The 134,925-nt window shown below is 33.4% G+C and overlaps 9 protein-coding genes and 2 pseudogenes across 19 annotated transcripts; 6 read left to right on the top strand and 5 right to left on the bottom strand.

Annotated features, from left to right (window-relative positions):
* Positions 1–9,722: 9,722 nt before the first annotated feature.
* LOC115986572 (probable ribonuclease P/MRP protein subunit POP5) lies at positions 9,723–12,071 on the bottom strand. Of its 3 annotated transcripts, none has more exons than XM_031109709.1 (4): positions 11,766–12,071; positions 10,468–10,655; positions 10,221–10,358; positions 9,723–9,986 (listed from the first exon to the last, which is right to left on the bottom strand). In XM_031109709.1, the coding sequence occupies exons 2-4, from the start codon at positions 10,643–10,645 to the stop codon at positions 9,868–9,870; spliced, it is 435 nt and encodes a 144-aa protein (XP_030965569.1). In that variant the 5' UTR covers positions 10,646–10,655; positions 11,766–12,071; the 3' UTR covers positions 9,723–9,867. The 3 variants fall into 3 exon arrangements, with proteins under 3 accessions (XP_030965569.1, XP_030965568.1, XP_030965571.1); XM_031109708.1 differs by having other exon boundaries at positions 11,699–12,070; XM_031109711.1 differs by having other exon boundaries at positions 9,894–9,986; positions 10,294–10,358; positions 10,468–12,071.
* Positions 12,072–16,705: 4,634 nt separating this feature from the next.
* Positions 16,706–20,708, top strand: LOC115985099 (phospholipase D alpha 1-like). The gene is made up of 4 exons (XM_031108069.1): positions 16,706–16,868; positions 16,959–17,030; positions 19,224–19,496; positions 20,092–20,708. The coding sequence occupies exons 1-4, from the start codon at positions 16,706–16,708 to the stop codon at positions 20,520–20,522; spliced, it is 939 nt and encodes a 312-aa protein (XP_030963929.1). The 3' UTR covers positions 20,523–20,708.
* Positions 20,709–32,980: 12,272 nt separating this feature from the next.
* On the top strand, positions 32,981–36,484 carry LOC115986559 (putative receptor-like protein kinase At3g47110). The gene is made up of 2 exons (XM_031109688.1): positions 32,981–35,823; positions 36,000–36,484. The coding sequence occupies exons 1-2, from the start codon at positions 33,141–33,143 to the stop codon at positions 36,374–36,376; spliced, it is 3,060 nt and encodes a 1,019-aa protein (XP_030965548.1). The 5' UTR covers positions 32,981–33,140; the 3' UTR covers positions 36,377–36,484.
* An 869-nt stretch (positions 36,485–37,353) lies between these two features.
* Positions 37,354–43,612, top strand: LOC115986567 (annotated as a pseudogene).
* A 6,958-nt stretch (positions 43,613–50,570) lies between these two features.
* Positions 50,571–54,938, top strand: LOC115986573 (anamorsin homolog). Of its 4 annotated transcripts, none has more exons than XR_004090785.1 (4): positions 50,571–50,657; positions 51,939–52,105; positions 52,179–52,274; positions 52,601–52,943. XR_004090785.1 is itself a non-coding variant. In XM_031109712.1 (4 exons), the coding sequence occupies exons 1-4, from the start codon at positions 50,772–50,774 to the stop codon at positions 54,921–54,923; spliced, it is 396 nt and encodes a 131-aa protein (XP_030965572.1). In that variant the 5' UTR covers positions 50,671–50,771; the 3' UTR covers positions 54,924–54,938. The 4 variants fall into 4 exon arrangements, 3 of the variants coding, with proteins under 3 accessions (XP_030965572.1, XP_030965574.1, XP_030965573.1); XM_031109712.1 differs by lacking the exons at positions 50,571–50,657; positions 52,601–52,943 and adding exons at positions 50,671–50,802; positions 54,822–54,938; XM_031109714.1 differs by lacking the exon at positions 50,571–50,657 and adding an exon at positions 50,672–50,802 and having other exon boundaries at positions 52,601–52,945.
* Positions 54,939–63,388: 8,450 nt separating this feature from the next.
* Positions 63,389–66,916, top strand: LOC115986560 (putative receptor-like protein kinase At3g47110). Its single transcript, XM_031109689.1, has 2 exons — positions 63,389–66,113; positions 66,290–66,916. The coding sequence occupies exons 1-2, from the start codon at positions 63,434–63,436 to the stop codon at positions 66,664–66,666; spliced, it is 3,057 nt and encodes a 1,018-aa protein (XP_030965549.1). The 5' UTR covers positions 63,389–63,433; the 3' UTR covers positions 66,667–66,916.
* A 233-nt stretch (positions 66,917–67,149) lies between these two features.
* LOC115986569 (malate dehydrogenase, cytoplasmic-like) lies at positions 67,150–71,724 on the bottom strand. The gene is made up of 7 exons (XM_031109707.1): positions 71,458–71,724; positions 71,221–71,379; positions 70,970–71,127; positions 69,141–69,418; positions 68,131–68,266; positions 67,879–67,990; positions 67,150–67,405 (listed from the first exon to the last, which is right to left on the bottom strand). Exons 2-7 carry the CDS (start codon positions 71,351–71,353, stop codon positions 67,311–67,313), a joined length of 912 nt encoding a protein of 303 aa, XP_030965567.1. The 5' UTR covers positions 71,354–71,379; positions 71,458–71,724; the 3' UTR covers positions 67,150–67,310.
* A 2,335-nt stretch (positions 71,725–74,059) lies between these two features.
* Positions 74,060–98,583, top strand: LOC115986561 (3-hydroxyisobutyryl-CoA hydrolase-like protein 1, mitochondrial). 6 transcript variants are annotated; one of them, XR_004090784.1, is made up of 16 exons: positions 91,433–91,683; positions 91,777–91,857; positions 92,400–92,468; positions 92,615–92,655; positions 93,282–93,322; positions 93,459–93,538; positions 94,202–94,285; positions 95,171–95,255; positions 96,005–96,090; positions 96,171–96,292; positions 96,377–96,437; positions 97,334–97,432; positions 97,535–97,636; positions 97,722–97,763; positions 98,027–98,409; positions 98,495–98,583. XR_004090784.1 is itself a non-coding variant. In XM_031109690.1 (15 exons), exons 1-15 carry the CDS (start codon positions 91,543–91,545, stop codon positions 98,144–98,146), a joined length of 1,254 nt encoding a protein of 417 aa, XP_030965550.1. In that variant the 5' UTR covers positions 91,433–91,542; the 3' UTR covers positions 98,147–98,583. The 6 variants fall into 6 exon arrangements, 5 of the variants coding, with proteins under 5 accessions (XP_030965554.1, XP_030965553.1, XP_030965550.1 ...); XM_031109690.1 differs by having other exon boundaries at positions 98,027–98,583; XM_031109694.1 differs by lacking the exons at positions 91,433–91,683; positions 91,777–91,857; positions 93,282–93,322 and adding exons at positions 74,060–74,075; positions 74,149–74,152 and having other exon boundaries at positions 92,610–92,673; positions 98,027–98,583.
* LOC115986568 lies at positions 74,720–80,318 on the bottom strand (annotated as a pseudogene).
* A 2,133-nt stretch (positions 98,584–100,716) lies between the features above and the next one.
* On the bottom strand, positions 100,717–118,977 carry LOC115986368 (elongation factor G-1, mitochondrial). The gene is made up of 20 exons (XM_031109300.1): positions 118,549–118,977; positions 116,556–116,777; positions 115,895–116,016; positions 115,654–115,804; positions 115,195–115,266; positions 114,482–114,577; positions 114,263–114,351; positions 114,050–114,116; positions 113,210–113,248; positions 106,883–106,943; positions 106,359–106,468; positions 106,189–106,263; positions 106,011–106,079; positions 105,782–105,903; positions 103,512–103,637; positions 103,230–103,350; positions 102,969–103,069; positions 102,827–102,887; positions 101,227–101,280; positions 100,717–101,132 (listed from the first exon to the last, which is right to left on the bottom strand). The coding sequence occupies exons 1-20, from the start codon at positions 118,969–118,971 to the stop codon at positions 101,028–101,030; spliced, it is 2,286 nt and encodes a 761-aa protein (XP_030965160.1). The 5' UTR covers positions 118,972–118,977; the 3' UTR covers positions 100,717–101,027.
* Positions 118,978–122,832: 3,855 nt separating this feature from the next.
* LOC115987849 (proteasome subunit beta type-5) lies at positions 122,833–126,552 on the bottom strand. The gene is made up of 8 exons (XM_031111454.1): positions 126,512–126,552; positions 125,847–125,976; positions 125,605–125,734; positions 125,163–125,269; positions 124,363–124,497; positions 124,173–124,276; positions 123,313–123,413; positions 122,833–123,213 (listed from the first exon to the last, which is right to left on the bottom strand). Exons 2-8 carry the CDS (start codon positions 125,961–125,963, stop codon positions 123,086–123,088), a joined length of 822 nt encoding a protein of 273 aa, XP_030967314.1. The 5' UTR covers positions 125,964–125,976; positions 126,512–126,552; the 3' UTR covers positions 122,833–123,085.
* Positions 126,553–134,925: the final 8,373 nt, after the last annotated feature.

Here is a 134,925-nt window from a genome sequence, read left to right as displayed (position 1 = left end):
TAGGGTTTGGGTTTTTTATTTAGGAAGAAGGGCAAAAAAATAAATATCAAAATTATATAATATATATTTTTAAAATTTAAAAATATATTAAATATAGGTGAGTCAGGTCGAGTGAGGTGGGTTTGTAAATCTTATGATCCAAACCTAACCTAACTCATTGTTAAATAAAAAATAAAAAATCATGACCCAACCCAACCCACCATCTCCTAAAAATTGACCTGACTCGGTGGGTTGGGTTGAGTTGGGTCGGTTTTAGTGGGTTCACTACACACCCCTACCCTTCATACCTAAAAAATGATCGAAACGACCTCGAAAACCTTAGAAAGGACCAAAATTCCCTCAAAACCTAAAAAATGACCAAACCCAGAACCTATAAAATGGCCAAAGTACCATTAGAACAAAGAAAATGACTGTAATGCCCCTGAAAGCTAAGAATGACTAAAATATTCCTGAAAAGCTAAAAAATGACCTAAATACCATTAGAAAAAAAATGACTACATGGCCTTTAAAGTTAAAAAATGTCCGAAATGACCATAAAACCAAAAAAATGGCCAAAATACCCTTATAACAAGAAAATGACCGTAATGCCCCCAATACCTAGAGAATATCTAAAAATACCCTTAGAAACTTAAAAAAGGCCGAAACACCCTTAGTATCTAAAAAATGACCGAAATGATCCGAAAACCTTAGAAATGATTGAAATTTCCTCAAAAACGTAAAAAAATTATCAAAATACCCTCAGAACCTTTAAAATAATCAAAATACCATTAGAACATAAGAAAATGACTATAATGCCCCTAAAATCTAAGAATGACTTTCTCCCTCACTTCTTGTAAATTCAACTCCTCTGACCAACAATTCTTTCCTTTCCCTCTTTTCAGTTTTCACCTCTCTCTCTCTTTCTCTATGAATTTTTTTTTTTTTTCACATTTTACAGCGTCTGTTTTGTAGTAAAATATTTAGTCAAACATAAAATATTTTTAGTCAATCAAATCGATCTAGGCACCACCAGTAGGCTCCAAACACTTGATGGCTTGCATTTTTCATGTGATTTATCCTTCCAAATACTTGAAAATATTTTATAGTAAAATTTTTTACATTTGAAAATATTTTATATTAAAAGAAAAAATAAAATTTTATATTGAAATTCCCACGAAAAAAACATAGGTTGTATTTCAAAATTTTCGCAAGCAAAGAATCCCAAAAACCCACGGAGCTCTAAGAATCCCACAAGCCACGGAGCTCTAAAGTTTTGTCTGTTCCCCAGTTTTCTCAGTTTGGTAGCAGCATATCTTCTTCCTTTCGATGTCGATGGTAAAAGATACAATTTCCTCTATCTCTCTCTGCATCTCTCTTTGTTCGCGATATCTGCCGTTTATCGCCTCTAAATTTCGGTACATCCCTTTTTTTCATTCCTTTTTCCATCTGGTTTTTATTTTTTATTATATATATTTAAAATTTCCATTTGGTCCCTTTATTGCTTGATCGTTTTTAATTTTTGGTTCCCTTTAGGTTTCGTAGGTTTGCTAGGATCACAACCCAGCAGGTTTTAATTCTTCTATTATTCCTTTTGGTCACTAGCAGGTGAGAAAACTATGATGATTGTTTATACTTAAACCATGAAACTTCTATGATTATCTATGTTGCAGTGTTGGTTGATGTTTTTATTGATCCCTGTTCATTATGTAAGGCAAATTTAGACAGTAGTCAATTTTTTTCCTAAATTATAAATAAGTAAGTTTGTTCATTTGTAAAAAAATAGTGTTGATCTATTGTTTATTTATTTATTTTGGGTCGGATAGGAGTGAAGATAAAGAATTTTAATTTATATATGGGCTTGTTATGAGCATCACCTTGTAGTACTTTCTTGGAAGAAATTAGTAGCTGGTCATAATTTTTATTCTATTTTGAGTCCACCCTGCACTAGATTATTTTTCATGAAAATGATTGATGTGAATTCAATTAAATTTCAAAATGAGAGTAATAAGTTGGAACTTAATGGACCTCATCTATCATGTACAACATGTGATGATAAATCCTTACCTTTTTTCCTTCTTCTTTTTTTTTTCTAAGAAAAAAAATTGTTAGTGATGGTAAAAAAAGTGTCAGGAGATTCTTGAGCACATCAAAAAAGTATACTTCTTTATTGTCAATTACTTAGGAAATTTGACTCTCAAGAAGTTGGAAATTTATTTGGCCTGGGGGTCCATTTGCTTTTCACGTATTCAAGGATTCTATGACTTCTAGATCCTTTGCATCTTTTCTACATGTGTACTGCTGCATTTTGTTTCTTTATTCCCTGTAATTTGATGCTTTGCTCATTTGACAGTTGTTTTTTAATTATGGTGAGTAAAATATCATTGACATGTGAACAGAGATATTAAGATAAACTTTATACATCAAAGAATAATAATTTTTAATCTATTTATTCATATTGATTTTGTTACTTTTGTTATTGCCAATACAAACTTATTGTTTCCTAATATTAGTGCATTCCATAATCAGGATATTGAATCAAAGCATTGGTCTCCTCTCGTATACATTTTTATCACAAACAGGCCATGACAGAATAGTACTACACACGGTGATACATCAATAAAAAATATATGAATGAAAGCAAAGCATATAAAAAGATACTTTTACAATTGGGCATTAATTTTAGATGCCAAAGCAACTTGCACAAGAGATGCAGAAGTATAATAAGAGATCTCCCCAATGAAAGAAAATAACCTATCCATATGTTTGTTCAAACTAAGGAGAAAAATAAGACTATAGAATTACGTTATGAAATAATTCCCTTGAATGCACCCACTTCAAACTACCTCAACCAAGGTAAATTCTTTATCATATGATACTAGTCGCATAGTGCGGGATATGTAATTAATTTGTAAAGGTCTAGACACTACTAAAATCAGTAATTTAAGCTGCGTTTTTGAGCTGCGTTTTCCAAAAACGCAGCTCTAGGGTTGAATTTTAAGCTGCGTTCTTATTAAACGCAGCTTCAGGATGCTGTTTGAGCTGTGTTTATTAAACCCGGCTATAGACCATCTCTGAAGCTGCGTTTTTTGATGTTAGAGCTGCGTTTAACCCGGTAGGATTGAAGCCGCGTTTTCAAAAACGCAGCTTTAGAATTAATAATCTTTTACAAATTATTTATGCTAAAAGAATATTTCATTTTAGCTGGATTTAACAAAACAAACTTGAGTGTATTTAGAGTAATGTTACAGTACTACAAGTTTTACTACATCAGTTTGTAGTAAAACACTAGAACTCCTAGTGCTTTTAACCCTTTCCTTATATTTATATCAGTTGTTTTTTGGGATAGAGTTTGGGGCTCCAACCATCAATAGGAAGATGACATTTATGCATGACTTGCTTAGTCCAATTAATTAAGTGAGTCACGTGCATACAATGTCATTTTTCTATTTGTGCTTGGAGCCAAACCTTTTTCATTTGTTTAAGAGAATCATTTGTGTTTCTAAGGCATTTAAGGAGAGGTATTGGAAATGAGGAAGTAGGGAACATGAGGAGTCATTCAATGCAAGTACATCGTAAATGAAAGAAAATAAGGAAATAACAATTTGATGTTATTAGTTTTGATGGAGAAAATAATAGCCAAATTAGGGGAAGGGGAGGAGGTTGAAGCATCAATTAATCACCATTGAGTAGGAAAATTAATAAATGGTTGGTAAGAGGAAAATAAAAGACAGATGAGAAATTTTTTTTGGGGGGGCAGGGGTGGGGCGGGAGGAATAGGAAACAATAAAATTGAGAACGAAGAAGGAAAAAGAAAAAAAATAATTAAATTAATGAAAAAGCATGAAAACAAGGTTAAAAGAAATAATGCTATAATAATGAAGAAGACTGAAAAATAAGGTAAAAAAAATTAGAGTAATGCTACCGTCACAAATGTCTATTTTATAACATTTTTACAAACTGGTGATGTGGTCAACTTTTTATTGGTTTTCATCTAGGCCCACCATTAACATTACTTTTTTATTTACTAATAACTACTCACCACATCAGCAGTTTGTAAATTATTTTATAAAAAAGTTTGTGATTCTAGCAGTACTCAGAAAATTAATGTCATGAGGCAAATAATGGAGAGGTATTAAAGAGGGAAGTCTAAAATCATGAAGGCATTAAATTAATATTTAAGAAAAAATTAAAAAACTCACATCCATGGATCCACCACACCTACCATGAAAGGAATTAATGTGCGGACCCTTTGGCCAAGGAAGAATATTCTTCAAGTGATAGTTTTGTTTTGTATTCACATCCTTCTCCTTGTATTTTGTACTAGTTATTAGCTGATGCTTGGGGTGTTTTTTATTCTAGACTTTGTAATCTTTAATTCTATTTAATTTAAGCTCAATTTCATCCCCCCCAAAAAAAAAAAAAAAAAATGAAGAACATTTAAAGTGTAATTTTTTTAATTAAAGAGGTAAATGAAGTGGTTTGATGGAGAGAGGAATAACTTAATGGGGGAGGAGAATTTATTGGGGTGTTATTGCGTTAAGGTGGGAAACCCAGAAATTCTGGACAAATCAAATTATTAAGAGTATACATTTTTTTATTATATTTGAGATAAAAATCCAACTCTAACCTACTATTGGTTTTTTATTGATTAGAGTAATAGAAGTTATCAAATTTATACTTGTATCAACCCCACGCCAATAAGCCTCCAAGCATTCTCAGATCCTTTATCTAAAATAAAATCTATATGATTCAAATGAGTGGGAATCAACAGAGGTAGCGAGGGTAGATTTCCAAAAGAGAACTAGACCTCCCCCTAGAGTCTCACCCTTAGCTACAAACTTTCCATCAGAACCCAACTTGCACCCTATTCTTACCAACCGTGCTTCATTTGGCCAAGTCTTCGATAAAAACACAATCATGGGATCTTTTGCTCGTAAAAAAGTAACGAGCTCTTGAACTATCTGCATGGATTCCCAAGCTCATGACAATTCTAAGCTAGACAACTCATTGTTCTTGGCGGGGCTAGTAACTGGCCTCCATTGATGTAGCTTCTATAGTCTTGAGATCATATTGCATTGTCCTTCTCCTACTATTCCCTTCCTCTACCAAATTGTAGATTGTTTATCCTTCATTTTCAAAGAACCTTTACTCAACTCATAATTCGCATTTTGTTTTTCTTTTCATGGGTGGGTTACCACGCCAATAGCATATGAATAATGCTAGTACCACAATTTTGTCACAACTTGCCCACATGGTGAGTTATGAGTGATGGAATAAAAATGGTGGGTCGGTTATTACCACACCAATAGCATATAAATAATACTAGTATCACAACTTTGCCACAACTTGCTCACGTGGCGAGCTATGAATGATAAAGTAAAAATAGTAGGTTCACAACTCCATCACTCACAACTTGCCATGTGGGCAAGTTTTGACAAAAGTTGTGAATCTCGAACATGGAACCTTCTATCAGTTCTCCATAGTGGCTTAAAAGTTCTAGCCATCGCCTCTATATTAAGGACACACCAAGTGAAGATGCATTTGTCTCTAATGTTTATTACTCACATCCACCTTTAAACCCTCTTTTTTAGATGAGGAGAACTTTGCCCAAAGATTTGAGGTGAACTACATTGAACCTCTTCTTCTTCACTCAAAGAACTAGCATAGTTTCCTCTTCTCATACTAAGGTCCGTTTGGTTGGAGGTGAAGTAGGGAGGATAGAAATAAAAAGAACAAAAAGGTAGAGAGAAAATGTTTTTAGTGGGTGTTTGATTAGAAGGAGGAGAGGAAAAAAAATTGGTGAGGCACAAGTGTTTTCTCCCTAAATTGGGGAGAAAACAGGTTCGAAAATGTTTGGACTAACGCACCCACATACTACAACATGCTTGGTTTTCTACTTTTCATGGCTTTTTTTTTTTTTTTTTTTCATGTCAATTGTTTCCTTTATTTATTTATTTTATATTTTAAATTTTCTTCTTTAGTTTTTTGTCCTATTTAAAAAAAAAAAAATTTCTTCTTTAGTTTTTTTTTTTGGTCCTTTTTTATACTTTTCATTCGGTTGGTGTTTTTTTTTTTTTTTTTTTTTTTGGTTCATCCTTTTTTTTTTCTAATTTGTTTTTTTCTTTTGATTTATTAGGGGCGTGAAAGTAAATTTATACAAACTATATTTTCTATCCCTCCACTTTTCTACTCTCAAACCAAATACCATGAAGGAAAACTAAAAACTTTTTAATCCTCTCCCCATTTTCTATCCTCTTACTTTTCCACTCTTCCAACCAAACAGACCCTATGACACAAAAGGGAGACAACTCCACTCACCAAAAAAGAGAAGAGAAACATGGTCCAAAACTTAAACTTGTTATACTTGCCTAATATTAGATTGTATAATTTCACATACAAGCATAATCATAATAAATGCCTACTAATTACTACTAGGGTAAATTACATATTTGATCCCTACACTTTACACCATATTTCAATTTGATCCATATCCTTTCAATTGTGTTAATTTAGTCCTTAATCTTTCAATGTTGTGTCCATTTAGTCTTTGCCCCTATCTCTTGGATGGAAACTGCTAACGTGGATAACGGCCAAAGTAAAAAATTAGTTTAATTAAAAGACATAATTAAACCGATTGTAAACTTTTTTTTAGAGAGAGTTTCAACTTATGGCGTCTGCTCTTGATGATAACTCTTTATCATAGACCAAGACACTAATTGGTTTTTGATGTAGGCGGGAATTGAACCTCAAATCTTTTATTTAACCATCAGAAACTATACTAGTTAAGCTAACTGAAACCCACAAATCAATTGCAAAATAAAACACCTTGCTTGAATAGTACTTAGTACTTACAATTTCGATTTTTTTTTTTTTTTTTTTTTTTTACAATTTCTTATCATCGAACCCAGTTTAATTTGATTTGATTTTATTTAGATAAGATCAAACATAATTTAATCAATATTTGTTGGCTACTCTAGCCGAGCATAATGGTAAGTGAATTCAAATTCTTAGTCATATGACATATAATAATTTAGTTTTTTAAAAAAAAACTTTATAAATTTGATGTTGTTTTAGGACTTATGAAATAGGGTAAATTCCACAAACCTATCGTGAGGTTTGGGATAATACCAATTAAGTCCACAACATCCTAAAACCTTCCAATTTAGTCCTCAAAAGACAATTTTATCCCTACCCTTCAGTGATAATACCAATCTTCCTTTTCTTCCTTCTCTCTCTCTCTCTCCCCGTTCCTCTCCCCTTCTCTCTTCTCTCTCTTTCTCAGATCTCTCTCTCAAAACCCACCACCCAACAAACCCATATCACCCATAGCCACTAGAAAAGTCACTGACCACCACACTCATATCACCTTCTCCGGAAATATTCCGGCATCGTTGACCGGGAACGAAAGGCTACTCTAGCGGAACGAGCCGTACAGTCTCTCAGCGTCAAGAGGAATGGTGCTTCGAATCAAAACATGTTGAAACTCATCCTCAAGCCAAGACATTGCATGCTGAATCGTCGAATAAGCCCGATCCACAATCTCCGAATCGGACCTCACCAAATAGAAAGAGAAGTTTTTTGTTTTGTCTGAGCTGACATAAATAAATCTTACAATTTTATGGATGTTTATTCTGTAATTTTATCATGTGTACATGTATTGGTTTCTTGAAAAGTTGGTGGATGTTTCTGGATTTGATTTAAAAATGGGTTCTTGGTGGTGAATGTTTTGTTTAAATGTGTTGAATTTTGTTGGTTTGTAGAGTAGGTTTCTAGGTTTGATTAAAAATGGGTTTTTGGTGGTGAATGGTTTGTGTATATGTGTTGAATTTTGTTGGTTTTATAGGGTATGTTTCTGGGTTAGATTAGAGATCGGGTTTTGGTGTTGAATAATGTTGTGTTGGTTTTAACAAAGTAAAAGAAGAATTTATAAGAAAAGAAAGGAATGGCGGAACAGGGATTGGAAAGAAGCCAAACAGTTGATCTCAAGAAGCACCTTTCTGGGATTATCCCTACCCTTCAGTGATTTTTGAGAGAGATTTGAGAAAGAGAAAGAGAAGAGAGAAGGGGAGAGGAACGGAGACAGATTAGAGAAAGAGAAAAAAAGTTAGGGACAAAATTGTCTTTTAAGGACTAAAATGGTAGGTTTTAGAATGTTATGGACCTAATTGGTATTTTCACAAACCTCAGGGTAGGTTTGTGGAATTTACCCTATGAAATAACATAAAGTCAATGAAAACATATGAGTAGTAACATGGAACTGATTATTGGATTTGGGGAGGTGCTTGGTGAACTAGTCTACGCTTTTGCCAACACATGAAATAAGATAAATCATGACATATCTTGTTCTGTCATTGTTCCAAAGCTTATAAGTCACTACAAAAAAAGAGTCTACTAGTGAGAGTAAAATACTCTCACAAAAATTCAAATATCATTGCAAAAAGTTATTAGTGAGGGCATATGGCCCTCAAAAGCCGTCGTATTTACTCTTGTTGCTAAAAGAGATTTTGCGACCATACCTTCCCGAATAAATAATTTACGAGAGCAATCTACCATCGTTACTGAACAAATCCGCCCTCACAAATATATTACCAAACGACGAGAAAATCCGACGACTTATTTTTAGCAAGGGGAAACAATCGTCGTTAACAACTATTTATGAAGACTTTTATACCCTCGCAATTAGTTATTTGCGAATTCCAAATTGACGACATACTTTTTAGTGACAAATAATGGTATCGCTAAAATTTATTTGTGAGGGTTTTTAACCCTTTATAACTTATTTTTAGCGAGGGAAAGCAGTTGTCATCAATAACTATTTATGAAGACCTTTATACCCTTGCAATTAGTTATTTGCAAATTTCAAATTAACGATGAAACAAATAATGATATCGCTAAAATTGATTTGCAGAGGATTTTAACTTCCTTGCAATTAGTTAGGAATAATAGTGATGACATTAGGCTGTCACTTAAAACATTTTTGCAAGAGGTTAAGGAGTGTCGCTATTCTATTAATTGCGAAGGACTTTGTTGTCACTATAAAGTTATTTATGACCAAATGTTTATGTCATCAGTGGTAATATTTTATATAATTTTTGAAATATTTTATTATTTATTTATTTTTAACTTATTTTATATCATTTTTGTTTAACTATCATGTTACAATAGTACAATAATTACTAAAAATTGATACAATAGTCCAATAATTACTAAAAATTGATCCATCGAATGATAAAAATTCATATAAGTTCAAACTTCAAAATATAAAATATACAAAAAAATCTTGAAATTAAACCTTGTTTTAAACTTAAACTAGAATTATGACTAGATCTACATTAGTCTTCCTTTGAGTCACCCTCCAAGTTGCTTTCAACGTCTATGTTATTGTTTGAGTTGTCCTCTTCATCTCTGCTAATACCATCATAAAAAAAAAAAAAAATAAAAAAAAAATAAAAAATAAAAAAAACATTAAACATGAGTTAAAATGAAACAATATCACCACCGACCTCAGCAGACAATATCCACTCCAAAGCAGCATGTCATTGAGTGGCAGAGTTTATACTCACTGAGCTTTGGTTTTAGTTGAAGGAACAACCTGTAACTTATCCTCAACCTTAGCATCATGTTCAGAACTAGTCTCCGTTTTCAAACTGAGCAAATTGGAAGAATGACCAAGAGAAAAGCAAAGTCAAGTGGCATTTATACACAACACACATGGCTCATGTGCACGTATTGCTTTTCTTTAATTTTGTATTTGCCAACGGTATGTGATGTGAGGGTGGAGTACTGTGGAGAGAGGATTTAAATGGGATCGATGTATTGGTGGTGGGCTGAGAGTCTGGGATCCATTGATTAAGCCACCCCCAACCCCCTTTGATCTCAGCAATACTTTCAGTGCTCCAAAATCTGAATAGCATCGATGGCGAGACAAGCCCCAACTACAGGTTTGTACTGCTCAAATTTTAGCTCATCATACTTCAAGGTTACATTTCTACAAGCCTTTATACTCCCTGGTAAAAAGGAAAAAATGGTATTATATTCCATTTTGATAGATGAAAAAATCTGATAAATTTTCAGAAAAAAGTTCCGTATGGCAGTACATACAATTAGATTTGCATCTTTGTTATGCTAATCATGAAGAAATATAAGTTATTTAAGTAATTCCAACTATGATAAACACACACACATATATAAGCATTATCAGCAAGGCAATAGAGTATCCATCTCTCTGTTATTTGAATTACCACTTAGGTCCAATAAGTTAAATAGCACAGGGCAATTTCCAATACTCCTAACCATGGTGATGGCAGACCAAACCTTTTGGTACTCTTCCCTTGAAGCTCTAATGATGCAAAGCTTTGTGATGGGATTCACATACTTGACTACACATAAACAAAAAGTTCAATGATTATGACACTGTATTGAAAGTAAAATGCAAGCGTGCATAAACAAGAGAAAAGGCAAACTAATAACTGGCAATATGGTACTTACCTTGGAAGGATGCAAGTGATGAAGCAAGACCACACTCTCCAAAGTTTACAAGAATGCTGTCTTTGATCCCTTTTGAGACATTAAATTGGGTAATAATGATGGGATCATGCCCAGCAAGATCTCTATTAGGATCCAAGAAAACTTCCACAATCATGTACCTATTTTTAAATCCCACCATAATTCTCTACCTGGCATAACAATTGTAACATAACACAATTCAGCATGGAGAAGAGGAATTCTTTTGCTTTCTTTCTTTCTTTCTTTTTAAGATGAAAAAAACAAATAACCTTGTACAGACATGATGGGGAATGACTAAATTGATCGTCAATGCGAAAATTGATAAAAGGAATGAATTAAAAGGAATTTTTAGAAGACAAATAAACATAACCATGATTTGGAAGTTCCACTGGTTTGGAACTTCAACAAAATGGTTGTATAAGAAATGATACAGAACTTTAGCATAAGGCCTCTACAGAACTATCAAACAAACATGAAACCATATAAAAGAGCTATTATCAGGAGCATATGTCATAGGTTGAAACTCTCTCTAAATATATATATATATATATATATATATAAGAATTTGAAGGTTTAGTTCTACTCAAAAATCAACTGTAGCACTAAACAATCAATAGGTCAGCGAATAACTCAAAACACAAATGGAAGTAAGAACAAACAGCTTGAAACTCATAACTACACCTAGATATGTAATCCAAAAAACAAATAAACAAATAAACCCAGGTGATCAAGTTAATTGGTTCTACGGTCTCACCCGAAAACTGACAGAATCTGATCATAAACCATCAACTAAAAGAGCATTTTTAAAACCCAAAACTCTGATTCACAACAGCAACTTCTCATAGTTTTTTTACAAAACTCATTTTAAACCCAAAACACCGTTTTGCACCAGCTTATACAAACGCACCCTAAATTCAAGCTTTGGGTAAAACTGATTAGTGATTAGAGATCCCAAAAATTAGATCTGAATTCCAATATATCTCATACTAACAAACATGCTTAAAAAAATTTCATTCTAAACAAACCTATACTTCAAAAAAAGCTAATCAAACGCAATAACTCCGTTAAATAGTTACGAATATTTTCTTATCAAAATTGAAACAGGACAAAATTCATTCAAATATCACTCAAACACAGGCTCCAATCACAATCACAATCACAATCAAATTCACACAAAAGAAAAATAACATCCACCACTACGAAAGAAACTTACCTTTTTGGGTTTTAAGAAATCGCTACAAAATAAAAGAATATTTTAACTCATGTTTTAAGAAAACTACCAGACCATCAGATCCTCGCCGACCTTGCAAGCAAACCACTAGACCCACACCATTATCACCACAAAAATCACCCAAAAAGACAATACAAACGCCGTGAGATAGAGAGTGAGGACTGAATGAGGGACAGAGACAGACACGGAGAGAGAGGAGGAGAGAGGCTTGGTCTGAGATGAGATATGGGGAGAGAGAAAAGGGGTGAGAGACTCTGAAGAGAAATATTTTGGGATTAAAATATATTAGAATTTTTAGATCGTTGGCACCATTGGCAAAAAATTTTACAAGTTTACATTGTTTAGCATTCAAAAGAAATATTATCTTATTTATGGTTTATTTAGAGGGGGGACTATCTTTCAAAATAATTTATGGTTTAATGTATTTAAAGTCCATCTTACTTATACATTTTTCTATGAAGGAGTTTCAATCTTATTTATACTTGACTTAAATAAAAAGATATAAATACTTGGCAAGCTCATTAATCCAAGATTTTAATCACAAAATGCCGTAAAGTCCAAAATTTATTGATGACATTATTAGTAGTTGCACACACAATGTAACAAGTTTTGGACTTCTAATATAAGTCCTTGTACTACTATTTTTGATGTTCCTATAATCAAAACTTGCTATGTATTTATTTAACTTTCTTTATAAAATAAATAAAGTTTTTAATTGAAAAAAAGTAAATATATGGCATATCATGATTGGTAAAATTAACTTTAGTTTGTTTATTTTCTAAAAAAAAAAAAAAAACCTTTAATTGACATGTCATATTTTATTATTTTTTCTAATGTTATTTTTGGTCTTCCTCAACCTTTTTTTGATTGCTCAACTTGAATCAACTTACTTTTTTTTTTTTTTACTAATGCATAAGCTACCCACGTATGAACATGATCAAAGCATCTCAATTCACTCTCCCTCATTTTTTTCATCACTAGGGGCCTGACCATATTCAAGACCTAATTTTGATTGTCCCTTTAAAATGTGTGCAACATAGATTAAACAAGACACTTGCCCAATCTTGAGGACATATGTCCCATGATCTCATACATGCATCTATATATATATTAATAGGTAAAGTTTAGAGAACATAATTACTCCAAAATATAAAAGTCTTGGTCGAACTAATTTTCTATATGTTTAATAATCCAAGCTTAGCATTAATAGTACCACTACAATTGAACATTCTCGTGTGTAAACATGGGTTACATGCTAGTTTAGAATAGTACATGTACTTAGATATAAATGGTTTTGATCTTAGAGGGGGAAAATGTCCTTACATTAAATCTTTTTTAAAAACCCATGACCAGCGCAGGTTAATGTCGAGATAAAATAAAAATGTCAATGTGTGAGGGCTACCTCAGTCACTCTTATGTGTGATCCATGGGATGCCTACTAGTATCTTGTCATTAAAAGAGATTTTTCAAAAACCAAGGTGAAAAAAATGGATTTTAAACAAAATTTTAAAGGATGTATATTGCATTTTTTGGTCAAGGTAGTCAAAGTTTTCCCTTAGGGGATAGGTATAGGGGCACAGAGGTGGCTCAACATAAATTGCGGCTTAAGACAAAAATTCATATGAAGCATTGTATATGTAAATATTAATTAAATAAAAGTATTTAATACTAATCAAATCAAGGCTAATTTGATACAATATTAAATACTTAATTTGAAGAATAATACCAACTTAACTAATGTTAATTTCATATAGAGAATTTAATATCATAGTTCATCCATAAATTTTAATAAAAAAATAAAAAAATATGTCAATTAAAAAAAGATACTTTATTTTGGATATATGACAATGTATAGTTAAGTAAAATTGTAATCTAATTTTAGTTTCATTACTTGTTCTTGAGAGAGAGAGAGAGAGATTAATCTATAATTGGTGATTTAACACATTTGTAACATTTTTTTGAAACGTTTGAGGGTTTCAATTGGGTTAGGTTGCTATTGGTCTTGTATTTTGGAAGTCTTGATAGAAATGAAAAGGAAAAATGCATTAGTGATACTAAAAAATGTTCACAATATAATATGAAAATGATTATGATCGATAAACTTCAACAACCTAATTATGAATGTTTAAATTTCTTTTTTGTGATAGGTAACATGTCAATTTGTAATCCTGTAGTAAATTTGTGTTATCCTCAGTATCACTAATAATAATAAACAACCATTATATATACACACACACACACACACCTACACATATATACATACATACATATATAATTTTATAAAATTTTGAGTCTTTTATAATAGGGGACAATGCCTTTTTTCTTAGGATTAAAATTTTGAGCCTTTTGTGGTAAGGGCCTTAGGCCAGCCCTGCAGGAGCATGGGTCTAGAATTTGATAGTTTTGAAAATGGCACCAAATTCAAAGTCCAACCATTGGATGGGAAAAGAACAGTAAAGAATGGGTATTGGTGAAATTAGGGTGTGATTAAATGGTTTGATTGTGAGAGCGGACCGATCAAAGTACGAGCACACGACATTTAACCTTTATGCGCCAATTTAGATTCCAATTCTTACTGTAGGATTTGCATAGCATGGTAAAATATTGGCGTTGATGAAATTTAAGCTCAATTGAACAACCAAATCGAGCTCAAATTAAACCATTTTTACATATAAGCAAACCCATCATTTGTTTTAATATTTAATAGTTGAACTATATTGTTATTTTATAGTATTTGATATAGCTCACAGTGGAGATTTCATATTGTTCTTTTAACATATGACATATAATCTTTTTTATTATCTAATTTTGGGGAGCTATTCAATTTATGAATTATATCTAATTTATTTCATTAATTAACCTATGTATTTCATATAAATACTCCTATTTATTCTTGTTTATTATAAAAAATTATACTAATTGTTTAAACTTTAAACCTTATAAACTTCAAACCATATGCCGCTACATATATTCTAAAATTTAAATTAACAAAAAAAAAATTCTTATAAAACTTTTTTTGAGCTCAAAACGATAGAAATCTTTTATTAAATGCTAAATATAGTCATACAAAGTAAACTAGTGCATACACTAGCGTAAGTGGGGCATTCACTACATGCAGTGTAGTCCCAAATAAAATAAATAAAACACCGCAGAGAGCCATTAAGACCAAAAGAAGACAGCTCCATGCCCAACACCTCTATATAATTATTTCTTATAAAACTTTAAACCTTAGCGCCACATGTCCATCAATTCCCCTTTCCCTCTAAATTTTTTCACTTTTCCCTCTAACACTCCCAACTCACGCCAACTGACTACACGCAACTGCGCGGCAAGACACCCAAAAAAAAAAAAAAAAACAAAACAAAAGAGAAAAGCGACTAAAGGACCCCACAGGTCTCTCAAAATTATTATTATTTAAAAAAAAAAAAAAAAAAACTATCCTGATAAATATGAATTTATTTAACATATTATTGGAGCTTTTCGCACTGGATTTAGAATTTTTATTTAAACTTTTGGATCAAATTATCTACACATTGATTGAGAAGGGAAGCAATGCGCAGAGCAATGCATGCGTTGATTGTTCATCACCTAACTTATGTTGTTGATATTTTTTTTAAACAGTTTTAATCTGCAATCATATTGAAAACGTTCCTAACCAACCAGCCCCTTCCATTGAGTGATTAATATGCCCTTCAATAATCTATCTCATAAATCTAAATTTCAAATGTGTCTTGGGCATTTACATTGAGTATCTTCAATCTTGTAACTGTTTTATGCAATTATTCTGTTCTTTTTATGCTGCTTTGTTGCATGTGTTCGATAAAAGGTAGGATTTTCATAACATTTATGTGTTATAGATCTAGATTGTGCTTCTTTGCTTATATGGAAAATAGAATAAGGTGTTGGATTAAATAGACCCTTTTAGTTAAGAGGGGCATGAATCAATATGATCATTGTGACTGCATGCTCCAACTAATTAAGTGGTGGATATGATACGAGCGTTTTCGTCATTACCATCTTGTCGACTTTTGTAAAAATGTAATTTGCTAACTTAGAAATAGTGCTCTTTTTTCCTTGAATAATTTCACGAGTTTGCATTTTTTTTCCCCCTTCTTTTGTAAATGTATGATTTGTGGCTCTGTCTCTTTGCTAAAAGATAGTTCCTTAATTAGGTACTTTTTATGAGCTCTCCTAAAAATTGCATGTTAGATAGTTCCTTAATTAGTGACTTATACACACACACACACACACACACACACAATCTGATTGTATTAAAGTCTGAGATTATTTCAATGAAGTTTGTAGTCAAAACTATTTTCAATTGCATGCTCCATTTGTCATGAGTCATGACTCATTTCACATTCCCTCTCACAATTTTGATGTGTCTATAATGAGCCATCCACGTGATCAAGTATTAAAAGTCTTTGGATGCGAATTTTTGAACAAAGGATTGAGATGATGATGTGCTGTATGTTTACATGTTCATACTTGTAGATGTTGATAAAGAGGGGAGCATAGAATATTATTTTTCCAACAATCATTTTGAAATTCAAGACCATATTTGGATTGAGCAACTTATATATATCTATATATATATATAAACACTTTTATTTTCACAAACTTAACCAGTGATTATTTTATTCCTTATTTTTTTTCCTCTTAATTTAATTATAGAAAATTTTGGATCATGATGATTATTTATAGCTGTTTCTTATGCTTCTTCTTTTTGGGAAGTCTTCATGCCATTTATTGTATAATTTCAGTCTTTTCAGATTATAAATAGCTTGGTTTTACAAGCCCCTACTAACAAGATACATAATTTTATAACTCTATTAGCCCTTTTTTTTTACCTGACCTTCTTATAGGGTCTTTTAAATTCAAGCCTCTTTTTTTTTTTTTAAAGAATGTTTCCATAGTAGTTCTAATTCAAATATTTTGTTCTCATTTCTCTTCTGATTATGGTCTTGACTTACAATAGATCAGCTGCCTATGGAGTCTTCATCTTTCAAGACTGTTATTTGTATCTGTAGATCAGTTGAATTTCCCACTGACTGGTTGTTTGGGGAAATCTTAAGAGTATTGAAGCCTGGTGGGACAATCCTAGTTCATAAGAATCCTCAGTCTACTGTTGGAGAAACAGATAAGTTAATTAGTTTGAAGTTTTGTAATTATATGAAATTAGTTTGAAGTGATAGATTTTAATAGGATTTTCTTACAGATAACCTCTGCTGTTGAGCGTAAGTTACTGTTGGCGGGCTTCTTAGAAGTGGGAGTTCTCAAATCAACGGTTCCGTCAGAAGTTCAGTCTTTTGGGGTAAGTTTCTGTCTCTAAGCCTGTTCAAAGTGGTATTATTTTGTTCTCTACCCCCTCAATGCAACCCTTTCTAAAAATTGGAGATTTTAAGATGTATATATCATATGGTAAGGAATTTGGCTTTGTTTCCAAAACTGATTATAACTGCATAGCTCCAAAGGCCATGTACTTTATTATTCTTGGAGGCCATGTACTTTATTATTCTTTGAGCCGTGAAGATGAACCTAGTATATGCAAATCTTATGGTGCTTTGATGCTTGAACTTCAAATGTCTTCCAAAGTAATAAATAGATGGTGAAATCAAAGCCTAATGAAGTTCCTATAATTGCTGTGATCTAAATTTATTTGGTTATATTTTCTCATTTTTCCATATGAACCAGCAGTCCATAGGAGTCGCAAGCTGTCAGCCTTTAGCAATAAAAATGACAAATGCTACCTAAAAATCTGCCAAGCAAAATGTCTACCTTTTTCCTCTATGAGATTGGCAATCCTGCACATTTCATCTCTATAAAGTTTATCTTTTCCCTTGCTCCCCATTTTGAGTTCCTCCAATTCCTTTCCATCTATAAGCAGGATTCAATCACAGTAGAGAATGTCAGATTGACATGGTGCTAACACACAATTCTGTGAATAAATCTATAATTAAGTTATATCTTAGTAATATAACCCAAAATCCTAATTTAGAACTTGAATAGATTTTACAGGAATATATTTTGGATGAGAAAATTCACAAATTCTAATGGTTTCTTCTGCAGACGCTTAACTTTAGTGACAGACACTGCATTTATTGATTTAAACCATTAAGAGTGAATAAACTTCCTGATAGTTTATCTTCAAAAAACTCCTTATCTTTCTCACCTGGCTCCAACGTCTTACTGTAAAGTATTCTTTGAGGAATGTGACAATCTTAGTTCAATTATTTGTGTTTTTATTTAAGTTTTACTTTATACATGGCATGCAAGCCATCCTAGTACGAGGGATATAAGGTTCATTATAGAATGATGAATTTACAGTTAAGTACCCCTTTAAGAATCCATCTTAATTTGGGATCATCTTTTTTTCCTCATTAAGGCCAACTTCAAACTTGTACTATGTTCCAATCTTCACACTTGTACCCTTTTTTTTTTTTTTAAAAATGTAAAAGGTTTGGTGTTGCTTCTTACAAGATGGCTGAAGCATAACCATTGATTTTCTTTGCAATTTGCAGGCCTTGATATTGTTTGCAGAAGCTTTGCTGAAGAAGCGGTAAAGAGTGTGGTTTTTGTTCCAATCCGGTATGAAACTTAGCTCTTGTTTGTTTAAAACTGACTTATGAAGATTTACTTTTTGCACCATCAATGTTAGTTATGATTAATACAATGCTTTAAATGGTATAGATAAAATGACGGTTGATAAATCTTGAATGCATCTTTCTACTATATCGTGCTTTGAGTATATTAATGGAGTTGAAAACTTTCTTGAGTATGCATTTAAACATTCAATAGATGGAGACATGAAAATCAACTTTTCGTGTATTGATTGTAGCAACATGTATCGTAGGACTCGGGATGAGGTCTAGTATCATCTTTTATTTAGGAGTATAAGGAGAGATTATACTACTTGGTACCTTCATGGGGAAGGTGATAGTGAAGTGAAAGGTGATGATCATGATGGTATGCTATATGGTGATATGTCTGATATGATCAAGGATGCTTATCCACAAGTGGTGCGTGGTAGGGAACCAAGTGGAAATGAACCACAAGAGACAAATGGAGTTGCAAAGAAATTTTATAGATCGTTGGAAGAGGTTAAACAGCCTTTGTATCTAGATTGTGAAAAGTATTCAAGCTTGTCCTTCATAGTCAAGTTATTGCACATAAAGTGTGTATCATCATGGAGCAACAAGTCCTTTAGTATGTTGATGGAACTGTTAAAGGATGCATTTCCTATGTGTGAGAGACTACCTAGCTTGAAAGAGATACTATTGCTGGCTTTATGAATGTGTCCCCTTCATGCTTATATATCTATTTTTTTTAGACATGCACTTTAGACCAGGGAGGCAGGGACAATGGAGTCATGGATACAATTTAAAATGCATATTTTAGCTTGATCAAAATTCTTGGATACATGGAGGTTAGAGTAAGTATAATATTAGCAAAAATAGTATTATAATTAATATAAGGTAATGACAAGTTGTCATTCCACTGTGGCCAGAGAGTATCCCAGAAAGTGCATCTGTGCAAGCAATATTGAATTGGCAAAATAGGACAATGGAGATGATGTACAAAGACATAGTGCAGGCCCTCCAAACTAAGGGGCTTGAGGCAAACCCAAAGGACTATTTGACATTCTTTTGCCTTGGCAATCGAGAGATGAGGAATAGTGGAGAATACGAACTTTCAGAGAAGCCCGAACATGACACAGATTATAGTAGAGCTCAGGAAGTCAGGCGGTTCATGATCTATGTTCATGCTAAGATGATGATAGGTAAATTGGTTCATCAATTTTTCTTGATAAGTTTAAGTACCACCTTTTGTGTTTTCTGTTTGAAAATCTTGAATTCTCTAACCTAAGGCATTTGATTTCATATTGAAGTATGTCAGTGAAAATTTCAATGCATATTAATATGCATTCTAGTTGTTAGTGTTGTGCTATTAAATGACACATTTTACATCAATCATCATATTACTGATTCAAGATACCCACCTTCCCCCCCAAAAAAAATGTCATTCTTATTTGATGGATAGAATTTTGAATAACATTATTCCTTAATAAAATATAATTTGCAGCATTGTAGTAGCTTTATCCAGAATAAAGCGAGTGAGAGCACATCCCAAGACCATATATAAATGTCAACTGAAAAAGAGAGTGAGAGGGCATCCCAAAACCATATAAATTTCAACTGAAAACTTTATCAAGTCATCCACATACTGACTGTACATAATAAACTGGAATTTGTTCTTATGAAAATTGAACGTGCTTCTGTTTTGTGTGAGCACATGCAGTTTTTTAAGGCATTTAGTTGATTAAATGAGTATATGACAGACAATGACTAAGATTGGACGATGTCTGCATTTTGCAGTTGACGATGAATACATTATCATTGGATCTGCCAACATCAATCAGAGGTCAATGGATGGTGCCCGGGATACAGAGATTGCCATGGGAGCCTATCAAACATTCCACCTATTCACTAGGCAGCCAGTCAGGGGACAAATCCACGGCTTCCAGATGGCATTGTGGTACGAGCACTTAGGCATGCTAGATAACTCCTTTCTCCATCCAGAAAGTGTGGAATGTGTCCAAAGAGTGAACCAAATTGCCAGAAAGTATTGGGACCTCTACTCTAGTGAGACACTGGACCATGACTTGCCAAGCCATTTGCTCAGTTATCCCATTCATATCATAGAAAAAGGAGAGGTCAAAGTACCTAGGATAGAATTCTTCCCAGACACAAAGGCTAAAGTTCTTGGATCCAAGTCTGAATTACTGCCTCCAATTCTCACCACTTAATTGCCTTGTACTGATTTTAAAACTGAGCTTTTTTTTTTTTTTTGTTCATCTTATTTCCCAGTACTATAAGTGATTGGCAATATTCACTGATTGCCATATGTGTTGTGGATATGTAAATAACATTTTTACCGTAGTCTAGTTCATGCAACTTTCCAAAGAAGTGATCATGTAGTTCTTGTAGTGGTTAATTACACATATAGAAAATGATGGATAAATTAGAATTATGAAGTTCAAAGTCAAGCTGAGTTCGAAGGTTTCAAAGAATTTGAGCAAACCAACTATAAGTTGGTGGCCTAATTGAAAACCAGAGATGAAAAACAAGATCTTATGAATTTTAATAGGCATAATTTTCAATACAAATTTCCTATCACTTTATATTTCACCGATCATTATATTTTTTGAATTAATCATTATATTTTTTGAATTTTAGAATAACTTTTATCTCCAAAGAAAATTATTATTTTAATTATTATTTGCGAAGGCCAATTGTGGCCCTCGCAAATAATTTAGTATTAGTGAAGGTATATTTTTAACTCACACAAAAAATAAACTTTTTGCAAGAGATTTTTATTGTCCCTTGGAAATAATTTGGTGGGAACATTTCCTTCCAAAATTTTTGACATTTTAATGATTATTTGTGAAGGTCGATCTTGACCCTCGCAAATAATTTAGTATTATTGACGGTATTTTTTTAGCCGTTACAAATAATACACTTTTTGCGAGAGATTTTTTTAGAAGGCTTTTTTGATTGCATTTATGTCTGTGTTTTTTTCTTCTTTGAAAAACTGTTTTTGCACATCTCGACAGCTTCTCGACAGCTCTTGACAGATTGCTATCTATTGAGCCCTTCTTTCTTCTTGTCTCGATAGAAGTTAACGCAATCTCGATCCATTGAACTTTTTGGACTTTGTCTTGATAGTTTCTTGACAGATTCTCGATCCATCGAGAAACTTTCTGTCTACTCGATAGATGCTCGATAGCTATTAGATCTATCAAGGTTGGCTTTTGCTCGACAGCTGCTTAATCTATCGAGATCCTCTTGCATGCATTGTTTTTTACATGTTTTGCATCTTTCTTTTATCTTGTCATCCATAGCATCCTGTTTCATTACATTCATGCATTTATATGGATTCCTTGTGCCCCTTGATCATCCTTGATCATCTTTATGTTTCTCAAGGGAACCTTTCTAGCTTCTTGTACCATTTGTCAATCATGACAAAAAATGGAAGAAATTGTGAAGAAAATGTGGTTTCTTTTTAAGATTCTACATGTTAAGGGGAGAAATACATGTCCTTGTAAGGGGGAGATGTGCTTCATCTTGTTAGGGGGAGTGCTTACCTCCTTCTTGTACACTAGTCTTGTGACCATTTTTATATACATTGTGCTTATCTTTAATCTATATATATATATATATATATATATATATATATAAAACCGAAGCCTTTGCTGGCACCACAATTTTCCACGTCAGCACAATATTTAAAAAATAAAAAATAAAAATAAAAACATTATAACACCTCAAAACCCTAGCAACCTTACCTCTCTCTCAAGTTAAAAAATATAAAGCCACAGTTTCTGCAAACTCTCTCTCTCCAAACGTAAATATCAAATTCAACCCCTTTAATTTCTCTTTATATTTTTGAGGCTTTTATAGAGTTATAGTGAGTTATGCTGATTTTGTTTTGTGTGTGTGTGTATAGATGGTCATAATATTCCGGTATTCTAAGAGAAGTTTGTGTTTTCGTTAATTGAAGGCCTTAGAGAGATAAGTGTTGCAGTTTGGAACATAAATACAAAAGACGATTTCATTGGCAGCGGAAAGTAATTACTTTGTCTCATATTTTTGTTTTTTTGAATTGATTTTGTGTGCTTTTTAGACCCTTTTGGATCAATTTTGTTAATTGAGTGTTTTTTTTTTTTTTTTTTGATAGGGTCCAATTGGGGAAGATTCTTTCAAAGGGTTACGACGATCGCACTTGGTCTCTGTATACTAATAGTGGGGGGTAAGTGCTATAAATTACTAACTCTTTTAAGTGTATAATCTGTTTCTAAAATTATCTATAATATTTTGTCCTCCGAAAATTTTATCTCTTTAATTTTAGTATATTGTGTTTCTTAAGTTATAGACAGATTTTCTTTGTTTCTTATTTTCAATAATAAATCATTTTATTGCAATACCGGTAATTGTTTGAAAAATCCAATATGTTCATATCTCTATAGAATAGAGAATAGTAGAAGCCAATTTTATTACAACTACTTAAATTGAGTTGACTTAATTCCGTACAATTACAAATTATAGCATGAAAGATAATGGAATTAATTGTTGTAATTTTTATTTTCTTTCCATATTTTGAATTTCCATGTTTTTATTGTTGATGAGAAATTAAGGCTCAGTTGCACAATATGTGTAAATTCTTTAGAAAACTACTTTAAATAGTAAGTCAATGTGTCTCTTACATTTGGATATTAGTTAGAATTATTTTCAAATGATTATACCAATAAAAGTGAATGTGTATAAATTTTGTTTAATTATCTCGTGCATCGCACGGGTTAGCGACTAGTATATATATGATGATGTATGTCTTCTTCACCTATCTCTCCATGTGTTATCTCTCTTTATACATATGTTTCTTATTTTTTGTATGCAATCTTTTATTTCTGTTTCATACTAAGATGCCGTAATGAGTTTTGTTTAAAGTGTTTCAGAAATACAGGTTGTCAAAGTCTTTCTTGCCATGAACTCTCTTCTTGCAAAGTTTTTCAAGAATTTGTGTTAGGATATATTTTATTATATACAACAAGTGAGTATGAGTTGAGCGATTTATGACTTCTCTCATATGTTCATTTGTTTGTTGTGATTTTGTCATGGATTGCTAAAAGGGGAGATTATTAGGACATATGTGATTTGATGTTAGGAACATATGTCAAATTAGAATTGGCTAATTCTTTGACAAAATACACTTTACTTGTAATAAGGTAGATTTAGAATGTGTTTAATACTTCAAAGAACAAGAGTTCAAATCTAGTATTGAAACCATGCAAATCTGTCCAATTAGAATTGGCTAATCCTTTGACAAAACACACTTTACTTGTAATAAGGTAGATTTAGAATGTGTTTAATACTTCAAAGAACAAGAGTTCAAATCTAGTATTGAAGCCATGCAAATCTGTCCAAGAAACAAGTGAAGAAGAGCTATTCATTAAAGCTGGACAGATTCTTGACAGATAGCAATCTATCGAGGTCTCGACAGCTGCTTGACAGATACTATCTATCGAGAATTACGAAATTAGAATTTTCAGATCTAATTTTCGGCCCATGCTTATGTATTTCTATAGGGTTTCTTTTCTTACAACCCTAAACATATATAAGGCTTATTTTAAAGGTCATCACATAAGAGAATACAAAGAAAACACATGCAAAAGGTGACCAATGCGTTATTCTCTCTGAAAGAAGCTATTGCATCTTTGCGCCTTAGGGTTTTGTAACCAAGTGCTTCTTGATCTTCATTATTAATGAAGTGAAGAACTTTGCAGCAAACATCTTCTTCAAGTTGGTGAGTTAGTCATGTACTGAGAGTCGTGCATTATTGGTTAGTCACGAACTGGGATTTGTGCAAAAAAGGTGGCGTTCATATATTGAAGAGTTCAGAAGTTCTGAAGCGGTAGAAGGTTTTTGCTGTAAGTTCATGTACAAGGATTGTAGAGTCTAGGGATATAGGTTTTGTACTAGATCTGAAACTTCTCTTTATTATAGTGGATTGCTTTTTGGGAAGGTTTCCTCCCAGATTTTTTACTGTGAAACTAGTTTGTTTCATTAGTTTTCCTAGGTCATCTTATCTTTTCTTATTTAATTTTCCGTTGTGCATGATATTAATGTTAGTTTGATTTAACAAGGTTTATTCATAATAAATTTAATTAATAACTTGGGTTTAAAACTTGTTAATTCTATCAACTGGATTCTAAATTTCCTAACAGAAAGGTTTTGAGTACTTACGTTTGATTGGGAAATTGACGAAAGAATGATGATTTACAACAAGTGTACTAGAATTGAATCTTAGAGAGAAAAAATCAAACTGGAAATATGGAATTGATATGGAAAAAGAGAAATACTGCTCACTACAATATGAAATAAGAAAGGATGGCTAAGGGCCTGTTTGGTCATAGTTTTCAAAAATTGTTGTTTAAAAAGATGTGAAAATTGTGGTTTAAAAAGTGTTGTTGAAAAACGTATTTTTAGTGTGAATAAAACAAAAAAATGTGTTTGGTATCATGGTTTAAACAACATTTTTCAGTGTTCAAAAAATATAAAATATGTGTTTAGTATGTGTGTTTTGAATGATAAAAAAAGCTGACCAAAGTACAAAATAAATATATTTTAAATTATGAGAGAGAACATGGTGGGCCCATAAATCAGGAGAGAGCCAAAACATTTTAAAAAAAAACTGACGAAAGTACGAAAAAGCTAACCGGAGCACTAGTGTTTGTTGTTTGAGATAATTACGGAATTGCCACTAAGCACTAGTGTTTATTCTTTAAAAACTATCCGGAGTTGATTTCAAAAATGGTTTTTATAACATTGATTTTTGAACAATGTTTTCCAAACAACAGGGACAGAATGGGTACACCAAACACATTTATTTGTTTTTGGACACTAGTGTCTAGTGTTTAAACACTAAACACTAATGTTTAAACATGGTGACCAAACCACGCCTAATGGTGGCTCCTTTTCACAATATATATATATATATATATATGTATCTATTCTATTCAAAAGTTAATGACTCCTTTTTATTTTTTTTATAATAATAATAATATAGTGGCTATAAAGTGTCAGTTGATTCATGGCTATTGAGTGTGAGTTGACTCATGAGTCATGACTTAATGTTACATGGTTGGAATTTTCCTTATTGCAATTTTCCACTGAGGGTGTCCTACGCGTTTTGCAATTTTCTGCAATTTCCACAAGAGAAAGTGGGAATCTTTTTTCTTTTTTGACAACACGCATTCATGTGCAAACATCTTTATCACTGTAGTTTCTTAATTCTGTGACTTCTGTCCTTGAGCTTAAAAAAAAAAAAAATTGAGTACTCTCTCGCAATTTTTTTTTTCTTTTGCTGAATTTTTTATTGTTGCTTGGTATATAAGCGTGTCTTACACTTAAACTTCTTGTACGTAAAAGGATACTCCGCGTGTTGGTTGGAAAACGTTAAAAAGGGTTTGTAAAATACAAATTTATATAAGTTAAACAAAATTAACGAAAACCTGTTGTTGTCAAATACTGAAATGAAAAATTAAAATTATTGCTATTATTTATAGGCCTTATTATATTTTTTAACACTATTTATGAACTTTATTATACTATTTTAACTAACTTTTACCTTTATTTACAGTATTTTCAACAATAATTTTTCAATTTCAACAAAATAAGCAGTATCTAAACACATTTGAAAGTGAGAAACTACACATATAAAAGATTAAAATAATCTTAACTGAAATGTAATGCCCTCAAAGTCAAACACAACGAATCAGTTTTAACTTTTTAATATTATTTTAGAACAGTGCTACAATAAACAATATTTTTTCAACAAAGTTTATGTGGTAAATTATTACTCATTTCCATTTAGAGTTCATAACTTATATCATTTTTTTTATCTACTCTTAACAGCTTGACACCTAGTTTTTATTATCAAATTATTGTGAAAATTATTCTTTATTTTATTAAAATACTAATGCCACATACTATTTTATAAATCTTTTTACAAACTACTGGTGTGATAAATGATTATTAATAAGTAAAAATATGTATTAATGGCGGGCCCAGATGAAAACCCGTAAGAATTTATCATATCATAGTCTCACATTAACTGTTTGTAAAAATATTGTAAAATTGTTTTTGTCTTTAGCATTACTTTATATTAAATTGTGAAACCCACAAAAAGTTAAACACAAAAGCTACCACAACCTATTGCCATGCTTCATCCCCTCGCTAGTACACCCCAATAATAATTGTAAGTGAGTAACTGAGTATATATATATATATATATATGTTGTATTTATATGATAAATATTTTTGTATTTTTTACACAACCTTTTAAAAATAAACGTTTAAAACCTATATGATACACATATTATTTATTTTTCCATTTCCATATTTTTATGCTGAATTTTTGAAGTGCACTTTTATTGAAAGATACCGAATTAAACCTGTTTGTATGTTTACCATAATATATGCATACCATATTTTACTAACTATAGACTTAACTCTCAGGTTGATGAAATTTTATTTATTTATTTATTTATAATTCTACTTTGTGTTGATACGTTTTAGTATTGTATTTTTTAAGTCTCCGTCACATCTCCCCTCTTTCCCTCTTATTATTTATGTTGATTTTATTTTGGATTAATAGCACTTTTATTGAAAGATACCGAATTAAACCTGTTTGTATGTTTATCATAATATATGCATACCGTATTTTACTAACTATAGACTTAACCCTCAAGTTGATGAAATTTTTTTTATTTTTTATTTATAATTCTACTTTGTGTTGATACGTTTCAGTATTGTATTTTTTTAAGTCTCCATCAAAATTCCCCTCTTTCCCTCTTATTATTTATGTTGATTTTTTTTTTGGGATTAATATTTAGGTATTTTGAAAGTGGAGGTTGGAGTTTATATTCAAATAAAATATACATGGTTATATATTTAAATGTACCTATAAATTTTTTGAGTAATAAATTATTATATTGTCTATCTTTAATTCCTTTAGTTTAATTTTAATTTTTGTTAAGATAATATTATAATTTTGTGGTGAGTTTTGATTATCATGATAATCTCCTTAAGAGAAGAAGAAGAAATTTGTATAATATACTTAAAAATTAGAAAGTTTAGATCTACAAAAAAGAAAAAAAAAAGAAAAAAAAGAAAGGAAAATGGTACGCACTATAATAGTAGTTAAAATAATATGGACCACATTTCAAGCACACCCAAATATAAAGTAATAGAATTTTATATTTGTATAAATAGAGCAATGGAAAATACTTATAGAAATTGTTTTATTTTTAGAGGGAACAAATTTTAGAGAACATATTAGAGATTATACTATATCACAAAATAATTATATATTCCTATGCATTGCATGAGTCTGTAATGGTTCTACACGTATACAAAAAATCTCAAGACAATAGATAAAGTCTCATGCAACAACATCAAAACATATTTTATCTCCAAAAGGCATATAACACCCAAAATAGTAAAGGAAAAAGTTTACCTTCAATTTGTTTGAAGGAAAATTATTTCAACTCACTACGTGGCGATTAATAAAATCATCCACATATATTTTTAGTCATAGGACAAAATTTGGATACAAACTCCATTGAACCAACAATAGTAAGATGACATGCGTCACTCTCATGTAGGGATGGAACCAGGATTTAGAGTCTCAAAGCACTCGCATCAATGCTTGTATAATAGAAAATTTATCACATTTTAGCCATCCAAGCCCAAAATTCACTCACATCAGACTATGCAAAATTGTGTAAAAATATATTGTTACTACAATATCCGTGTAAATTTACACTAGCATTATTCATGTTGTATTTAGTTTTTTTATTCTTTCTTTACATATGCCAAGGATGAAGGAAGAAATTGGATGGTGGTTGTTATTTGCGAAGAAAGAGAAACAACAACAAAAAAAATCAAGAAAAATTAATATTTTAAAGAAATATAGTGTAAAGTAGATAATCTGATGTGAGGTGTTTTCGAAAAGTGAATATGTAAAATAAAAAAAGTAGGTTTTTTTTGTTAAAATAGATAGAAATTTTTTCATGAGATAAGGTGAATAGGAGACCAAAGTATGAAAAAAAAACATTGAAATACACTAGTCTATTAAAAGATGCAAATCAATGGTGCAATCAATAAAGTGTCACAAATTTCATTCTTAATATGAAAAAAAAAATAAGGAATTACATGAAATAATTTTATTCTTCATGGGCTACTTTTATAAGTTGGATGGGTTGATTTTGTAAGGCTGATAGCTTTTAGGACTGAAAAAGAATAGTGACTAGGTTCATAAAGCTCTCTTTCTTATTGATTTATTTAATAGTAATTATAATAATAACAAATAAAAATGATAATCACTCGGTGCATTAAATTTGATAAGAAATTGATCAATTTTTCTTACAAAGAAACAAAAATAGGAATGACTCTACATGCAAAAGTTATTTTCAAGTTTGTATGGAAATAATGGAATGGAACCTCAGCTTCGTGGAAGCTATTTGTTGACTCATGGCTTGAGTCTTGAGTCATGGCTTCAATTGGATATGAAGGTGAATAGAACATCTTTCACAGCACCCACACCAAAATTGTCCATTATTGTCGGAAACCTCTTACCATTGAATATCCAGGTAAGTTCTTTTACCCTCCAATAACTTTTCAAATTATAAAAAGAAATTTATGTTCACAATATTTTCACAACAAATTCTAATAGACAGGTTATTACTAGCTGTTATTGATGCTAAAAAAAAAAAAAAAATAGTAGGAGTTTAAATTAAAACCAGTAACAACAAACCATCAAAGATTTGTAGTGAAAATATTGTGTACGTAGCATTTTTCTTTAATAAATTCTATAAAAGTTTTGTAACTTAATTAATATTTACTAGTGGAATATATTGGCCTAACTGGTATATCTTCAAGTACAATGTCCTTGAAAGTTGGGCATAGAGGTTGCAAATGCAACAGCTAATATTTAGTAGATATTCTAAGCAATCTTTTAACAAAGAAAAAAAAAATTACACTTTCTATTATTTATAGCAAAAGGTATGTGTTTTAATTACCCCACCCCATTGTCAATTTAATAGAAAAAATAAATAAATTCATGAGTTCAATTAGAGCATTCACACAAGCTTATAGAAAATAACATAAAGCCTAAAGAATCCAAAAAATCACCAACATCATATCATGAACTAGTTATGCAAAATAAGGGGGCCGTTTGGTAATGTTGTTCTAGTAACGTTGTTTATATTTTTTGAAAATATGTGTGAGTGAAAAAGTATGTTAAAATGTGTGTAATATTGTTAAACATGTTGCTAAAATGCTTGTGCAAATACACAAGTCAGTAGCTTGTGCAAGATAATTTTTTTATTAGTTCTTTACATTTAGGATAAAAAAAAGTGAACAATAGTCATGTGTGAAAAGGGAAAAAATAAAAATTGATATTTTAATTAAATAAAATATATAATAAATAATTAGATTTTGTTGACTCATGACTTGAGTCATGGGTCATGGCTTCAATTGGATATGAAAGTGCATGGAACATCCCCACTCCAAACATGTCCATTATTATTTTTTTGGGGGGAGGAGGGAGGGGGTTATTCTACCCAAGCTTTTCAAATAGTTAATAAATTTTTTATTGCCAACCTTTGAACTCAACAAGGTGGTATTTCTTGAAGTGTCCAAAATATGGATGATTTTTTTTTTTTTTTTAGTTTAGTGTCATAATTTTTCATTCATTCTAATTTGAGGTTTACACATTTTCTCACTAATATTATGCATTTAGAAGTACTAATATATCTAGGAGTGTCGTGAGACTAGCTTAAAAAAATTGAACAAATCTACATATGGACATATGATTTCAATGCTTTTTGTGTTTATTTTTTGAAGTTACACTATGACCCTTCTGATTGTATTAATAGTTCTAAATATGTAATATTAGTGGAAAAATATGTAAACTCAAATTAAAATGAATGAAAAATTATGATACTTAAAAAAAAAAAAAAAAAAAAGTCTCATTACATGCACTGCGTAATGAATCTAGTATTATTTTAACAGGTTGTATATTAAAACAGGAAATGAAATGTATGAGGTATTATTAAGTGACAAGGTGTTAAAGTTGATAAATTAGGTGCTACATGGGAATGATCTGACAAATTCTAACCCCCTGTGCAGGACAATGGGCCAATGGCACTGCTAATCACTGCCCGGATTGAGCATCTTTTTTTTTTTTTTGGTTAAGGGATTGAGCATATTTATCTTTATTAAGTGGTAGTGGCCCTAGTATCGAGATAAAAATAAATCAATACGTGGATTCCTCATGGCTTTTCAAAGGGGGAATAATTGAATAAAGAGGGCCTCCTTTATATGACTAAATTACCTCCCTTTTGTGAAAAGCCATTCTAAAAGATCAAAAGGGAACTTCCACTAATTAAAGTGAGTAGACATCCTGCACCATCAAAATTTAAGAGTACTTAAAAAAATAACCGAAAATTTTCACCATGGGTGACAAGGTGTCCTACACGTTCTGCATTTTCCACAAGGAGAGAAAAACTTCACGTCAATTGATTTGATCAGAAATACCTCTTCCACGAGGTTTCCTCAATGCAATTTTCCACTGAGGGTGATAGGGTATCCTACACATTCTGCATTTTTCACAAGAAGAGAAAAACTTCACGTCAATTGATTTGATCAGAGATCCCTCTTCCACAAACTTTCCTCAATGCCATTTTCAACCGAGGGTGACAAGGTGTCCTACACATTCTGCATTTTTCACAAGGAGAGAAAAACTTCATGTCAATTGATTTGATCAAAGATCCCTCTTGCATGAACTTTCCTCCATGCAATTTTCCACCGAGGGTGTCCTACACATTCTGCATTTTCCACAGAGAGAAAGTACGAACAACTTTATCACTGTAGTTTTTCAATTCCGTCTAAGAGCTTAAAAAAAAAAAAAGAGGTGAATACTCTCTCTTTCACAATTTTTTTTTCTTTCTTTTGCTGAATTTTTTATTGTTTCTTAACCCTCGAGTTGATGAAATTTTATTTATTTATTTATAATTCTACTTTGCGTTGATACATTTTAGTGTTATATTTTTTAAGTCTCCTCTTTTCCTCTTATAATTTACGTTGATCTTAATTTGAATTAATATTTATTTATTTTGAAAATGAATATTTAAGTTTATATTCGAACAAAATCTGCATGGTAATATATTTAAATGTGCCTGCATATTGTGTTAGTAATAAATTATTATATTGTTTATCTTTAATGCCTTTAGTTTATTTTTAATTTTGGTTAAGATAATTTTATAATTTTGTGGTGAGTTTTGATTATCATGATAATCTCCTTAATTAAAAGAAGAAGAAATTTGTATAATATATTTGAAATTTTGAAAGTTTAGTTTTACAAAAAAAAACAAATTAGGAAAACATAATGCACTATAATAGTGGTTAAAGAATATGGACCACCTTTGAAAAAATATCAATCAAACACACCCAAATATAAAATAATAGAATGTTATATTTGTGGAAATAGAGCGATGGAAAATATTTGTAGAAATTGTTTCATTTTTACAGGGAACAAATTTTCTTCAACAAATTTCTTCAACAAATTACACATTATATTACGTTCTTGACATCAGTAACATAAACCTTTAGTCTCTCAGCTATTTGACTTAATGCTCTGTTATGATCAAGTCGTGTTAGGCACGTGATGTTTTTCTCTGGGATTGAAGGAGCAAATTCTTTCAAGATGAGAGCATTGGTGTTTGCAGGGTTGGCAACAACTAGCACCGGCATAACAAAGCAATGGAAGGGCATCAACGTAGGAAACAACGTTCTTGTCAAAAAAAAAAAAAAAACACTTGGGAAACAATATTAATTCAAAAAATTAGCTGCATAACAGTGAAGATTAAAAAAAGAAAAGAAAAGAAACAGAACTCTTTAAGGATTTCAATCTTTCAACATTTGTTTACAACCAGCTTGGAGGTGAGATTGAAAATAAAAAGAATTAAATAAATAATATTTTAATGAAGTGGTAAAAAAAATAAAATCTTTGATATCTGATGTATTGTAAAGTGGAGTATTAAAATTGATAAAGTGATATTTTGAGATGCTAAATGTTATATTTTTTTTTTGACATGTTTTGAGAATGCCCTTACAAGACCTGCTTTCTCATCTACCGACAATTCTGGATTTATCTGGGGTCTTGGTCAAGTTGTTTTATTATACAAGTCCTGCTTTCTAACACATCGAAGTCCACAATTCTGGATTTATCTGGGTTCTTGGTCAAGTTGTTTTATTATACGACTTACAGTCCACAATTCTGGATTTACCTGTGGTCTTGGTCAAGTTGTTTTATTATACGACTTACAAGTCCTGCTTTCTAACATATCTACCGACAATTCTGGATTTATCTGTGATTTAATTATTTTGTCATATGAGTATGGTTGTCAAGCAGCTTTTTCTGCCCAAGATGAGGCTGAAGACTAACGGGAAGAGAGAGAGAGATACGAAACTGATTGGGATGGGGATAAAATATATTTAGGGTTTAAAAAACGACAACGTTACAATTTTTTTTTTTTAATCAAATACCAAAACGACGTTGTTTTGGAACTGATATTAAAATCAATATCAGGCTCAAACGGCGTCGTTTTGGTATTGTAGAGTTAATACTTAGAAACCCTACGTCTTATCTCATTCTCTCTTGCGCCGTTTCCCCTTCTTCCTCAGCCTTCCTTCCTTACCTCTCTCAAACTCTCACCTTCTCTCTACATATATATATACACACACCGGTCAGTTCTTGCCTATGTCAGTATCTCTCTCTGAAGAAGCTAATTTCTTCCTACAAGATGGATCATCTGCTTATGAATACACGACCACTAATCTACCATGCCATCTTTCTTCTGTTCCTCTCTTTATCCATCTCTAAATTTTCCTTAGCTACCACACTTTCAAACGAAACTGATAAACTTACACTGCTCGAATTCAAGTCCCACATAGATAGCCCTCTTAATATCCTGGCTTCTTGGAATGACTCTTTCCATTTCTGCCACTGGGTTGGGGTCACTTGTGGCAACAAACACCAAAGAGTCATCAGTTTGGACCTAAAAAACAATAACTTGGTAGGCACCATATCACCCCACATTGGAAATCTTTCTTTCCTTCGATCCCTCAACCTTGCAAGTAACTCTTTCCATGGTGTAATTCCCTCAGAAGTTGGTTACTTGACCAAGCTTCGAAATTTGAACCTGAGTGATAATCCAATATTGGGAGGGGAAATTCCAGTCAATCTTTCTCACTGTTCCAATCTACAGTATCTTGATCTCCAGTACAACGATTTAGTTCTTGGAATCCCTTCAGAACTTGGCTTTTTGTCAAAACTGCAGATGCTAATTCTTCGCAACAATCATCTAAGTGGAAGGTTCCCACCTTCTCTGGGGAACCTGTCCTCTCTCCAAAATCTTTCGTTTGCATATAACAATTTGGAGGGAGAAATCCCAAATACCGTAGCCCAAATGAAAAGCTTGACATATTTTAGAGTATCAATAAATAATCTTTCTGGGGTGTTTCCACCTTCCCTATACAATTTATCATTGCTCACATTCATTGCTTTGACTTCTAACAACTTCACTGGTAACCTCAACCCCGACTTGGGCATTGCTCTTCAAAATCTGCAGATACTTAGGATAGGAGGAAACCAATTTACAGGAACAATTCCAGTTTCATTGTCCAATGTGTCAGACATTCAAGGACTTGATCTTGGCTATAATAATTTCACAGGAACCATACCTATGAGTTTTGGTAATCTACGAAATCTTCAATGGTTTGGTGCTTTTTATAATCTTCTTGGAAATTATTCAGTTTATGATTTGAGCTTTCTGAGTTCTTTGAACAATTGCAGCCAGTTAGAGTATCTGGATGTTAGCGGCAACCAGCTTGGAGGTGAGCTGCCTAACTCCATAACAAACCTCTCAATCCAATTATTACGGCTTCGGCTAGATCACAATTCTATTGGTGGGAGCATACCTACACGGATATCAAATCTTGTTAGCCTAACTGAACTTAAACTGGGATCTAACTCGTTAACAGGGAATATTCCATCTTCAATTGGAAAGCTCACAATCTTGAACGGGTTGCACTTGAGTAAAAACAAATTGACTGGGGTGATCCCGTCTTCCATTGGCAACATGACTCGATTACTAAATCTCTACTTGGAGAATAACAACTTAGAAGGGAGCATACCCACTAGTCTTGGAAGGTGTAGCCACCTGCAAGATGTAATCCTTAGCCATAATAAATTAAATGGCACCATACCTGAGCAACTTTTTGGCCTTCCTCTAGTCCAAATTGATGTGTCTCATAACTCCTTGACCAGTTCTTTACCACCAGATTTTGGAAACCTGAAACTTCTTGTTTTACTGGACGTTTCATACAACAAATTTTCCAAAGAGATTCCAGCCCAGCTAGGGGAGTGTTTGGCCTTAGAAACACTTTATATGCAAGGCAACTCCTTTGAAGGAACAATTCCCGAACTAAGTAAGTTAAAAGGTATTCAATATCTTGATCTTTCCCACAACAACTTGTCCGGCCAAATCGCAAGCTATATGGTTAATTTTCCCGTGTTGCAAACTTTAAACCTGTCTTTCAACAATCTTGAGGGAGATGTACCTATAGAAGGGGTCTTCAGAAATGCTAGTGCCTTTGAAATCAAAGGCAACACTGGCCTTTGTGGGGGGATCCAAGAGCTGCATTTGCCTGCATGCCCCATCCAAAGATCCAAGAAACACAAAAAGCATTTTGCTTTTAAATTGATACTGGCAATAAGCATTGCAGTTGCTTTCTGCTTGACATTTTTTTCTTTGATGGCTCTTTCCTGTTTGAAAAAGTCAAAGAAAAAAAGCCTTTCCATTTCCACCTTTGGACCCTCCTACCAAAAGATCTCTTATAAAGAATTACACAATGCAACTGATGGATTCTCTTTGGAGAATTTGATTGGTTCAGGTACTTTTGGTGGTGTCTATAAAGGAAAACTTGGTCCAGATGAAACACATGTTGCAGTCAAGGTACTCAATCTTCAAAAGCAAGGAGCTTCCAAGAGTTTCATTGCCGAATGTGAAGCCTTGAGGAACATCCGGCATCGAAACCTCGTTAAGATTTTGACCGCTTGTTCGAGTATTGATTTTAAGGGCAACGATTTTAAAGCTTTAGTATATGAGTTCATGCCAAATGGAAGCTTGGAGATGCAGTTACATCCTGAAGATGCGCTCAAGCAATTGAGAAGTTTAAATCTTCTTCAAAGAATCAACATTGCTATAGACGTGGCTTCGGCTTTGCTTTATCTTCATCATCACTGCCAAACCCCTATTATTCATTGTGATCTAAAGCCAAGCAATATTCTTCTCGATGATGATATGATTGCTCATATAAGTGATTTTGGTTTGGCTAGACTCCTTTCGAAATCTGGGAAGGAAGCATTTTTTAATCAATTAAGCTCAGCAGGGATTAAGGGAACGGTTGGATATGCTGCTCCAGGTAATGTATCATGATTTCACTCAATTGTAAAAGTATTAACGTATAATGAATGCATCAATAATCAAAATAGGGATGCCCTATAGAGAATATTTATATACATCTTCACCAAATCACTAGTTTCATAGCATTGAGTAAGAATTGTTCTTAGTGTATGAAAGTGCTCTAAATTTTTGCAGAGTATGGAATGGGTAGTCAACTTTCAACTAATGGGGATGTGTACAGCTTTGGGATTATCTTATTGGAGACGTTAACTGGAAGAAGACCCACTGATAAACTATTCAAAGATGACCTGAACCTTCACAACTTTGTTAAACTGGCATTGCCGGGACGAGTGATGGAGATTGTGGACCATTCAATTTTCAACAAAGCAGGAGAAAATGATAACATGGTTTCAAGTTGGAGTGACTGGACAAGTGGACAAACTGAATGCTTGATATCGGTCTTTCAAATTGGACTTGCATGTTCAGCACAATCTCCTATAAACAGAATGGACATGAACAGGGTAGCCCTGGAATTGCTTTCAATTAAAAGGCAAATTCCTTTGGAAGCTTAATGTTACAGGCAAAGCCCAAGAATAGGTATCCACAGTAGTTAATTAGGTTTTTATATTTATTTAGTTATTCTATAGTCAAGAACTCTCTGTTATCTTCTGGACACTGCTATTACCTGTGAACTTGAAGACCAAGTCAGTTTCAACTTTCAAGAATAACCTTTTGTCTATTCCCTTTCTTTAACCACCCCCCCCCCCCCAAACACTAACTCTCTTTCTCTTTGTGGCTCTCTTTGCAGGTATTGGTTGAGGGCAACGCTTGGTCTAGAACAACAATTCTAAACAGGCCTTCTATGCTCAATTGTCTTAGTACCGCAATGGTGTGTTTTTTACTAGATACCGTGTGTGTTTGTGTTTTTCGCTATTGGGTTGGTACCTAATTTGTAAGATTGGTTCAATTAAAGATTTGTTTTCTGGGTCTTTGTTTTTTATGGTGTTTGGTTGAGAATCATTATGTTTAATTGGGTTTACTCCAATTGTGTAATATCTTGTATTTGTGTTGTTATATACCCTCCATTTGGTTCAATTGAAAACATTACTTGGGTTATTATTTTTATGGTGTTTAATTGACAACTATTACGTACTGATTAATGTTACAAACACAAACTATTTACAACATTTTTATAAATTGTTGATATGACCATTTCTTAGTGGTTCTCATCTGAGCCCACCACTAATATCATTTTTTCACTTACCAATAACCATTCACCAGGTTAGTAGTTTGTAAAGAATATTGTAAAATAGTTTGTATCTCTAACATTTTCCTTATTATTTTATTGTGTTCACACCAATCACAACTTGCAAACTCAACAGTAGTGGAAAAAGTTGGGAAATTCATAGTATGAGTAGACTTACTGTTTTGCTTTCTAGTTTCTCAATTTATATAATTTGAGTTTGTTATATGGGTTTGAGTTGTTTTGTATTACCAACTAGAAACATTTATCTGTCTTTTAATGAGTTGTCTTTGGTTTCTAGGGGGGCTAGATTGCAAAAGTTGTATACATCTTGGGAAAATAATCCAGATATTGGTTTTATGGCAATGAAGGTAAAAAAACATCTATGCTGTTATCAGATATTGGATTCATTTGCATGTCATATTTCTAGTGGGAAAGATAAAGTTTAGTTGGGGTTACTTTTTGCTCAAGAACTTGTTAAAAACTTGAACATTGTTTTGCATTTTCTGAAGGGCAGTGGCAGGGCATTTTGTGTGGGTGGAGATATTGTGTCACTTTATCATATGATAAACTTAGGTAATAGACTCATCTTACTTTTGCTTTTAAGATTTATCTGGAAAAAATATTTTACTTAAAAGTTAATTATTATTGTGAATAGATTATTTTTCTTCATCGCATATGATTTAGAGAAAGCTAGGCTAGCTAGCCTTAATTAGAGGGAGATGAGATGGGATTGTGGAATGCTGTTGTTAGCACTTAGCAGTAAACCTAAGCTGGAACTATAGCGAATATTTAGTAGTAATGGGATCTTCTATGTCCAAACAAAAGATGTCAAATTTGATTGTCGCTTTGTTTGGGAGGAAGTGGAGGAAGTCTTAAGGGTAGGATAAGCAAGAGTAAGATAGCCAAGAGTCTTATAATTCAATTGGTTGGCACTTCTTGGCGTTTTCAGCAGAGAAATTGAGGGTTCAAATCTCCGTTCCCCCATCTATCTAATTATTAAAAAAAAAAAATGGATAAGCAAGAGTAAGATAGGGTATTAGTAAATATAGCTTTATTAAATCAAAAATTAGAAATGAGGTGACAATACTAGTATTAAATGACCCATAGATACATGGATCTCAAAATTTGTTTCTTTACACTACCTTGGATTGATCTTTCCACAAGAATTGAGAGTTTCAAAATATTCCTAGTGTTTACTGTATAAGAGTGGGATCAATAAAGTATGGAGGTGCATACAGAAAGTTTTGCGATGGTCAGTTATTGATAAAGCTAAAGGAAACTTTATACTAAAGTACTTCACAAATCTTTAAGTTGCTAATCTTTGTTATGGAGTTGGTGCTTGTTTCTTCATTAGAATCATCCTTTAACCATTGGTTAACTCTATGCAGGGAAAATGGAGGATTGTAAGGAATTTTTTAGAACGTTATATACTTACATATACATTTTAGGTACATATTTGAATCCACATGTAAGTTTTACTTTTCTTTCTTTCTTTTTTTAAAGCATAGTGGTTAATAAATTGGGGACCCTTATGTTTGGAGTGCTATATTACCACCAATATAGCTTTGATATGGTCATTTATGGGGATTTTTCTTTGAGATACTTGGTTTTATTATGGCTAAAAGTCTTGTAGCTCAGCCTGCACCTCCTAGTGTTTCCAACTAAGATGTCCAAGGTTCAATTTACCCCTCCCTCAACTATGAAATTATCAAAAGATACTTGGTTTTTTTAGTATATTGATCTTTGGCTCCTATTCTAGCACTGAACAATTTTCTTTACACTTATTTTTATTTTATCCTTCCTTCTACTAGCATACTTGGATTTCCTAAATTTTCCCGAAAAGTTTTGAAGTTGTTTCCCCTACTGTACTTATGTTAAAGAAGTCACTGAGTTCTGGTTTAGGGAACTACGGTATCTACTCAAAAGTCTCAGATCTGTTTCTTTTTTTATTATTATTTTTTTCCCTTTCATGTGGGGATGATTTTTATTAGCCCCAAGTCCCTATGGTAGAATGTTGGACATTAACTTTCTGTTTATTATAACTACATTAGTCAGAACCCATTATATTCGTGGTAGTGTAATAATAATCTCCATGCAGGTGGCTCTTTTGAATGGAATTACTATGGGTGGTGGCACAGGAGTTTCAATCCCTAGGATGTTTAGGGTTGCAACTGACAAAACTGTATGTAGCAACTTCGCATGTACTTTCGTCCTTTTCTTCTCTTATCTTTATTTTTTTAAAAGAAACTTTTCTTCTCTTATCTAGTTGTTGGGTTTTGATTATTGTTTCAAATTTGTTTCCTTACTTTCTTTTGTGGAAGAAATTTTTTAATTATTTTGCACCCTCTAGATTAGACTAATTATTTAATATCGTTACAAGAAGTTTATTTTTGTAACTTAAATTTGTCGTGCATTAGGTTTGATTTGGTTTGTTGACTTATAACTGAATTACTGAATGCTCAATTTTATTAGATAATTGAGGAGTATGACCTTCTACTTTCATTAGCATACACATATTGTCATGACCTGAGGAAGCACTAACCACATCTATGCTATTCCCTAAAAGGATTAGTCAAGTTACAATTGGGGTTGCTTGTGATCTCCGATATAGCCTAATTTTGGTAACACCCGATGTATGGCTTAACACACATCCGCACAACACATACCTAACCAATCCACATAATTTGAGTATCACAATCTTTCCACTCAATTCCTTATGTTATTGTAAAGTCCCACGTTGACTCTAACACTATTTGTATTGACTCAAGTATGTGCTAGCCAAATCTATGCTATACCCCTAAAGTTCGATATATAGCCCAGGGCAACCTAGTAAACACTCGATATGGGACTTAGCACTTGTACACATTACACACACCTATCCAATCCATGTAATCTAGGAATGAAACTATATGTTTGATTCTTTTTGCATATTTATGTGATTGGGAAAATAGTGTCAAATTTCTTATTTGTTTCAAATTCCTTATTTGCTATACATCATTTGCTTAGAAAGGTTCAAAAATAATTTATTCTCACAATTCACAGGTTTTTTCTACTTCTGAAACTCTAATTGGTTTCCACCCTAATGCTAGCGCATCATTTTTCCTCTCACATCTACCTGGTCACCTGGGTATGCATGTAGTGCATTGTAGTTTTTCATGGGTAGTAAAAATTTTCACTGAATTTCTTGTACATGGTTTTGTTGATTTGGACTATTTCTGGTTCTTGCATAAGTCTGATAAAAACATCATGTAAAGCATTGTTTTTGCGATGAACATTCTGCCCTAATATGAATTTACCTCAATCTTTTATGATTTTCTTGTAATGTTGCATTGGAAGAAATTTAAGGGATATATGAACATGAAATTTTTTAAAAGGCCTCTAAAATTAAAATCAAATTACTCAGTTTTTTCTTAGGAATGGAGTGAATGTGGAAATGAAGTGCCTCTGCAAAATATTTTTATTTTGAAGTATGCTCCTCATCTCTAGAAGTACACAATGGCAGTTGTTTTAGCAATGTTCTTTATACAAATTGCATTAGGACTCTTGTCATGAATTTGTTGTGTGGATGTTGGATAACAAGCTCTAGCAAATTGCTTTAAAAGTTCTGTAGTCTAAAATTTGTGTTGAGGCACTGTTATGGCTATTGGTACTTGACATATGGGGAGCTGCATTTGGTTTCATTGCACCATAAGATGCCACTTCCTATGTGACCATTATACTGAAAGTAGATGTTGCAATGACAAATATTCTAATGCTAAAGTTTACTTGGGATAGCTGGGTGACTTTATTCAATGTTGTTTTCCGAGCAACTTGTGGGGTTAACTTGACCCTTTCTACATATTAAGCAATGTTGACAATGTAATTAGGACTCGATAAATGAGAAACCCATTAGTAGGATGAATCATCGATGGCACCTGTATTTGCTTCTCAATTAAACTCTTATATAGTTTGTATCTTTTCTTTTTTGCAGGGGAGTACTTGGGTCTCACAGGAGAAAAACTTAATGGAGCAGAAATGATTTTTGTGGGCTTGCTACACATTATGCGCATAGCTCAGTTAAGATTGTTGGACCCTTTCATTGTTTTAATCATCTTTCCTGTTTATATAATACTGTATTGCCTCCTTTTTTCCACAGAAGCTTGCATTAATTGAAGAACAACTTGGGAAATTGGATACTGATGATCCTTCTGTCATTGAAACTTCTTTAGAAAAATATAGTGACCTTGTCTATCTAGATAATATAAGTGTACTTCACAGGTATGTCTATTATCCCCTCAGGTGTGTGAGTATTTATGTAGCAGATATAAAATGCTGATCTATTTATTATGCAATTTTGTCTAGGATTGAAATACTTGATAAATGTTTCAGCCATGACACAGTTGAAGAAATTATCGATGCCTTGTTAAGAACATGTTGATTTGCATATTTCTTTTTGTTTTAGAAGTATTAAGTATTATTCCATTACAATATAACAGATTTCCATGATACTTTGTATGGAACAAAATGTTCAGTCTGTCTGATTTCATACTCAAATCTCTTTCTGTTATTTTTAAAATTGATGGTACGAAAGAAAATAACAGAAAATCTTAGGCATGAGAAACCATATTTCTGGAGAAAAGGAAAATTAAATGAAATAATATCTATACCAACTCTTACATGGAGAACTGTATCATTTTTAAAACTTTTTGCCTCATCAAGGAGACACTTTTCACTTAGTCGATCTGGGTACCCAGTAGATGCTTCCTGTCATCTTGATCTTTACAAGTGGCTAGAATGATTGAAGCAGCCATATAGCCAAAATCATTTTATAGAATTTAAAAAACACAACTTAACAGCATTATGATGAATGTCTTTAGCTACCTCACAGTTGATTGGAAAGCAATTTTGTAGGGATACATTTTACATACAGTTAATGGAATTGCTAATCAGCCCTAGCTCAAATGACTCTTCTTAACTTAAGAATGGGATGGAGGCTAAGGTCATGAGTTCAAGACCAACCCAAAGCATGTGTAAAAAAAAAAAAAAAAAAAAAAAAAAAAAATACAAATAATGGAAGTGTGTCTTGAATTGGTTACTTCTTCCTTTTGACTTTTTGGACCATATCTATATATAGTGTGTGTTTAGTCTCTTAAGTACTAACTGAAGGTTGGGCTGTATGAGTTGTGATTGTTGCATACTAGTATTGCCAACTTTATGGTTATAAAATGAAACAAAATATGTGGGTATTTCTCTAAATTGTTACTCCCTATACTTTTCTGGATGAACCTTGTGAGGTGTGATTGCGTTTTTAAATTAAACAATTCTATCAGGAGAGTGAGACAAGTAAAACAAATGATGCATGGTGCATTTCCACCCTAAGGAGACTTAAGGAAGCTTCACCATTAGGCTTGAAGGTTTCTTTGAAATCTGTGAGTCCTTGATACTCAAAACTGGGCCTTTTTTCCCTTGTCCCCTCCTCCTTCCCCTTTAAGAAACTATTGCATTACGACCTAACCACCATACTGGCTCAGATATGAGAAGGTAGATTTCAGACCCTTGATCAGTGCTTGATACATGAGTACTGAATGTCACTGCAAGGGATATCTAATCAGGTTTCCAGAGATTTTTGTGAGGTATACATTCTCCTGATTATCTTCTTAATAAAACAAACCCTCATGATCCTAGTTCATTACTTTTTTTCTGTACTTTTTCTAAAGGGTGTTCGGGCACAAATGGTAGACAAGGACCTGGCACCAAAGGTATCATCAACTTATGTTATCATCCTTTTGGACAAGTGGGGTAGCAATATTGCAAATATTGCATTTAAGAATCCAATATAAAATTCTTTTAAAAAAAAAAAAAAAAAAAAAAAAAAAAAGCAAGTTGATGTAAGAGGGGAAGGTACTGTGGAAGACTGGGGTTCTATCATTGATAATCAGATTTGTCAATGGCAATATTGCTAATCTACTTTTATTATTAGTAGATAATTGTCCATTGATTACATTTAAATTGTTGAATTGTCATGTTTTATTTGCAGTGGAATCCTCTGAGCTTGGAACAAGTGTCCAAAGACATGGTAGAGCACTATTTTTCACCACTCAACAAATCTGAGCCTGATCTGAAGCTACCCACAGAACTGCAAGAAGCATTCACATAGTTAATCAAATTGCAACAGTTTTACTTAATTAATGGAAGAAGCCAAAGGTATTTTGGATGAATCTGCCTGGATTGTAGCCCTTCATCATTGGCAATTATCAATACAAAGGGGAGAACTAACCCGTTATTTTGTAGCTTATTGTTGACCTTGGAATGAAAGAAAAGTAAAAGAAATAAATAAAGTTGTAGATTTTGTTTGGACTAGTGGATGTGGCCTACAAAGAACATCACAATTACACAAGAGACTCTAATCAGAGTATGTTTCTAGCTTTAAGACTGGTAATTTTGGGTTTGTTGTCATGGATCTTTTTTGTGACAGAAGAATGTACCTCATTGAACAGGGACTAGATTGAATTCCGCAGTGTTGAAGATTTCTTGAAGTAATAGTGGATTACTAGGGATGGGGAAATTAAAAAAAAAAAAAAAATCAGTCTTGCTGTTTGGTTAGCGCCAAAGTCAGTGGCTAAAGTAGTATTTAGTTTTTTTAATATAATAAAAGACACAAGAAATATGGGATTTCAATTTGTAAATGTGTAACACAAATTGAATTTGTTTTGCTTATCTTTCTTTATTATTCAGATTGAAACTCAAGTGGCATGGCCCTCTTAGCTGCCAGGACTTGAAGCCTGAGTTCAGCCAGTCAAAGAACAAAAAAAAAAAAAAAAATTCAGTTTCTTTCCTAAGAATTTTATTAATTCATTTCCATAGAGTTCATGTCACATGAACAAAAAATAAAAATTACTCTATTGGGCAAGCTGATGTAATAATTCATGTATCTAATTTCTTTTATATGTATTGTCCATCATGACACCAAGGACACCTGTGAACCGAATTCCTTAGTTCTTGTATTCTTGCATCTCTTTTACTATATAAAAATGCCATTCTTTTTGTTAAGAGTTATCCCATCCAGTGCTCTAGTACATTAGATAGAATTCTTACCCCCACATATTTCATATGCATCTCCATGAATCATCGAAGAATCCGCTATGAAATTTTACATATTTCCTTGGAAAACGTCTAAGGAAAATGTCAAGTTTGGTGGGGAAGTAATATCAGAAACTGAATGACCAAAAGTACTATATAGTGCAGAGCTACTTGTTACTAAAAAATTTAGCTTCTTAAATCAGAGAACAGAGAACATTTGGTAACATTTTTCTTTTTCAATAATTAAATTTTTATGCTGCTTGGGTGGTTTCTTCCTTAAGTTACTCAAAAAGATAACTATTAACCTTCCTCCAGTTAATAGATTGGTGTCTCGTTTCTTTACTTTCAAGTTGTGCTCGAATCATGCCCATGTTGGCCTTACAAATAGAAAAGAAGCTGATCCAAAAGGATTCCTTGATTGGATAAGTTATAACAAGAGTGTGTATGGGTCAAGTTGGAGAGTTTTTTTAACCCAACGTCGAGTTGATAAATTCTCAACCCAACCCAACTCATTGGACATGTAGAAACCAACCCAAACCAAACTTACATGAGTTAGGTTGGATTAGTGGACATATGCTTACATGTTTCATGTCTTATAAAAAATTTGAACTTTTATTAGAACTATTTAAGAATTTTTTTTCCCAATAAATTATTATAATTCACATAATAGACCTAAATTATATTCCAAATATATCAAAACTAATTCTCAAAATACCAAAATAAATCAAACTAAAAAAATCAAAATATAATTAGGTATATTATATGAATTATAATATTAATTTATTGGGTTTAATAATTTAGCCACTAATTGGGTTAATTTTATTGAACTATTTTTTTTTGGGGGGGGGGGGGGGGTGTTTAGTACTAATTTATTGGGTTAGGTTTAGATGAGTTGAAAAAGTTATTAACTCAAACGGGCCAAACCCAACCCAACTTATCAACCCATGAAAACAAAAACAAATCTCAGGTGTTGGGTTGAGTTGAATTGGCTCGGTGGTTAGATGCACACTCCTATAAGCATTAGGAATTTAATCCAATTTTACTTGTACAATCATCTGCCACTATTACATGACCGAATACTTTACCTCTTCACGGATATTATTATGTACAGTCATCTGTAAGAATTTTTATAAAAATAATGGCAGCTATGAAGCACTACAAAAGAGTGTTGTTTAGGACCTTGGGCAATAAGGCTCCAATATGCACATAAATGCTGAAGAAAACACACAATTTTGACGGAGAAAAGGAAATATAAATTGGGTCATTTGACCATGCAAGCATCACTTCCATGGAGAAAATACAACTCAAATATTGGTATCTTTTCTTATCGCACACCACAAATAACCCACACACTTCAGAATAGTCCAAAGTAGTACATACCAAAAAAAAAAAATCCCCAAATCAGCATGATTCTCAAAACAAATTGACAAACAGAAGCAGCTTCACTATAAAATATATATGCTATCCTGTAAGTAGAATTCCAATACAATCAGAATTTATAGCTTTTCATGTATGTGAAAATACATGTATGGCACAGGCCTAGATCTGTGGTGATTAATGTGTAAAATTGAAGGAAAAAACATCAAGAAAGTCAGGACAAACATTGTATTGCTCTCTATGAAGATAAATATTAGATTATGAAACAATACACTGTCAAGAATTATGATACATGCTCGTCTGACTAGAAAGTCGAGTAGTATTATTATTGTATTACACAGGATCAAAAAAAAAATGGCACCTAAATTTATTTCTGCTTTTCAAAATTTATTGATCTCCACAGGATCAAATTTATCACAATAACCTTGTAAAGTTGATTAAAAAAATTAGAAAATCACTATAACAAGGCAAATTTAGCCTATCAATTAATATAAGGGCAAATGCTTCAATTGAAATTCCCAACTACTCAGCTGGTTTTGTGCCCTTGTAAGTATTAACTAATTGCGTCTGAACGTCATTAGAAACAGCTGAATGCTCTTTGGATTCCATTGTAAATTCACCCTTTCCCTGCATGGATAGGGACAAAGAGGTCAACAAGACAATTCTAGACAATTCAACTGGGAAACGAGTAAAGCAAAAATTTTCATTTACAATACAGTGTTCTGCTTTATCTGTGTCATTGAACGAAGAGACGTTGAGTACCCAAAAATGTTGTTCAGAGGGACCTGGGAAGACAACAAAATGACTTCTGAGAAACATCTTTTATTTTTTGATAAGGAGTTCTGAGAAATATATGACTACTGAAACCAAAGAATTCAACAGCATAATAAACATTGACAATTTGGCATGATGGCAGACTGATTTGCACTAGTTTTTTGCTAGCATAACAATCCAATGTTTTGAATTTGGAAATTCCTCAAATAAATCAGCATATTAGCAAAGTTCTCATTGCTCTAAAATCAAATCATCAGCTTTAGTCATCAATATGGATGTTAGTAGGAAATAATAGGTTTTGTGGACTGATCAGATGCTACCATTCCATGCAAAAATTAAACATTGATTACAGTTAATAGGATGTGAGATAGGAATTAGAAACATAGCAGCAGAAAAAATTTATGTAGTTGACTCATAGGAATTCATAAAAATGTCATGAACGAAGTTAGTGCAGAACTTTTAGTGAAAAGATAGCTGGAAAGTAACTGGAATTACATTATTACTTTTTTTTTTTTTTTTTGATCAGTGGAATACATGATTACTTGATGCCAGACTTATAAAGCACGGTATATAACATCCATGTGCTACAGAGAAAGACAGACCAGATGTCTGAGAAAAGGCCAAGACATTATTGTTTATTTTGAAATCTAAGAACCAATCACATAAACTATTTCCTCTATTCGTTTAAGACAAATTTTTTGATATTCAACAGGAAACAAGAACAGATTTTCATGGCATGCAATTTTGAGGACCAAGGTTCCTTAGGAGGTAGCTTTTTTTTGCTTGGACTGTGGCTCACGGAAAAATTCTTCGCAAGTGCAAGAATATCATTGCTAATTAGTGCTGTGTGCAAAGGGGCTGGGGAGTCAATCAATCAACTCTTTCTGCATTGCACTATTTCTAGGGAGCTTTGGTCTCTCGTTTCTGCTTTATTTGGAGTCTCTTGATTCATGCTAAACTCACTGAATGATTTGTTAGCTTGATGGAGATGGAGCTTTAAGGTTCATCACAGTTCTGTTGTATGGAATTCTATCCTAATATGTTTGGTGTGGTGTTCTTGGATGAGTGTAATTCTAGGATGTTCGATAATATAGAGGCTTAATTGCTTCAATAAAAAATCCAATTTCTTAGGTCCTTGTTTGATTGGTTGAATATGTATACCCCCCTGTGTACCAGAGGTTTGCCCCTTTTTTTCCAAAGAATTCACTATTTTTTTATAAAAACCAAAAAAATAAAAAATCAACATCAAAATCTAGATATTCCAAGGAATCTTGATATTCTCTTTCTTCTTGTACATAATTTTTTTGTTTTTCTTTTCTGTGGCTTGTACAAATTTTTTCTTGTAATCATATGGTTCTTGATATTTGCTTCCTTTATTAAAAACTAAGCCTAAAGGTTTGTTGGAGAATGAATGAATTATTGTGTATATATTTTGATTAATTAAATTGTACAAAGCCACTCTGTTTTGTAACTAACAGGCTAACAGCCAGGAGTCGTTGATGGTTACTGAGATAACAGAATTTTAACTGATAACTAACTTTACTTACCTTCCTAACCAATCAAGTAATAACACGTGGCCATTAACATAACAAACGGAGCACAGGAAATTACAACTGTGACTATACACGACTTGTAGCTTTATAATCAATTGTTATGAAAAACAAAAAACACAGAATAGTTGACATGTCGTAGTCAATGAAACACAGTAATACGACTTGTCATTTTTCTTCTGATCTTCGTGCTTTCATTTTGCTGTGATGTTGTGTGGTCGGCTAAAATTCCCTTTTTCTAATTCATGAGCGAATGACAAAAGCTAGTCTCTAAGAGTGCTCAACACAGCAGCATGTATGCTGCTTGCTTTTGTTTGGCTCCTTTGTTGTGCAACTCATAGTATATATGGTTTTTCTGATATAAAATCGGCCATTCATTAAAAATACACAAATTCACCCACAAAAACTGTTTCCTTCCAAATGTTTAAGGCTTTGATTGTCCTTTTGGATCTCTTCTCGAAATTCCTTGTTATTGTATTCATTTAGTCAGGGCCATAGCCACGTACTGGCCCAAAATGGGGCCGGCCTAAGGTTTTAAAAAATAATAAAATGTGTATATATTATATAATTAATAGAAGTACTACGTCCACAACATTTTCACAACAAATCATAGGTGGTTAGTTGTTTTTGGTTCAAATTTGAACCTATCGCTGAGATTACTTTTTTGCCTAACAATAATAACCAGTAATAACCTACCACTTAAAATTTGTTATGTAAAATTAAACTTAGCCCCTTGAAACATAATTTTCGGCCCCTTAAACCTTAAAAATTGAAATAGCCCAAATAAGAACAAAAGGTAACTCAAACAAGAACAAAACTAGCCCAAATGACAACAATAAATCTAACAAGAAGCCCATTTTTTTAACCTTTCAAAAACAAAACAAAAATCTGATAAGGATTATTGAAATTTTAACTGTTTAGTGAATTTCATGAATTTTTGTTTTCATACTTCAACACCACCTCCCCCCCCCCCAATCATTATCTTCATCTATTGAATTACAGAGTTTCTTGGACTATTATCACAAGTTTTGCAAAAAATTTAAAATGATTCATAGCATTAAATTAAATCTACCAAATCAACGAAATTCCAAAACATACTCATTCTCTTTCTCTTATCTTTATGCCAAATCCTTTACACCCCAACATTGAATTTCAATCTACCCAACAATTTTAAATACACATATGAGCAACCCTATTCTTAGTTCTCATCTATTGCTTAATTACCTAAAGAAGATCCACGCGTCATCAGCAGTGAGAGATAAAATTCATAATTCTCTTCCTAAATTCTCATAAGTAGCATATGAGAATGTGACACGAGTATTCGGAACGTCTTATGAACTTTGTGCAATGATGGTTAAAGTAATGCATCCTTGTTACTTAATTAATTGAAGTATTTTATATATTTGAATATAAATTTTTAAAAAAAAATAAATATTACTTAAATTCTATTCTCTCATTTTAGAAGCAAAATTACTAATTAATCATGTAAATGTTTTTTTTTTTAAGAAAGTCTATAGATACAAAAAATTTGACAAAACTTTTCACACCAGTTAATATGACAAATTGATAGTGGTAAGTAAAAATATGATATTAGTGGTGAACCTAAATAAGAACTAGTAAAAGTTTACCAACTCAACTATTGAAAAATGTTGTGAAATTTTTTGATGTATTGCTCTTATTTTTTTTAGAAGTGCTACATTCACAACAAATCTTACATGTTAAGTTGTTAGTAGTTCTAATTTGAACCTACCACTAAAATTACTTTTTCACTCAGTAATAACAACCAGCAACAGCCTGATACTTAAAATTTATTGTGAAAAATATTGTATACGTAGCATTTTTTTTTTTTTTTGGATAAAAAAATATTATTTTATTTATTGACTAATACTAGGGTTTACTTAATGCTATCACAATGAGAGAAATAATCATATTTGTTTACACAAGCCTTAAGTCAACTGTCAACTATTGTATTATTTGTATAAAAAAAAAATGGTATTCTTTAATTCCGTTTTCTATGACCGCTGGGATAAAGCAACACAATAAATTAGGCTCCACACATATATCCATCATAAGGACGAAAGGAAAGGACTTATGGCAGAGGGCCGGATTTGTATAAGATTACCTATCCTTGTTATCCATAATTCACGTATTGGTTTGCTACAGATTTCCTACAAAACATCTTGATAAGATTAGAGTCATTAGACACCTATCAATTCCACCAGCTTGCTTTCAATTAGGCAACCCAAAGTCTATTTTGGAATCCTCCAGCCAAGGGAGAAAAATCCTCCACCCAAAGACCTGTCCATCTCGATGTTGGCCCAAGTCTTTGGCTACTGAAACTTCAAATTTTTCTGATTTAATAGACTTCACTTGAGCTATTCAATTTATGAATTATATCTAATTTATTTCATTAATTAACCTATGTATTCCATATAAATACTCCTATTTATTCTTGTTTATTATAAAAAATTATACTAATTGTATAAACTTTAAACCTCATAAACTTCAAACCACATGCTGCTACATATATTCTAAAATTTAAATTAACAAAAAAAAAATTCTTATAAAACTTTAAACCTTAGCGCCACATTTCCATCAATTCCCCTTTCCCCCAATTTTTTTTTTTTTTTCACTTTTCCCTCTAACACTCCCTCGGAACACAATTCCCCTTTCCCTCTAAATTTTTTCACTTTTCCCTCTTAACACTCCCAACTCACGCCAACTGACAACACGCAACTGCGCGGCAAGACACCCAAAAAAAAAAAAAAAAACAAAAGAGAAAAGCGACTAAAGGACCTGGGCAGCGGCAGCAGAGCAGTAGCAGAAGCAGAAATTGGAACCCCACAGGTCTCTCAGAATTATTATTATTTAAAAAAAAAAAACAACTATCCTGATAAATATGAATTTACATTGAGTATCTTCAATCTTGTAACTGTTTAATGCAATTATTCTGTTCTTTTTATGCTGCTTTGTTGCATGTGTTTGATAAAAGGTAGGATTTTCATAACATTTATGTGTTATAGATCTAGATTGTGCTTCTTTGTTTATATGGAAAATAGAATAAGGTGTTGGATTAAATAGACCCTTTTAGTTAGAGGGGCATGAATCAATATGATCATTGTGACTGCATGCTCCAACTAATTAAGTGGTGGATATGATACGAGCGTTTTCGTCATTACCATCTTGTCGACTTTTGTAAAAATGTAATCTGCTAACTTAGAAATAGTGCTCTTTTTTCCTTGAATAATTTCACGAGTTTGCATTTTTTTTCCCCTTCTTTTGTAAATGTATGATTTGTGGCTCTGTCTCTTTGCTAAAAGATAGTTCCTTAATTAGGTACTTTTTATGAGCTCTCCTTAAAATTGCATGTTAGATAGTTCCTTAATTAGTGACTTACACACACACACACAATCTGATTGTATTAAAGCCTGAGATTATTTCAATGACTTGATCCGTTCAAAGTTTGCAGTCAAAACTATTTTCAATTGCATGCTCCATTTGTCATGACTCATTTCACATTCCCTCTTACAATTTTGATGTGTCTATAATGAGCCATCCACGTGATCAAGTATTAGAAGTCTTTGGATGTGAATTTTTGAACAAAGGATTGAGATGATGATGTGCTGTGTGTTTACATGTTCATACTTGTAGATGTTGATAAAGAGGGGAGCATAGAATATTATTTTTCCAACAATAATTTTGAAATTCAAGACCATATTTGGATTGAGCAACTTATATATATAAACACTTTTATTTTCACAAACTTAACCAGTAATTATTTTATTCCTTATTTCTTTTCCTCTTAATTTAATTATAGAAAATTTTGGATCATGATGATTATTTATAGCTGTTTCTTATGCTTCTTCCTTTTGGGAAGTCTTCATGCCATTTATTGTATAATTTCAGTCTTTTCAGATTATAAATAGCTTGGTTTTACAAGCCCCTACTAACAAGATACATAATTTTATAACTCTATTAGCCCTTTTTTTAACCTGACCTTCTTATAGGGTCTTTTAAATTCAAGCCTCGTTTTTTTTTTTTTTTTTTTTTAAGAATGCTTCCATAGTAGTTCTAATTCAAATATTCTGTTCTCATTTCTCTTCTGATTATGGTCTTGACTTACAATAGATCAGCTGCCTGTGGAGTCTTCCTCTTTCGAGACTGTTATTTGTATCTGTAGATCAGTTAAATTTCCCACTGACCGGTTGTTTGAGGAAATCTTAAGAGTATTGAAGCCTGGTGGGACAATCCTAGTTCATAAGAATCCTCAGTCTACTGTTGGAGAAACAGATAAGGTAATTAGTTTGAAGTTTTGTGATTATATGAAATTAGTTTGAAGTGATAGATTTTAATTGGATTTTCTTACAGATAACCTCTGCTCTTGAGCGCAAGTTACTGTTGGCGGGTTTCTTAGAAGTGGGAGTTCTCAAATCAATGGTTCCATCAGAAGTTCAGTCTTTTGGGGTAAGTTTCTGTCTCTAAGCCTGTTTAAAGTGGTATTATTTTGTTCTCTAACCCCTCAATGCTTTCTAAAAATTGGAGATTTTAAGATGTATATATCATATGGTAAGGAATTTGGCTTTGTTTCGAAAACTGTACTTTATTATTCTTTGACCCGTGAAGATGAACCTAGTATATGCAAATCTTATGTTGCTTTGATGCTTAAACTTCAAATGTCTTCCAAAGTAATAAATAGATAGTGAAATCAAAGCCTAATGAAGTTCTTCTATAATTGCTGTGATCTAAATTTATTTGGTTATATTTTCTCATTTTTCCATATGAACCAGCAGTCCGTGGTAGCATGCACCTCTATTGAACCATGTTCATGACAATTTAAGAAACCTCAGGGGAGAGTATAGTTCTATCTACCTAGAGTTAGCTCTCAAGATAAGAGACATACCTTTCGAAGGCAGCATCAAGCAATTCCATTTTTACCCCATTCAAGGCTTTAGCTGCCAGTGCGATATCAAACAAGTGCAGAATCATAGGCTGATCAGGACCCAACATGATTCCCCTTGCAATCATTGGAGCAATGGCATAACCTATTTGCCCTGTTGAACAAAATCAAAATTTTGAGCTACAGATACACAAACTATATATTATCATGTCTAGAAGAAAGAATACCAAACCTATAGAATTGAAAATCAAATGCACTTTCTCCTTTACATAATGACAACAGTCATCTTGATATAAATCAAGCTTTTTTTTTTTTTTTTTCAACTATTTCAAAAAGACTACAATGTATAAGATAATACATTGATTATTTCAACAACAAAACAGTTACAATTTTTAGGATTTCTTTAGATTATCTACAGAAATTAGAAATGGCAGTTAAACTCATCTTCAAAGAAAACCACAGATTTAAATAGTTTCATTAAGAATCACATCACAGAACGTAGTGCAGGAAGTTATAAACTGAATAGAAAATAGGATTTTCAAATAAAGTTAAGGATAAATTTGGAGAAAAATAATTAAAATACTTTTTTGTAGATAATATTTAACAAAAATTGAGACAAAAAATCATGAAAAATTGGATGATGATTTTAACATGTTTATAGAAAATACAAAGCAACAAATTCCATAAATTTCACTTATTAACAATTGTGGTCAATTTTGAATTTAACTCCCATGAAGGAGAAACCTCGTAAATGATGAAGACTAAAAGTGTGAAGAATATTTGAGTAAAGAATTTATTTGAGATCCTGGCATTGCTTCCTTGGTGAGAGATTGTGAGGAAGAAATTTGGTTGTGAAAATAGAAAAAAGAGATCTAATGGTAAAAGTAAAACACGTGCTGAGCAGCGAAGAGATTAAGGAAACTTCCTACTTAAAAAATAATCCTATATTCTTCTTTATTTACAAGATTGCCATAAGTAAATTCTTAGTTAGAAATCTTATATAAAATGTGAATAAGAATAAAAGATTATAAATAAATATTTTTTTAATCCCACCTTATTTAAGATTTCTAAAGAAAATTAAATTAAATTCATTATTTTATATAAAAGTAACAATTACTTTATATATATATATATATATATATATTTTAAGAATCCCGAAACAACCTGAAACGGGCAATAATAAAGACAAGTAATAGAAAGAGGAACATTTTTTTTTTTTTTTTTTGAGAAACAGAAAGAGGAACATTGATTCAACTTTCAAGAAATAAAAATGATAAAGTAGGGAAAAGTGCTTGTTGGTAGTGCATAATAAGTTCATAGTGTTGAGTTCCATTTTCATAGAAAATGTATTAAGAAACAATAGTGTTTTGTGTCTTTTATTTTTATTGATATATGTTTGCATCTTAATATATTAAGAAACAATGATTTTGTGTATTTGTATTGGTTGATAGTTTGTTAATAATATATGGATGCGCATTTAAATTTTTTTTCTTTTTTGCGCTTATCTCTGGCCCCCCCTAACTTGAAATCTTGGGTTCGTCCCTACTTTCATTGTTGGGACTATTATTGGCATCATTTTTAATGTACACTAATTCACAATCTGTCACTTCAATAGCAATTATGAAAAAAAGATCGAAAAATTTATTGCGTAACAATATTTACTAATTAATATATATTGCTAATTTCTGCAAAATAGATTGTGACTTAATAACTTTTTTTTTCACAATTTAAGTTGTTAATTGAACAAATATCTGTCATTAGCATTACTATTAGTATGCAGTATGCACTAATCACAAGATATCACTTTAAAAATGATGAAAAATTTTATTTATCTCCCTTAACTTATTAATATATTATTATTATATATAACTGTTAATTACATTTTTTATCTCAATTTTTTTTATAGGATTTCGATGATCTCAATTTTTACCCACCTGTTTTAGGCACTAATTAAAAGTAAAGGACTAATTACGTGTCTTCAAAGTCCTCGTTTCCTCAACCAATACCACACAAGAACCCTCTGTTCTCTTCCAAACCCTGCTATTACCAATGAACTTGACAACCAAGTCAGTTTCAAGATTACCCTTTTGTCTACTCACTGTCTCTCTCTGCAGGTATTGGTTGAGGGCAAAGCATGGTCCAGAACAGCGATTCTGAATAGGCCCTCTGTGCTCAATTGTCTTACTACTGCAATGGTATGTGTTCTCACTGGATGATACTTTTGTTCCTCTGTGTATGTCTTTTTGGCTATTGGGTTGTCACCCAATGTGTAAATATTGGCTCAATTGAAAGATTTGTTATCTGGGTCTTTGTTTTTATGATGTTTGATTGAGAAAACACACCCACATCTTAGCTTCAGCCTTTTATGGGAATTAAGGCAATGAATGACATTTCCTATAAACAAAATATTTAAGGTTAACTGTACTTGGTCAAATAGATGTTGGGTTGATTGTTTTTTCCCTTCAAGTTTGGGATGGATTGTGGTTTCCCCAAACTACAAGGGAAGAGAGCGTAATTACTCCCAAAAGCAAATGTTTCTATTTTACTATTAACTACCGTACATATGCATTACATGTAATATAGTAGTTTTATAGGACTTTCAAAATAATTAATATAAACTTTAAATGACTAATTAGAAAATGAATGAAAACTCATGATCAGTGACATTAAACTATGACATTAAACTATATCTAAAAGGCAACAACCTAATTATTGGGGAGGTGCTTGGTGAATTCGTCTACACTTTTGTCAACACATGAGAAAAGATAAATCAGAATGACACATCTTGTTCTGTCATTGTTCCAAAGCTTATAAAGCTTATATGTGACAGATAAAAGTTGTACATAAACTTGCAAAGGAAACTGGAACTCCTTTTTTCCATTTTTATTAAGTTGTCTTCATTATTACTCTGGCATGACTTGGCCAAGGATTTTTCCTCAGCAGTGGCGGCGCCACGTTCAGTCCAGGGTGTTCCCAGGAACACCTTGACCTAAAAAAAATTATATATAATAATTAAAAAAATTTATTTGTTACCCTTTAAAAAAAATTAGGAACACCCTCAAATTAAAAAAAAAAAAAAAAAAAAAAAAAGGCCAAAAAAAAATTTGAACTAAAATATGAAGAAAAAAAAAATTAACATAGCAAGCCCATCAGGGAAAAAAAAGCCCAACATCAATCCTAATCAATAGATTACAAACCCAATCTAAAAATAAAAATAAAAAACAAGGTAAAGCAAACCCAACATGGTAGCAAACCCACATATTCTCAAAAATAAAAATAAATAATAATAATAATAAAAAGCCAAAACCCAATATAAGTGATTACAACCTAACCTAATAGAATCTCCAATGGCTTCTTTAAAGCCAATTCTAGAGGGAAAACACCCCAAAAACCCACTCTGCTTCTCCATCTCCATTTTTTTTTGTAGAATTGCTAGTGTTTCTCTACAAGTAAAGAACATTGTAGCGTTTCCTGTTCACACTTCTCTTGGGCGAAGCAAGCTTTAAATTCTGCCACTGCCATCTTCAACATCATAGCTTTAAATTTTGGCTTTGTTCCGCCGCTAATGTGTGTGTGACAGGGTGAGAGTATGAGAGAAAAAGAATGAGAAAGAGAGAGCTAGAGATGAAGAAAGAAAAATAAAAGCAGAGAGGACACGTTGTGTGGAGGAAGAGTTCTAGAAATATAAAAACAAAATGAGAGGAGAGGGGATGGGGACGGGGATATGTGTGTGGAGGAGAAAAAACAAGAGAAAAAAAAAAAAAAAAAACGTAAGGATGCAAGGAAAGAAAGGAAAAATAACAAAAAGAATAAAAAATCACAATTGATAAATGTTACCACAATATTTTCACAATATTTTACAATAAATTTTAAGTAACAGATTGTTTTTAGTTAATATTGGTGAGACCACCGCGCACCCTTGGTGCGGTGGTCACTTCACAAGTATAAATGCGTGTAGGGTGTGGGGGGTAAGGGTCGAAATTCAAGTCTCCAGGAGCGAACTTCATACACATATACACTTAGATTAGGCTAGAGTAGAAATTCTATCTTGTATAAAAAAAAAATATTGGTGAGTTAAAAAATAAACAATAAAATTTTAATTGGGGGAAGCAACTAATAAATAATAATTAATAATTTAATTAACCAATACATTATAAAAGACAAACAAATTAAATTATGTTAGACTAAACAACAATTAATAATTTTATAATTAATGAAACAACAATATAACAAATTATAATTTATAAAAGATGAACAAATTAATGAAACAACTAAACAACAATAATTAATAATTTTATTAATATTTCAAATGAACTTATAGTTTATTGTTTATTCTTTTTTGCTAGAATTATGGACAAATATTTGATAAGAAAACTATGTACAAGGCAATTGTAAACTTTATGTATTTGCGTATTTTTTTATTGTTGTTGTTGTCAATATAAATTTTTTTCTTTTTATTAGATGGTGTAATTTATGCTTGCTGAGGAACATCCTAAAAGAAATCCTGGAGCCACCACTATTCTCAGTGAGTTCTTTTGTTGTTGCATCCATCATTGCCCTCGAGTACTCATCAATCTTGAGCCCGGCCATTGCATAAACAAGTACCAAACGTTGAGTGCACTGAAATTGTCTCATATCATGCAAGTAATATCATAAAATTTGGACCATTTCACAAAAATTTTGGAATATAAAATGCTGACACAAAACTATAGTAGGCTCTCATAATTATAACCATTTATTCATGAATCCTCAATTATATTACTCTCAGCCCTCTTTAATCGTTATTGATTGTTCGTCAGTAACTGGGAGTTCTGAGCTTTGTGCATGTTATTGTGATAGTCCATACTATTCCAAAAATATATCCTTGCTCTCTTCAACATCTACCTTCGTTAATACCGTTACTTAGATCTAAGAAATAATTGACAAACAACATATATTCCTCCATGCAGGTTACAGTGATTTGTTGTTTCTAAAACATTTGAAGTAAGTTCAACTCTCAAGGAAAGAAGATGTTACATTTACAACATATAGAAGCCATAGAACTTACCCCTGCACAATTGACCATTTCCCTTTCTCACATTCAACAAGAAAAGAGTAAATAAGGTCAAGTGGAATCCCATAAGAACCATCAGAATACACTCCCATGGAAACCCATGTTCCCTGAATGACAAAGCCAAAGGAAGAAGTACAAAAGATGGTAATTAAAAAAATAATAATAAAAAATATAAAAAAAATAAAAGAAGAAGAAGAGAGAATCTAAAAGGAAAATAATTAAGGTCAGCATGATCAAATGCTATTTGAGGTGAAAGAGAATCAACCTTGGGAGTCCCGAAAACCCAATCATGTATATGATCACAAGCAGCCATTGCAACAGAAAATGCACTTGATGCTTTTCGAGCTTTGATAATGGCTACACCACGCTGCTGCATGGTGGTAATGAACTCGGTTTTTAACCTATGACAAACAAAATTTATTTATTTATTTTTTTTAAATAGACTTGTTAAGAGTGAAGCAGAGTAAATAGTGGACAAGGATGCTTAGAGATGTGAATTTTGTCAACATAACTAGGTTGTTGAAGATCCTGCAAAGGGTTGCAACCTAAAATTTCAACATGGCAACATGCACACTACTGTACCCCACTCCAACCTAAAACTTTGGAGTTCAATAATTTTTCAATAACAAAGCCAGGTCCTAACAGGGTTCAAGACAAATTGAAGTATATAAATTTTATTTTTGATTAGTACAAATTCAAGTATAACAATTGTTACCACCTACACCCTGAAAATTGGGATCCCTGGGTTAGGTAATTGGCATGTAGATACTACTTGACAGTACACCTGAAGCTACTGCCTAAAAGAGTCAAGATGATCTAAGGAGAGACATAATTTCACTAGGTCAATTTTCTCTTCAAAGATGATCAATCACTACTTATTTTGAGGGGAAGGGATTGCTACAATTACCAAAATCCTGAATGTTGATAAAATTATGTATTTGACTTAGATACAAGTTATGCTAGAACAATAATTAAATAATTAAATTTTCTATTTCCAAATAACAACTATCCAACCCAAAAACTTAAAAAAAATAATAAAAACATTCACAAGTATTTTAGCAAAAAAAAAAAACTATTTTACCACCACAGAACCAAAAAATCAAGGTTATTGGAGAAGTTAAAACTAAATTTTTTACAACTACAGTAAATTGGTATAAATACCAATAGACTATAACATATTGTTAAAATAAAATACAATATTTTATTTTAACAACTTGCTAAAATTAAAAAAAAAAGAAATATATATATATATATATACATTTTCAGCTAAAATCAAGTAGAGTGGTAAAGTTTGAGCCCTACCAACTGTTACGTCTCCTCATTTGGTGAAAATAGCCAAATACCACATTTTGGCAAAATTTGTGGAAACTAGTACTGTTTCGAAAATATTTTGCAATCTACCACTTTTTTTGTACCAAATTCCACAAAATCGAGTTCTAAATAATACTCGAATTTCGTAAACTTGAGTTGAAATTGAGTATTTCTTTATAGTACTCGAGCTTCAGAAAGTCGAGTACCTTGTTTTTCTTTCTTTCCTACTTTTCGTATCTTACTAACTTCCTAACAAGGTTTAAGGCTGGCGTTGCTGCAGAATTTCCTGAAGATCCATCATAGACCCATCTTCTTCTATACGGTCTTCTTTTCTTTTCCTTTTTTTTTTTTTTTCTTTTTTTTTTTCTGTCACCTGCTATCATTAATTTTCTTTTGAGATGAGAACAACACCACATGTGATATTTGAGAACTTGTCAGGCCTCAAGCCTAGTCTATTTGACTTTTCCTATTCACCCAACTCCACACTTTGGTAACTTGTGCATAACCGAACCCAAAAGCTTAAATTTGCAGCTTCTTTTTACACTTCACCCACTGGATTAACTTCTTTGTTTAAATTTCATGTTAATGTTAATGTTAATGTTAGTGTTTTTTAGTTTAGCTGTTGAGGGTTTTTTTTTTTCTTATAAAAAATTAATAGTTTATTTCTATTTTGGGAAATTTACATAATGGGTTTTTTTTTTTAATTTTTATTTATTTAAAAAAAGAAGAAGAAGAAGAACGGGGTTCAGATATTCACATTGTGAGGAAAAAAAAAAAGTCACGAGCTAGTACTCTGTCATTCTTTAATGGTGGATAGCTTTCATGGGTCAAAATCAAGCTTTTTCCTCTCTCTCTCTCTCTTACTGTATGTTTTTTTTTGGGTTCAAAATTGAATTTGGTCTAGCATTCACATGTTAGATACTGGTGGAGTAATAAAGGATTGGGTATGGGTTTTGGGTTTGCTTTGAAGTATGAGAACTGAGAGGACTGAGCATGAATGTGTATATACATGAATGAGTCCACAGTACTGCTTTCTCTGCTACTACTATTGCTTTGCTGCTGCTATGCTATGCTGGCTTGCTGAGCCAATCTGCATGCGCGAAGATGCTTGATTTTTAGGCTTTTGGGTTTGGTTCTGCACAAGTTACCAAAGTCTGGATTTGGGTGAATTGGAAAGGTCAAATAGATTAGGCTTGACACTTGACAAGCTCTCAAAGATCATATGTGGAGTTGTCCTCATTTCAAAAGAAAATTAAATGTAGTCGGTGGCAGAAAAAGAAAAAAAGTTAAAAAAAAGGGAAAAAAGAAAAGAAAAGAAGACCGTATAGAAGATGGGTTCAGAAAATTCTGCAGTAGTGTCAGCCTTAAACCTTGTTAGGAAGTCAGTAATAAACCTTGTTAGGAAGTCAGTAATGTACTCGACTTTGTGAAGCTCGAGTACCATAAAGAATTATTTAAAATTCAATTTTGTGAAATTTGAGTACTAAAAAAGTAATAAATTGTTAAATATTTCTGAAACAATATTAGTAATTTTGTCAAAATGTAATATTTGGCTATTTTCACCGACCAATTTTCCCTTCACGTGTTTCAAGTTTTAAAGGTGGAAGAGCATTTTTTCCGCTATTATCTTTGTGATGTCCCAAGCGAACAGCAGTGCAGTTTTAAAAAGTTTGTAAGAAATTATTAAAGGAATTTCACTGCAGGGACCCATACTAGAAAAACTGTTATACTTATAGAAGATTGGACCCTAGTTCTTATCTTGGGATTTTCTAATACTTTTCCTGTCCTTACGTTATCTTGTTCTTAATTCCACGTGAAAAAAGACACAGAATTGACTGTCTTTTGGGTCAATCACGAAATTGTACCCAATAGCCTGGACAAAAGAAATTATGAGGGGGGAATTTTTCCATGAAAACTCCTAACTTTTATGCTGTCACCGTGGCAAAAATAACCAAATATCACTATTTTTTAAAATTATTTATATTTTTTATCATATTTTTAAAAATTATTAGTGTTTTATCATTATTTAAAAAATACGTAATAAAGTACCACTTTTTTGAAATTCAAATTTTACAAACTCAAATTTGACATAGAACTTGAGTTAAGAAAATTGAGTTGCTAAGGGCCTGTTTGGGTAAGGAATTTTCGTCACTCAATTTCCGTCACTCAATTTCCATCACTCATCACTCATCACTCATAACTCATAACTCATCACTCATCACTCATCACTCAATTTTTCACATCCGTTTGCCTTCATTACTCAGTTTTCATCACTCACTATTTTTCACACTATTTGGAGGGCCCACACCTGTCACGGTACAGTGTTTTTTTTTTTTTCACTAGCAGCTTTTTTTTTTTTTTTTTCCCTCCTGGGTTGGCTGTTCGGTCTGGTTTTTTTTTTTTTTTTTTTTTTTCACTAAGTTTGGTGAGTCTAGGTACTTAAAAAAAAAAAAAAAAAGCCAACGCCAACCCAGAAAAAAAAAAAAAAAAAAAAAAAAAAAAAAAAAAAAAAAAAAAAAAACAGCCAACGCCAACCCAGAAAAAAAAAAAAAAAAAAAAAAAAAAAACAGCCAACGCCAACCCAGGAAAAAAGAAAAAAAAAAGAAAAGAAAAAGTCAAAAAGTGGTCAAAAGTTGCGGCTGTGGGTCCCTCATGTGTGTTTATTTACGGAAATGCCATTGAGTTATGAGTTATGGAAACTGAAAACAACAAAAGCTGTTTTCAGTTTCCATAACTCATAATTCAAAAATCAGAGAATTGAGTGATGGAAACAGAGTTATGGAAACGGAGTTATCGTTTGGCCAAACAACCTTTTTGCTATGGATCCCACCATTTTTGAGTTATGAGTTATGGAAACTGAGAATTGAGTTACGGAAACACTTAAACCAAACAGGCTCTAAATATTTATGAAACTCGAGTTCCTCGTGATAAAACTTTGCCTGTGTTTAAACAATGAAAAAAAAAAGAAAAAGATAAGTCAACAATTGTGGCCTCCCATCCCACGTGACACAGACAAAAGAAAGAAAAAAGAGAAACCCACACCCCGAAGAATAAGAAACAAAACTGAAAGCCAATGAGAAAACTACTTGCCTGTGTTTAAACAATGAGAAAAAAAAAAAAAATTAGACAAGTCAACAATTGTGGCTTCCCATCCCATGTGACCCTGACAAAAGAAAGAAAAAAGAGAAACCCACACCTGGAAGAATAAGAAACAAAACTGAAAGCGAATGAGAAAACTATTTGCCTGTGTTTAAACAATGAGAAAAAAAAAAAAATTAGACAAGTCAACAATTGTTGCCTCCCATCCCATGTGACCCTGACAAAAGAAAGAAAAAAGAGAAACCCACACCTGGAAAAATAAGAAACAAAACTGAAAGCCAATGAGAAAACTATTTGCCTGTTTAAACAATGAGCAAAAAAAAAAAAAAAAGATTAGTCAACAATTGTAGCCTCCCATCCCACGTGACCCTCACAAAAGAAAGAAGAAAAGAGACACCCACACCTGGAAGAATAAGAAACAATATTGAAAGCCAATGAGAAAAAAAATTAGATAAGTCTGGTATATCTTAGATGATACTCAAGTGTTTTAGGGCTAGTTTGTTATCTCATCTCAAACTCACCTTTTTACATCTTAAATAATATTACATATTTTTTCATCAACACATATTTTAAAAAACTACAAACAACCTTAAATTCGATTTTTTTTAACTCGAATTCCATGTCAAACTCGAATTTTAAACAGTAAACCTTGGCGCTTACCATTTTCTCCATTTAATGAAAAGGACTTCAGTGAACCTTGGCGCGTACCATTTCCGGTGCAAAGGACTTCAGTGAATAAAGCAACCAATAAGCAATTACTGTGTTTACGCGTTGCATTTACTGTGTTTAATGAAAAGTTTAAATGGCGCCAACGGCTCTTTCTGGACCATCTGAACCTGACTTTTGAAACCGCGTGAAGTAAAGTCATACATCCAGAGCATTAACTGTGACAGCGAAAGAGGAAGAAAAAATAAAGATTAAAAAAAAAAAACCCAATACACTTCATTGTTTTCTTGAACTTTTCACATAACAGAGTAACTATTTGAGATTTTTTTTCACTTTTTCTGACGAAATTTTTCTGTCTTTTATGCACTTAACCAGCACCAAGCGGTGCTGGTTAACCTTCTCCCATTATTTATAGCAATGAATTTCTTATATATAAAAAATTATAAAATTAATAAATAGTAAATAGAAAGTAATAATAGAAATATTATCAATTTACTTATTTTGAAAAAATTGTTAAGTTTGTTCTCTATATATTCGCGTGAGAGTTTCTGCCTATGTCAGTATCTCTCACTGAAGAAGCTAATTTCTTCCTACAAGATGGATCATCTGCTTATGAATACACGACCACTCCTCTCACTAACCTACCATGCCATCTTTCTTCTGTTCCTCTCTTTATCCATCTCAAAATTTTCCTTAGCTACCACACTTTCAAACGAAACTGATAAACTTGCACTGCTCGAATTCAAGTCCCACATAGATAGCCCTCTTAATGTCCTGGCTTCTTGGAATGACTCTTTTCATTTCTGCCACTGGGTTGGGGTCACTTGTGGCAACAAACACCAAAGAGTCATCGGTTTGGACCTAAAAAACAATAAGCTGGTAGGCACCATATCACCCCACATTGGAAATCTTTCTTTCCTTCGATCCCTCAACCTTGCAAGTAACTCTTTCCATGGTGGAATTCCCTCAGAAGTTGGTTACTTGACCAGGCTTCGAAATTTGAACCTGAGTTATAATCCAATATTGGGAGGGGAAATTCCAGTCAATCTTTCTCACTGTTCCAACCTACAGTATCTTCATCTCCAGTACAACGATTTAGTACAAGGAATCCCTTCAGAACTTGGCTTTTTGTCAAAACTTCAAATACTATTTCTTGACGACAATCATCTAAGTGGAAGGTTCCCACCTTCTCTGGGGAACTTGTCCTCTCTCCAAAATCTTTCGTTTCGGCATAACAATTTGGAGGGAGAAATCCCAAATACAGTAGCCCAAATGAAAAGGTTGACATCATTTAGAGTATCAGGAAATCATCTTTCTGGTGTGTTTCCACCTTCCCTATACAATTTATCATTGCTCACATTTATTGCCTTGACTAATAACAACTTCACTGGTAACCTCAACCCTGACTTGGGCATTGCTCTTCAAAATCTGCAGATATTTAGTATAGGAGAAAACCAATTTACAGGAACAATTCCAGTTTCATTGTCCAATGTGTCAGACATTCAACATCTTGATATCCCAAAAAATCAATTTACAGGAACCATTCCTATGAGTTTTGGTAATCTACTAAATCTTCAATGGTTTGGTGTTGCTTATAATCTTCTTGGAAACAACTCAGTTGATGATTTGAGTTTTCTGAGTTCTTTGAACAATTGCAGCCAGTTAAACTCTTTGGATGTTAGCTACAACCAGCTTGGAGGTGAGCTGCCTAACTCCATAACAAACCTCTCAATCCAATTATCATGGCTCGCGCTTGTTGGCAATTCTATTGGTGGGAGCATACCTACACAAATATCAAATCTTGTTAGCCTAACTCTACTTGCCCTGGGATCTAACTCGTTAACAGGGAATATTCCATCTTCAATTGGAAAGCTCACAAAGTTGAACAAGCTGTACTTGTATGAAAACAAATTGACTGGGGTGATCCCGTCTTCCGTTGGCAACATGACTCAATTACTACATCTCTACTTGTTCAGTAACGGCTTAGAAGGGAGCATACCCACTAGTCTTGGAAGGTGTAGCCCCCTGCAAGAGGTATACCTCAAACATAATAAATTAAATGGCACCATACCCCAGCAACTTTTTGGCCTTCCTCTAGTCCAAATTCATGTGTCTCATAACTCCTTGACCGGTTTTTTACCACCAGATTTTGGAAACCTGAAACTTCTTATTGCACTAGACGTTTCATACAATAAATTTTCCAAAGAGATTCCAGCCCAGCTAGGGGACTGTTTGGCCTTAGAAACACTTTATATGCAAGGCAACTCCTTTGAAGGAACCATTCCCGACCTAAGTAAGTTAAAAGGTATTCAATATCTTGATCTTTCCCACAACAACTTGTCCGGCCAAATCACAAGCTATATGGCTAATTTTCCTGTGTTGCAGACTTTAAACCTGTCTTTCAACAATCTTGAGGGAGATGTACCTGTAGAAGGGGTCTTCAGAAATGCTAGTGCAGTTGAAGTCAAAGGCAACACTGGTCTTTGTGGGGGGATCCGAGAGCTGCATTTGCCTGCATGCCCCAAGAAACACAAAAAGCATTTTGCTTTTAAATTGATACTAGCAATAAGCATTGCAGCTGCTTTCTGCTTGACATTGTTTTATTTGATGGCTCTTTCCTGGTTGAAAAGGTCGAAGAAAAAAAGCCTTTCCATTTCCACCTTTGGACCCACCTACCAAAAGATCTCTTATAAAGAATTACACAATGCAACTGATGGATTCTCTTTGGAGAATTTGATTGGTTCAGGTAATTTTGGTACTGTCTATAAAGGAAAACTTGGTCCAGATGAAACACATGTTGCAATCAAGGTACTCAATCTTCAAAAGCAAGGAGCTTCCAAGAGTTTCATTGCCGAATGTGAAGCCTTGAGGAACATCCGGCATCGGAACCTCGTTAAGATTCTGACTACTTGTTCGAGTATTGATTTTAAGGGCAATGATTTTAAAGCTTTAGTATATGAGTTCATGCCAAATGGAAGTTTGGAGATGCAATTACATCCTGAAGATGCACTCAAGCAATTGAGAATTTTAAATCTTCTTCAAAGAATCAACATTGCTATAGATGTGGCTTCGGCTTTGCTTTATCTTCATCATCACTGCGAAACACCTATTATTCATTGTGATCTAAAGCCAAGTAATATTCTTCTCGATGATGATATGATTGCTCATATAAGTGATTTTGGTTTGGCTAGACTCCTTTTGAAATCTGGGAAGGAAGCTTTTCTTAATCAATTAAGCTCAGCAGGGATTAAGGGAACTGTTGGATATGCTGCTCCAGGTAATGTATCATGATTTTACTCAATTGTAAAAGTATTAATGTATAATGAATGCATCAATAATCAAAACAGGGATGCCCCGTATAGAATATTTATATACATCTTCACCAAATTACTAGTTTCATGGCATTGAGTAAGAATTGTTCTTAATGTAAGAAAGTGCTCTAAATTTTTGCAGAGTATGGAATGGGTAGTCAACTTTCAACTAATGGGGATGTGTACAGCTTTGGGATCCTCTTATTAGAGATGTTAACTGGAAGAAGACCCACTGATAAACTATTCAAAGATGACCTGAACCTTCACAACTTTGTTAAGTTGGCATTGCCGGGACGAGTGATGGAGATCGTGGACCATTCAATTTTCAACAAAGTAGGAGAAAATGATAACATGGTTTCAAGTTGGAGTGACTGGACAAGTGGACAGACTGAATGCTTGATATCGGTCTTTCAGATTGGACTTGCATGTTCAGCACAATCTCCTATAGACAGAATGGACATGAACAGAGTAGCCTTGGAATTGTTTTCAATTAAAAGGCAAATTCCTTTGGAAGCTTAACGTTACAGGCAAAGCCCAAGAATAGGTATCCACAGTGGTTAATTAGGTTTTTATATTTATTTAGTTATTCTATAGTTAAGGGTATTTTAGTAATTATATAATTGTTGGGTATGGGCTGGGTTTTCTTCTATTAATAAGTAAGTCTTATTTAATTTATGGGTTTATATGTATGGTTTTTTGTTTAATTCAATTAGTAAGTTCTCATGTACGGATAATACTGTAATGTTTTATGTAAGATGGTTTTGAAGAATATTGTACATATATTACAACATAATGGTAAGTGAATTCAAATTCTTAGTCGTATGACCTATAATAATTTAGTTTTTTTTTTTTTTAATACTTTATAAATTTGATGTATTTTTAGGACTTATAAAATAATATAAAGTCAATGAACACATATGAGTAATAACATGGAACTGATTATTGGATTTGGGGAGGTGCTTGGTGAACTAGTTTACATTTTTGCCAACACATGAAATGAAATAAGACAAATTAGGACACATCTTGTTCTGTCATTGTTCCAAAGCTTATAAGTGACTGATAAAATTTGTACATAAAGTTAGGATGGAAATTGGAAATCCCTTTTTTCTTTTCATGTATTATCAAGTCTTCTTCATTATTCTCCAGGGAAGATGGTTTTATTGTTAGTTGAGGCATGAATGGGCCACTTCTTTTTCATCAATGAGGTCTTTTGCTATTGCATCCATCTTTGCCCTTGAGAACTCATCAATCTTGAGCCCTGCCAATGCGTAAGCAAGTTCCAAACATTGAGTGCACTGAAATAGTCTCATGCAAGTAGTATTAAAACATTTGGACCATTTTTCATAGCATTTTGGAATATATAACTTGCTAACTGCTAACACAAGAGTATAGTAGGCTATCAAAATTATAACTATTCATTCATGAATCCTCGATTGTATTACTCTTACCCTCATTTTATATCATCGTTGATTGCTCATCAGTAACTGGGAGTTTTGAGCTTTGTGCATTTCATTGGTATAGACTTATAGTCCATATATTCCAAATATATATTCTTGCTCTCTTCAACAACTACCTTTGCTCTGAAACCATTATTTAGATCTAAGACATAATTGACAAACAACATATATTCCTCTATGCAGATTATAGTGATTTGTAGCTTCAGAAACATTAGCAGTTCAACTCTCAAGGAAAGGAGTAACATTTACAACATATAGAAGCCACATAACTTACCTTTCACAATTGACCATTTTCCTTTCTCACATTTAACAGGAAAAGAGTAAATAATATCCTTTGGGATCCCATAAGAACCATCAAAATACGCTCCCATGGAAAGCCATATTCCCTGAATTACAAAGCCAAAGGAAAATGTACAAAAGATAATAATAATTAAAAAAAGAAGTAAAAAAAAAAAAAAGGAAGAAGAATATGAAAGCAAATAAGTTCTGCATGATCAAATGCTATTTGAGAAGAAAGATAATCAACCTTGGGAGTCCCGAGAACCCAATCAAGCATATGATCACAAGGAGCACTTGCAGCAGACAATACACTTGATGCTTTCCGAGCCTTGATAATGGCTGTGCCACGCTGTTGTACAGTGTTGATGAACTCGTTTTTTAACCTATGACAGACAAAATTTAAATAAATAAATAACAGAAAGGGAAGCAAAGTAAATAGCCTGACAAGGATGCATAGAGATGTGAAGATGGTCAACATAACTATGTTGTTGAAGACCTTGCAAAGAGTTGCAACTTGCAACCTAAATATTCAACATGCACCCAAATGTACCCAACACCAACCTAAAACTTTGGAGTTCAATAACTTTTCAAAAATATAAAGCCAAGTCCTAATATAAAAGGACTGATGTGGGTAGTTTTGGGGCTTAAATGTGTAAATTTCACATCTTTTTCTATCTACTCCAACTGGTGCATATGCTCTAACAGGGTGCAAGACAAATTTAAGAATAAGTTTGTTTTTTTATGAGTACAAACTCAGGTATAGAAATTGTTACCACCTACACCAAAAAGATTGGGATCCCTGGGTTAGGAAAATGGCTTGTATGTACTGATTGACAGTGCACCCCAAACTATTGGTTAAAAGAAGCATGGTAATATAAGGAGAGCCATAAATTCACTGGAGCAATTTTGTCTTCATAGATGATCAATCACTATTTATCTTGAGGGGTGGGATAGCTACAATTACTAGAATCCATAATTTAAAAAAAAAAAAATGTTAAATAACTAAATTTACAATTACTAGAATCCATAATTTTAAAAAAAAAATGTTAAATAACTAAATTCACCATTTCCTAAGAACTTAATCTTTTAGGACAAATAGTATCATGGTATGTAGGTGGTCTAAATTTGGAGGATTGAACCTTATGCCTGCTCTACCTCCCATTTAAATACTTAAAGGTACTTTATCAACCTATGTCTCCAAATAATTTAAACATGTAAAAGTGGCAAAAAATAAACATGTTGGATATTTTGAGATACCAAAGATCGTCAGTATCAAGTTCTTTGACTGGTCTCTCTCCATTTATGGAGGTGACAGTCGCATGATTGGCTTCCGGATATTGAGTTGAAGAGTGATTGCCCCATATGATTACGTTCTTAACATCAGTAACATAAACCTTTATTCTCTCAGCTATTTGACTTAATGCTCTGTTATGATCAAGTCGTGTTAGGCACGTGATGTTTTTCTCTGGGATTGAAGGAGCAAATTCTTTCAAGATGAGAGCATTGGTGTTTGCAGGGTTGGCAACAACTAGCACCTGCATAATAAAGCAGTGAAAGGGCATCAACGTAGGAAACAATATTTTTCTTTAAAAAAAAAAAAAAAAAAAACACTTGGGAAACAATATTAATTCAAAAAATTAGCTGCATAAAATTGAAGATTAAATAATAATATAAAAAAAAAAAACTCTTTAAAGATTTCAATCTTTCAACATTTGTAATTGTTAGAAATCTGACAATATGATTGGTTATAAATACGTTGGAAACAGACATATAGGAAATCTAGTTTTCTCAGAATATGTTCATTAATAAGTTGGAAACTAGACTTGAAAATGCACAATTATGTTGTCAATGGTAGCACATAGAGACACAAGATTTGAGAGGATCAAAAGAAACAAACATAAATATTTAGAGTATTAAGGATTTGCTTGAATGGTGCATTTTCATGGCAGCTTCTTGTTCTTCCATTTTTAGAGTGAGTGAGGGGGCTAGAGAACTAGTAATTCAGATACACATACTTCTTCAATCTGGATAGAAAGGACAAACACTGCTCCCTGATGACTGAAAGATTTTTCTTTCTAGGGAAATACTATATTCCATGCAATATAAAGAATGCCTAATCAATTATTCTTATGATGTAAAGGGATTCTAGATTAGGTAGCTTAGCAATATTACTAATTTGAGCACAAGTGTCCCTCCAGGATGTAACTTAAAATAGTAACATTAACCAAGATATAGACATTCAAATTGTATCAATTACCACTTTCTCAAAAAAAAAAAAAAAAAATTGTATCAATTACCAAAGCAGGTAATGGTCAAAGGACATGCCAAAAGGCATGCTACAGAGCCATTACAACTAATAGAAGCAACAGACCATGCCAAAGAGTATGGACAGGAAATGATAGCGAGACAAGGAATGTACTGGGACATATTATCACAAGCTAAAAATAATGGAACAGGATACTAAGATCATTAGTTTTATTGATTCACTAATTTTTATCATGGCCTAGAGGGCATCTAGTAATAGGTGGTGCAGGGGCAGCACAACCAGTTTTCAATGTGAATGTGTTTTTGGGAAGTAAAATAAAAACAAACAAGATAAAACCCAAGAATCAGCACTTAAGACTGCTTTGAGTTAGTACCAAGCAAAGTAATAGAGATATGCTTGTATTCAACATGAAGCATCGGAATTGAAAATTCCAACAAATTTTAAGATCAACCTGTCTACAGTAGTGAAATTAAATTAAAGAAGGAAGGGAAATAACTTCACAATCAAGTAAGAAAAGGAAATACCTCATAAAAATTTTCGTGAAATACAAAATAAATAAAATCCCAAAAAAAGTCTCAGATCCATTAGCATCAATCTTATCCAATGAAATCAATCAGCATCAATAGAACCAATATGTCTCCTCTTTTTAAACTTCAGAACATCTCAGAACATCCAGTTTCATTTTTAAAGTAAATGGAGCTATATATACAAAAAATACAAATCTATGTAAGGTGAACTGATAATATTCCAAACTGAGTGTGGCTGTGTGGGTGTCCCTAAAATCTTAAATCTACACACTCAAGAGAATTTATGGGGTCACCTTGCAATCTGAAGCAGCATGCTCCTCCAAGGCCGAAGCCTGTTCCTTGTAAATAGGCACATTCTTAGACATCATATCCTTCCTTTCCATACCTTCCTTCCGGGGGAATCCACCAAGCATAATGGCAATATTGACATCTTTACAAGTTTCAGTGATGTCTGTGGTAGCATGCACCTCTATTGAACCATGTTCATGACAATTTAAGAAACCTCAGTGGAGAGTATAGTTAGCTCTCAAGATGAGAGACATACCTTTCAGAAGAGGAAAGGCAGCATCAGGCAATTCCATTTTTACCCCATTCAAGGCTTCAGTTGCCGGTGCAATATCAAGCAAGTGCAGAATCATAGGCTGATTAGGACCCAGCATGATTCCCCTTGCAATCATTGGAGCAATGGCATAACCTATTTGCCCTGTTGAACAAAATCAAAATTTTGAGCTACAGATATACAAGCTATATATTATCATGTCTAGAAGAAAGAATACCAAACCTATAGAATTGAAAATCAAATGCACTTTCTCCTTTACATAATGACAACAGTCATCTTGATATAAATCAAGCTTTTTTTTTTTCAATTCTCATTCTTTCCAACTATTTCAAAAAGACTACAATGTAGAAGATAATATAATGATTATTTCAACAACAAAACAGTTACAATTTTTAGGATTTCTTTAGATTATCTACAGAAATCACAAATGGCAGTCAAACTCATCTTCAAAGAAAACCACAGATTTAAACAGTTTCATTAAGAATTACATCACAGAACAGCAGTGAAGGAAGTCATAAACTAAATAGAAAATAGGATTTTCAAATTAAGTTGAGGATAAATTTGAAGAAAAATAATTAAAATACTTTTTTGTAGATAATTTTTAACAAAAATTGAGACAAAAATTCATGAAAAATTGGATGATGATTTTAACATATTTATAAAAAAATAAAAAAAAATAAAAAAAATACAAAGCAACAAATTTCATAAATTTCACTTATTAACAATTGGGTTCAGTTTTGACTCTAACTTCCATGAAGGAGAAACCTGGTAAATTAACATTTGCCTTAATAGTTTAAGTAGGTAGGAAAAAGTAAATTTTATCATTTAACCATTGATTCTAACAAAACCAATAAATGATATCTATATGAGCTAAAGATACCATAATGAGGAAACCAAAAAACAAGTATCCACAGGCATACAAGCAAATTTCGATTAAGCAATCATACAAAATTGGAAAATTTGGGGTTTATCATTTGGAGAACATTCATATTTGTCAATTTGAATGGAAATTTAGATGACTGTTTCAGAAATTCAGCAAAAATAAATATATAATAATATAAAAGGCATTCAAATTTCTAATATTAAGTTTCATGATGATAACAAGACAATCAAATATTTCTAGCAAGGACCAAGAAAAACCAAATAGACTATCAGGTTGAGCTAGCATGCCTGCAACACCAGTGACCAATACTTTCATTGGTTCCTTCTCCATCTTCATGGAGCCCCACATGTATGTAATAAGCTTCCAAGAGAAAGCAATAGTTTACAAAACAACGAGACCATTTTGAAGCAATACAAGATGCTCCATTTTCTCAAAAACCAAACTGATCAATAAACAGTTCCTTGTAGATTTCTTCTCAAAATATCCAACCTTCTAACATATATACACATATGTATGATGCATCAAAATACAAAAATATATGAACAAAAAATAAAGAATATTAAAAGAAACTTGTACAACGAAATTTCAGGTGCCAAAACAACTTGCATAAGAGATGCACAAGTATAAGAGATCTCCTCAATCAAAGAAAAGAACCTATCCATCTGTTTGTTTTCCAATCAAACTAAGGAAAAAGATAAGGATATTATAGAATTAAGTTATGAAACTTCCATTGAATACAACATCCACTTCTAACCACCCAAGCTAAATGGTTGTGCTTAGACTTTGTTGAGAGGATTGCTTTCTTTATCATATAATATAAAATTCATAATGAAGAATAAGAAAATATATCATTATTGAAAATCATAGTGTTATTTTCCCACATGTTCTATTCTAAGCTTCCAAAACAAAAGAGTTAATATTGAAACTAAAGTCATACAATGAGAAAAGAATGGTACCAATTACAAAAATGTGTCACCATGCTTGTCATTTTGAATACTCTTTTTTTTCCCCCTTTTTTTGGCGTTTTCCTTAAATTACTTCCAGAAAGTTTGAGATATATATGTATCATATTTGGAGATGGGAATATAGTGAGGAAGGGAGAGGTGGGGTTTCACATGGGTTCTACAAAGATGTTAACAAAAAGAGATGTTAAGACTTTGTCTTTGGCTTGCTATTGTGACTGGGGATCAAAGGGAGATAGGACTATACCCTTTAAAAACTAAAATTATTGTTGTTATCGATAGGCAAATTTCACAACTTTTTTTACAATCAATTGAGATGGTAGATTGTGATTAATGCAACGTTACTTTCATTGTCGGGACTATTATTGGCATCATTTTTAATGTACACTCATTCACAATCTGTCACTTCAATAGCAATTATGAAAAAAAGATCGAAAAATTTATTGTGTAACAATACTTACTGATTAATATATATTGCTAATTTCTACAAAATAGATTGTAACTTACTTAATAACTATTTTTTTTCCACAATTTAAGTTGTTAATTGAACAAATATCTGTCATTAGCATTACTTTTAGTATGCAGTATGCACTAATCACAAGATATCACCTTAAAAATGATGAAAATTTTTATTTATCTCCCTTAACTTATTAATATATTATTATATATAACTGTTAATTACATTATTTATCTCAATTTTTTTTTATAGGATTTTGATGATCTCAATTTTTACCCACCTTTTTTAGGCACTAATTAAAAGTAAAAGACTAGTTCCGTGTCTTCAAAGTCCTTGTTTCCTCAACCAATACCACACAAGAACTCTCTGTTCTCTTCCGAACACTGCTATTACCAATGAACTTGACAACCAAGTCAGTTTTGAGATTACCCTTTTGTCTACTCACTGTCTCTCTCTGCAGGTATTGGTTGAGGGCAAAGCTTGGTCCAGAACAGCAATTCTGAACAGGCCCTCTGTGCTCAATTGTCTTAGTACTGCAGTGGTATGTGTTCTCACTGGATGATATTTTTGTTCGTCTGTGTATGTCTTTTTGGCTATTGGGTTGTCACTAGATGGGTAAATATTGGCTCAGTTGAAAGCTATGTTATCTGGGTTTTTTACTTTTTATGGTGTTTGATTGAGAAAACACACCCACGTCTTAGCTTCGGCCTTTTATGGGAATTAAGGCAATGAATGACATTTCCCATAAACAAAATATTTAAGGTTGACTAGTTTTTCCCTTCAAATTTGAGATGGATTGTGGTTTCCCCAAACTTCAAAGGAAGAGAGCGCAATTACTCCCAAAAGCAAATGTTTCAATTTTACTATTAACTACAGTACACATGCATTACATGTAATATAGTAGTTTTATAGGACTTTCAAAATAATTAATATAAACTTTAAATGACTAATTAGAAAATGAATGAAAACACATGATCAGTGACATAGAACTGTATCTAAAAGGCAACAAACTAATTATTGGGGAGGTGTTTGGTGAATTCGTCTACACTTTTGCCAACACATGAGAAAAGATAAATCAGAATGACACATCTTGTTCTGTCATTGTTCCAAAACTTATAAAGCTTATACGTGACAGATAAAAGTTGTACATAAAGTTGCAAAGGAAACTGGAACTCCCTAGTCTCATATCATGCAAGTAATATCATAAAATTTAGACCATTTCACAAAAATTTCGGAATATAAAATGTTGACACAAAACTATAGTAGGCTCTCATAATTATAACTATTTATTCATGAATCCTCAATTATATTACTCTCAGCCCTCTTTAATCGTTATTGATTGCTCGTCGGTAACTGGGAGTTCTGAGCTTTGTGCACGTTATTGTGACAGTCCATACTATTCCAAAAATATATCCTTGCTCTCTTCAACATCTACCTTCGTTAATACCATTACTTAGATCTAAGAAATAATTGACAACTCCTTTTTTCCTTTTCATGTATTTTTATTAAGTTGTCTTCACTATTACTCTAGGAATGACTTGGCCAAGGATTTTTCCTCAATGAGTTCTTTTGCTGTTGCATCCATCATTGCCCTCGAGTACTCATCAATCTTAAGCCCTGCCATTGCATAAACAAGTACCAAACACTGAGTGCACTGAAATAGTCTCATATCATGCAAGTAAGATCATAAAATTTAGACCATTTCACAAAAATTTTGGAATATAAAATGTTGACACAAAACTATAGTAGGCTCTCATAGTTATAACTATTTATTCATGAATCCTCAATTATATTACTCTCAGCCCTCTGTAATCGTTATTGATTGCTCGTCGGTAACTGGGAGTTCTGAGCTTTGTGCACATTATTGTGACAGTCCATACTATTCCAAAAATATATCCTTGATCTCTTCAACATCTACCTTCGTTAATACCATTACTTAGATCTAAGAAATAATTGACAAACAACATATATTCCTCCATGCAGGTTACAGTGATTTGTAGTTTCTGAAACATTGGAAGTAAGTTCAACTCTCAAGGAAAGAAGATGTTACATTTACAACATTTACAACATATAGAAGCCACAGAACTTACCCTGCACAATTGACCATTTCCCTTTCTCACATTTAACAGGAAAAGAGTAAATAAGGCCAGGTGGAATCCCATAAGAACCATCAGAATACACTCCCATGGAAACCCATGTTCCCTGAATGACAAAGCCAAAGGAAGAATTACAAAAGATAGTAATTAAAAAAACAAAAAAACAGAATCTCAAAGGCAAATAATTAAGGTCAGCATGATCAAATGCTATTTGAGGTGAAAGAGAATCAACCTTGGGAGTCCCGAAAACCCAATCACGTATATGATCACAAGCAGCAATTGCAGCAGAAAATGCACTTAATGCTTTCTGAGCTTTGATAATGGCTACACCATGCTGCTGCATAGTGGTGATGAACTCGGTTTTTAACCTATGACAAACAAAATTTATTTATTTAAAAAAAGAAAAAAGAAAAGAGACTTGTTCGGAGTGAAGCAGAGTAAATAGTGGACAAGGATGCTTAGAGATGTGAATATTGTCAACATAACTAGGCTTTTGAAGATCCTGCAAAGGGTTGCAACCTAAAATTTCAACATGCACACTACTTTACCCCACTCCAACCTAAAAATTTGTTGTTTAATAATTTTTCAATATCAAAGCCAGGTCCTAACAGGATTCTCAAGACAAATTGAAGTATATAAATTTTTTTTTTTTTGATAAGTACAAATTCAAGTAAAAATGGTTACTGCCTACACCCTAAAAATTGGGATCCCTGGGTTAGGTAATTAGCATGTAGATACTACTTGACAGTACACCTGAAACTATTGCCTAAAAGAAGCAAGATAATCTAAGGAGAGCCATAATTTCACTAGGTCAATTTTCTCTTTATAGATGACCAATCACTACTTATTTTGAGGGGGGAGGGATTGCTACAATTACCAAAATCTTGAATGTTGATAACATTATGTATTTGACTTAGATACAAGTTATGCTAGAATAATAATTAAATAATTAAATTTATCATTTCCTAATAATTAAACTTTTAGAACAAGTAGTAGTTTATCATGTTATGTGTTCTGAATTTGAACCCTATGTTACTATACCTCCCATTTGAAAAGTTTAAAGTAGTTTATCAACCCATGTTTCCAAGTAATTTAAACATGTGAAAGTAGTAATAAAAAAACATGTTGAATATGTTGAGATACCAATGATCGTCAGCAACATGTTCTCTGACTGGTCTCTCCCCATTTCTGGTGGTGAAAGTCGCATGATTGACTTCCGGATATTCGAGTTGTAGAGTGATTTCCCCAGATGATTACGTTCTTGACATCACTAACATGAACCTTTAGCCTGTCAGCTATTTGGCCCAATGCTCTGTTGTGATCAAGTCGTGTTAGGCATGTGATGTTCTCCTTTGGGATTGAAGGAGCAAATTGTTTTAAGATAAGGGCATTAGTGTTTGCTAGGTTGGCAACAACTGACACCTGCATAATATATGCAAAGAAAACGCATCAACTTAGTCAACGATATCAATTCCAAAATTAACTGCACAGCATTGAGGGAAAGAAAAAAAAATTCTAAAATATTTCAATCTTCCAACATTTGTAATTAGTAGAAATCTGGTTTTTGCTGAATATTTATATAATATTTTTTTATAGATTACGAGGTGAGTAAGGGGATGCACGTTGTCAAAGAGTTGAACAAATAAGTTGGAAACAGACTCGTTGGAAATCCATGTTTTCACTAAATATGTTCGTAATAAGTTGGAAACTAGACTTGAAAAAGCATAATTATGTTGTCAACAATAGCACATAAAGACACAATGTTTGAGAGGATTAATAAACAAACACAAATATTTTGAATTTTAAAGATTGACCTAAATGTTACATTTTGATAACAGTTTCTTTTTCTTCTATTTTCAGAGTGGCAGAGGGGGCTGGGGAACTAGTTATATGGTTACATATACTTCTCTAATCTTGACAGAGAGGACAGACACTTCTCTTCAGTGACTTTGAATTATTTTCTTTCTAGTGAAATAGTATTTAAACGCCATGACATATAAAGAATATCTGATCAATTAGTCTTAAGATTAAGCTCTAATATCATGTTAAATTACTGATTATCTTAAAAGCTTAAGCTCTCAGGAAATGATAAGTTTAATCACTTAACCATAATTCTAACAAGTTAGATAAGGAATGTACCAGGACATATTTCTACAAGCAAATGGTAACAGAACAGGATGCTGAAATCAATAGTTTTTTACAAGCTAATGGGTATCTCTAAAATCTTATATCTACACTTTGAAGTGCTTTTATATGATCACCTTGCAATCTGCAGCAGCATGCTCCTCCAAGATCAAAGATTGAGCCTTGTAAATAGACGCATTTGTAGACAACATATCCTTCCTCAACATAATTTCCTTCCGTGGTGATCCACCAAGCATAACGGCAATATTGACATCTTTACAAGCTTCAACAATGTCTGTGGTAGCAACCACACCTATTGAACCATATTCATGACATGAGTTAAGAAACCTTAAGGAAGAGAATAATTCTACCTACCTAGAATTAGCTCTAAAGATAAGGGACATACCTTTCAGAAGAGGAAAGGCAGCATCAGTCAATTCCATCCTTATCCCATTCAAGGATTCAGCCGCCTGTTCAATATCAAGCAAGTGCAGAATCACAGGCTGATCAGGACCCAGCATGATTCCCCTCACAATCATTGGAGCAATGGCATAACCTATTTGCCCTGTTGAATAAAATCAAAATTTTGAGCTACAGATACAAAAATTATATATTATCATGTCTAGAAGAAAGAATCGCCAACGTATAAAATTGAAAATCAAATACACTTGCTCCTTAACATAATTACTGACATGTAATAACAGTCATATTGTTGTAAATCAAGCTTTTCTTTCAATTTTCATTCTTTCCCACTATTTGGAAAAGACTACAATGTATAATAAGATAATAATGATTATAACAATAACAAAGCACCTAAAACTTATAGGACTTCTTTAGATTATCTACAAGAATGGCACTTAAACTCATCACACAAAGATAACCGCAGATTTAAACAGTTGCATTAAGAATTATATCATATAACAGCATTGCTGGAAGTCATGAACTGACTAGAAAACAGGATTTCCGAATGTAGTTATGGATAATTTTGAAGATAAATAATTAAAATATTGTTTGTAGATAAATTTTGGCAACATTTGAGACCAAAAAAAAAAATGTAATGAAATAAAAGAACCTATCCATCTGTTTGTTTTCCAATCAAAGGAAAAAGATGAGAATGAAGCTTCCATCGAATGCAAGACCCACTTCGAACCACCTCAACCAAGCTAAATGGTTGTGCTAGACTTAGTTGAGAGGGGGATTTGCTTTCTTTATCATATATAATATAAGATTCATAATGAATAATAAATAAATATTTCATCATTTAAAAATCATATTGTGCCATTTCCCACATTTTCTAAGCTTCCAAAACAAAAGAGTATATATTGAAAATAAAGTCATATAATAAGAAAGGAATGGGGATGGTTTTGTATATATAAAAAATAGAATAGAATATGAAAAAAAAAAATTCAACTCTTTAATGCCCCCACAGTTAGACAAGGGGCACCAGAATATGCAGCGGATTTACTTGTTCTATTGAACAAAGTTTATCATATAGTAGAAAAATTGGAAATAAAACAGTTCATAGAGGTGAATATTTCTAGAACAGAATAGAATCTAATACCATGTCCGACATCATAGATCTTGATATTATCGCCCTTTTAAGTTTCATTGAGAAAATCTAGGAAGTAAAAAAAATTAAATTAAATACGAATAATTACAGTGCAATCCCACAAAATCCTTGCATTAAAATTTACCAAAATCTATAATATAGCCTTTTTTGCAAATATATTAATAAACAGTAGTCCACAATTTTTTTGGCCACAATTTCGACATGTCAAATAATATGGGTGAAAATTTGCGTGGTTTTAACTTTTAAAACTCTTTCTTTAATTGATTCTCAAAAAAAAAAAAAAAAAAAAAAAAAAAAAAACTCTTTCTTTAATTTTAAACAGGCAAAGTAAATAATAATTAAAAAAAAAGAAATAGAAATGGACTCAGCCTCAGCCAGCCACACCCACACCCACGCAAATAGAAAAACAGTAAGAGAGGGTTGCAGCAGAAAAGGAAAAAAAGGACAGAAGCAACCAAACCAATCTCTAGCAAACCCCAAATCCAAATCCAGCAACCAAATCCAATCTCCATCAAATCCAGAAAAACAAAAAATAAATCCAAGAAACCAAACCATAAATAAACCCGAGAAACAAACCCATAAATATAGTAACCAACCCAATCTCCAGCAACCCATTAACCCAGAAATTTTCTTGCGAAACAAACACACAAAAAACCCATAAAATCAAACAACTCCACATTCTCTCCAAAAAACAAAAACAAAAACAAACCCAGAACAAGAGGAACAAAGTTTTGCAATTGAAAAAAGAGAGGAAAATCGGACCACATGTGAAGCCGTAGGCGGAGGAGATAAGGCTTGGGGTGGCTTGTCCATGGCAGAGCCTCCCACGTGAAAACCCTCAAGGGAAACTCCGCCGAACCAAGACCCAAGACCGCATCAGGATACCGTCCATGGCAGATCGTTTTCTCCGCATCAAGCTTGTGAGCTCCGGCCATGGAGTTACAATGGAGAGAGATTGCGTCCATGCACGGTGAAGAGAGAGAATATTTGAGATTAGAAAAAGAAATAGACTTAAAAAGATAAGGTTAAAGAATTAAAAAGAAAAAGACTAAGATAATGATTTTTTTTTTTTTAAGGAATGATTTTAGTTTAAATTAGATTAAAAAAAATTTTGTTTAAATTTTCAGAGCTGGCATTTTTTTTACTAATTTAAACGTGATGTGATATTTAGAAAATGATAAATATATATATATATATATTTTTTTTTATTAGCCACATCAGCATGCAATGTATTCCGTCTATCACATATGTATTTTTTTGTTAATGAGTTGACGGTAGAAATCAAAATATAATCGATTTTCTGATTTTAGGGACTGACCTAAGAGCAAAATCAGTTTAAGAACCAAATCAAAAAATGACCCAAAAGGTAAGAATCAAAATTTCATTTATGATTTTTTTTTTTTCATATAATTAAGAATGTGACGGTACCTTGGGTTTTATTCAAGTCCTTCAAATACATTTAAGTCTACCATCTGAGCGTCCCTGGAAAAATATAAATAAAGAAAATGTTGGACTCTGTAATTGTTTTACTTTATGATGACCTTGGTCTAATGGCACCTCCCTAACTACTAAAGTACCCAAAAAAAAAAAAAAAATGAGGGGTTGTAAAAAAAAATATATATATATATAAATGTGGGGATTCTATTTCTTGGGATAAAATCCAAACTTACATACAAAAATTAAAATATCTTGCTAATTTTTGCAAAAGTTTTGTAAAAATATATTATATTATCAATTCAATCATATACCAACATCATATCATATCATATCATATTATATATAATAAAAGTTGGGATATCATATCATATCATATTATATTATATATCATAATAAAAGTTAGGCTTAGACGCCGTGGTTGCGCCACTTGGCTTCACCAAATTGCAGAAATTTTATTAAAATTTTAGATTTTTAAAGAATTAAAAAGGAATAATATACTACCAGGACTTTAATTCATTCTTATCATTAAATAAAATTAGATTAACATTATTTTTTTATTTGTTAGGATATATTTCTTAAATTAGGGGATAATATTTAACATACAAAAATTTAATTTAGTTAATAATTATCATCTAAAATTTCAAAATTCCAAAATTATTAAATTAATATTATTTTATCAGAATATCAAGCTACAAAACTTGATTATTAAGGGATAAGCACAATCCAAATTCTTCAAGAGGTGATTAATATAAATCTATCCCAAGAAACAGTATATATCTCCAATAATTTGATAATTTCTACGTTGATGACATTTATATATATATATATATATATATCAAAATTCCTTATAACTATCAACTACGTTCTCTTTCTCTCTTTTTAATTTTTTTTTAAATTTTAATTTTTTACATGTTATGTTATGTTGAATCAACTCTTTTTTTTTTCATTCTATTCATATGACCTTTTTTTAATTCCAATTTTTATGGGATAAAAACAAACACATTGATTAGATATCTTTAATTTCAATAAGATTTAAATGAATTATATTTCAAATGGAACTCTACCAATATATATAACTCTATATATCCTTTTTGGAGTAAAGCTTATTTCAATATGTGAATGCCTAAATCCCATAACAATGCAGGTATGTATTCTTTCTTATTTTATTATTATTATTTTTTTTCTTTACTGTTATTATTGGTTTTTTGTTTTCATGTGATTTTAATTAATGAATTCAAAACATTCGAAAACATTGTCAAGTTTCTAAAGGCTCCTTCTTTGTTTTTGTATTTTGTTTTTATTAAATTGATTAGGTTTTGTGTATTGGTTGCCTTTTATTTAAACTAATTTTCTTAGCTTTGATCTAATTTATATGCTTAGGGTTAGGGTCTTAGAATTAAGGATTAAATATGGTTAGTGTAAGGACTCAATTTGTAACGACCCCAAAATGGTATTGGGTTCGCACGTTTGAGGCCCAAACAATATAATTTGTAGAGCGTGGGCTTGAAAGGCTAGGCCTTGGTCATAGGACAGTGGGTGGTCACGATACTCATATAGAAGTGAACCATGTTTGCTTAGAAAGTCTTTCTCCTCAGCATGGCCTGGGAGGCTCTGGTTCTTGGCCTTTTTTCCCAGCCCCTTCTCTGGATTGCTTACTTCTCTTTTTATACTAGCCTTTACCCTCCCTCCAACGTCCACGTGTAGGTTCAGTTTTCTAGGGCGGATACTTGTCCTATCAGCCCATACCCAAAGTGGTTGGGGATGGTTGTAAAAGTTGAAAAGTATTACTCTGTAAGGTGCAGAGTATTTAATTGCAGTAATGACAGCCTTTCCTTTGTCATTTGTCACCCAATTGTCCAGGGATCCTTTCTCCATTAACGTGGATGTGTTCGGTTTTTCCCTAAACTGTTCCTATACCGTTCTTGCTCTTTCTTTTAGGAGTGCTTTGGGGATGCCGAGGACAGGATCATCCTCGGCTATGTCTCAAGGCTACTTGGACTTTCATTATATGTCCTCGGCTATGCCTCTCCTCGGCTCGGGCCTTGGGCCCTAATGTAAAGTGGGCCGGGGTCACAAATTCTTTAGCCTCACAATAGCCCCTCAAAATCCTGCTGCCCGACCTCTTGGTCGGGGAGGAGGGTTTTGGTGATGTCGGGCCTATATCATGACTTGCCCAGTTTTGCCCTTCATTAATATCAGTGTCTTTTCGTTTGCCTGGGAAACGCTCCCGGTTATGAGACATTCTTTTAGTTTTACTCACGTCGTGCTTCTGCCGTTTTAGTGTTCGAGGTGCGTTTTTAATAAGTTCCTTTTACGAGGCAACGCCAATCCAACGGTTGTAGACGGCGTTGGGAGTTGAGTGGGAATTATCTTGTTTGTAGCTTTTCTTGAAAATCTGTACAGATTAAATGCCACCAAACTTGCCTTCCATATAAGAAGCAAGGTAGGAGATCATTTCCTTTACGTACAAACTCCTCAATCTTTCAAATTCCTAAACCACCTGTTGTGCTCAAAGTCCTCACTGTCAGTGGGATTAAGTCTTAGGGAGTGACATGGCTGGGGCGAAGATGGGGGCGAAGGGACCACACCCTCTCTAGATGCACTGGGTCACTCCGAGACTCAAGATGGCCCGGTCAGGGTAAGGGAGACAGAGACTCAAAACACTTCTCTCCCTTGACAAGGCGGGAAAGAAGCCTCTTCCTCCTTTAGCCAAAATCCGAAGCAGGTGCCGGTCGCATCAGATTTTTGGTGAGATAGCACTAGGGTTGCTCATCGTCGGTACCATCCGCTCTCTCTCGAGCGCTGCTAACATGGCACTGGCCTGATGGGAGTCAGAGCTGGCACGGGGGTTAGACATCCCCACTTCCTCCTCTCCTCCTTCTCTGGTGCCTCCTTTTACCTCTGCTTCTTCTTCTTTTCCATCACTAGGGACATCCTGGTGTTTCTGCTTCTTCTTCTACCTCTTCTCCCCTTCCATCAAAAGGGGCCATCCTGACACGCCTAGTCGCCACAAGAGCAGAATTCTGAAAGATTTATCGTTCCCTTATATCTTTTTCCTTTTTGCTTTTCTTTTTACTTTTATAGTTAGCTTCCGGTAAAGGCTTGCTTAAGCCTCTCGTTGTACGCTGTACTATTTCTTTGTATTAATAAAAGATGACTAAATTTTATTCTAAGTATTCTTTCTTTTCTGCAATAGTTATATTGTGAATGGATGTGCTATCTATTTTTTTTTTTTTTTATTCTGAACGATACTTAGAGCCGAAACCCCTGCTAACAAAAAGCTATTATTTTAAACTTATTGGGACTAACAGACTTAATAATGTCGACCTAAAAAAAAAAAGTTATACATATAAGACTAACCAGGATAACAGTTGAATGCTATGCATTGCGTATGAGGCGATCATCCGAGGATGGATAACCCAAAATGAACTATCCGAGAGGGTCGCCGAGGAGTAGGGTGCTTTGCCACGTTCCTAACATTCATAGCTTTAACCATTTTTTGCATCCGGTTCGAGGACCGAGGTATGATTGTACCGGGCCTAAATACTCGTTTACATTAGTTTCCCTAGAGCTGGGGATCCGAGGGCAGGACAAGATTTCCATTCTGTCTAAGACTTAATCCATTTTCTAATGACTAATCTCCCCATAGGTTTAAGTTCGAGGACCATGCAATACCTTGGTTCTATCTAAAACTTAGGCTTTTTTAAGTAATTGGTTTTCCCATAGGTTTGAGTCCGAGGACCATGCAATACCTTAATTCTGTTCAAAATTTAGGTTTCTTTTAAGTAGTTGGTTTCCCTATAGGTTTGAATCCGACGACCATGCAATACCTTGATTCTGTCCAAAACTCATAATCTTCTTTAAGTAGTTGGTTTCCCCATAAGTTTGAGTCTGAGGACCATGTAATACCTGAATTCTATCCAAAACTTAGATTTCTCTTAAGTAGTTGGTTTCCTCATAGGTTTGAGTTCGAGGACTATGCAATACCTTGGTTCTATCCAAAACTTAGATTTCTTTTAAGTAGTTGGTTTCCCCATAGGTTTGAGTCTGAGGACCATGTAATACCTTGGTTCTGTCCAAAATTTAGATTTCTTTTAAGTAGTTGGTTTCCCCATAGGTTTGACTCCGAGGACCATGCAATACCTTAGTTCTGTTCAAAACTTAGATTGGGGGGATTAACCCCTCGGCCAAGGTGTGGGACGTTGATCTGACGTTGGAAGCCCCTAAAACCGTTCGCGCTACTGACGCTTCGAAGCGTAGCCCCTAGTGGAACTTTATGTTAGGGCACAACAACGGGCTGCTGGAAGTGATGGAGGGACTTTCTCGATCCACCACTTGTGCCAACGCACAAGCCTTCCCCACAGACGACGTCAATTGTAAGGACTCAATTTATAACGACCCCAAAATGGTATTGGGTTCGCACGTTTGAGGCCCAAACAATATAATTTGTAGAGCGTGGATTTGAAAGGTTAGGCCTTGGTCATAGGACAGTGGGTGGTCACGGTACTCATACAGAGGTGAACCATGTTTGCTCAGGAAGTCTTTCTCCTCGGCATGGCCTGGGAGGCTCTAGTTCTTGGCCTTTTTTCCCAGCCCCTTCTTTGGATTGCTTACTTCTCTTTTTATACTAGCATTTACCCTCCCTCCAACGTCCACATGTAGGTTCAGTTTTCTAGGGCAGATACTTGTCCTATCAGCCCATACCCAAAGTGGTTGGGGGTGGTTGTAAAAACTGAAAAGCATTGCTCTGTAAGGTGCAGAGTATTTAATTGCAGTAATGACAGCCTTTCCTTTGTCCTTTGTCGCCCAATTGTCCAGGAGTCCTTTCTCCATCAACGTGGATGTGTTCGGTTTTTCCCTAAACTGTTCCTATACCGTTCTTGCCCTTTCTTTTAGGAGTGCTTTGGGGATGCCGAGAACAGGATCATCCTCGGCTATGTCTCAAGGCTACTTGGACTTTCATTATATGTCCTCAGTTATGCCTCTCCTCGGCTTGGGCCTTGGGCCCTAATGTAAAGTGGACCGGGGTCACAAATTCTCTGGCCCCCAATAGCCCCACAGTTAGAATTAATAGATTAATTTTAACAATTTTCTTATTTGATTTCTATGTTACATCAAATTATCAAGATGTTCTACACGTGTATTCTTAAATTATCAACTTTAATTTTAATTTATAATATTATCAAGATTATATTAATTTTAGATTTAACAATTATTTAGTACATTTTAAAAAAATAATTATCAATTTAAAATTCAATTCTTAGAATTAATGATTAAATATGGTTAGAATTAATAGATTAATTTTAACAATTTTCTTATTTGATTTCTATGTTACATCAAATTATCAAGATGTTCTACATGTGTATTCTTAAATTATCAACTTTAATTTTAATTTATAATATTATCAAGATTATATTAATTTTAGATTTAACAATTATTTAGTACATTTTTTAAAAATAATTATCAATTTAAAATTCAATTCTTAGAATTAATGATTAAATATGGTTAGAATTAATAGATTAATTTTAACAATTTTCTTATTTGATTTTTATGTTACATCAAATTATCAAGATGTTCTACATGTGTATTATTTAATTATCAAATTTAATTTTAATTTATAATATTATCAAGATTATATTAATTTTAGATTTATCAATTGTTTAGTACATTTTTTTAAGTAATTATCAATTTGGAATTATCATTTAATTTAGTTTTAGGAAGAAATCTTACCCCTTATTTTAGTGAAATAATTATTTACACTTGATAATTTTTTCTTTTATCTTTATTGAGTCTATTAAAATATATAATTATTTATATATTTATTTTATAAGCTTTTTCATAAAACCGTGCAACGCACGGGCCTATTACTAGTTATATATAATAAAAGTTGGGCTTAAATGCTATGGTTGCGCCACGTGGCTTCACCATATTGCAAAAATTTTCTTAAATTTTTAGATTTTAAGAAAAAATATATATAAGATAGACACAATTCACGCATTAGATAAACATATATGTAGAGATGATATAGCATAAGATAGACACAATTTACGCATTAGATAGACGCGTATGTAGAGACGATATAACACTTTCCCAAGAGAAAAGGCTGATTTAACAAAAAAAATAAAGGGCCAAACCGGCCTACAATGTGTGGCTAAGGCCAACTGTAAAACCGTATATATCCCAGGATTAAAAAAAAAACCAAAACAAAACGTTATGTGGCTAAGGCCAACTATAAAACCGTATATATCCTAGAATAAAAAAAAAAAAAAAATAAAACGTTATTGATGAAGATACGAAGTTGACCGGCAAAGAGAAACTACAATTGATATAATATGGTGAATCACATGGTTGTTTAATTAACTTTAGACTTTTTGTTCATATAAAATTCTTCAACGTGGAGTGTGTGTATATATATATATCAAATAATTCATAATTAATACCTATCATACGGTTCCTTTGCATTATTATTCTTTTCTTCTACCTACAATCTCTACTATTCTCTTCTTCTACCTACAACTTTACAAGTACGTATTTGTTTACTCTACCTTTTTTCTCATCAAATTGAATATATTTTGTGTATTTGTTTAAGTTGATTTCCTTAAGTTTAATTGTTATGGATTTTCAATTGATTTTTTTTTTAATAGTATTAGTTTGATTGTTAAGAAATTATATAAGAAATTGATCTGTGAATCTATGATTAATGTTTATACTATGTTTTTTTAATTATATATTATAATATGTTTTTAATTTTTAATTGCCGCTAAAGGGCTTGAATCAGGTTAGTGCCTCCATAGAACCATAACTTGCACAGACCAATGAGGCTGCACTGCAAAAATATTATTTTTTAAATATATTATACTCTTTGCAATTGTTGTGCATCTTATTAATATGTTATTATGTTTGTAATTGTTGAAGGTGTAAACATTTTTAATTTTTCAAAAATTTTACTTTTCATTTTTCTCTATCAAAATTTCTTTTAGATAAATGCTAATAAATTTTTTTTTTTTTTTTTAAATTAGAATGGATAGACAAAGTCAAAGATATAATCTTTTGGATGAAATCGACACTGAAAAAGACGATTGGAATATTAGAGTTAGAGTCACAAGAATGTGGGAAGTTCTTAATATTAAAACAAATAATGAACTTATATGAGTGTTGATTTGGTGCTTCTTGATGAGAAGGTAAGTTTTGAAATAAGATAATAAAATTACTTTTAGCTCTTCAAATACAATTGAATTATATTTTCTTGATAAGTTTATTCTCATTTTTTCAGGATAATCTTATTCATGCAAGTATTAGGAAGTCATTTGTTAATCATTTTAGAGATATACAAGAAGGTAAAATTTATCAAATAAAATATTTTGGAGTTGTCGAAAACAAGGATGCTTATAGGATTGTGAATCACAAGTACATGATAAGATTTTATGCAACAACATCTGTGAAGTTGTTAGAAACAAATGATGAACTTATTGCAAAACAAAAAATTTGAATTGGTTCCATTTGATGAGCTGAAGTATGAGCTAAAGTATCTAGCACTTACCCATTATTTGAAGAAATGCAAGGAAATACTGAATATTTGAAGGAAAGGGCAATTCACATCAAAAAATGAAACTGTCAATGAAATAAATCAATACATGCTGCAATTTGTGCCAGGTGAGAAGAATCATTATCTCAGCTCAAACTCTATTTGCAAAGCATCATCAAATATCCCTGATCAAGATAATCTCTATCCAGTTGAATTCTTGAATACACTTGAGTTTCCAGGAATACCAAATCATAAGATAGAACTAAAAGAGGGAGTACCTATAATGCTTTTAAGAAATGTAAATTAAAAGCTTGGCATGTGCAATGGAACAAGGTTGATTGTGACACATTTAGGAACTTGGATAATAGAAGCAAAAATTATTACAGGTTCAAACATTAGAATAAAGGTTCTTATTCCTCGAATAGTTCTATCTCCTACAGAATCAAAATGGCCATTCATCCTAAAAAGAAGACAGTTTCCTTTAAAGATTTGTTATGCTATGACAATCAACAAAAGTCAAGGACAAACTCTAAACAATGTTGGCCTCTACTTGCCAAGTCTAGTGTTCAGCCATGGCCAGCTGTATGTTGCTTTGTCTCGAGTAACGAGGCCCGAAGGACTAAATATTTTAATAAAGAATAATGACAAACAAGAACAAGGATACACTAAAAATATAGTGTATAAAGAGGTGTTCGACAATCTCCCAAAAATACAAAATACTCATTAGAACACAATTGGTATGTTACAAAATAATAATTTTTTTTTTAATTGTTATCATTTTATATTTGATAGTTATTATGCCAATACATTTTATTACTTTTTTATTTATTTATTATAATAGTTAGTTGTTTCGTTACTATTATCAATTCTTCAAAATACCTGCTAAGAGTATCATAATTTCTCCTTCATGGTTTGGTAAAATTCAATTTCTAGAAAATTCTCAACTAAGCCAAATACACGTATTAATCTCAGTTTACTACAACTTCTTCAATACCCAAACAAAGATAAATGAAAAACCAACATTAAAATTTCTTTCTTTTTCCCCCTAATCATTCCAACAACACCAGGCAAAGTAGTTTAGACAATAGATATTCCTTTTGTTATTATAATAATTACTTATTTGTTTATTGTTTATCAAATAAAATATATATTATATAAGTTTATGATAAAACCGTGCAACGCACGAGCCTTTAACTAGTTTACATGTAATTTTATAATATGTTTGGGCATTTGGGTGTTAAATTGTGATTAAATTTCAGCATTTACACATAACACCACATGTACTTACTAAAAAAATAGGTGTACCAATCACAATATGACACCTAAACATGTTATGAATTTGAGTTTGTATGTGTCCCTATACTTACTCTTTTATATCACTTTTAAATTATTATGGTAATTAGGTTTGAGAGAATATCACTCCTTTGAACTTGCTGGTTGAGGGTGTGGCTATGAGGGGGTTGGACATTGGGGTTTTAGGGCCTGTTTCGCAAGTAAGTTCTAACACACATTTTCACATTTTAAACAACATTACACACATTTTTACACATTTTTTCACCTACACGTATATCAAAAGCACTCAAACAATATTACTCAAACTCCTCTACCAAACGGGCCCTTAATGTTGTGGAATGAAGGTTTATTGTGTTTTGCGTTTTGCCTAATGCAAGAGGAAGTGAGGAAAGTTGGATAGAATGGCCTTACATAAGAATTATATTGGCTAGAATTTTTACGATTTGGGTGTGTTTGGTAACCAATTATAAGCTAGTTTTTAGTTTAAATTATCTATTATTTGTGGGTCCCAAACTATTCTTTTGTTTTTGCTTTATTTCAAAAATAATATAAGTTTTAGTTTTTATTTTTATTTTTATATATAAGATAGAAATTCTACTCTAGAATCATCTAAATGTATATGTATGTGAAACTTTCTCCTAAAGATTTGAACTTTGACTCTTACCCTCCACCCCACAAAAAATTTGTACTTGTAGAATAACCATTGCGCTAAGAATGTAAACAGGTACGGACCCAGGTACGGGCCCAAGGGGGCCCGAGCCCCCCTGGTCCAAATTTTTTTTTATTTTTTTTACAAATTATATACATTATTTTTGTAGTTGCCCCCATTCCAAAACTCTCCCCCCCCCCCCCCCCAACTAGCAACTATTCCACCCAAAAACTTAAACAAAATAATTAAACATTCATAATGTTGATTATATTTTAGAAAAAAAAATATTTTATCACCAAAAAACCATGTGTTATTAGAAAAACTAAAACTAAATTTTTTGCTACTACAATAAACTGGTATAAATATCAATTGACTATAGCAAGTTCTTTAAAATAAAATACAATATTTTATTAAGATTATCTCTCTACCTTCAATTAAAAAACTCAAATTCTCTCTCTTTCTTTATTATTTTAATGAGTTATTTATAATATTTTAAATGAAGTGGGAAAAAAATAGAACATAATAACATTTGATGTTGGGTGTATTGTAAAATGAGGTGGAAAAATAGATAAATTAGCCTTTTGAGATGCTAAAAACTAAATTTTTTAGCACCACTATTGTGAATACTCTAAGTTTAAAAAGTAAAAATAAAAATCCTAGCTAGCCTAGTATTTAAAAAAAAAAAATTTGTTTTTTTGGTAGATGATTGCATTTTAATGTATTAAGTAATAATGATTTTATGTATTTATAATTTGTTAATATTATATAGATTCTTATTTATAATTGTTTTTTCTTATACTTCGACCCTCCCTAGCTTGAAATTCTAAGTCCATCCCTGAAAGTAAATAAATTTTTATTTTTTAAAAATAAGTTAATTTTTAATTTTTTGTCTCCAATTATGCAAATAACTTTCTGAAAATAAATTACTCTCAAACAAAACGAGGGTTATATCCTCCTTTTGAAAAAGTTGTTATCAAGTGTGTGGTGTGCCAATACTATAATTTCTTTTAAATAAAATTGTTTATTCCAAGTCACATATTAAATCAATACTCTGTTAATCACGTAGACGGTCATAGACACAAGGACTTAAAAAAGAATGTTTTGCCAAGTTTAAGGTTAAAAAATAAATATTTTAAAATTTAGGGATAAAAATAATATTTTAGCATTTTTCTTCTTCTTCTTCTTCTGTTCTTCTTTTCATAGTTTTTTAATTTTTTTCCTCAGAATTGTTTATTATCAATTTATCACTAGAGAGTAGAGAGCTTGGGTTGTGTTGTGTTGGAGCAGAATTTGAAAGAGTGGGTGAGCTAAATGATGCAGAGGTTTAAGGCAGCCCTGTTGCAGAGGCGCAACAATCTTCACATTCACAGTCTTCGTTTCCTCAACCAATTCCACACAAGGAATCTCTGTTCTCTTCCGGACACAGCTATTACCGATGAACTTGACAACCAAGTCAGTTTCAACTTTCAAGAATACCCTTTTGTCTATTCTCTTTCGTTAACCCCCACACACTAACTCTCTTTCTCTCTGTGTCTCGCTCTGCAGGTATTGGTTGAGGGCAAAGCCTGGTCTAGAACAGCAATCCTGAACAGGCCATCGGTGCTCAATTGTCTTAGTACTGCCATGGTGTGTTTTTTACTAGATACTCTGTGTGTGTTGGTGTTTTTGGCTATTGGGTTCGTACCCAATTTGTAAGATTGGTTCAGTTGGAAGATTTGTTTTCTGGGTCTTTGTTTTTATGGTGTTTGGTTGAGAATCATTATGCGTAATTGGGTTTACTCCAATTGTATAATTCTCTGTATCTGTGTTGTTATATACCCTCCAATTGGTTCAATTGAAAACCTTACTTGGGTTATTGTTGTTATGGTGTTTAAATTGACAACTATTATTATGCATAGTTATATGGCTTGAGTTTGCTCTGACTAAAGCTAGAGACAGAACTAAATTCACAACTTGTTGAGGTGGCAAATTATGATTTGTACATTACAACTTGCAAGCTCAACTGTTGTGAAAAAAGTTGTGGACTTTATTGTGCAAGTAGACTTATTGTTTTTCTCCCTAGTGGCTAAAATTTATATTCTTTGATTTTGTTATATGGGTTTGTGTTGTTCTGTATTACAAATTAGAAACATTTATCTGTCTTTTAATGAGTTGTCTTTGGTTTCTAGGGGGCTAGATTGCAAAAGTTGTATACGTCTTGGGAAAATAATCCAGATATTGGTTTTGTGGCAATGAAGGTAAAAAAACATCTATGCTTTTATCAGATATTGGATTCATTTACATGTAATATTTCTAGTGGGAAAGATAAATTTTAGTTGTGATTATTTTTTGCTCAAGAACTAGTTAAAAACTTAAACATTGTTTTGCATTCTCTGAAGGGCAGTGGCAGGGCATTTTGTGCTGGCGGAGATATTGTGACACTTTATCATATGATAAATGCAGGTAATAGACTCATCTTACTTCTGCTTTTAAGATTTAGCTGGAAAAGGTCATTTACTTAAAAGTTAATTTTTATTGTGAACTGATCATTTTTCTTCATTGTATATGATCTAGAGAAAGCTAGGCTAGCTAGCCTTAATTAGAGGGAGATGAGATAGGATTGTGGGATGCAGTTATTAGCACTTAGCAGTAAACCTAAGCTGGAACTAAAGATGCCAAATTTGATTGTTGCTTTGTTTGGGAGGAAATTGAAGAAGTCTTAAGATTAGGTTAAGCAAGAGTAAGATAGCCAAAAGTCTTGTAATTCAACTGGTTGGCACTTCTTAGTGTTTCCAGCAGAGACATCGAGGGTTCAAATCTCCCCTACCCTATCTATCTAATTATAAAAAAAATAAAAAAAAAATTAAAAATGGATAAGCAAGAGTAAGATAGCGTATTAGTAAATATAGCTTTATTAAATAAAAAATTAGAAATGAAGTGACAATATTAGTATTAAATGACCCATAGATACATGGATCTCAGAATTTGTTTCTTTACACTACCTTGGATTGATCTTTCCATAAGAATTGAGAGTTTGAACATATTCCCAGTGTTTACGGTATAAGAGTGGGATCAATAAAGTATGGAGGTGCATCCAGAATGTTTTGTGATGGTCAGTCATTGATAAAGCTAAAGAAAACTTTATACTTAAGTTCTTCGCAAATCTTTAAGTTGCTAATCTTTGTTATGGAGTTGGTGCTTGTTTTTTCACTAGAATCATCCATTAACCATTGGTTAACTCTATGCAGGGAAAATGGAAGATTGTAAGGAATTTTTTAGAACGTTATATACTTACATATACATTTTAGGTACATATTTGAAGCCACATGTAAGTTTTACTTTTCTTTCTTTCTTTTTTTAAGCATAGTGGTTAATATATTGGGGGCTCTTATGTTTGGAGTGTTATATTACCATCAATATAGCTTTGATATGGTCATTTATGGAGAGTTTTCTTTGAGATACTTGGTTTTGTTATGGCTAATAGTTTTGTGGCTCAGCTAGCTCCTCCTAGTGTTTCCAACTAAGATGTCCAAGGTTCAATTTCCCCCTCTCTCAATTATCAATTTATCAAAAGATACTTGGTTTTGTTACTATATTGATCTTTGGCTCCTATTCTAGCACTGAACAATTTTCTTTACACTCTTACCAGTTACCACCATATTTTGACATTCCTCTTATTTTTATTTTATCCTTCCTTCTGCTAGCATACTTGGATTTTCTAAATTTTCCCAAAAAGTTTTGAATTTTTTCCCCCTGCTGTACTTATGTTAAAGAAGTCACTGAGTTCTGGTTTAGGGAACTATGGTATCTACCCAAAAGTCTCAGAACTGTTTCTTTTTTTATTATTATATTTTTCCCTTTCATGTGGGGATGATTTTTATTAGCCCCAAGTCCCTATGATAAAATGTTGGACATTAACTTTCTGTTTATTATAACTACATTAGTCAAAACCCAGTATATTCGTGGTAGGGTAATAATAATCTCCATGCAGGTGGCTCTTTTGAATGGAATTACTATGGGTGGTGGGGCTGGAGTTTCAATCCCTGGGATGTTTAGGGTTGCAACTGATAAAACTGTATGTAGCAACTTCGCATGTACTTTCGTCCTTTTCTTCTCTTATCTTTTTTTTTTTGAGAAACTTTTCTTTTCTTATCTAGTTGTTGGTTTTGATGATTGTTTCGAATTTTTTTCTTTACTGACTTTCTTTTGTGGAAGAAATTTTTTAATTATTTTGCACCCTCTAAATTAGACTAATTATTTAATATCGTTAAAGGAAGTTTATTTTTGTAACTTAAATTTGTCATGCATTAGGTTGGATTTGGTTTGTTGACTTATAACTGAATGCTCAATTTTATTAGATAATTGAGGAGTATGATCTTCTACTTTCATTAGCATACACTTATTGTCACGACCCAAGGAAGCACTAGCCACATCTATGCTATACCCTAAAAGGATTAGTCAAGTTACAATTGGGGTTGCTTGTGATCTCCAATATAGCCCAAGCTTGGTAACACCTGATGTATGGCTTAACACACGTCCCCACAACACATACCTATCCAATTCACATAATCTGAGTATCACAATCTTTCCACTCAATTCCTTATGTTCTTGTCAAGTCCCATGTTGACTCTAACACTATTTGTATAGACTCAAGTAAGTGCTAGCCAAATCTATGCTATACCCCAAGAGGACTAGTCGGGTTACAATTGGGGTTCTTCATAATCCATATATAGCCTAGTTCAACCTAGTTAACACTCGATATGGGACTTAGCACTTGTACACATTACACACCCTTATCCAATCCATGTAATCTAGGAATGAAACTATATGTTTGATTCTTTTTGCATATTTATGTGATGGGAAAAATAGTGTTGGATTTCTTATTTGTTTCAGATTCCTTAGTTGCTATACATCATTTGCTCAGACTGGTTCAAAAATAATTTATTCTTACAATTCACAGGTTTTTGCTACTCCTGAAACTCTAATTGGTTTCCACCCTGATGCTGGCGCATCGTTTTTCCTCTCACATCTACCTGGTCACCTGGGTATGCCTGTAGTGCATTGTAGTTTTTCACGTGTAGTCAAAATTTTCACTGAATTTCTTGTACATGGTTTTGTTGATTTGGACTATTTCTGGTTCTTGCATAAGTCTGATAAAAACATCATGTAAAGCATTGTTTTTGCGATGAACATTCTGCCCTAATGTGAATTTACCTCAATCTTTTATGATTTTCATAGGAATGGAGTGAATGTGGGAATGAAATGCCTCTGCAAAATATTTTTATTTTGAAGTATGCTTCTCATCTCTAGAAGTACACAGTGGCAGTTGGTTCAGCAATGTTCTTTATACAAATTGCATTAGGACTCTTGTCATGAATTTGTTGTGTATATGTTGGATAACAAGCTCTAGCAAATTGCTTTAAAAGTTCTGTAGTCTAAAATTTGTGTTGAGGCACTGTTATGGCTGTTGGTAGTTGACATATGGGGAGCTGCATTTGGTTTCATTGCACCATAAGATGTCACTTCCTCTGTGACCATTATACTGAAAGTAGATGCTGCAATGACAAATATTCTAATGCTAAAGTTTACTTTGGATAGCTGGGTGACTTTATTCAATGTTGTTTTCCGAGCAACTTGTGGGGTTAACTTGACCCTTTCTACATATCAAGCAATGATGACAATGTAATTAGGTCTTGATAAATGAGAAACCAATTAGTACGATGAATCATTGATGACACCTGTATTTGCTTCTCAATTAAATTCTTATACAGTTTGTATCTTTTCTTTTTTGCAGGGGAGTACTTGGGTCTCACGGGACAAAAACTTAATGGAGCAGAAATGATTTCTTGTGGGCTTGCTACACACTATGCGCATAGCTCAGTTAAGATTGTTGGACCCTTTCTTTGTTTTAATCATCTTTCTTGTTTATATAACATAGTGGTGCCTCTTTTTTTTCACAGAAGCTTGATTTAATTGAAGAACAACTTGGGAAATTGGATACTGATGATCCTTCTGTCATTGAAACTTCTTTAGAAAAATGTAGTGACCTTGTCTATCTAGATAATATAAGTGTACTTCACAGGTATGTCTATTATACCCTCAGGTGTGTGAGTATTTACGTAGCAGATATAAAATGCTGATCTATTTATTATGCAATTTTGTCTAGGATTGAAATACTTGATAAATGTTTCAGCCATGACACAGTTGAAGAAATTATCGATGCCTTGGTAAGAACATGTTGATTTGCATATTTCTTTTTATTTTAAACTATTAAGTATTAACCCATTACAATATAACAGATTTCCATGATACTTTGTATGGAACAAAATGTTCAACATGTCTGATTTCATACTCAAATCTCTTTCTGTTATTTTTAAAATTGATGGTACAAAAAAAAAATAACAGAAAATCTTAGGCATGAGAAACCATGTTGCTGGAGAAAAGGAAAATTAAATGAAAAAATATCTATACCAACTCTTGGAGAACTGTATCATTTTTAAAACTTTTTGCTTCATCAAGGAGACACTTTTCAATTAGTCAATCTGAGTACCCTGTAGATGCTTCCTGTCATCTTCATCTTTACAAGTGGCTAGAATGACTGAAGCAGCCATATAGCCAAAATCATTTTATTGAATTAAAAAAATAAAACTTAACAGAATTATGATGAATGTCTTTAGCTACCTCACAGTTGATTGGAAGGTAATTTTGTAGGGATACATTTTATATACAGATAATGGAATTGCTAATGAGCCCTTGCTCAAATGACACTTCTTAACTTAAGAATGGGATGGAGGCTAAGGTTAGGGGTTCAAGACCAACCCAAAGCATGTGTAGAAATAAAAAAAATAAAGAAAAAAATACAAATAATGGAAGTGTGTCTTGAATTGGTTACTTCTTCCTTTTGACTTTTTGGACCATATCTATATAGCGTGTTGAGTCTCTTAAGTACTAACCTGAAGGTTGGGCTGTATGAGTTGTAATTGTTGCATACTAGTATTACCATCTTTAAGGTAATAAAATGAAACAAAATATGTGGGTATTTCTCTAAATTGTTACTCCCTATACTTTTCTGGATGAACCTTGTGAGTTGTGATTGCGTTTTTAAATTAAACAATTCTCTCAGGAGAGTGAGACAAGTAAAACAAATGATGCATGGTGCATTTCCACCCTAAGGAGACTTAAGGAAGCTTCACCATTAGGCTTGAAGGTTTCTTTGAAATCTGTGAGTCCCTGATACTCAGAACTGGGCCTTTTTTCCCTTGTCCCCTTCTCCTCCCCCTTTAAGAAACTATTGCATTACGACCTAACCACCATACTGGCTCAGATACGAGAAGGTAGATTTCAGACCCTTGATCAGTGCTTGATACGTGAGTACCGAATGTCACTGCAAGGGATATCTAATCAGGTTTCCAGAGATTTTTGTGAGGTATACATTCTCTTGATTATCTTCTTAATAAAACAAATCCTCATGATCCTAGTTACTTAACTTTTTTTCTGTACTTTTTCTAAAGGGTGTTCGGGCACGAATGGTAGACAAGGACCTGGCACCAAAGGTATCATCAGCTTATGTTATCAGCCTTTTGGACAAGTGGGGTAGCAATATTGCAAATATTGCATTTAAGAATCCAATCTAAAATTCTTTTTTTTAAAAAACAAAGCAAGTTGTTGTAAGAGGAGAAGGTACTGTGGAAGACTGGGGTTCTATCATTGATAATCAGATTTGTTGATGGCAATATTGCTAATCTACTTTTATTATTAGTAGATAATTGTCCATCGATTACATTTAAATTTTTGAATTGTCATGTTTTATTTGCAGTGGAATCCTCCGAGCTTGGAACAAGTGTCCAAAGACATGGTAGAGCACTATTTTTCACCACTCAGCAAATCTGAGCCTGATCTGGAGCTACCCACAGAACTGCGAGAAGCATTCACATAGTTAATCAAATTGCAACAGTTTTGCTTAATTAATGGAAGAAGCCAAAGGTATTTTGGATGAATCTGCCTGGATTGTAGCCTTTCATCATTGGCAATTATCAATACAAAGGGGAGAACTAACCCATTATTTTGTAGCTTATTGTTGACCTTGGAATGAAAGAAAAGTAAAAGAAATAAAGAAATAAATAAAGTTGTAGATTTTGTTTGGACTAGTGGATGTGGCCTACAAAGAACATCATAATTACACAAGAAACTCTAATCAGAGTATGTTTCTAGCTTTAAGACTGGTAATTTTGGGTTTGTTGTCATGGACTTTTTTTGTGACAGAAGAATGTACCTCATTGAACAGGGACTAGATTGAATTCTGCAGTGTTGAACATTTCTTGAAGTAATATTGGATTACTAGGGAGTAGGGATGGGGCAATTGAAAAAAAAAAATCAGTCCTGCTGTTTGGTAAGCGCCAATGTCAGTGGCTAAAGTAGTATTTACTTTTTTGATATAATAAAAGACACAAGAAATATGGGATTTCAATTTGTAAATGTGTAACACAAATTGAATTTGTTTTGATTATCTTTCTTTATTATTCAGATTGAAACTCAAGTGCATGGCCCTCTTAGCTGCCAGGACTTGAAGCCTGAGTTCAGGATATTGCCAGTCAAAGAACAAAAAAATAATAAATAAATAAATCAGTTTCTTTCCTGAGAATTTTATTAATTCATTTCCATAGAGTTCATGTCACATGAGCAAAAAATAAAAATTACTTTGTTGGGACACCTGCTGTAATAATTCATGTATCTAATTTCTTTCATATGTATTGTCCATCATGACACCAAGGACACGAGTACCAAATTCCTTAGTTCTTGTATTCTTGCATCTCTATTTTACTATATAAGAATGCTATTCTTTTTGTTAAGAGTTATCCCATCCAGTACTTTAGTACATTAGACAAAAGTCTTACTCCCACATATTTCATATGCATGTCCATGAATCATCGAAGAATCCGCTGTGAAATTTTACATATTTCCTTGGAAAACATGTGTAAGGAGAATGTCAAGTTTGGTGGGGAAGTAATATCAAAAACCAAATGACCAAAAGTACTGTATTGTGCAGAGCTGCTTGTTACTAAAAAATTTAGCTTCTTAAACTGGAGAACAGAGAACATTTGGTAACATTTTTCTTTTTCAATAATTAAATTTTTATGCTGCTTGGGTGGTTTCTTCCCTAAGTTACTCAAAAATATAACTATCAACTTTCCTCCGATTAATAGATTGGTGTCTCGTTTCTTTACTTTCAAGTTCTGCTCAAATCATTCCCATGTCGGCCTTACAAATAGAAAAGAAGCTGATCCAAAAGGATTCATTGATTGGATAAGTTATAACAGGAGTATGTATGGGTTAAGTTGGAGAGTTTTTTTAACCCAACATTGAGTTGATAAATTCTCAACCCAACCCAACTCATTGGACATGTAGAAACCAACCCAACCAAACATACATGAGTTAGGTTGGATTAGTGGGGTTGTACACTTATGCTTATATGTTTTATGTCTTATAAAAAATTTAAACTTTTATTAAAACTATTTAAGAATTTTTTTTTCCAATAAATTATTATAATTCACATAATAGACCTAAATTATATTCCAAATATATCAAAACTAATTCTTAAAATACCAAAATAAATCAAACTAAAAAATAGAAATATAATTAGGTATATTATGTGAACTATAATAATAATAATTTATTGGGTTTAATAATTTAGCCACTAATTGGGTCAATTTTATTGAACTTTTTTTTTTTTGGGGTTTAATACTAATTTATTGGGTAAGGTTTAGATGAGTTGAAAAAGTTATTAACCTAAACAGGCCAAACCCAACCCAATCCAACCCGACTTATCAACCCATGAGAACAAAAACAAATCTCAGGTATTGGGTTGGGTTGAATTGGCTCAGTGGTTAGATGCGCCCTCCTATAAGCATTAAGAATTTAATCCAATTTTACTCGTACAATCATCTGCCACTATTACATGACCAAATACTTTACCTCTTCACGGATATTATTATGTACAGTCATCTATAAGAATTTTTATAAAAATAATGGCAGCTATGAGCACTAAAAAAGAGTTGTTTAGGACCTTGGGCAATAAAGCTCCAATATGCACATAAATGCTGAAGAAAACGCACAATTTTGAGCAACAAAGGAGAAAAGGAAATATAAATTGGGTCATTTGACCATGCAGGCATCACTTCCATGGAGAAAATACAACTCAAATATTGATATCTTTTCTTAGCGCACGCCACAAATAACCCACACACTTCGGAATAGTCCAAAGTAGTACATACCCCCCCCCCCCCCCAAAAAAAAAAAAAAAAAAAAAAAAATCCCCAAATCAGCATGATTCTCAAAACAAATTGACAAACAGAAGCAGCTTCACTATAAAATATATATGCTATCCTGTAAGTAGAATTCCAATAAAATCAGAATTTATAGCTTTTCATGTATGTGAAAATACATGCATGGCACAGGCCTAGATCTGTGGTGATTGATGTGTATAATTGAAGGAACAAACATCAAGAAAGTCAGGACAAACATTGTATTGCTCTCTATGAAGATAAATATTAGATTATGAAACAATACACTGTCAAGAATTATGATACATGCTTGTCCGACTAGAAAGTCGAGTAGTATTATTAGTGTATTACATAGGATCAAACAAAAAATGGGCACCTAAATTTATTTCTGCTTTTCAAAATTTATTGATCTCCACAGGATCGAATTTATCACAATAACCTTGTAAAGTTGATTTAAAAAATTAAAAAATCACTATAACAAGACAAATTTAGCCTATCAATTAATATAAGGGCAAATGCTTCAATTGAAATTCCCAACTACTCAGCTGGTTTTGTGCCCTTGTAAGTATTAACTAATTGCGTCTGAACGTCATTAGAAACAGCTGAATGCTCTTTGTATTCCATTGTAAATTCACCCTTTCCCTGCACGGATAGGGACAAAGAGGTCAACAAGACAATTCAACTGGGAAACAAGTAAAGCAAAAATTTTCATTTACAATACAGTGTTCTGCTTTACCTGTGTCATTGAACGAAGAGACGTTGAGTACCCAAACATGTTGTTCAGAGGGACCTGGGAAGACAACAAAATGACTTCTGAGAAACATTCTTTATATTTTGATAAGGGGTTCTGAGAAACATATGACTACTGAAACCAAAGAATTCAACAGCGTAATAAACATTGACAATTTGGCATGATGGCAGACTGATTTGCACTAGTTTTTTGCTAGCATAATAATCCAATATTTTGAATTTGGAAATTCCTCAAATAAATCAGCATATTATCAAAGTTCTCATTGCTCTAAAATCAAATCATCAGCTTTAGACATCAATATGGACGTTAGTAGGAAATAATAGGTTTTGTGGACTGATCAGATGCTACCATTCCATGCAAAAATTAAACATTGATTACAGTTAATAGGATGTAAGATAGGAATTAGAAACATAGCAGCAGAAAAAATTTATGTAGTTGACTCATAGGAATTCATAAAAATGTCACGAACGAAGTTAGTGCAGAACTTTTAGCAAAAAGATAGCTGGAAAGTAACTGGAATTACATTATTACATTTTTTTAAAAATTTTTTGATCAGTGGAATACGTGATTACTTGATGCCAGACTTATAAAGCACGGTATATAACATCCATATGCTACAGAGAAAGACAAACCAGATGTCTGAGAACAGGCCAAGACATTATTGTTTATTTTGAAATCTAAAAACCAATCACAGAAACTATTTCCTCTATTCATTTAAGACATTTTTTGATATTCAACGGGAAACAAGAACAGATTTTCATGGCATGCAATTTTGAGGACCAAGGTTCCTTAGGAGGTAGCTTTTTTTTGCTTGGACTGTGGCTCATGGAAATATTCTTAGCTAGTGCAAGAATATCATTGCTAATTAGTGTTGTGTGCAAAGGGGCAGGGGAGTCAATCAATCAACTCTTTCTGCATTGCACTATTTCTAGGGAGCTTTGGTCTCTCGTTTCTGCTTTATTTGGAGTCTCTTGGTTCATGCTAAACTCACTGAATGATTTGTTAGAATGATGGAGATGGAGCTTTAAGGTTCATCATAGTTCTGTTGTATGGAATTCTATCCTAAATTCCTAATATGTTTGGAGTGGTGTTCTTGGATGAGTGCAATTCTAGGATGTTCGATAATATAGAGGCTTAATTGCTTCAATAAAAAATCCAATTTCTTAGATCCTTGTTTGATTGGTTGAATATGTATACCCCCGTGTACCAGAGGTTTGCCCCTTTTTTTCCAAAGAATTCACTATTTTTTTATAAAATCCAAAAAATAAAAAATCAATATCAAAATCTAGATATTCCAAGGAATCTTGATATTCCCTTTCTTCTTGTACATAATTTTTTTGTTTTTCTTTTCTGTCACTCGTACAAATTTTTTCTGGCTACTTCATTTCTTTAATGAAGTAGTAGTCTTCTTTTAATACAATTTTTCTTACTTGTTAAAAAAATAAAAAGAAGAAGAAACCCAAGCATTGAGGTTTTGCAGTAATTAAACAAAACTCTGCCAGTAATTTCTTGAAAAAAATGCAAGTCATCCACAAATATGCATACATAAGTTATATATATATAAAAGAAAAAGGAAAAAGCTTACATGGGCAGTAATCACAGAATCATCTCCATCCTGATCATTTCCGACAATAACACCTTTTCTCCTATCAATAAATGCACAGAAATAATCAGACAAAAGCATTAGAAAATCTTTATGATATTCTGGTTAAAACAAAAAAACTCACTTGTTGATATCACCAGCAACAGTGCCCTGAAATTCAGTTGGAACTTTCAACTCCACCATCATGACAGGCTCCAAAATTACCGGTCTAGCAGCTGTATAGCACTGTTTCAAAAAATTGAAATATAAATGCATGGAAGTAAAAGAAAGCCTAGTAATTAGGTTATACTATAATTAAAAGGCTAAGAATAGCCCAAGTCGCCAAGAGACAATTTAAATCCATTTTACAGGGAATTACACCCTGAACACAGGATTTGAGAATAACCTGTCTAAATGCATATATTGCGGCTAACTTGAATGCAAGTTCACTGGAATCCACAGAATGGGAAGCACCATCTGTTAAAACAACACGAAGATGTTCGACTGGATGTCCAATTAGTGAACCCCTGTACATGCAAGAACAAACATTATACCAATTCATATTCACAATGAAACTAGGCCATGGTATGATATAAGATCATAATACTTTCTAAAAAAATAAAAAGCTAAGATGACCATAATACTTTGAAAAACTCATGCAATATTATAATAACATGATGCTACTCACGAATTCGCTGCTTCTTTAAAACCTTTCTCGATTGCCGGGATAAAGTTTGATGGTATAGCTTGCCCAACAATCATGTTATCAAATTCAAACTTAGTTGATGACCCTTGAGGAAGTGGTTCGATATATCTGCAGTATACAAAACAAAAGATAATACATAACTAAACCATGGTGAAAAGCAAGCTATTAATAGAACCATTCCTTACTTGCCACTGAATTAATATTTATAATTAATATGATATTATTGGCATTGTAAAATTGTAAAGAGCCAAAGTCATAGCCCACTCTACTCAATACCCGGGCACTAACATGGGCACCTAATCAACACCCAATTCGCATGCAACACAAATCATGCCATATGTAGCACACCTGGTATTGATATTTGAATTTATTATACATTAAAAAGTGTTGTTTGTTGTTACAACAAATATATTTAGAGATTCTTTTTGGTAATGACAAATGCATCCGGCAGAGATGATGGTAACACACTAAGATCAAATAAGCCCCTTTGTTCTATTTATGCCTTGGGATCAATAGAAGTTGATATAATACACCATGTCTAACGTATGCACCCAACTAGATCAACATGAAAAAGGAACGAATAAGGGAAACTTAAGGAAGTATCTAGAAAACCTCCAGCACAATAATAATCTGTTCCTCTTTTTAATGGATCAGACATATTCTGAAGCATCAAGCACTAGGTAGGCCCACTAATAACAAAGAACTATACCCCTGTCATGCTGTCTCCAGAATCATTTAAACATATCTTAGAGCATCTCCAACAGGAGAGCTAAACACAAAATCCTCTCTACTATAAAGAGTAAACCCACAAAATAGGTCTCCAATAGACTCTCTATACCTCGAATTTTTTTTGGCTCATGAACAGTAGCTCATCAAGTCTGATGGGCTACTATTCATTCTTCAAATGTTTTTTTCCTATTATAATAATCAAGTATTGAATAAAAAAATGTTGGAAGATGTGTAGTTGTTAAAAAAAGAATAAATAATTAATGAAAAAATAATATTTAAATGAGATAGAAAATGGGATAGAGAATCTGTTGGAAAATGAATTCGAAAAAATGGGTAGCTAAAAGGTAAAAATTACTGTTCATTCTCCAAACAGTACAAAAATTTGCCTAATCTGCTGGAGATGCTCTTATATTGTTTTTAAAGATTATGAAAGAAAATTCATTTTAACAAAAGGCAAATCCCTTGTGTAATCTGTACTGTATCCATGTCAAACTTGTAAGTTTACCATCAACCTTTAGTCACATACATAGCATCCTTAAATAACAATGTGCTCTGAGAGTTCCATATATTTCAAGCATAAGTTGGCCAACAAATTTTTTTTTTTTTTTAATTTGATAAGTAACGAAAATTTTATAACCAAAAAAAAAAAACACCAAGTACAGCGGTGGTGTACTTAGGGAGAAAGGCCAACAATTATGATGGAAGACAGAAGCTAAGACAGGTCTACATAATCTTGGATTCAGATCTTCTAGATTTCTTAGGGTACTCTACCAATAGATTTCCTTAAATCCTAACCACTCCTTAATTATTTAATAATCTAAATTCTGCCACGTCAACATTCCACTAATAATATTCTCAAAATAATAAAATAATGTTGCAAACAAAATAATTAAGAATATTGTTAGTGGAATGCTGACATGGCATAATCTAGACCATTAAATCACTAAAGAATGGTTAAAATTTAAGGAAATTTATTTGGTAGAGTATCCTAATAAATCTAGAGGATCTGAATCCCATAATCTTACCTTGATATCAAATTATGAAATTAAATGCAAAATATCACAGAAGATAGCAATAATCTAAAACTTTTGAAATGTCCTTGAGCACTTGGGCAACACAGAACTGTGATTTAACAATTTTGATACATAAAAACTGTTAATTTCTTTTACACAAAAGAAAACAAATTGCAAAGCAGATAAACTTGCCAATACTATTTTCCAACCAGTATAGTGTAAATATATAAAGTCCTAAGATATTCATCTTGAAAGATATATAGTCCCACATTACTAATCTAGCAAAGAAAAATTTTCAGGACTAAGTAATAGCTAAGGTTTCTGCACCAAGTCATAGTTATAAGCAACTTAACCAAAATTTAGTTTTTCCCAATGGAGAACCAAATCTAACAATCTACATAGAAACTTATACAAAGTTCACCAAAGATGATATGATTATGACAGATAAAAAGAAATGAAATTCACGAAGTGCCTTAAGTATAGGCACAAATCTTAAACATTTTTTCTCACCCGCATACTCGTCCATATTGACCTTGTCCACCAGTTTGTTTCTTATGTAAATAATCAAATTCAGCACGTTGAGTTACAGTTTCTCTGAAGTTTACACGAGGCTTACCAACAGTAGCATCAACCTAGCAAACAAAGAATAAAAACATGATGCAAGGCTGCAGACTTCCTCTGAGAAACAATATCAAAAATCCTAATTTAATATATAAACAGAGACAGAAATGATAGGCACCTTATACTCTCTCCGAATACGTTCAACATATATGTCCAAATGCAGCTCTCCCATTCCAGAAATAATTGTCTACTCAGGATAAAAATAAATTGACATTGCAATGCACGATATAAATTCTTTGTGGCCTCAATAATTATACGGGTAAAAAAAAATGAGATATCATATTAACAACTCAGACCTGCCCACTCTCAGCATCCAGCCCAACTCGGAAAGTAGGGTCCTCTCTCTGAAAACGATTCAAAGCCTTTGAAAACTATCAAAAAAGAAAACAAGAAGATTGTCATGTAATACTGGACACCAACAAATACAATATGCACGCATATAGGCACACTTAAACAAACCACTCACTTGTCCTCCTGAATCTTTTGAAACTGGTTGAACAGCTAAAGACATCACTGGCTCAGGGACATTCATAGAAGTCATTGTGTATTTAACAGACCCATCAGTGAATGTATCTCCTGATCACACAAAAAATGCATAAGTTGAGAAAAATTAGAAAAGCAAAAGAAAAAAGCAACTAGAAAAAAAATGTCATAATCATCAAGTTTCAAAGCCTCATGCCCTCATCTCAAATATTAGGAGTCTAAGTAATTATAACCATTCTGAATACCATTATTATTTTCATACATTTCAAGTTGGGGAAGGGAGACTCGAACCCTAGACATCTCTGTTGCAAACTATAGGGAATGCCATTTTACTTAGAGGTCATGGGCTTGAATGACCATTTTGATATTTTCCTCTCACTTTTAGAAACTTCAACTTACACTAGCTCCTCAGTCCTCACTCTGACCCCCATTCTATTCAGACAACTATGGAAAACAACACAGAAACATAAATTATTGTGTACACATATGCAAAGGGATAAGAGGGACCTGATGCACAATCCACACCAAATACAGCAACTATTTGCCCAGCATGTGCCTGTTGAATATCCTGTAGATATAAAATAGAAAATCAACAACAAAAACCCAAGGAAGAAGAAAAAGAGTAAACTAGTTGAGAATAGAAAACATAAGACTTGAAACCCCAATCTATTAATCTAACACAAATATTCTGAATAATACACATTGGATTAATAACATCACATAGGAGTGAAACTGGAGTCAGCACTAGTGAAAGAAAACACACAGCTTTTCTCTTCATTCTTTCTGTATGGGGGGGGGGTTCGTAGTTTCATTATTGAGTCCAAATTTTTTCAGTTAGTAGTAGAGGAAGGGGGCTGTTATTTCTTGTTAAGGATTTTTGAGAGGGGTAAATTCTTTATGAGATCTGTTTTTATGGGCAAGAATGCAGCACAATGGTTGATGTTTAACATTGAACACCTTGTCGTTGGGGAGAACTCCAAACAGTTTTTTACTTTTAGAGAAGGTGGCACTGCTTTTACTCTTCAATGGAGCTCTAACTCCTCTGGTCAGTTCTTGCTGTTGACTGAACTCAAAGCTGGTGGGCCTAGGAGGTCGCTTATTATTCCGGAAGGCAAAGAGAGAAATGGTTGGAGGGCTTTTGGTCTGGAACTAAGAAAATTGTTGAACCCTTCTCATTATGCGGTGGGTGGAAAAGGTCTTCCTAAGTTCATTCCTCAGGTGCGGAGGCATAACTTGGAGGATCAATATTCTAGAACCTTTGTTGAAGTTGTGCAAGGTTTTCACGGAAGAACAGAGGATAGAAAGAATCTAAAGCAACTAGGATTCACAGCTAAGGGGAAGGTTACTCAGTTAGGAGAGGAGAAAATGGAGTTGAATCTGAGAATTGCAGGGGCAAAAGCAGGGGTTTTTCCGGTGGGTAAGTCTGATAAGAAGGAGGTGGTGGGAGGGGTGAGGATGGAGCAACGTATTAATGAGGTGGTAGAGGTAGGTGAGCAAAATCTGGCAGATAGGATACGTTTCCCAAGTCCAAGTCTGTGTTTGAATTCAAAAGATTATGAAAAGGGGAGGAGGAGTGAAGTTAGGAGATCTTGCTGGACAGGGAGAGGTCTTGTCGTGGAGGTTGATGTGACAGGGAGGAGGCGGGTTTTCTGGGTTAGAAAGAAAAGAGGAGATATGAAGATCAGAGGGGATGTACGGGCAGGAGATTGGAAATGCAATGAAGAAGCTTCTAAGACCCTTAAATGGGTTCCACGGGGAACAAACCAGGCTGCAATTAACCCAGCTTTGGGCCTAGGTACAAGCCCAGTGGTGACCGAAGCTGGTGTGGGCCACTTTCAGTCAGTTTTCTCAGGCCCAAGTCTTTTTGAAGTGGGTGAGACCTCTCTGACTGGAAAAGGATTATCAGCCCAGCCCCCGTGGACACTGGCGCACCCCAAGATCTTCTCCCAGTCTTTCGATCTCGAGCCAGTAGAGCCGGTCCAGTGCGCAGCAGTCCCGTTGGTGGCCGACGGCCCATTCTCCGCCGGTACCAGCTCCGACGAGCCTTGGTTACCCGGTACCAGCTCCGACGAACCTCCGGTTTTGGCCGATGGCTCCTCCGCTGCCGGAACTAGCGCCGTCGTGCCTTCGTTACCACCGGGCAAGGCCGCCGGAACCTTTTTCGTCGGAAATAGCTCCGATGATCGCATGGTGACACCGGGTAAGTCAATCAAGGGGTTTTCCCGACCACCGGTTGAATGCTTTTTAGCTGATTTCTTCTTGAGCTTATACCGGGCTGGGCTTGTGGTATTGGGTAACAATGAGGGGGATAAAGGTGGCTGGGAGAGTTATGCCATTGTTAGGACGGAAGCTATCCTTGATCTTGAGAAACCCAGTCTGGCAGTGATACCCTCAAAGACAGTGAGTGTTGTCCCTGGGGTGAGTGCTTTGGCAGTGGAAGGTTTGATTAGTCCAAACATGGGTTTGGGAGGAGAGGAAAGTTTATCTATACCTCTGTTGTCTAACACTCTCTTTGGATTACCTTCGTCAGCTGAATTGAATTGTGGTAATGAGACTGTGGAGTGTGAGAATATGTTGGATATTTCTAGATGGGTAAAGAACAGGCTTCCTAGTTTCAGTAAATTGGTGGGGCTGCCTTTGAGCCGACATGAGGATTTATGCATTGCTTTGTTACAAAAGATTGAGAGGGAGACGGAGGCTGCCAAAGTGTTGAACAGGAAAGTAACAGCTTCTAGAAAAGTTGTCATCTATAAGGATAAGGGGAAGAGAGAGCTGAGGAATTTGCAATCTTCGGTTAATTATGATGGCAGGTAGTGTGCTGGCTGCTGAGCTAATTTATCAGTTGGGGAATTTATGTCTTTATGAATTTAAAAATTCTTTCTTGGAATGTTAGGGGTCTGAATGACTTTCGGAAACGTTCGATAGTGAAAAATTTATTGCGTGAGTGGAAGTGTGATGTAATCTGCCTTCAAGAAACTAAGCTTTCTGGTCTGGACAGACAGAGGGTTGGCAGCCTGTGGAGTTGTCCTTTTGTGGATTGGGTGGCTTTAGATGCAGTCCAGACGGCCGGTGGGGTGTTGTTGATGTGGGATAGTAGGGTTTTAGAGAGGTTGGAGGTTTTGGTGGGTTCTTTTTCTGTGTCTGTTCGATGGCAAGGGTTGGGAGACGGCTTCATTTGGGCGTGTTCTGGGGTCTATGGCCCAGTTGATAACAATGCGAGGGGGCTAATGTGGGACGAGTTGGTAGGTGTTCATCATTTCTGGAACGTCCCTTGGTGTTGTATCGGGGATTTTAATATTGTTCGTTTCCCTAGTGAACGGTTGGGAAATTCTCGTCTTACTCCGGCTATGGAATTGTTTTCAGAGTTCATTGAGGATCTTAATTTGATAGACTTGCCTTTGGAGGGAGGGAGCTATACTTGGTCTAGCGGATCAAATTAGCCCTCGATGTCTAGGTTAGACAGAGTTTTGGTGTCTCCCGATTGGGAGGAACATTATCCGGATGTGATTCAACGGATTTTACCTCGCCCTATTTCAGACCATTTCCCAATTCTAGTGGAGATAGGGGGAATGGCGAGGGGGAAAAGCCCTTTTAGGTTTGAGAATATGTGGCTAAAGACGGAAGGGTTTACTGATAGAGTGCATTCTTGGTGGAATCGGCATTCTTTCTCTGGTACTCCTAGTTTTGTGTTTGCCAAAAAGCTGAAGGCTTTGAAAGAAGACATCGTTCAGTGGAATCGGTTGGAGTTTGGTCATGTCGGATGCAAAAAGACTCGACTATTAGAGGCTTTGAAGTTATTAGATGCCAAGGAAGGGGAGTTTGGCCTCTCTGATGCAGAGACATGTGAGAGAGTTGCGGTGAGATCTGAAGTTGAGAAACTTCTCTCCTTGGAGGAAATCTCTTGGAGACAGAAATCAAGGATGCTATGGATTAGGGAAGGAGATAATAATACAAAATTCTTCCATAAGGTGGCTAATTCCTGTAGAAGGTTTAATCATCTGAGTTTTTTGGAGGTGGATGGGGTGATTTATGAGGAGGAATCCGAGGTGGCTGCCCAAGTAGTAAATTTTTATAAAAATTTGTATCAGGAGACAGAGGAGTGGAGGCCTTTTGTGGAAGGTTTGGAATTTGATCAGATAGATGGGTCGGAGAGGGGTTGGCTTGAAAGGAGATTTGAGAAGGAGGAGATTCTTCTAGCTGTTAATGAGCTGGCTGGAGATAAAGCTCCAGGTCCAGATGGTTTTTCTATGGCTTTTTTCCATCATTGTTGGAGAGTGGTGGAAAGTGATGTTCTAGCAGTTTTTGAGGAGTTCTATCATCATAGTAAGTTTGAGAAATCTTTGAACGCTACCTTTTTAGCCCTTATTCCTAAGAAGAATGATGCTTCTAATATTCGAGATTTCAGGCCTATTAGCTTGGTGGGGAGCTTGTACAAGATCTTGTCTAAGGTTTTGGCAAATCGATTGAAACGGGTTTTAGATCAATTGATTTCTGAGTCTCAAAATAGTTTTGTGGGAGGTAGACAGATTCTTGACTCAGTTCTTATTGCCAATGAGTGTGTTGACAGTCGAGTAAAGAGTAAGATCCCGGGGGTGATTTGTAAGCTAGACATTGAGAAAGCTTACGATCATGTGAATTGGGAGGCCCTTCTAGATCTTTTGAAGAGAATGGGCTTTGGGGAGAAGTGGTGTAGATGGATTCGCACTTGTATTTCTACTGTCCAGTTTTCTATTTTGATTAATGGGGCTCCAGCTGATTTTTTTGGGAGTTCGAGGGGATTGAGACAAGGAGACCCGCTTTCTCCAATGTTGTTTTTGGTCATGATGGAGGTCTTAAGTAGGATGTTGAAAAAAGTTGAAGGTGCTGGCTTGATCAGGGGTTTTAAGGCTGATGGGAGACGGGGTGAAGGGGAATGTGTCTCGCATCTTCTATTTGCGGATGATACTATCCTGTTCTGTGATGCGGAAATAGAGCAGATCCTTCATGTGCGGATGCTTCTCCTTTGTTTTCAGGCTGTGACAGGTTTGAAGGTTAATGCCTTGAAGAGTGAGATGGTTCCAATAGGGGAGGTGAATAATGTTCATACCTTGGCAGAGATTCTTGGTTGTCGGATTGAGTCTTTGCCTATGACCTACCTTGGTATGCCGTTGGGGGCTTCCCATAAGTCCCCTTCTATTTGGAATCTTATCTTGGAGAAAATTAATAAGAAGTTGGCCGGGTGGAAGAAGTTGTATTTGTCAAAAGGAGGTAGACTGACGCTTCTTAAGAGTACGCTCTCTAGTCTTCCTACTTATTATTTATCTCTTTTTACTATCCCCTCGCATGTGGCTAATAAGATTGAGAAGATCCAGAGGGACTTCTTGTGGGGGGATTCGAAGGTTCATTTGGTGGGGTGGGATAAGGTGTGTGCTCCTAAGGCTAATGGAGGTTTGGGGATAAGGAAGTTAACTACTTTTAATAGAGCCTTATTAGGAAAATGGTTATGGCGGTTTGGGGTTGAGGAGACTCGTCTTTGGAGGAGGGTCGTAGCTTTGAAGTTTGGGGAAGAGTGGGGGGGATGGTCTTCCAAGCTAGGTAGGGGTGTTCATGGATGTGGTCTATGGAGAAGTATCCAAAAAGGTTGGGAGGTTTTTAGCAAATATATCCGGTTTGAGGTAAGGGCGGGGAATAGAGTGAAGTTTTGGACAGATCAGTGGTGTGGGGACTTACCACTCCACCTATCCTTCCCAGTAGTGTATGGGATTGCCACTAATAGAGAGGCTTCTGTGGCTTCGTCTCTCGAACGGTTGGGGACCGAGGCTCGAAGAAGCTGGAAGGTTCTTTTACTTAGGGATCCTAATGATTGGGAGATGGGAGATGTGGATGATTTCCTTCACACCTTGGCTTCTAGTTTACCTCAATCTGAGCAAGGTGACCGTATGATATGGAAACTGTCGAAGAAAGGAGATTTTAACATCCGCTCGTTCTACGATAGGCTTCGAAGCCCCTTGCCTATTATCTTTCCTTGGAAAGGTATTTGGAAGGTTAAGGCTCCTACGCACGTCTCGTTCTTTGTTTGGACTGCTTCTTGGGAGAAGATTCTTACAGGGGACATTCTGCGACGTAGAGGCTTTGATTTTGTTGACTGGTGCGTTATGTGTCGTTGTAATGGGGAGACGGTGAATCATTTGCTTCTCCAGCTTATCAGTTGTGGAGCTTGGTGTTTAGATCCTTTGGGATTTCTTGGGTCATGCCTAGATCGGTTGCAGATATGCTTTTCGGTTGGTGGAATTGGTTTGGAAAGCACTCTTCTAGCATTTGGAATTTAGCTCCGTTGTGCCTAATGTGGTGTATTTGGAGGGAGCGAAATTGGCGGACTTTTGAGGACAGGGACAAATTCGATGACCAATTGCTTGCTTATTTTTGTGGTTCTCTATTTGATTGGTCTAAGGCTTGGGGACTCACCTCTAGTGACTCTCTCCCTTTGTTCCTTAGTTCTCTCCTTTGTAATTAGCTCTTTGTTGTTTTCCGTTTGTTTTCTTGTCTTTTTCTTCTTCTTTTTGTTTCTTTCTCTGTACTCTTTGCCCTACCTTATGTTTTCATGGGGTAGTTTCTTGAATATACATCTTTTTTATTTATCAAAAAAAAAAAAAAAATATTCTTTTGTTCCGAAAGATTAGAGTGCAACCTACCCCAACTTCACCCCTACCCCTTTACCACCTAAGCCACAGCATGGGGACAGGCAGAAGACATTGTAGAGATAGTTGGTTCGCAAAATTTGATTTCATGTATAAAAAAAATCCCAATCATATCATTAGAATTAATTACTATGATGAATGTCAAAGCAAAACTAACCTCCATCTCATCAGAATGCATCCGAACCAAGCGAGGAATCTGTACCAGGAAGATAATATATCCATAACTATTAAATTTAATTTAGAAATTCAATCAGTATCAGAGCACTGATAGCATGATACAATGGGCATGCCGGAAAATTCATTAATAAAATAAAACTATTTTTCAAAATTTAAAGGATGTAATTGTCCAGATTATATCATTCATAAAAGCACAAGTGCACAACACACATACAACGTGTCTTACCATATTGAACCATAAGAATGAGCATTGCAATCAGAGAAAAATAGAAGCTTGGTCACCTTACTTATCCAAAAAAGAGAAGCTTGGTCACCTTGCAGTACATATTGAAACAATCATAACATATGCAAACACCAATCTATCCCATACACTTCCTCTGTCTCAAAATGTTAGTCCCTTTTCCAATTTTAAGATGTTCCAAAAAGGATGTCCCAAAATTGATGTCCAACTTGAAAATTCATTTTTGATTGGTAAGTTACACATGCAGCTGGTGGCTTTTAAACCATGACCTCACCTTCCACCTTCCTCTTACAAGGGGAGGAGGCGTATCATATTCACCACTCAATGTGATTCAAGTTTTCCAAAAATTATTTTTATATGGTGTACCATAGAAGGTTACAAATTGCAATATTTTCAGGCAGGAACACATTATCGAGAAACAAAAGTTTGCTGACATTTGCAATTATCTTCTTTCAAATGACACTGAAAGATGCTAAATGGATTAATTAACAGAATAACTCAAAACAAAAGATCTCAAGCCCATAAGTGCAACTTCAACTGGAAACAAACAAGCTAATAAATTACACATCTTGAACTGACCTTAACTTTCTTTCCAGTATTTATGTTATGTATAAAATCACCCTTCCGAATGATACCTTCATAGATTCTTCATTTAAAATAAAATAAAAAACCATGTTAGCATAATGGCTCATCTACATGTCTGAGTACTAACATTGCCAGCACATGAATGAAATAATAAGATAGTTGGACTATCAAGAAATTGAAAATATACCACCTCTCAGACAGGCATACCTTAGATATGTCAACTGACCAAAGCGCCCTTCCTCCAATTTAAAAGCTAACGCCACAAGAGGCCCATCTGGAGTTCCAGACAATGTGACCTTTACGAGAATAAAATATATCAATTCCCCAATCAGGTTATAAAACAGATGACTGTACAAAAGATTTTTTAGATAAGAGATGATAGTACAAACGATTCAAGACAAAAATTTATTTTCATTAACCCAATACCTTCTCTTCATTCTTACTTTGGTCAAGAGCATAGCTACTGACTTCAGTTGGACAAGGCAAATAACTAAGTACACCATCCAAAAGTGGTTGTACTCCCTGTAATCCAGAAAACATAAAAGATGAGGAATATAATCAACAGACTTCTGATAGTTGAACAAACAAGTAGTTTCAATAATTGTTTACTATATAGAAGGCACCATTGAATGGACCCTAGTAATGCATATATTGTGTGTCGTTTTATTTAGGATGATAATTAATTATAAGATATGACTAGGCAATATGAAATGATGAAGAGAACTCCAATTATGAAAATTTCAAGCAACATCGCAAGCAGGCCAAATGAAGAGAAAAATGGTAGTACATTCATCAAATTGTCATAATAGCATCAACAACCTCAACTGTCACCTGCACGGACTGCATAGTCTCCACAAAGACATGCAAGAAAAAGTTACTTGACAGGTCATGGTGTATTAATCTAACCAGCATCGCCTTCTTATAAGAACCGAACAACTATTTTTATTTTATTTTATTGGTAGGAACCAAACAACTATAGATAGAAAGAAAAAATCTCTAAGTACAAACAAATTAAATATATACTCACCATGAAATCTACAAAATTGGCAGCGTATTCAGCGACATTAATGGGGAGAAGACAAGGTATCAATTGACAAGTTAAAGAAGGGAAAAGTATACTGACTATATTCTTAGGTTACCTTGTTTTTAAATGCACTACCCATGAATACAGGTACAAATTTCCGTGCTACAGTTGCTCTGCGAATTGCTTCCTACAGATAAAAATAAATCAAAATTCTCTCAAACAAACAGAACCTATAAAAGTTAACAGTGCCTAACAATGTAATTGCAATATGCAAAGAATAATGTTAAATTCCTGAGAATGACATTCCATTTCCTAATTCAATATGAACTTTGTATTTGTTAGCTGATGTCACAAATACATTTTTAGACAAAATAAGAGCTCAAGCAGTCATCACCACCTAACAAGTTGGTTTTCATTTTATCATGCACAAGCATCCACCCCTAACATGTAAGGGCAATAAACTGACAGTCTTCATCAGCTATTCTCTTACTCTTATGACCTCTATTGCCAAAAATGAATCGCGTATTCAAATTATTGTTTCACAGTATTTTTTTCAGAAAGCATGCTGGTGCACCTCAAGTTCAGTTGATGATACAGGCTCATCATTGAGAAATACTTCAGCAAGTTTATCATCAACTTCAGAAACAGCCTCTATTAGTTCCCGTCTCTTTTCTGCAACTAAAGCCTCCATATTGGCAGGTATATCTTCAGCAACTATTTTTTCACTGCAACATGCAACAAGAAGCGGTAAATTTGGAACCATAATGCAATGTCCATTAAAAAAATTACACAAACACCATATCTTAGAAACAGACCCACTGGAGCCGTGAAAATATAATGCTTTTAATTGCACAAGGTCAATGAGCCCCTTAAAATCCTCCTCCAACCCAATTGGAACTTGCATGGCAGCACTGTGATGCCGGAGTTTAGACCTTGCCTGTAAGAGAAATCAAATAATCAGCATATCATTGCTCTGAAATTTCAAAGTTAACATAATTTAGAACTAGAATGGACCTGACAAATTTTCCAAGTAAACAACAAAAGCATCCTAGTTGCAGAATTTTAAAGAACACTTATTTCATTTAAGAATGTTGTATTCCATGTAAGAAAATGAAAATAAATTACGTAAGATGCACTTAATAATGTTTTCACAAAAATAATCAAGCCTCAGGCATCAGGCAATCAAAGTAGAAGTTAAAATGTTTTGCCAACCCAGGCAAATGATAGTTCGTTAACTATTACAATTCACAATATTCACTAATTCTAAGTACTCAAGCTGTCAAACATTTTAAAAAAAAATAAATATCATTAAATTGTTTTCTTCAATGAAATTATGGACAAGAATCTTGCTTTGTCTTCAATATAAATAAATGAAAACTAGATATTCTACCTTTGGCTTATGATAAAACAGTAAATAAAACAATACAGAAACCATTTAAGATATTTCTTATGATGTCTCATAATTCTACAACACACCTGGTTGAGAACTTTCCATGGATCTGCTCCCATCCGATCAAGTTTGTTAATAAATGCAAGTCTTGGAACCTCATATCTTCTCATTTGCCGATCAACGGTAATCGACTGACTTTGCACACCGCCAACACTACAAAGTACAAGAATGGCACCATCAAGAACACGCAAAGCCCTCTCAACCTCGATCGTGAAATCTACGTGACCGGGGGTGTCAATAATGTTAACCTGCAAGAGCAAGTTTTCCAGATAGAATTAGAAATCCAGCAAAGCAGGCAGCAGTTTTTTTCACGAACCATGTATGTATTCAAATTCACTACAATCATTTGGCAATCGGTCATTCAAAACCAAAACACTTAAATTTTTGGTTAAATTGCAAATTTGGTCATCAGTTCATCAACCTCTAACCTTTGTTTTAGAATCATCCTTATTCTTTAAAATGTTCATCTTCAGCTGATGGATGGAAAATGCTCACATAAAAACTGGAATTCATGAAACCAAGGTCACTTTGATGATGTGGAGCCTGTGATGTGGCATGAACTCTGCTTGCCATGTTAAAATTTTAGACTTTTTGGAAGAATTTTGAAAGTACAGCGACCAAAATGAAACATTTTAGATTATGAGGAAGATTCTGAAACAAAATGCAAATGTTGAGGACCAACTGTGTACTTTAACCTAAATTTTAATTCCTCAATTTCATGGCCAATTAACAAACCAAGTAGCTGTGGACTATCTTATTTATCACTTAACAGTGGTTTCATTTTCATTAGTATACAAAAATGTCTGCATATTTGACACTCAGCTGAAAATTTCTAGCTACTAGTAGTAGTAGTTTCTTTGAATTTTTTTTTTTTTTTTTTTTTTTTTGACAAGTAATAAACTTTATTGAAAAAAGATGTAAGAAAATACAGAAGAAAGAAGCATACAGGCCGTGTGCTAGAAGCAACATTGAAAAAATTAAGTAACAAAGCAAGTACAAAAATCAAGCATATCAGGTAACGAAATGAAAGAAAAAACACCCGAAGCATAGTAGTAGTTTCTTTGAAATTCATTCTAGTTTTGCTAACACTGTCTTGGGAACCAAAAAAAATCCAGATAAGCAGGCAGCAATATTTTTTTTTAACAAAACACGTATATATTTAAATTCACAACAACCATTAAAGTTTTAAGAATACCAATCATCCAAAACAAAAAAAACTTAAATTTTATTTTGAATTGTATACTTCGTCCTCAATCTTCAACTTTTGTTTCAAAATCATCCTTATGTTTTAAAACATTTCAAAAAGGTTTTTGCCATCATTTGATAGATGGAAAATGATTGTTTAACAAATAAAATTCATGAAACCAAGGTTACCTTCATGACATGGCATGCCACGTCAAAACTTTCCATTCGTTAGATGACAATAAAGACCCTTTTGAAAAAAAAAAATGCTTCAATTTTAATTCTGCATTTTTATGGCCATTTGATACACTATGTAGCCACGAGTAATGCTAGAAACACAACATTTTTCATAATAGTTGAGTTGGTGTCAGGATTTTATTAGTTCTCATCTCGACCCACATTACTAACTTCACTTTATCACCTACCATTAACAACTTAACGCCCCAAAAATTGTGAAGATTAATGTAACTCTAGACGTATTGAGTAGCCATAGACTAATAGACTGGACACTAACAAATTCAACACTTAACAAAACAACAGTGATTTAATTTTCATTAGCATACACAAAAATGCTCACATATTTTGCACTCAGCTGAAAACTCTAGTACTAGCAGTAATAGTAGTAGTTTTTTTTTTTTTTTTTTTTTTAACCCTATAGACAACAATTTTCACAACAGTTAAATTGACAAGTTCTTACTGTTCCTCGCACTTTTTTACCTAGCAATGGTGAAATTTTTGGTGACTCTATACTTATTGAGTGGTAGTTTTTTTTTTCCTTTGAGATTCGTTCAAGTTTTCCTACCATTTTCACGGGAACCAAACAGAAGGGAGTAGTACCTGATAGTCTTTCCAAGTGCAGTAAGTGGCGGCGGACTGGATGGTAATACCCTTCTCTCTCTCCAAATCCATAGAATCCATTTTAGCTCCGACTCCATCTCTGCCTCTAACCTCGTGGATCTCATGGATCCGACCCGTATAGTAAAGTACCCGCTCGGTTAACGTGGTTTTGCCCGAATCGATGTGGGCCGAAATCCCGATGTTTCGGAGCCGACTCATGGAGTCCTTCCACCAGGGCTCTTTCTCGTCTTTCGACGCCGCGCGGGCCAAGCTCCCGGAGGAGAAGTGGCGGAGGAGGAGGAGCGCGGCGGTTGGGGAGTGAGAGTGGGAGTGGGTGTGGGAATGGGACGGTGTGGTTTTGGATGGGGAAGTGTAGAGAGTGTAGAGTGAGCGAGGTGTGGAGGGTCTTGGAAAGCGAGCCATGGATGGTGGTTGTTTTTGGTTTTGGGGTTTTTTTTGAGGTAAAACCCTAAACCCAGGGGTTTGTGTGACAGTGCTGGAGAGAGAGAGAAGGAAAGGAAATGGTAGTTAGGGGGTTTTAGATTGCAGAAGGAGATTGTATTAAAGCGGGTCGGGTCATTGTAAACGGTTTTTTTTTTTTTAATAAATTTAGAAATGAGGGGTTTTCATTTTTGTTGAAATATAATGTGGAGTACCAAAAAAAAAAAGTCTTGGGTGGATGTTATTGGTTTTTTTTTTTTAGAGGAAACTATAGTAAACTTTATTCATTTAATATCATGGTATACAATAGGGAAAGAGAAAAGAGGATCAAAACAATGGTCTCCTCGTTCTCTTTTGCAAGTTGCAACACTAGGAAGAGCTAAAACAACACAATTACATCTTTAAAAAAACAAAAGATAAAAATAAAAAATAAATACTAACAAGTTGTTCACAAATCGGCTTAATATCCTTCAAGGTCCAGCCAACCACTTCCAAAGAATACTATCTAATCTTGATTGCATTGACCTCCATGAACTCCATAGTGTAAGTAGCAGACTTCAAAGATCAATTCATTTATCTTCTAAAAAACTAAACATGCATGACTAGCCTGAATGAATTCCAATAAGGAGCATGAAGCCAAATGACGTGTGCAAAGGAACATTCTTGTAGCAGATGTATACATGATTTAGTTGGATTAGAGGTTGAAGCCATGTTGTCTTTGGAAGCATCATCAATGGTTGTCAAGTCTAGTTTTCAATTTTTTTCCCTTTTTTCAATTATTTTTATTTTTTTATTTTTTTTATGAACAAATCTAGTTTTCACATAGAAACAAAACTTGGGGACTTTCTTCAACTGATAAACAACGAAAATTCTAAAACTACCTTTGGGATCCTAAGCCCATGGTAGTTAAGGCTGAGAATTTTCATGGATTGAATTGGGGTTGAGGACCAACCCTAGTGATGGGAATAACCAAATGGATGCTGCATTTCTCAATCATCTGTTTTTTTTTTTTTTGTTTATGATTCAAATCAAGATCCTTGTTAGAAACAGAGGCTCCAGCAGACTGTTTAGAAGGCAATGGTGTGGATACAAGGGAGTCGTTAGAATTCAATTTGGCCTTATTCCTAATAACTCGCTTCCAACTATGTAAGGATGATGTCTTTAGTTTTAGATTCTCGGTAGGTTCCTCATAAGAGAAATCCATCTCAATATCCTCATAAATCTCGGGAAGTTTCTCAATTGAATTTTCGAAATTACTTACCTCTATCTCAGAAACAAGATAGTTGTGGTGAATAGACTTAGTGTTTGACGAGGACTCAAAGAAGTCTATATTATAAATTTCGGCATTATCACAATGTTCCAATTCACGAGGGATAATAGTCTTATCACAATTCAAATTTGTATCCAAATGAGAAGCCACTATATCAGATGGAAGAAAACAATTAGGCTTATCATGGTTTTGATCAAGGATAACATCATCAGAATTTGAATTACTTGCAATCTCCGTAATCTTGACTACCTTATCCATTTGAAAATTCGAAATTCCCTTGGAAATAGGAACCAACTTCTTTTCTGGTGCCAGAACAGTTGTGTCTCTTCCTGGCAAAGTGCCAAACGGCACAGATTGCCTTGGATTACTCATCACGGCCGCCGTGGGAAGCTCAACCTAAATTTGGCGATGATGTAATGAATCATCAAAATCTTTTGCCACTGACTAAATGTCATCCTCATCTTCATCTCGTGCATCTGATTAAGAGTTCCCTGACTCTTTTTTTTTTTTTTTCTCTACCCTTCGAAGTCAAAGAACGGAGCCATGGACCAAATTGAAAAACATCATCATCAGAGGAAAAACAACCCATCTTCAATTAAGGACACTCTTTGTCTTGATGGCCAATAATTCCACATCTATAGCAAAAAATAGGAAGCCTTTCATATTTAAAGACAACCCAACTAGCCTCAAGATCTTCAATCTGAATCATGTATAAGAGGCTTGGTAAAATCAACATTTACTCTAATTCGAAGAAAAGATCCCCACACCCCAAGCAATACCACTCTTGGGTGCATCCACCATGAGAAGCTTGCCCATCTCATTGCCAATTCAGGTTCCTACAGCCTTATTCATACTTTTAATAGGAATATTAAAAATACGAATCCAAAAGGAGGAATGACAGAAGGTGACGTTGGCTGGACTGGAATCACTATGAAATCGCTTCATCATGATCAATCTTTTATCAAAGGACTAGGGACTTTTATCTAATACAATTGTCAAATGCTCCTCTGAACCAAAAATAGCAAGAAAGAGATTTTGTCTGACCTCTTTAATAGTTACACCCTGAGAAGAACGCCAAAGATTCACACAAGTGGCTTTAAAAGCTTCCTTGTTGAAATCTTTAGTAGTTTGCAACTTGAACAAGATGCTAAACTGTGCTTTCTGTTTAGAAATAGCTACCTTAGAAGCTTCCACAGCCATAATGCCTTTTTCCTCTTCTGACAATTTGAAATGTTTCCAGAGTTCTTCCATAGATGCATCCATAGTAACAAGAATAAAACAGTAGTAATAAAGAGTATGTAAGATATAGGAAAAGGAAAAGGAGAAAGAAAAACAAAACTTCTACCACAATTTAACAACAGATATTGGAGAAGTTAAGGGAGTGTTTGGTACATGTTTTCAAATAACAATTTTCAGTTTAAAAACAACATTACACGTATTTTCATACATTTTTTCACCCACACGTATATCCAAAAAAAATTGAAAATGGTTGTTAAGTCTCACAAAGGGAAAGTGAGTTTGAAGCTTCTACAGTCAAAGACTATCGAGAACCTAATAGAGAAAAGTGAAGCCGGTTGGTCCTCTGAAATTGAAAACTGACTAAAAGAATTTGTATGGTGTAAAGTTTTATATGTAGAGTTTTTCTCCTAAAAATTTTTAAGTGAAAAGAATTTTTATTTTTTGATAAAGCCGAACTATTTTGTGATAGACTTATTGTGACTAATTAATTAATATTATGAGCCTGTTTAATCCAAAAAAAAAAAAATGTTATGCCAAAAGTTCTTAATATATATATATATATATATATATACATATATATAGAATTTGGCAATTGGCATACTGAATATGATACTACATATAAGTGGAGTAAAAATGTCAAAGTTTTGAATAACATTTCGTGTGAATATATATAGTTATAACTTATAACTAAATAAAATAAATATAATAACTAAATAAAAATTTATCATCTCATTCATCGCTCAATATAAAATATTTATACTATGAAAAATCAAGAATAACAACTGAGTCATTTCAAATACCCTTCCTAGAATTATTTTCAAAAGAAAAACAAAATTTTTAGAAACAATCAATTTTAAAGGACATGTACATGTTCAGATTTTCTTTGGGGAGTAAAAATTATAAAAGTGCTCGAGCCAAAATAAGCTAAATGCCCAGAACATCCCAATATGGTAAGCCGATATACATTAGGGGATTTTTTTTGTTTTTTTTGGAACTGGAATATGGCAATGTGCATAGGTTCAAAATGGAATTTAAAACATTGTTACTATAAATTACCCAGTGGCCAATGGTATACCTCATCTCCTTCTAAGTTCCATCTCATTGGTATATACTATAGTCTATATTACCGTATGCTCAATCCTTCCCAAAAGATACTAGCATAACCGGCACAACTCTACAATATCACTGTTACCGAACCAAACGAAGTCTCTAGTTATTACTTACTAGAACCTCTTCAAACCAAATGAGGTTTTCCGGTGCCCACAAGAGCAGCTAAGGCAAGAGTTTTCTTATGCATTGCCATGAAAACACACACACACAGATAGAGATTAAAATATGGTAAAACCAAATAGAATTAATTAAAACTTTGGAACAATCAGCAACAATAGTCTGCCCAACAAAACTACACAGCCATGAATCATTGGGCTCAGATAAGTGATAACCTTAAAGACAAGTCTATCTATAAATTGTTTCAAAGACCAACTGGAAATGCATATGCTTAAAGGATTTTAGGCCTTGTAAGCATATCTTGGAATCCATCTCTTACGGAGAGAACATCTATAGCAGAGTCCAAGTTCAGCAAGAGCTTTATTGCCCAGTTACTTCAACCATTTCCTGTTCCACTGTGCTCGGCATAACTGGATAGTAGTGGTAATGAAGTTCTCCAACATCATCACCAGAGAGCTTTTTCCATCCATCAGGTCCCACATAATAAACTGATAAAAAGAACAAGTTCAAATTATACTGTGATCATGGATGTGTGGTGTTTAGAGAGAGAGAGAGAGAGAGAGAGAAAAGAAAGAAAGAGAGAGTACCGCTAGCAACTCCACCACTGGCACCATCACGGAATGTTGCATGATAAATAGACCTTCTAGCCAACTCTGCAGCTTCTTCGATTGACATATCATACCGGTAACTGGTGTAAGCAGTGCCATAGAAAACAGAAATTTCAAATAAGTATACATTTGACTCAGAAATAAATCTGGCACAAACTGCAAGCTAATGGAAAAAGAAGGGGAGCGGGGAGAGGGGGGAAAGAAAAAGGCAGGGCTCAATTTGACTCAAAGCACACAGACTATGGAAAAATTGGATAAGGCAGCATGCTCCTATGATTATGGAAGTCATACAAGTACAAATTGACAAACTTGCATAAACAAAATGAGTGAAGCTGGCCTGTTCAGCCAAGTTCCTAAATAGTAGCATCCCCCATTTACACCACAATTCTCAGGCATCCTGTACATTGTATGCTATATAAATTGATCGAGTGCAGAACATGTAAAAACAAAGTGCCTACATTCTTGCCCGCAATTACAAAATTCTAGGAACTCTTTCGAATTTCAATACTTAGCCCACAATTCAGTCCTCCCATACATCCATAAACCTAAGCAAAAAGCAGGGAGGAGGAGTTGGGAGGAAGCGGCAAATATGGGTGCCCAATAGCATAATTCAAGTCCAAAAGGAAAGGATTTTCCCAGTCCTTTATTTTATATTTTCTTTCCTTAATAATATATGTTTTAATTTTTTTCTCTAATATCTGATATTTCAAGGAAAGTAATACTACCTACTTCCAATCAATCTCATGCGAAATAACGTCAAAAATGCAAAATCATTGTTTCCTTCAACAAATTTCAAGAAGACATTAGGCAATGCAAAATACTGGGGAAAGAGCACACACCCATTGTCCAGGACACCATAAGCATAGGGTGAACCAGATCCAACTGAAAATCGTGTTCCCTTGAGCCTTCCTCCTTCACTGTCCACATAATATAGGCCAGGACCCTACAACCATATAGAAAATACAAATTACAAGAGTCTGATTAAAAGATGATGTGAAAACATGACATGATACAGTCATATGTCTTTACCGTCTCATCCCATCCAGCAATCATGGTCCCAACAGACAGACCCATTCCACGGTAAGAGTACAGAATGTTTGCCAACAGCTTTGATGCTCCTGTAACTGAAATTCTGCGCTTGTTTGCCAATTCGTGCAATCGGCACTAAATAATGCCAAGAAAAGTGTCAATTAGGAAGTGACAAAAGAAGAAAAACACATCATATTGGGTTTTAAAGCTACTTAAAAAATGGGCACTGCCTGTGATGACATATTCACACCAGGGCATACCAGGAGCTCAAACTATTTTCCATGGCTAGGCTATGGTCTCTTCAGTGGGCATGGGGTCAGCCACCACTTAAATATTTAAGTAAAATGCCTAACTGACTTTGCATAAACAGTCAAATTAGAAGTGACTATTTAACAAATCAAATTATATTTCCTTTTTGGGAGGGATTATTATTATTATTTCTACCATTTCTATTATCCACCTTCAAAAAGAACTAAGGAATCAGTGTTATGATGAAAATAAATGTTCTTTTTTTGTTAGTCAAGATAACCCAGTATGTAGAAACCCTCACCACTACACCAATTTCTAGCAACCTAATGTATATACAAAGCAATAAGACTTCACTATACTAAAAAGGTTCACTTAACAAATTGGACTTTTCCTGATAACATCAACACTACAAAGCAGACAGCATTAAGCTAACGATACTAACTTATCATAATCATTATACACTCACTGACTCAAATTAATTGGAGCCAACATGCCTGAAAAAATATGTTCTAAATCTGGGGAAAAAAGCAAAAACATTTTTAATACATTACCTTAATGCCCAGATTTCTGTGCCAAAACTGACAGTCAGCAGCTCCTCCAGCCATAGTGCCAAGCATGTAAGGATTGATTTCAATGATTTTCTTTACAGACTGTGATGCTGATAAGATAAGGAAGGAAAGAGTAAGTGCAACATTACATTTCACATCCACTTTAGACAATGCAATTGAACACTACGATTAATGTTACTTGCAACATTAATTAGTCAATTATCTCAAAAAGGAACTCATACATGCTATTTTAGTTAACTAACAAAGGAAAATTTATAATACCAAGCTAACTGTGAGCATGTTTGTGTGTAAATACATTCATAAGCATGATCATCAACAAGAAGTCTAGTTTCTACAAAGAAATTAATATGTACAAAATCAGCATCCAAAACCCATATATAATTATATGCAAGATAGGAAAAAAGAAAGAACAGAAATAACATACAGATATAGCCTCCCATGCTAGCTCGAGAATCAGCAGCAACCATGACACCCTCTTTGAATATGAACGCAAGCGTGGTGGTTCCCTTTGCTGGCTTCACCATCTGTATAGCCTCTTTCTGGAATCCATCAAACTGAAACAGCAGGAAAAAAAAAAAAAGTCAATATTCAGCCAATAAAACTTCTACTTCTCTCTCATGTGAATAGAGAAATCAGAGAAAATAACAAAACAACATTTGAACTCACATTGATAGTATTAGGAAGCGCAAAAGATGGGGCGGCAGAAATCTCATCATGAATCCCACTGCTCAGAGACCCAAAGAGCGGGGCAGTTGATTCAAGACCACTAGTATCAAGCTTCATGATTTTGTAAACTGAGAAACAATACACACAGCATAAGATCTACTGGTGGGGTTAGTTTATTGATAAATACAACAGATTTGAACCCTTTTATCATCAAACCACTAATGCACCAATTGGGTTTTTGGTTTCACCGGCATTCAAACCCAGATCTTTTATTCGGCAACAAGAAACTTTACTTTGCCAGTTAAACTAACCCGACCCCATTATTGGTGGGGTTTAGTTGTAAAATTAATCAGTCAAATCAGAATAATACAACATAAAATCACAGCTTAAGCAACCACCAGAAAAATACTACAAACAAACAAACAAAAAAATGTCATACAAGCTAAAATATAAGGTGAGTTTACAAAAATCAATTTATTTTCACAAACCCAGAAATTAAAAACTTACAAGAACGAAACCCACAAAAGAAATTCTCAGATTCGAGACCTAAAATTTCTTTCTTATATTTTCTCCTCAAACAAGCACAGAGAGAACCTAAAAAAAAGGCCACTATGAAAGTTCAAATTAAAATCACTGAGAGTAGAGATAATTGTAGCATTCTTACCTTTTTTTTTCTTGATGAAGAAGACAACGAAGACGAAGCAGAGAGAGAGAGAGAGACTGAAGAGGATTAAAATAAAATGTAAAGGAAAAAAAGTGATGAGGTTTTCTTGTTCTTCAGGTTAGCATGTGAGAGAGTCCGAGTGAAACTAGGCCGGGCTCGGCTTACTGTGGAAAGTCTTTTGATAGGCCCACAGTGAATGGCAATGAAAATGGGCTAGGGGATTGGTCCACTTCTTTTTTTTTTTTCTTTTGGAGGGGGAGTTTGGGCCTTTTTTATGAATTTTTTGGGCCTTAAACAAAATGAGGAAGTGGACTCAAGAGAAAGAGAGGGGAAAACGGGGGCTGAGTGTAAATTACTGATTTGCCCTTACGGCCACCGAATTTTCCTCTCTTTTTTTATCAACCAAACACAACTATCATAAAATTTCACTCTTCAAAACAGTAAGTCTAGGTGGGTTTCAGTTAACTCAACTGATAAAGTCTCTGATAGCTATATAAGAGATCTAGGATTCAATCCCTGCCTACACCAAAAACTGATTGGTTTCTTGGTCTGATGATAAAGAGCTATCATCAGGAGTGAACGCCATAAGTTGAAACTCTCTCTTAAAAAAAAAAAAAAAACAATAAGTCTAGAGATGCATCCAATTTTTTACACCTAACCAATATGTCAAGTTGTGGTAGGGCAGCTCAACAACTTTAGGGGTCTTTTTTTATATTTAAATATTAATTAAATAATATTTATTGAATTTTTTTTATTTAAAATCTATTTAAAATAATATTAACTACTATAATACAAATGAGTTGATATGATATACATCAAATTATTAATTGGTGTGATAACTTATAATAATTGATAAAGTAAAAATTTGCATTAAAAAAAGTAAAAGATATAGTGGTGTGTATGTATACATTGAGTGTGGGTGTGAGTGGGTTAGTGTGTGGCTACGTGGTGTGTGGGGGCTAGGTGTGAAGTGTGAACTATGGGCTTATGGCCTTGTGCAGAATCAAGATGTGCAGTGTTGTGATCTGTGGGCAAACTATGCAGTGCTATGTACACTATGCAGTGTTGTCCTATCAAGTTGTGTGCATTGTGCAGTGTTGTGGGCTGTGCAAGACTAGGGTGATGTCCTATCAATCAAGTAGATTAAAAAATATAATTTAAAATATTTAAATTGAATAAAAAGCAAACCCTTCAATCTTAAATATCAAAAAGATGGAGAGGGAAAAAGGGCCAGAAGGGTTGCCTCTACTATGCCCACACCGCCCCTCTTCAATCTTGAATCTACTGTGAAGGGCAGTGAACAAAAAATGATTTCAAGTTATTACAAAGAATGACTGAGCTTATAGAAAAAGATTCAGAATGACTGAGCTTATAAAAAATGCCAAATAATATTTTTTAATAATATTTTAATGACCACGTTAGCGCCATGTCAGCAAGTAGGGCATTCCGTTAGACACGTAGGATATTTCCGTTGGTTGGTTGACGATAAGGATGATTTTAAAAACGATTTTTTTTTTTTTTGGGATGAAATTTGCAACGAAATTAATTTTGGGACCAAGATAGAAACTGACCCAAAATATAGGGATTAAAAGTGCATTTTCGTCAAAAATTTATCCTCACTCAGTTTTCTCTTCATTTTGGAGAGAACATTTTGGTAGGCTAGGGGAGAAAATACCTGGGTCCTACCATTTATTTTCTTTCCTCTCCACTTAATCAAACATACTCCAAAAAAGTTTTCCTTCCTATTTTCTCTCTAAAGTTTTCCATCCACCCTGTTTCACTTCCAAACAAACACACCCTTAGTCTTTTGATGTTGCAGGTGACAGAAGTGTAGATGAGACTTTAGCTTGATAGGAGGCTAGGGGTCTGTTTGAATACAACTTATATTTGTTGAAACTGAAAATTGAAAACACTATAGCAAAATAATTTTTTAATGTGTGAATAGTGTCATGAGATTCATGAACAGTGCATTTTATCTCCTGCACAATGAACTCATGTGATGTTACTGTTCACGCATTGGGAGAAAAAAAAAAAAAAAAAAAAGACAAAAAATGCAAACGTGTATCCAAACCCAGTTCTTGACTTAGTTAAGGATCTTAGTTGCTTTTGTAGCATTGTCTAGCTGGCATCTGGTTAGGACTAAACTGAAGAAACGATTGCCCAACTGTCTTAGTTGCAAACGTGGGTTTTCTTACATAAATTGAATATTTAGTGTGGGCCTTGTCTTTTTTTTTTTTTTTTTTTTTTTTTTTTGAGAATGAGTGTGGGCCTTGTCTTGGTAGCTCTTTTTCTCCTTTGTTGTTTCTCTTTAGCCCTACAAAATAAATAATATGGGCATCGGTTTGTATCCTACATGGTTTTTTTTTTTTTGGTTATTAATGAAATAGCGTATACATTAGGCTTCCATAAACATTTGTCATAGGTTTTTGAATAATAGTTTCCATGGTTTAAAATATTTTTCATAGTATTTCATAAAAAATATTTGGCATGGATTTTTGAATAATAGTTTCTTTGTTCTTAAATGATATTATTTGCTAAGAATTATTAATCTTAGTTCTTAAGTAAAATATTTGTAATAATTTGCCAATAATCACCTTGACCTTTGAATATATTGCCATGCATTAATTGTCTGGAACTTTGAGAAGATTTGCCAAACGGTAATAGTTTCAGCATATTGGGTTGGTTTTGACCTTTTGATAATTAGTCATATAAAATTGAGTTTAATATGAGATTTTGGGTTTTCAGTTTTCAGGTTTAATATGATATTTTGGGATAGGCTATATTGTGGCCCAATTTTTGTAATGAGATGGGAGATAATTCTAGAAACCCAATTTTAATTAATGGAGGATATTTTGGTATTGTTCAATAAGTGGGTAAATAATATTGAACGGGAATATGTATCTAATTAACAACCAGTATATGTGTAATTTAAATTAATTGTTGTGGGATACTTAAATAGGAGATTATAATTTTTTTTTTGAGACTGAATATAGAATATATATTACTGATCGAAAAAAAACATGTTACATGTAGCGTACAAGCTGGTTATTTGCAGACTTGTATAAGCCAAAAACTGCAGACTTTGTCAACATGCTGGTAGCTCCCTCAACAATGCCCTCAGGTAGTCAGGTTGTAGCTGAGCTCTTTCGAAATAAAACTTATTTCGTGCTACCCAGATCGCCCACGGCATGTAGTCTCGGGTTGTTGGAGGCATATTTCACCCCTTGGGTCAATTTTCACCTTGCGTCGCTGCAAATTATCTCTTGTGGGCAGTATGTTTGAACAGGCCCTCCAAAATAGAGTCCGTACTTTTGGAGGAATGTTTAATTTCTATATCTTCTTCCAGAAACTCCCATCACTTTTGGCCTGTGAGTGTGCAGGTGGAGATTTGTTTAGAAGCCCAAGTGCTACCCCGTAGGCTGATTTGACTGTAAACTTCTGAGAGGCATTTTCCTTCCATATCAACTCATCCATGGAGTTCAGATTATCCAAGGGTACAGCTAGGATTTCTTGCTGGAGATTATAACTTCCTATAATAAGAATATAGTAGTAATCCAATACTAAAAGCTTGTGAGTGCACAAACGTAAATCTTAAAATATCTAGTTTTTTTTTCATCAAATAATTATTAATTTCTTTCAATATCTCAATTATGATACTTGTTGAACACTTATTTGTAAAACCATTAAATTTAACAACTTTATCCTCAATTTCTTTGTATTAATACCACTATGATCATACCAAAATCATGAAGTATTAACTAGGCATGTTAAATATATTTCCTGCAAAATATGGTTACATTCTTATGAAGATTTTTCATATGCGTATAGTATTTTAAATATAAAATAAAAAGTTGTAAAAACTTGTAAATTCTAAACTATGTTATTTTATTTAATACCTTAATTAAGTTTCAAACATATTATTTTCAAATCTTGATCAAATTCACGATCTGCAAAAATAAGGTCTAGTGTAGGGTGGACTCAACGTATTTTGGACTCAGATTCAAAACATTTTTGGGCCAGACATAAGTGCAAAATGTATTATTACTTAATATTTTATAAATGATACACGAATTAGAAAAAAATTAACATTTTTATAATAATTTAATACATTAATTGGACTATTTTTATATATTTATAAATCGTATTAAAAAAACTTTTAATTCTAAAAATATTGAAAAAATTAGCATAAAAAAAATCATATTTTAAATGGTCACCATCTCTCTTGGGAATGTTGAAATTCAGTTATTGAACAATAGATTTTAGTAATGAATTTGTCCCGAAAACTATTAATTCTAATTTTAATTTTGATAGAGATGAGAAATGAAGAGTAACATTTTTGGGAGATCAAAAATTTTTACACTTTTGAACTACAGCAAACATATTAAAACATATTAATAAAATGTTGAATATTTGAAAAGAGCATAATATTTAAAAAATAATTTTTATGTTGTTTTATTCTAAGTGATAGACCTTACTTTTTTATTACAGTATTTATGAGCAAAGCTATAAGACAAATAGATGGAATATAGTAATATATTATACTATTTGTAATCCTGTGTTACACGGTTTTAGTCATGAACTTATAAATATAATTGTTTCATACATAATTTTAGAATCTCGTATAATATAGTCAATAATTTTCATCATTCCTTTACCCATGAATAAAAATATGTGTAGAAAAACTTAAGCAATAACATATCTCTTTCAAAACAACAACACGTCTTTCAGCCTGTGTATAGTAAACTCTATTTGAGCTTTCAAATCATCTTCTTCTATTTCTCTTCCATTTGAAAAAAATATAAATTTTTTTCTTGATGAGAAAATTTAAGACAGTGTGAAGTGACAAAAATTGTAAAATTATTTTTGGGGTTGTGCTTACTTCCTCAGAATAGTTTTTTTTAACTGATAATCTTCTAAACATAAGTAGACCCCAATTAGTTAATTTGCATAACAAATCATTAAAATAATAACAATAATGAAGATGATATTAAAACAAATACAACAAACGTATTAAGAAGGAAAAATAGAAACAATCTAGCATACATAAATCAAGGATTACTTCTGAACTTCTCCTTTCTTTTCAATATCAACATCAAATAATGCAATTTAAATGTTCTGACTATTGTACAAATTAAGTTATATATATTTATATTTTTTCTTATCTGTTTATAATAATGATTTAATTATTTAAAAAAAACACTTGATGAGAAAAATGCAAATAATTATATAAAAATTTAATAAGAGGAAGAAGAAATTTTTTCGATAGAAATTATATCCCAACAAACTATATTGTTCCGGCTCTCATTTACAATGGTGAGGAGTGTCCATCTTTCTTATCTGTTTATAAGAACAATTTAATAATTTAAAAAAGGCTTGATAAGAAAAATGCAAATAATTATATAAAAATAAAATAAGAGGAAGAAGAAATTTTTTTCATGAAAGTATAGTTTATACTTGATAATAGAATCTTTTTTCAATAGAAATTAACAAACTATACTATTCGAGCTCTCATTTAGAATGGTGAAGAGTGTCCATCTTTGTTCAATCAGAGCTATCAGCCCCAACAAATGATAAGCTAAAAGGAGCTGCATCATTTTCCTTCCAACAACAGCTTCCTAGTTACCTACATTAATGAGAAACTAGAGAAGTGAAGTCTCTGTGATTCTTGAAGAACTTAGATCTAGTGTAATAAAATGAAAGAATATCATTGTGAAAATTGTTGTGGGATACCAAAAGATAGGTAAAGCACAAAACCATTATATTTTGAATCAATTATTAATGTTCCATATGTCACCTATTTGTGTCACCAACAATATAGCACAAAAATATGTAGATTAACAATAAGTTGATTTGTATCCTTTGCAATATTCACTCACCACATATCTCTTTACTAAAGATTTTTCTTGTGCATATTCCTCTGGAATAAATTAAAATAAACAAAATAACTGCTAGAGTTTCACTACAATGTCTACTATAAATGGAGGCCACAGAAAAATCTATTTTATGAAATTTGTAAAAAACACAAACTTCTTCAATGATACACTAAATATAGTAACAGTTGCCCATGAGGAGTGAAAAAGTAGATGAACACAACAGTTTCATTGCTTCAACTTTTAGTGTATGACTAACTTACCTTTTTTTTTAAAAAGAAAATTATCATACAACAATAGAGATTTGTATAACCCCAAATTTATATTAGAAAAATCCGATTCTATTTTTATAATCATGATTGTTTCTAAGGGGTTCAACGTTCAAGTACCATGAACAAAGCAAATAACTAAGTATTTTCATCCATTTGTAAGTTTCTATGGCATTTCAATCTCTTTCAACCATACATAAATGGCATTGTCCTCTGTTGTCGATTCTGCCCCACCATCTGGATTAGTTAAAATTGAAAAATAAGTTAAGAGGATACTTTTAAATCACGTTTTAATCTACTTATGAAACATATAGTGATCCTCCAAACATTCATCTCTAGATCGGGCTTCTCTGTGGTTCTCACCAGTTTTGATTTACAACTTGTAAATATTGGTTTCCCTGCTTTAGGGATTTGATGAATCTTTATGGAGGAGGTGCGCCATTCTCTTCACTTTTAGTTGGTTGTTCTTACAGGTGAAGCACAGATAAAAATTTATAGTGCATAAATAAACCACAACTCCATGTGCAACTATGGCACATGGAGATTAAGTACACATGATCAAACAGAGATATTTGAAGAAGTTAGATGCTAATAACAAAACCTAAAATCATACTAGCTTGAATAAAATTGTGACAACTAACGTGTATAAAGAAAAAAAATAACAAAATAAAAGGAGTTTTTTTCTCTCTACTTTATCAAGAAAAAAAATAATAAATAAGAAAAAGTCAAGGCCAATAGCAAAATCTAAATCATATTAGTTTGAATAAATAACCACAAAATGTAGGTTAAACTGTTGATAAGAATCAAAACTTAGGTTGCCTATTCTCTTTGTTAAAACATTTTTTGTTATTTTATCCAAGAACAACTAAATTACTATTATATAAAAAAAAATTGTTGCAATTTGGTGCAGTCGCAGTCACTTGCCACTACCAAAAAAAAAAAAAAATTGTTGCAATTTGGTACAGTCACTTGGCACAACTACAATTTTTAATGCAAATGTTTACTATATAGTATAGAATATAAAATGATTTGATTTTAGGGAGTCTTCTTCCATTTGGGGCCATAGTCTATACCCTACTAACTTTCTCAATGATTTATCCAACACACTCTTTCAGTTTCGAATTATTTGACCAGTATTTTATTTGAGATGTCCCAAAATTAAGTCGTATTTGAAAAGTCAAAGTTACTAATTTATTAACATTCTTATTATGCCCCTAATTTATCTTTAGAAGCTTTTTTTTTTTTATTTGAAAAATAAAAAAAACTAACAAATCTAAATCTTATTCAGATTAAAAAAAAAAAAAAAACCAACAAAGAGTCATCTACACGTTGGATTGTTTGTTTAGTTTCAAGAATTAATATTTATAGGAAAAAGAAAATTCAGCTAATAGATGATGTTGTATAGGTATTGTATAACTCCAATAGAGTTTGTAATCTACCACAATTCTTATTGGAATTTTATTTAAGATATGATTGAATTTGAATTTAGATTTGGCTTCTAAATATCACACCAAAAAGTTGCTTGGCGCAATATTAGTAGGTTTTCTAAACGTTGGGTTTTCTAAACGACCTAAAAATTTGGGCCGAGAGAGTAAATAAATTTATTTGTTTAAAATCTAGTCCTTGTGCTCGTAGGATAGGCTACTCCTATAAACTAGGATTAAAAGCACCGGTTTTCATTTCATCTCCTTACTTTTCAAAAAGATATTCAGAGTTCAAATTTATCGTTTCTTATACGGATTAGTGCATGGCAATATGACTTCCGTTTCTCCTCTTCAGTCTCGCACCCTCCACAGCTTCACGTTGCCCAGCGGCGGATGGCCGGTTACCCGCCACGTGAACATTCAACGCCTGAAAAAACCACCCACCAAGTTCACCGAGACACCTTCTTTTTCCTTTCCCTTGAAGGAAAAGGAAGAGAAAGATATCATCAACAAGGGCGACTCTGCCTCCAATGAGATCATTGCAGCTGCTACGACTACGAAGAAGCCGGAGGCGGCAAAGCAGAAGAAGAAGCGAAAGGTTGTGATGGAGATGGGGTTGACGAAGGAAGAAGAAGAGAAAGATATTATAGAAGTGATGAAAGGAAAGAGGCTTCACAAGAGAAAACAAAGGAAGATCAGTACAAAGCATACGTCTCAAAATGACTACTTTCTTGCTCGTCCTGCTGGATACGGCTTTAGGGTCACCTTCACCACTTCTTGATGGTAATTTTTTTTTTTTTCAATTTATTATTATTTATGATTAGGGTTATTTATAGTGGATGTTTATTTATT

This window comes from Quercus lobata, chromosome 4 (assembly GCF_001633185.2).
Source record: "Quercus lobata isolate SW786 chromosome 4, ValleyOak3.0 Primary Assembly, whole genome shotgun sequence".
Taxonomy (NCBI): domain Eukaryota; kingdom Viridiplantae; phylum Streptophyta; class Magnoliopsida; order Fagales; family Fagaceae; genus Quercus; species Quercus lobata.
This window is presented reverse-complemented; position numbering and strand designations above follow the sequence as displayed.

Coding starts and splice junctions, on each gene's coding strand:
- LOC115986572 (XM_031109709.1), bottom strand. CDS start 10,645: ATGGTGGGATTTAAAAATAGGTACATGATTGTGGAAGTTTTCTTGGAT. Junction 10,359..10,467: donor ATCACTTGCATCCTTCCAAG/GTAAGTACCATA, acceptor GTTTATGTGTAG/TCAAGTATGTGAATCCCATC. Junction 9,987..10,220: donor TAACTTATTGGACCTAAGTG/GTAATTCAAATA, acceptor CCTTTTTACCAG/GGAGTATAAAGGCTTGTAGA.
- LOC115985099 (XM_031108069.1), top strand. CDS start 16,706: ATGGAGTCTTCATCTTTCAAGACTGTTATTTGTATCTGTAGATCAGTT. Junction 16,869..16,958: donor AGAAACAGATAAGTTAATTA/GTTTGAAGTTTT, acceptor GTTGAGCGTAAG/TTACTGTTGGCGGGCTTCTT. Junction 17,031..19,223: donor CAGAAGTTCAGTCTTTTGGG/GTAAGTTTCTGT, acceptor CACTGTGGCCAG/AGAGTATCCCAGAAAGTGCA.
- LOC115986559 (XM_031109688.1), top strand. CDS start 33,141: ATGGATCATCTGCTTATGAATACACGACCACTAATCTACCATGCCATC. Junction 35,824..35,999: donor GGTTGGATATGCTGCTCCAG/GTAATGTATCAT, acceptor AAATTTTTGCAG/AGTATGGAATGGGTAGTCAA.
- LOC115986573 (XM_031109712.1), top strand. CDS start 50,772: ATGCTGCTTTGTTGCATGTGTTTGATAAAAG. Junction 52,106..52,178: donor CTGTTGGAGAAACAGATAAG/GTAATTAGTTTG, acceptor ATTTTCTTACAG/ATAACCTCTGCTCTTGAGCG. Junction 52,275..54,821: donor CAGAAGTTCAGTCTTTTGGG/GTAAGTTTCTGT, acceptor CTCTCTCTGCAG/GTATTGGTTGAGGGCAAAGC.
- LOC115986560 (XM_031109689.1), top strand. CDS start 63,434: ATGGATCATCTGCTTATGAATACACGACCACTCCTCTCACTAACCTAC. Junction 66,114..66,289: donor TGTTGGATATGCTGCTCCAG/GTAATGTATCAT, acceptor AAATTTTTGCAG/AGTATGGAATGGGTAGTCAA.
- LOC115986569 (XM_031109707.1), bottom strand. CDS start 71,353: ATGATTGCAAGGGGAATCATGCTGGGTCCTAATCAGCCTATGATTCTG. Junction 71,128..71,220: donor TGCCTTTCCTCTTCTGAAAG/GTATGTCTCTCA, acceptor ATGCTACCACAG/ACATCACTGAAACTTGTAAA. Junction 68,267..69,140: donor CTTGATACTGACGATCTTTG/GTATCTCAAAAT, acceptor TGTCTGTCATAG/GTTAAAAAACGAGTTCATCA.
- LOC115986561 (XM_031109690.1), top strand. CDS start 91,543: ATGATGCAGAGGTTTAAGGCAGCCCTGTTGCAGAGGCGCAACAATCTT. Junction 91,858..92,399: donor ATTGTCTTAGTACTGCCATG/GTGTGTTTTTTA, acceptor TTTGGTTTCTAG/GGGGCTAGATTGCAAAAGTT. Junction 93,323..93,458: donor ATCCAGAATGTTTTGTGATG/GTCAGTCATTGA, acceptor AACTCTATGCAG/GGAAAATGGAAGATTGTAAG.
- LOC115986368 (XM_031109300.1), bottom strand. CDS start 118,971: ATGGCTCGCTTTCCAAGACCCTCCACACCTCGCTCACTCTACACTCTC. Junction 103,638..105,781: donor CAATATGGACGAGTATGCGG/GTGAGAAAAAAT, acceptor TGTATACTGCAG/ATATATCGAACCACTTCCTC. Junction 101,133..101,226: donor CTCTTCGTTCAATGACACAG/GTAAAGCAGAAC, acceptor CTATCCGTGCAG/GGAAAGGGTGAATTTACAAT.
- LOC115987849 (XM_031111454.1), bottom strand. CDS start 125,963: ATGAAGCTTGATACTAGTGGTCTTGAATCAACTGCCCCGCTCTTTGGG. Junction 124,498..125,162: donor ACAGAAATCTGGGCATTAAG/GTAATGTATTAA, acceptor GGCATTATTTAG/TGCCGATTGCACGAATTGGC. Junction 123,414..124,172: donor TATGGTGTCCTGGACAATGG/GTGTGTGCTCTT, acceptor TGCTTACACCAG/TTACCGGTATGATATGTCAA.